The sequence below is a fragment of the Sporothrix brasiliensis genome (assembly GCF_000820605.1).
Source record: "Sporothrix brasiliensis 5110 chromosome Unknown Cont22, whole genome shotgun sequence".
Lineage (NCBI taxonomy): Eukaryota > Fungi > Ascomycota > Sordariomycetes > Ophiostomatales > Ophiostomataceae > Sporothrix > Sporothrix brasiliensis.
The window spans coordinates 394463-528411 of NW_024467141.1; the positions used below are offsets into that span (position 1 = coordinate 394463).

At 53.2% G+C, this 133949-nt stretch overlaps 44 protein-coding genes and 1 non-coding gene across 45 annotated transcripts in view; 22 read left to right on the forward strand and 23 right to left on the reverse strand.

Annotated features, from left to right (window-relative positions):
* Positions 1-9552: 9552 nt before the first annotated feature.
* Positions 9553-11235, reverse strand: SPBR_08356 (regulator of chromosome condensation; the record flags this gene model as incomplete). The annotated part of the gene is made up of 1 exon (XM_040766594.1): positions 9553-11235. One exon carries the CDS (start codon positions 11233-11235, stop codon positions 9553-9555), a length of 1683 nt encoding a protein of 560 aa, XP_040614381.1.
* Positions 11236-11674: 439 nt separating this feature from the next.
* Positions 11675-12514, forward strand: SPBR_08900 (uncharacterized protein; the record flags this gene model as incomplete). The annotated part of the gene is made up of 1 exon (XM_040767026.1): positions 11675-12514. One exon carries the CDS (start codon positions 11675-11677, stop codon positions 12512-12514), a length of 840 nt encoding a protein of 279 aa, XP_040614382.1.
* A 46-nt stretch (positions 12515-12560) lies between these two features.
* On the reverse strand, positions 12561-13933 carry SPBR_08462 (exopolyphosphatase; the record flags this gene model as incomplete). The annotated part of the gene is made up of 2 exons (XM_040766700.1): positions 12561-13750; positions 13822-13933. The coding sequence occupies 2 exons, from the start codon at positions 13931-13933 to the stop codon at positions 12561-12563; spliced, it is 1302 nt and encodes a 433-aa protein (XP_040614383.1).
* A 480-nt stretch (positions 13934-14413) lies between these two features.
* On the forward strand, positions 14414-15235 carry SPBR_08639 (GMP synthase (glutamine-hydrolyzing); the record flags this gene model as incomplete). Its single annotated transcript, XM_040766877.1, has 1 exon — positions 14414-15235. One exon carries the CDS (start codon positions 14414-14416, stop codon positions 15233-15235), a length of 822 nt encoding a protein of 273 aa, XP_040614384.1.
* A 212-nt stretch (positions 15236-15447) lies between these two features.
* Positions 15448-16656, reverse strand: SPBR_08518 (mediator of RNA polymerase 2 transcription subunit 4; the record flags this gene model as incomplete). The annotated part of the gene is made up of 1 exon (XM_040766756.1): positions 15448-16656. One exon carries the CDS (start codon positions 16654-16656, stop codon positions 15448-15450), a length of 1209 nt encoding a protein of 402 aa, XP_040614385.1.
* Positions 16657-17240: 584 nt separating this feature from the next.
* Positions 17241-18049, forward strand: SPBR_08650 (uncharacterized protein; the record flags this gene model as incomplete). The annotated part of the gene is made up of 6 exons (XM_040766888.1): positions 17241-17275; positions 17323-17406; positions 17505-17558; positions 17748-17841; positions 17914-17967; positions 18041-18049. 6 exons carry the CDS (start codon positions 17241-17243, stop codon positions 18047-18049), a joined length of 330 nt encoding a protein of 109 aa, XP_040614386.1.
* A 525-nt stretch (positions 18050-18574) lies between these two features.
* Positions 18575-21091, forward strand: SPBR_08172 (glucosyltransferase; the record flags this gene model as incomplete). Its single annotated transcript, XM_040766410.1, has 1 exon — positions 18575-21091. One exon carries the CDS (start codon positions 18575-18577, stop codon positions 21089-21091), a length of 2517 nt encoding a protein of 838 aa, XP_040614387.1.
* A 401-nt stretch (positions 21092-21492) lies between these two features.
* SPBR_08628 (uncharacterized protein) lies at positions 21493-22344 on the reverse strand (the record flags this gene model as incomplete). The annotated part of the gene is made up of 1 exon (XM_040766866.1): positions 21493-22344. One exon carries the CDS (start codon positions 22342-22344, stop codon positions 21493-21495), a length of 852 nt encoding a protein of 283 aa, XP_040614388.1.
* A 1328-nt stretch (positions 22345-23672) lies between these two features.
* SPBR_08543 (uncharacterized protein) lies at positions 23673-24795 on the reverse strand (the record flags this gene model as incomplete). Its single annotated transcript, XM_040766781.1, has 2 exons — positions 23673-24313; positions 24765-24795. 2 exons carry the CDS (start codon positions 24793-24795, stop codon positions 23673-23675), a joined length of 672 nt encoding a protein of 223 aa, XP_040614389.1.
* A 187-nt stretch (positions 24796-24982) lies between these two features.
* Positions 24983-26308, reverse strand: SPBR_08479 (oxidoreductase domain protein; the record flags this gene model as incomplete). The annotated part of the gene is made up of 1 exon (XM_040766717.1): positions 24983-26308. One exon carries the CDS (start codon positions 26306-26308, stop codon positions 24983-24985), a length of 1326 nt encoding a protein of 441 aa, XP_040614390.1.
* A 939-nt stretch (positions 26309-27247) lies between these two features.
* On the forward strand, positions 27248-29504 carry SPBR_08215 (uncharacterized protein; the record flags this gene model as incomplete). Its single annotated transcript, XM_040766453.1, has 3 exons — positions 27248-27305; positions 27408-28649; positions 28831-29504. 3 exons carry the CDS (start codon positions 27248-27250, stop codon positions 29502-29504), a joined length of 1974 nt encoding a protein of 657 aa, XP_040614391.1.
* Positions 29505-30500: 996 nt separating this feature from the next.
* On the forward strand, positions 30501-32079 carry SPBR_08394 (uncharacterized protein; the record flags this gene model as incomplete). The annotated part of the gene is made up of 2 exons (XM_040766632.1): positions 30501-30642; positions 30710-32079. 2 exons carry the CDS (start codon positions 30501-30503, stop codon positions 32077-32079), a joined length of 1512 nt encoding a protein of 503 aa, XP_040614392.1.
* Positions 32080-32477: 398 nt separating this feature from the next.
* Positions 32478-33910, reverse strand: SPBR_08438 (uncharacterized protein; the record flags this gene model as incomplete). Its single annotated transcript, XM_040766676.1, has 3 exons — positions 32478-32945; positions 33020-33360; positions 33481-33910. 3 exons carry the CDS (start codon positions 33908-33910, stop codon positions 32478-32480), a joined length of 1239 nt encoding a protein of 412 aa, XP_040614393.1.
* Positions 33911-35422: 1512 nt separating this feature from the next.
* SPBR_08661 (uncharacterized protein) lies at positions 35423-36192 on the forward strand (the record flags this gene model as incomplete). The annotated part of the gene is made up of 3 exons (XM_040766899.1): positions 35423-35714; positions 35782-35835; positions 35942-36192. The coding sequence occupies 3 exons, from the start codon at positions 35423-35425 to the stop codon at positions 36190-36192; spliced, it is 597 nt and encodes a 198-aa protein (XP_040614394.1).
* A 1109-nt stretch (positions 36193-37301) lies between these two features.
* Positions 37302-38135, reverse strand: SPBR_08901 (uncharacterized protein; the record flags this gene model as incomplete). Its single annotated transcript, XM_040767027.1, has 1 exon — positions 37302-38135. The coding sequence occupies one exon, from the start codon at positions 38133-38135 to the stop codon at positions 37302-37304; it is 834 nt and encodes a 277-aa protein (XP_040614395.1).
* Positions 38136-41377: 3242 nt separating this feature from the next.
* Positions 41378-41988, reverse strand: SPBR_08705 (uncharacterized protein; the record flags this gene model as incomplete). The annotated part of the gene is made up of 3 exons (XM_040766943.1): positions 41378-41470; positions 41492-41689; positions 41863-41988. The coding sequence occupies 3 exons, from the start codon at positions 41986-41988 to the stop codon at positions 41378-41380; spliced, it is 417 nt and encodes a 138-aa protein (XP_040614396.1).
* Positions 41989-44653: 2665 nt separating this feature from the next.
* On the forward strand, positions 44654-46312 carry SPBR_08368 (MFS transporter, SP family, general alpha glucoside:H+ symporter; the record flags this gene model as incomplete). Its single annotated transcript, XM_040766606.1, has 1 exon — positions 44654-46312. One exon carries the CDS (start codon positions 44654-44656, stop codon positions 46310-46312), a length of 1659 nt encoding a protein of 552 aa, XP_040614397.1.
* A 469-nt stretch (positions 46313-46781) lies between these two features.
* On the forward strand, positions 46782-47585 carry SPBR_08652 (uncharacterized protein; the record flags this gene model as incomplete). Its single annotated transcript, XM_040766890.1, has 1 exon — positions 46782-47585. The coding sequence occupies one exon, from the start codon at positions 46782-46784 to the stop codon at positions 47583-47585; it is 804 nt and encodes a 267-aa protein (XP_040614398.1).
* A 497-nt stretch (positions 47586-48082) lies between these two features.
* SPBR_08095 (uncharacterized protein) lies at positions 48083-51849 on the forward strand (the record flags this gene model as incomplete). The annotated part of the gene is made up of 5 exons (XM_040766333.1): positions 48083-48615; positions 48713-49643; positions 49888-50458; positions 50609-51130; positions 51236-51849. The coding sequence occupies 5 exons, from the start codon at positions 48083-48085 to the stop codon at positions 51847-51849; spliced, it is 3171 nt and encodes a 1056-aa protein (XP_040614399.1).
* A 321-nt stretch (positions 51850-52170) lies between these two features.
* Positions 52171-53556, reverse strand: SPBR_08456 (alpha-1,3-mannosyltransferase; the record flags this gene model as incomplete). Its single annotated transcript, XM_040766694.1, has 2 exons — positions 52171-53282; positions 53370-53556. The coding sequence occupies 2 exons, from the start codon at positions 53554-53556 to the stop codon at positions 52171-52173; spliced, it is 1299 nt and encodes a 432-aa protein (XP_040614400.1).
* A 1521-nt stretch (positions 53557-55077) lies between these two features.
* SPBR_08487 (uncharacterized protein) lies at positions 55078-56367 on the forward strand (the record flags this gene model as incomplete). The annotated part of the gene is made up of 2 exons (XM_040766725.1): positions 55078-55481; positions 55575-56367. 2 exons carry the CDS (start codon positions 55078-55080, stop codon positions 56365-56367), a joined length of 1197 nt encoding a protein of 398 aa, XP_040614401.1.
* An 802-nt stretch (positions 56368-57169) lies between these two features.
* Positions 57170-58483, reverse strand: SPBR_08483 (uncharacterized protein; the record flags this gene model as incomplete). The annotated part of the gene is made up of 4 exons (XM_040766721.1): positions 57170-57199; positions 57429-57584; positions 57648-58126; positions 58189-58483. The coding sequence occupies 4 exons, from the start codon at positions 58481-58483 to the stop codon at positions 57170-57172; spliced, it is 960 nt and encodes a 319-aa protein (XP_040614402.1).
* Positions 58484-59596: 1113 nt separating this feature from the next.
* SPBR_08306 (Gly-Xaa carboxypeptidase) lies at positions 59597-61436 on the forward strand (the record flags this gene model as incomplete). Its single annotated transcript, XM_040766544.1, has 2 exons — positions 59597-61127; positions 61222-61436. 2 exons carry the CDS (start codon positions 59597-59599, stop codon positions 61434-61436), a joined length of 1746 nt encoding a protein of 581 aa, XP_040614403.1.
* A 941-nt stretch (positions 61437-62377) lies between these two features.
* Positions 62378-63271, forward strand: SPBR_08898 (uncharacterized protein; the record flags this gene model as incomplete). Its single annotated transcript, XM_040767024.1, has 2 exons — positions 62378-62410; positions 62471-63271. The coding sequence occupies 2 exons, from the start codon at positions 62378-62380 to the stop codon at positions 63269-63271; spliced, it is 834 nt and encodes a 277-aa protein (XP_040614404.1).
* A 552-nt stretch (positions 63272-63823) lies between these two features.
* SPBR_08912 (uncharacterized protein) lies at positions 63824-64072 on the forward strand (the record flags this gene model as incomplete). Its single annotated transcript, XM_040767038.1, has 1 exon — positions 63824-64072. The coding sequence occupies one exon, from the start codon at positions 63824-63826 to the stop codon at positions 64070-64072; it is 249 nt and encodes an 82-aa protein (XP_040614405.1).
* Positions 64073-64599: 527 nt separating this feature from the next.
* On the reverse strand, positions 64600-65550 carry SPBR_08596 (uncharacterized protein; the record flags this gene model as incomplete). The annotated part of the gene is made up of 1 exon (XM_040766834.1): positions 64600-65550. The coding sequence occupies one exon, from the start codon at positions 65548-65550 to the stop codon at positions 64600-64602; it is 951 nt and encodes a 316-aa protein (XP_040614406.1).
* A 776-nt stretch (positions 65551-66326) lies between these two features.
* On the reverse strand, positions 66327-67864 carry SPBR_08412 (streptomycin biosynthesis protein StrI; the record flags this gene model as incomplete). The annotated part of the gene is made up of 4 exons (XM_040766650.1): positions 66327-67047; positions 67120-67303; positions 67388-67739; positions 67790-67864. 4 exons carry the CDS (start codon positions 67862-67864, stop codon positions 66327-66329), a joined length of 1332 nt encoding a protein of 443 aa, XP_040614407.1.
* A 1822-nt stretch (positions 67865-69686) lies between these two features.
* Positions 69687-71258, forward strand: SPBR_08400 (uncharacterized protein; the record flags this gene model as incomplete). The annotated part of the gene is made up of 3 exons (XM_040766638.1): positions 69687-69726; positions 69778-69959; positions 70023-71258. The coding sequence occupies 3 exons, from the start codon at positions 69687-69689 to the stop codon at positions 71256-71258; spliced, it is 1458 nt and encodes a 485-aa protein (XP_040614408.1).
* Positions 71259-71447: 189 nt separating this feature from the next.
* On the reverse strand, positions 71448-72214 carry SPBR_08664 (uncharacterized protein; the record flags this gene model as incomplete). Its single annotated transcript, XM_040766902.1, has 2 exons — positions 71448-72110; positions 72176-72214. 2 exons carry the CDS (start codon positions 72212-72214, stop codon positions 71448-71450), a joined length of 702 nt encoding a protein of 233 aa, XP_040614409.1.
* A 1067-nt stretch (positions 72215-73281) lies between these two features.
* SPBR_08608 (oxidoreductase, short chain dehydrogenase/reductase family) lies at positions 73282-74193 on the reverse strand (the record flags this gene model as incomplete). Its single annotated transcript, XM_040766846.1, has 1 exon — positions 73282-74193. One exon carries the CDS (start codon positions 74191-74193, stop codon positions 73282-73284), a length of 912 nt encoding a protein of 303 aa, XP_040614410.1.
* Positions 74194-76529: 2336 nt separating this feature from the next.
* On the reverse strand, positions 76530-77886 carry SPBR_08468 (uncharacterized protein; the record flags this gene model as incomplete). Its single annotated transcript, XM_040766706.1, has 2 exons — positions 76530-77794; positions 77856-77886. The coding sequence occupies 2 exons, from the start codon at positions 77884-77886 to the stop codon at positions 76530-76532; spliced, it is 1296 nt and encodes a 431-aa protein (XP_040614411.1).
* A 5156-nt stretch (positions 77887-83042) lies between these two features.
* SPBR_08178 (oligopeptide transporter 1) lies at positions 83043-85523 on the forward strand (the record flags this gene model as incomplete). The annotated part of the gene is made up of 2 exons (XM_040766416.1): positions 83043-84095; positions 84168-85523. 2 exons carry the CDS (start codon positions 83043-83045, stop codon positions 85521-85523), a joined length of 2409 nt encoding a protein of 802 aa, XP_040614412.1.
* Positions 85524-86625: 1102 nt separating this feature from the next.
* SPBR_09558 lies at positions 86626-86717 on the forward strand. Its single transcript has one exon. It is a non-coding gene; the product is annotated as a tRNA-Asn (tRNA).
* Positions 86718-87255: 538 nt separating this feature from the next.
* Positions 87256-93165, reverse strand: SPBR_08061 (nacht domain containing protein; the record flags this gene model as incomplete). Its single annotated transcript, XM_040766299.1, has 3 exons — positions 87256-92247; positions 92294-92532; positions 92595-93165. 3 exons carry the CDS (start codon positions 93163-93165, stop codon positions 87256-87258), a joined length of 5802 nt encoding a protein of 1933 aa, XP_040614413.1.
* A 101-nt stretch (positions 93166-93266) lies between these two features.
* SPBR_08725 (uncharacterized protein) lies at positions 93267-93803 on the reverse strand (the record flags this gene model as incomplete). The annotated part of the gene is made up of 1 exon (XM_040766963.1): positions 93267-93803. One exon carries the CDS (start codon positions 93801-93803, stop codon positions 93267-93269), a length of 537 nt encoding a protein of 178 aa, XP_040614414.1.
* Positions 93804-97903: 4100 nt separating this feature from the next.
* On the forward strand, positions 97904-100249 carry SPBR_08199 (uncharacterized protein; the record flags this gene model as incomplete). Its single annotated transcript, XM_040766437.1, has 1 exon — positions 97904-100249. One exon carries the CDS (start codon positions 97904-97906, stop codon positions 100247-100249), a length of 2346 nt encoding a protein of 781 aa, XP_040614415.1.
* Positions 100250-100768: 519 nt separating this feature from the next.
* On the forward strand, positions 100769-102343 carry SPBR_08396 (mitochondrial fmn-dependent dehydrogenase; the record flags this gene model as incomplete). Its single annotated transcript, XM_040766634.1, has 1 exon — positions 100769-102343. One exon carries the CDS (start codon positions 100769-100771, stop codon positions 102341-102343), a length of 1575 nt encoding a protein of 524 aa, XP_040614416.1.
* A 476-nt stretch (positions 102344-102819) lies between these two features.
* Positions 102820-105150, reverse strand: SPBR_08201 (trehalose synthase; the record flags this gene model as incomplete). The annotated part of the gene is made up of 4 exons (XM_040766439.1): positions 102820-103956; positions 104023-104243; positions 104306-104972; positions 105043-105150. 4 exons carry the CDS (start codon positions 105148-105150, stop codon positions 102820-102822), a joined length of 2133 nt encoding a protein of 710 aa, XP_040614417.1.
* Positions 105151-109013: 3863 nt separating this feature from the next.
* SPBR_08128 (uncharacterized protein) lies at positions 109014-111953 on the forward strand (the record flags this gene model as incomplete). Its single annotated transcript, XM_040766366.1, has 3 exons — positions 109014-110852; positions 111204-111420; positions 111487-111953. The coding sequence occupies 3 exons, from the start codon at positions 109014-109016 to the stop codon at positions 111951-111953; spliced, it is 2523 nt and encodes an 840-aa protein (XP_040614418.1).
* Positions 111954-112674: 721 nt separating this feature from the next.
* On the forward strand, positions 112675-113442 carry SPBR_08662 (GINS complex subunit 3; the record flags this gene model as incomplete). Its single annotated transcript, XM_040766900.1, has 2 exons — positions 112675-112716; positions 112789-113442. 2 exons carry the CDS (start codon positions 112675-112677, stop codon positions 113440-113442), a joined length of 696 nt encoding a protein of 231 aa, XP_040614419.1.
* Positions 113443-114129: 687 nt separating this feature from the next.
* Positions 114130-115503, reverse strand: SPBR_08461 (uncharacterized protein; the record flags this gene model as incomplete). The annotated part of the gene is made up of 1 exon (XM_040766699.1): positions 114130-115503. One exon carries the CDS (start codon positions 115501-115503, stop codon positions 114130-114132), a length of 1374 nt encoding a protein of 457 aa, XP_040614420.1.
* Positions 115504-116839: 1336 nt separating this feature from the next.
* Positions 116840-118768, reverse strand: SPBR_08282 (Amino-acid permease INDA1; the record flags this gene model as incomplete). The annotated part of the gene is made up of 3 exons (XM_040766520.1): positions 116840-118105; positions 118202-118372; positions 118442-118768. 3 exons carry the CDS (start codon positions 118766-118768, stop codon positions 116840-116842), a joined length of 1764 nt encoding a protein of 587 aa, XP_040614421.1.
* Positions 118769-127494: 8726 nt separating this feature from the next.
* On the reverse strand, positions 127495-129539 carry SPBR_08257 (metacaspase; the record flags this gene model as incomplete). Its single annotated transcript, XM_040766495.1, has 2 exons — positions 127495-127556; positions 128321-129539. The coding sequence occupies 2 exons, from the start codon at positions 129537-129539 to the stop codon at positions 127495-127497; spliced, it is 1281 nt and encodes a 426-aa protein (XP_040614422.1).
* Positions 129540-130929: 1390 nt separating this feature from the next.
* SPBR_08517 (uncharacterized protein) lies at positions 130930-132139 on the forward strand (the record flags this gene model as incomplete). The annotated part of the gene is made up of 2 exons (XM_040766755.1): positions 130930-130951; positions 131046-132139. The coding sequence occupies 2 exons, from the start codon at positions 130930-130932 to the stop codon at positions 132137-132139; spliced, it is 1116 nt and encodes a 371-aa protein (XP_040614423.1).
* Positions 132140-132754: 615 nt separating this feature from the next.
* The window catches only part of SPBR_08056 (polyketide synthase), a gene marked incomplete at both ends in the record, with an annotated part of 8021 nt that continues 6826 nt past the window's right edge, over positions 132755-133949 (reverse strand). Inside the window, 3 exons of the mRNA XM_040766294.1 lie at positions 132755-132801; positions 132867-133548; positions 133619-133949. The exon at positions 133619-133949 is cut by the window's right edge and continues 3036 nt beyond it. Of these exons, the coding sequence (XP_040614424.1) occupies positions 132755-132801; positions 132867-133548; positions 133619-133949 (1060 nt within the window). The remainder of the gene's footprint in view (positions 132802-132866; positions 133549-133618) is intronic.

Consider the following 133949-nt stretch of genomic DNA (forward strand, 5'->3'; position numbering starts at 1 on the left):
ATAAGTCGTCCACCTTATAAAGTAAATTCTTAAACTTTTATCCTTTAGTTACTTTCCTTTTTCGGTTAATAAAAAACGAGAAACGAAAGTGGAGTATTAACGATTATTATAAGACACGTTCGGAGTATTTATATATATTTTAAACTAAGTTAGACTTTAACCGATATTAAAAACGATATAAATAAAAAATTTATTTAAACCCTTTATTATTTTTTCTATCGTTTTTAAAATTTAGACTTATATAACTCGTATATTAAAACACTCGGTTTATATTACGTTAAAGGATATATTTAAACGAACGAGTGTTTATTATAAATCGTAAATATAAACCTTTATCCGTTTTAACTTTTATCGAGTGACCGACTTAATAATTAATAAATATACACTATTTAAAGTATTAAAGGGGGAATATTAACTTACTTTAACTCTTTATAAAGTTGTAAGTAAATGTTTATTATCGAGTTAACGACCGTAAACGTTTCGGAAAAGGCCTTAATATTTACGGCCTCGAATATATCTTATAGTTTTCCAACTTTTATATAACTCTTACTAATAATAATTTATAAAACGTTTATATATTCCGTGAAAAAAGACTTCCATTTATACTCTATTACCGTAAGACTTAAATATAAGAGTATAAAGTCTTACTAGTCGTCGATTAAAAAAAGTAAATCGAATATCTCGACACTTAATATAGTCTTACTAGTTAAGACGATACTAGTAAAGACGGTGTTAAAATTTACTTACGGAATAAAGTTTATAACTATTAATAAAATAAAAGACGGAAATAAAAAATCTTAGTTATTAAATTAAATAAACGTTAGTAGTAGTATACGAGGAGACGAGTATCCTTTACTTTTATATATAAAATCTCTTTTAAAGTTATATATAAAAAATATTTTTCTACCGTTTTCCGTTTTTAGTTTTATTATAAAAAGAAACCGTTTTTTATAACTCGTTTTAAATACTTATAAAGACTACTACTTTACTTATATAAATGTTTAGTCGAGTAATTTAACCGAGTTTAAGTAACTTTCTACTTTAATACTAGTCTTCGTTTTATACTTTTACGTATCTTCTTTAAGTTTACTTATTCCCTTTTCGGTTAACTTAAAAAGATTAACCGATTTTTATTACCGTTAGTTTTTATATAATAAAGATCTTTTTACTTTTAAACACGTTATTTATTTATATATTCTATTTAAAAGACTATATAGATTATCTTATATCCCCGGAGTTAAATATTACGACCGGACTAACGCCGTTCACGTTTACGTATATTTACTACTTATACTCGTTACGTTTATTTTTATTCTCTTATAAGTTAATTTATAACGACTAATAAAATTAAAGTCGATATATTCGCCAAACGTTACTCCGTCTTAATTATTTTTAATAATACCGGTTTCCTTTCGATTAGTTACGACTTCGAAATAATTACTTATACCGGTTAATAAAAAACAACCTTCGTATTACTCACCGGTGTATTATTAAACGGCGTATATATTATATAGTAAAACACCTCGAACTAATCTTTAATTAACCTTTTTAACAACTATTAAGTAATATATAAACTAAACACTATCTTATTATTATACGACTATTAAAAATAGTTAAAGATTCTTATCCCTCACACTACACTATAATAAACTCTTCGTTTACGTTATATCGTTACTACATACTATTACAAGTTTTAAAACTATTACGTAAAGGAAAACTAATACTACTCGGACTTAAGTTTCCACTTTTATATCCTTTTCCACTTCTTACCTTACTTTTAAAGGTACTTTTAAAGATAGTTCGATATCGTTACTTATCGTTTAAGTGTCTACGGACACGTAAAAAAATACTCTTATCTTTAAAACGACAACTTTCTTTAGTATAAAAATAATTAAAGCGTTTACTACCGGAATAACGACTTTAAAATAAATTATAACCGGTGTTATTAAAACGTATATTACCGAAAGAACGACTTCGGAAATAACTATAACTAGTATTATTAAAGTATTAACTATAAGGTTTATTACGGTAGTTTTTACTTATGTTTATTACGACGAGTAGTTATTATACGTTTAAAAGGTTACGGAACGATTTTTTAAAGAATTACGTTTTTACGATATATAAGTAGTTTACAAACTTTTTTTTATAGTTTATTAAAGTATACCGTTAATCGTTATATTTAATATCTTTCTTTATTATATAAATTAATGTAAATTTTATTTAATATACGTTTTATTTCACTTAAACGACTAAAAAAAAGTATTTAAAGAAAAACGGTGTAAAATCGTTTTTAATATAGTAAAACGAATCCGACTTAGTTATATTTTAAAAAAAAACTTAAAATAAAAAATACTCCGTTAAATAATAGTAATTATATACTATAACCACCGGGAAAGCTTAGTACGAAAAGAATACAAGTATAAGTACCGTAACTTTACTTATAAAAGACGGGTTTTTACAACTATTAAAATATTTTTATAAATAAACAATTACATATTATTTAATATACTACCCCCTCTTATTCCTTATACGGTAACGGTTACGTCGTTTCTTTACGCCGACCAAAACTCGGTAGTTTATTATTACCGAGAAACCTTAACCTTCGAAAGGTTATTTAGTCGTTATAACGATATTATAACTCTTTTCGTTTTAAACCTTATAAAAGACTTAGTTATTAATTATAATAACGAGGTAGTTATTATTTAAAATCTTAAGTCCGGGGAAGAGAAAAATCGACTCTTATTATTAAAACGTATAACGGTCGTAACTTAAATAAAGAATAGTATTATCGTTTTAAATAAGTTTATTTTTTTTTATTATTAAAAAAACTTTCTACTAATAAATTAATAAGGAGTTACTTTAAGAAAATTTTCCTTTTTAACTTAAATACGGGTTATTTTAACTTTAAACTTACTTTAAACAACGAAATTACGGTAATTACCCTTAACTTTATATTAAGTAGTTAAATCTTTACTATCGGGTAAACTTAATAGACCGTTTTAACGAACTATATAAATACTAATATAAATAAATATCGGAACGGATTATTCCTATTTTACAAAGTTAATAATAATATCGAGGTCGTTTTTAATATTTTATATATCCCTTCTTTAATTACGGGTCTTTCGTAATATACTTTATATTCGTTATTAGTAATATATAATACTAACGGTAACCTTAATACGTAAAAGATTAATAATATTTCCTAAATTATAAAAAAACGTATTATTAAACGTTAACGAAACTAATTTAACTATTATTAAATAAGTTAGTCGAAATAAGGTCGTTTTATATATTATAAAAATAAGTGTGTATAATCGTATAAGTTTATATTATATTTTTAAACTAACGTTATATTAAACAAATATATTATTAAAATATTCGTAGTTCGGTTACAAAGAGTAAACTAGTCTTTATACCCGATAATGTTACGGATATTAGTATTTACGGACCCGACGTTAAACTCTTTACCTTAACCGAAAGTAAGGCCGTTTAGTTACTTAATTTAACTAATAAGTGTATTCTCACTACTCGACAATACTTATAAATTCTTTTTACTATACGATCTTTTATTATTTATAACACGGTTCTAGGTTTTACCTTATTACGTTATTTAAGTATTACGTTTATTATAAGTAAAGTGTTAAATAAAGCCTTAACTAAAATCATTATAATATTCTTTATTAGTCCTACCGGTTACGACTCGGACGACGATAAAGGTTTTTATATAATAGATTTAGTAAATACGATCGGATCGTCCGTTTATAAAAAATAACTATTAAACCCGTTTTTAAACGATATAAATAAGTAATTAGTTACGATCTTAAACTTAAAAAGTTTACGTTTAAAATAATAAATATACGGTCTTCCCGAAAATAACCTTTTTCCGACTCCGACGGTTAACTATAACCTTAGTATAGTAATAGTAAATAACCTTTTTTTAAAAACGAGAAGTCGTATACTACGTTTACGACTTTTATATAACCGTATACGAGTGGTTAAAACCCGGGTCGACTATAAAAAAAAGGTCTTAACTATAGTTTTCGACTAGTCGAGTATAGTTAAAGAGTTTTTAAAGAACGAGATAAACTATACAACTTTAATTAAAGTTCGACACACTTTATTAGTAACGTAGTTTAGTAACCTCGATATATTTAAAGGGATTATATTAAATAATATAAATATAAAATAATAACTTATACACCGTCGTTTATAATTAAATAATATTTACTCGATAGTCTCGTTACTACTTTTTACCCGTTTATATCGTTAAGTTATAAATATATATAAAGTAGTAGGTCGTTATATAAAGGTTATAATAATTTCTTTACTATTCCTTCCTTTTTAAGACTACGAATTAAGTCTACTTTCGAAATAAACGTTAGTTAAGTAATAAATTATACCCGAATTTTCCCGTCGTTAATAAATCTTTTAATATATTTTAAAGTTTATTATTATAATAAATTTTAATATTATATAATCTTCGTCTTTTCGAAAATAAAACACTTTTACTACGGTCCGAAAAAAGTATAAGACCGTCGGTTACGTATTATAACTTAAAACGTAATTTAACTAAAATACCTTTTTTACGGTTAATAACGTCCTTTAAAGTATTTATTATAAACTTACTTTAATCGTTTAATATACGATCGACGTTTCCGGTTAACCGTAGTACGGACGTACGCCACTTAAACATACCTTTCTCGACCGTTTTAAGGACGGTTATCGAATATAATAAACGAATAGACTAACCCTTTAAACAAGGTCGTAAATTTAATAAGATAGTGTTTAAGTAAAAAAGGAAAGTAAACCGTAAGTTTAACGATCGTACGTTAGTAACGGTTTATAAAGATAATAGTAATATTATAAGTAATATAATTTAATAAGGTAATAAAATTATTTCTTAAGTTACTTATTATTAACTTAATAATTATAATACGTTAATAAAAAATTAAAAATAAAAAAGTATATTATATTCTCTTTTTTTTTTTTTATTCGTTTACGTCGTATTTTAAAATATTATAAAAGACTAAGTAAGTCGTATTAAGTTTATTATCTAGTTACCTTTAACTTTCTTTTCGTTTTTTTTTTTTAGTTTACTTTTTATCTCGAAATTTAACGTAAACTTAACCGAACTTTAAGTACCTCGTAACACTACGGTATAACCTTCCTCTTTTATACATCCCCCTTTATTTATATAATAAGTGACTTAACTATTTTTAGTAATAGTTCGAGAGACTTTCGAGGATAAAAAAAAGGAAGTATACCTTTAATTTATATTTATATTAATTATACCGTTCTTTTTATTATTTTACCCTCCCTTTTACTCTTTAACTTTTACGTAAAAGAAACGAAAACTATATTTTAACCTACGACGTTATTTAATATAATTAATCGAATAAACCGTCCTTAAACGACGATATATACGGTTATTAAAAACTTTAAAACTAAAGGTAACGTATCACCGTCAAGGTTAACCACGTACTCTCCGTATACCGTTTTATTATAATTTTAACTACGAAGTACATCTTATATTATACTATTTAATCCTTATTAAATAAAGTCGAACGAGGAGATACCTTAAAAGAGTCGTTTATCTTTTATATTATCTTTTTTAAAGTTTTAAGTAAAAGTCGAGAAGGATTTTTAAGTTACTTTAAGTTAAATCGGTTTTTATATACGTTAAAAAGTTCGGACTATTAATATCCTACCTCGACTAAACCGACTCCGTAAATATAATATTTTTTTATTAAGGTTTAAAAAATAACGTAAAAGATATACTTTATATAAAGGATTAACCCGACACTTTAATAAAGTATATTTTAACCCTCGTTAAAAAAGGAAACGTAATTAACGTTTATAATATAAAATTTAAACTTATAAATATAACGTAAAAAAATCGTTTTATTATATATATATACTATTACCGGAATTATTATTATAAACGACGAATTTTACCGTAAAATAATATTCTTTTATATCGTTTAAAAAAGTATAAAAAGGGTCGATATACTATATTAAGACGATAAATAACGGTATAATAAATTTATATTACTTTAAAGTAATAGGTTCGTTATTTAAAAGAACGTTAATATCGGATAGTATATAATAAAAGGGTTTATTCTTTTACTTTATTTAAAGTAACCTTCTTTTTTTTTCTTTTAACTCTTATTTATTTTTTAATCAACTTTTACTTTTATAAACTTATATATATATACGGTACGGATAAAATCCGGCCGTAATATAACGTAATACTTATAAAAAATATAAACTTTAAATACGACCTTATTTTTAAACACCTCGTTATAGAGTTTATACTCGATAAAAGGGTAAGGTAGTTTTTCTCTCGAAAAACGATAAAGATAGTCGTTTATATAGTTTTATATACTTCGGTTCCTTATAAAGTTACGATAATAAAAAATATATAACGGTAGTTGTTTTCTTTTATTAGTTTTACGTTTTTTAAGATTAAAAACTATAAGTTTAAGTACTTAACTAAACCCGGTAAATAAAAATATATTTAACTACGAAAAGGTATCTCCGAGTCCGTTTATAGTGTCTCGGATTAAATTCGTATACCGTACTCTTATAAAGGTTAAATTTATCTTAATAATAAATATTAAGGTTAGTTTAAACGTAAAAAAGACGGACTCCGTAAATCTATTTATAATATTTATATATAATACTTTTTTAAGTGTCGATAATAAGTTAACGAAGACGGGTTACTTTTTTTTAATCTTTAACTTTTAAACGTAGTCGACTTAAACGTTAATTACGTTAATTTTACGTTAAACGAGACTTTCTTTTAATAATTAGTCGTTTAAGTCGTTAAAAATACCGATAATACGTTATCGTTCCGGAAGTCCGAACTTTACACGTTTAAAAGGTTTTTTAAAGTAATATTCTTCGAGTAGTTACCGTTTTAGTTCCTTCTCGTTATTCTTTTTAAAATATACTTTTTTAAAAAGACTTTTAATCTTTCGACGGTATCGTTATTTAACCGTTTTAAGATTCTTTCGAAGTCTTTTATAAACCTCGTTATTGTCGTAAAAAGTTATTATTTAACGTTCGAACTCTTTAACTTTAACATTTAAGACTACGAGTTATATTATCTTATTTATAACTTTAATAAACGCGTTTTCGTTAATATATATACTTATTTAGTTAAAAATAATTAAATATAAAGATTTATTCGTTTTTTTTAAAAACGCGTTTTAAGTAATAACGTTTACTTTAATATTAATATAATAATTATCGTAAGTATTATCGTTATTATATTTTAATACTTACCGTTAAATAACGGTGTTATAATTATTTATAAAAGTTAAAAATATTTTATTCCGATTTAAAAAAATAAAAATAACTTACCGTTAACGACGGATATTAATTTACACCGTATATCGTAACTATATAAGTCGTTAAAAAACCCCGTTACCCACTTAAGATTCTTCGTCGTTTTATCGTACTAATACCGTATTAACGGACTATTTAATTTAATAAAACCTTTTATACACTTTATAATTCGTTAAAAGATAAGTAAGTGAAAAAATTTATCCTTTTAATCGACTTTTAATCCTTTTAAAGTAAACCGAGTCTAAAAAAATTATTCGGTCTATTAAAATTTCTCGTTTTTAATAATACTTTTAACGATAACTTTAATAAGGATATAAAATATAAAATAAATAACGAGGAGATCTTTTTTAATAAAAATAAATTTAGTTAGTTTTAAGTACCGTTTATAATCTTTATAAAAACGATATATAATTATTAAGGTTAAACGGTCTTTACTCTCTTTTTTATATAAGTCTTATAAAATTTATAACTTAATATCTTTTTAATAAAAAACTTTTATTACCGTCGTCGTTTTATTATCCGGTTTATTATAAAAAGAGTAAAGTTTATACTACGATAAAAAGATATTAATATACGTATCGTCTCCGTAATAATCGTTTTTATTATAATAATCGTATATAAAAGTAAATAAATCCGTTATATTTACGAATACGAATTTATAAATTCGAACGTTTATAAATATTTATAATTACCGAAAAGTAGTATTATTAAACCGGTTAAGTTTAATATAAAAGACGGTTTTATTATTTTAAACTTAACGAAAGTAAGTTAAGTAAAAAAAAGTATTAAGTTTAATAAAATACTTTTTTAACGGTTAAACCCGAAAATACGTATACTTAATAATAGTTACTTTAATATACTTTAAAAAACACTCGTTAATATTTTATCCCGTATACTTTTAATAAACTATATAATAATAACGTATATATAAGTTAATTATCGATTACGTTTTAATCTTATTACCGTCTTTTTTTATAATATACTTAATAAAACTATTAATAAAACCCTTATTTTTAAAATTAATACCTTTTAATATAAACTTTTAATCGAAAAAACGTATAAACTCGTAAAAACTTTACTAACGTTATTAAACTTTAATAATCGATAACTTATAATTATCGGAGTAGTCTAGTCTCGTTTTTTTATCGTCGTTACCGTAAACTTAAGTTTATTATAATTCTTTAATAAAAAAAACGGTTTTATAAAGTAGTTTTTTTATAACGTTAAACACCGTTTAAACGTACTTAAAAACTTTTAAATTTATATTATTATTAATATAAAAATCTAAAAAAAAAAGTCTTTAATTAAAAAAATTATATACGTTATTTATTTTTAAAAAACTACCGTTTTATAATTTACATTTTTATAGTTTACTTTAACTAACAAGATTTAAGATTCGGTTTTTAGTTTTCGATTTCCTTCTCGGTTTTCGTAAAAGAGTACTTATAAACGTTAAAAAAGTACTTACGCTTTCCGTCATATATACTTAAAAGGGCTGTTTTCAAGGCTGGAACTTGGCGTCGGGGCAGGCCTGAACTAGGCTATTCGGTAACGGCATACTAATTTAAAGTGTAATCGGCGGATTAGTAGTTGGGTCGGTGACGACCAGCGAATACCCGTTGTTGTACGTTTTTTTTTTTTTTTTTGTTATTAACATTTGAATTTAGCACAGAATGGTGACGTCTTTGTATCTTGTTATAACTACATATTATTTTATCGTCCTTGAATGTATTCTTTTAAATATGTTAGTTCCCTAGTACTTTGATTCTGTTACATTTTTTTATCCGTATTTAATTTCATACTATTCAGTTATTTATTTGTTTCGTAAAAAAGAAAATAGTTCTTGAAAATTTCAAAATCGTTTGCTTTTCAAAAATTCTTTAATAAAGCCGTACATGACCGACAGCTTTTCCTGTATGACGACGTTGTGAAAATTGACGTTCTAGCTGGCGATGCTAAACTACCGCTCAATAACAGTAAACGCCAACTGCATCCTGCACATAAAGTATAATTACCTGACCAGGCCCTTAGAATTCGCAATGACAACCTCGCCACAGAATGAGACCTTCCAAAGAACTCTAAACGGCCTGCGACGTCGCGAACTTGTGGTCCCCTTTTTCTAAGGTTCCTAATAAGCCCTTCTTATTTCTCGTACACTTGCCCGTCCCGTTATAAAACAACCCACAAATCTAATCTAGATCACCGTGCCGCACGAGCTAACGCACCAACGGCGCGCCTCGGCCCAGCCACCATCGAAAACTGCCCGCCGGCGCCGGCCCAGGTCAAATACCTCTCCTGTAAGGCCTCGCTCTCGAGACGCGTGGGGACGGCCACTTCCTCGTCGGCGCCAGCGCCGAGGCCCAGCTGCATCTGAGCATTGAAGCCGGTGCCAAACACGGCGGCGTGTCCAGCGCGCCCGGCGGCCGACGTGACGATCAGCGTGTGCCCGGTACCACACGCCGTCGCCAGGGCATTGGCCTGGGGGCCACCGTCGATGCTGAGATGGATATCGGTCGGTACCAGACAGGCGCGTATGCGGCCCCGCGCGTCCGCTAGGAGCCGGTCTTGCGCGACCGCCGCCAGGTCCAGCCCCAGCTGCCCGCTGTCGACGCGTCCCCACACCAGGCAACGGCCGTCGGCGCTCAGAGCCACCGAGTGCTGGCCGCCGCCGGCAAGGGCAACGACTCCTGTGTGGGCGAGCGCCGTGACCTCGGTCGGTACGGCGACGGACAGCTCTGCGTTGTCGTCGTTGGGATTCCGTACAATGTCTGGCTCGGCGCCCGTCTGGCCAAACGAGTTGAGGCCCCAGGCCCAGACGCGGCCGTCGGTGCCGACGGCAAAGGAGTGGTACTCGCCGGAGGCGACCAAGGCGAGGCTACCGGCGTGCTGGAGCGCGACCATCCGTGGCACGCCCGAGCCGATTAACGCATGGCCCCGCGGGTCGCGTATGCCGTGGCGCGTCAACAGCCGACAGCCGAGCTGGTTCTGGTCGCCGCAGCCCCAGGTCCAGAGGCGGGTCTGCGGCCGTGTCCGCTGTGTTGGTTGTGCCGACTGAGTGCTGGCGCGCCCCTCCAGCGCCAGCGCATGGTTCGCGCCGACGGCCAGCTGCGTAATGCCTTGCAATCCCGGGACGCGTACCGGCGTGCGCTGAAACCCCAACTGACTGGCTGCGCCACCTGCGCGGTCCGCGGAAAAGAACGTCTCGCCGTTGGGTGCACGGAAGGCGCCCCAGCCGTAGACGGCGCCGGCGTCCGTCAGGGCAAAGGAACAGTTGTCGCCGGCGGCCACCTGGACAAAGCGGGTGCCCTCGGGAAAGGCCGTCGACGGGATGGCGGTTGGGGTCGACTCGCGCGGGTTAAGTGTCTCGTCGTCGCTGGTATCGCTACTGTCATCGCCACCACTACCGTCTCCGGCTGCGCTGATCGTTCTGAAGCCGCCGTCCCAGGACGTGTCGCGGCCGAGCGCGCCGAGGTCGTTCACGCCCCAGGTCACAATCAGGTTGTCGCGGGTCAGCGCCACCGAGTGCATGCCGCCGCAGGCCACCTGCACCGTATCAAAGGCCGGCGTCGCGCCCGTCGTCGTCGTGGAAGCGCTCAGAAACGGGTTCAGCGTGGGGCTGTCGGCGCCGGTGACATGAGGGCCCAGTCCCAGCTCGCCGGCCTCGCCGTCACCGAACACGAGCACGTCGAGTACCACTGTCGGTGGCGAGTTCAACGTGCCCGGTGTGCTTGGCACACGCCCTCGTCGCGCGTGCGTGTCCCGTTTCCGTGCTCTGTTTGTAGCCGCCGGCCGTTTTATGTCTGCTGCTGCATTCGTTCGCCGGGCGCGCTTCGCGGGCGTGCTGTCCACCGCGAGGCCATGCTTTTTTGTTGCAGCAACCATCGAGGCAGTGGTGCATTTTGTGTTTTGTAGGCTGGCGGAAACGGCATGTTGTCGATGAGTTGGCTTTGGTCAACAAATAGGTTGTATTCCCCCGTAAACAAATCCAATGTCAACGCCCCACTTTTACCGCATCTGCGCGCCACATCTCCATTCGCCAAATTGTTTCACGCACGTCCCCTTACTTGGCTTATGCAGCTCTCGTCACACCGCCCGGTGCCACGGTTTTGTGATAACCCGCACATCTCCAATGTTTTCTATTTTTCACTTAGTACACCAAATTACAGAGATCCAGTTTCCTGTTGAAACCTCTGACACTGCCATGTTTACTTAATATACCGTTCTGCGCACCATTACATCCCTGGCATATGCCTTGAAACGCACCTATCAGCGCCGATCATCAACGTTGTATCCATTGCAATAGCCACTTTCACTTGTCATCATGGCCACTGCCACGACACACTCACGCGGCGTTCGCCGCCCAGAAGGTTGCAGCCTTCTCCAGTTTGGTAGCACTGGCGCGGTCTACGAGTTTGTTGACGACCCCACGATTGTTGCCAAACTACCATTTGAAGAAAAGGAGTATGTTGCGCGCCTGCAAGGAGAGATGCGCATCCTGAAACGCCTCGGCGCCGACCAGGAGCACGGCCGCCACCCGCACATTGTACGCTGCATTCGCATGGAAGACAACGACCGCGGCGGCCGGATTATCCTCGAACGCGCCGAACACAGCGCGCTGCGGCTCTATTTCTCAGAGACCGAAGAGGGCCAACAGGTCTCGGAGGCCGAGCGTGTGCAGTGGTGCCGCCAAGTGACGGGCGCTGTCGCGTACATCCACAGCAAGGGCGTCATCCAGGGCGACCTGGGCAACCGCAATGTTTTGCTGAGGAGAGACCGCTCCGTGTGCCTGTGCGACTTTGCCGGATCGGGCATCGACGGTGAACGGCCCGAAGTGTGGGCGCAGTCGGGGTTCCGACACCCCAAAGACGAAATGCAGGGCACCGTCGCAGGGGAGCTGCATGCTCTCGGGTCAACTCTGTACGAGATTGTCACGTCTCGCATTCCGCACTGGAAGGAGGAAAAGGCGTATGAGGCCGAATATGGATTTGACGGCAAGGCGGATGAGCTGATGCGCGAGGGCAAGCATCCTGACACAACTGGGCTTCCCCTCGGCGCCGTGATTGCCGGGTGCTGGGCAGGCGAATTCACGACGGCGCAGGCCGTCTTAGATGCCATTGATGAGACGGCTTGTGAACCAGCACGTACGAAAGTGGTCTTCTAAAATTTGGTCTGGGCGTACCTCGCTTAGTTTTGTTTCTACGCCACAGCTATGAAGACTTCATCGCATCTCGCAGCAAAGGAGCCATCTGTTTGCGACTGAACTCGGTGCGGTGTGTCCAGCACGCCCGCCACTGACCATCTTCCTCGGCGCCGTCGAGTAGGCCGTCGCCCCACGGCTTCAAGTCAAGTTTCTCCGAGTTCGCCTGCACAAAACCCTTTGCGGCCTTTACCGCTGGGTCATTCAAGGCCCACAACAATAGTTGGCGTGCAAAACCACCCTCGTCGTGCTGCACAGTCATGATGACGGCAATGTCCAGGTTTCTCTCTTTGGCATGCGTCTTTAGGCCGGCGACCAGGGCGTCGCGGTCGCCAATGTTCTTCAGAACATATCCAATTCCCTGAGAGATTGTGGAGAAGCCGACAGTCAGGCTGCCGCCGCTGTCAGTCGTTTCACGCCACTGCTTGTAGTCCTTGCGCAGAACATCGCTGTAGCTAAACGTCGATATGTCGTTCTTGAGCCGCGAGAGCTCCTCGTAGTAGGCTGTGCGGTCGAAGTGGGAATTGGTCTCGTAGGAGGCGTTGAACGGTCCCTTGCCGCCGCCGTTGCTCACGCCCAGAACACCCTCGGCCACGGCCGCGGACCGCCGATCCGTTTCGACCGTCTTGGTGGCCGACTTGAGATTAGACGTGTCCACCAGGATCGGTGCCAGGGCGAGGCGTGCCAACACCCGGTCTGTCGCCTGGTCGGGCTCCTGTTCGGCAAGCTGCCGCCAGGCATCATGGGCGTAGTCCACAACGAGACTCGCACAGCTGCCACAGGTCTCAATGATCCGCGGGAAGGCGCCTTTGTCATCAGCAGCCGGGACCACACCCTCATCGACATGGTGGTCAATGCAGCCCGCAACACTGCTCTGGAAACGCGCAGCCAAGTCGCCGGTCAGGGCATTGTGGTCGACGAGCAGCCACTCGGTGTCGTCTGCCGTGAGGTCGTCGGGAAGCTCGGACAGCGTGATAAGACTGTCCAGTGGTACACCACCGTGCGCCCCTGGAATCGGACGAGAGCCAGACGCGGCTTTGGGGACAGGGCTGGAGCCGGCTAGAGCAGCTTGCAATTCGGGGCGGAGGACGAGATCGGCGCGGGGCAGGTTGCACAGCGGCACGTGAAGGGAGGCATTGTGCGGCGGTGTGTGGGAGCGGAAGTAGGCAAGCAAAACGGCCGAGCAGAGCGAGTCGAGGTCTAGAAAAGTCTTTGTTAGGAGCTGCGAGGGAGTTTGATAAAAGGAGCGGAGAGGACAAGGCTGCGCTCACCTGCACTCTCGTTGCCAATGACAATGGTCAGCGGCTTCGGTCGCTGGCTGGCGGGGGCGGTCAATGCCGAGCGAGCCGCTTTTAAGAACGCCCCGAGAGACCGGGGGACCATTGTGATTGTTCGTGGACTTGTGGACGTTTGTTGTGTAATTACGTGTCGTGGCCGAGAGAGAATGTTTATGAAGCTGTATTTTTCACGGGCCGTTTCCACTAGCGAACGTCGGCTGCAGACGTCATTGGAGAGGCTCCCCGCCTGGGACAGCGGTCGTCGGCTGCAATTGACAAACTAGGCAAGGCGGCACGCCGCTAAAGGCCTAATAGTAGTTCGTAATTACAGCAGGCGGTCTAGGGGCACACTGTCGCCACGGCCGATAGACGGCGTCTAGCTGATTCCACCCCGCCTGTTGGCATGAGTCGAGGCCCTTCCACGGCGCCTACTATGATACGGGAACATATCTCAAGGGTTTATTAACTTTCCACGACGTCCTCCGTACATTTCATCTGTCACGACCTAATCAACACCCTCCAGCAACCGTACTGCGACCTACGATCTACCCATCCAGCACTCTCCTCTCCCCTCGACGCACCGAACATGGGCTCCAACGCTGCGAGCGCGCCATTGCGCATGGCCATCCTCATGGCTGATACGCCGCTCCCCAAGACCGCCGCCACGTACGGCACCTATGGCGGCGTCTTCATCGACCTGTTCCGCCGCGCTGTGGCTCCCTCGGGCGCGTCCCTCGAATCGGTCCTCGCCATCACCACGCACGACGTTGTCGCCGACGGCTTCGAGTCGGCCTACCCCGACCTCGCGCACGTCGACGTCGTCCTCATCACCGGCTCCAAGCACACGGCCTTTGACAACACGCCCTGGATCCAGGCGCTGGTCGCCTTCACCCAGCGCACCCTGGCCACGACAACGCCCGAAGCCATGGCCGCCGGCGTCCACCCGGTGCGCATGCTCGGCATCTGCTTCGGCCACCAGATCATCGGCCGGGCCCTCGGCGCGCCCGTCACCAAGGGCGCCAAGGGCTGGGAGGTCAGCGTGACGGACGTGGCGCTGTCGCCCGAGGGCGCGGCGTTCTTTGGCAGCGAGCTGCGCGCGGCCGATCATGGCCGCCTGGCCATCCAGCAGATGCACCGCGACATTGTGGTCGAGTATCCCGCAGGGGCGGTGCCGCTGGCGTCGACGGACGTGTGCGCGGTGCAGGGCATGCTGCTGCCCGGGCGGGCGGTGACGGTACAGGGCCACCCCGAGTTCACGGGCCCGATTGTGCGGGAGATTCTGGAGGCGCGGCACGCCATGGGCGTGCTGTCGGACGACGTGTACCAGAAGGGCATCGACGTCGTGGACGACAAGCACGACGGCGAGGCAATCGCGCGGGCGTTCCTCAAGTTCGCGCAGGGTGCATAGTCTCGGGTGCTGGCGATTGAATGTGCGAGCGATAATGTGTCGTGAATTTCTTGCGTACGACGCTGTACATAGTTTTACATCTGCTTATAGATTTTGTTTTAGAAATACATTGGGTATTGTTGCTTCCTTTCATCAAACTCCTTGCCAACCGACAATCGTCCAAGCCCATCCCTTCCTGGCCCATGTCAACTGAATTCACCTCGAACAACACTCTAATCGTCATCCTCCATGTCCAGCGTGCTGGCAAACTGGGCTGGTGCAGGCGCTGCTGCTGGCGCGTGGCCGTAGCTGCCGCCCATGTTCGAGCTTGCATGTGCACCAGCACCAACACCAGCAGCCGCAGCCGCCTCCTCCATCTGCCGCTGCCGTTCTTCGCGCTCTTCGCGCTCCTCGGCTTCGCGTTGTGCCCGCAAGCGCTCCTGTTCCTCTTGCTCTTCGAGACTGACAAACCGGATGCGTAGTGGTGGTGGTGCGGAAGGTTGTGCTTGTGTTTGTGCTTGTGTCTGCGTTTTTGATGGTGGTTCTTGTAGATGTGGCAATGCGATGTGTTTATCGCGGCACGCACTTTCTGTCGCGGCATGCAGTGCTCGAAGCCCACCGTGCATCATGAGATCGGGTGCCGGCCACGGTGAGAAGACTGTGCCGGCCGTGGGTGCAATGTAGTTCTTGAGGTCGTCGGGCAGAACGTTGGGCACGTTTGTTGCTGGCGGCGGAGCACCGCCGCTGCTTGCAAAGGGTGCTGGCGTCGGTGCTGCTGTCCCCGTTCCGGTACCGGGACCCGTTCCCCCAGCGCCGCCTGGCGTCCCCGACTGCGACGCTGGTGCACCGCCGCCACCCACGGGTGTCCCGACCGCGCCGTTCACACCAGCCGAAGCAGGACCTGCCGGAATTGCTCCTGGCGTGAGCGCCGCGGCTGGTGTCGGCGCTGCCGTTTCGGGTGCCGATCCTCCGTCGCCGGCGCCGGGGGCTGGTATTGGCCCGCCAAACTGTGCAAAGAACTCGGAACCGTCCGTCTGCCCCGGCCCCGGTACCGTGTTGCGGCTGATCCGCCGCGCATACGACATGAGCTCGTCGTACGTAAACGGGTAGTGCTTCGTCTCGTCGCGGATCGTGCGGTTGACGCTGTCTTCGGGGAACTCGGTCGCTGGCGTCTGCAGGATGTCGCGGCGGCTGGCGGCCAGCGCCAGCAGTGTCGACTTGATCTGGCCATCGAGGGCAGCGACGTCGTCGCGCAGTGCCAGAATGCGCAGATAGTTGTTCTGGTGTGTTTGCAGCTGCTCGAGACCGCTGTTGAGCTCACGGTCGGCGGCCAGCAGGTCCTCGGCGAGCGCAGGCGACGGGTTGTACTTGGCAATGGAGTCGATGAGGGTGACCAGTGCCTTTTCGACTCGGTCGAAGCGGACATCGATGAACTTGTCCATGGCGGCGGCAAAGGTGCGCGTCAACGAATGCAAAAGCCGGCGACCGGATGCGTTCTCGAGCCTGGCGATGCACGCTTGGTTTGCGTGTGAGAGAGCTCCATGGCGCGTTGAGGTCCTGCACGCATTGATTCGGAGACCCACTTTGAAGTCTGTTGTACTTCCCAAATTGGACTAGTCGTTTCGACTCTGAAGCTTTGAAACTGAGCTCTTTGATTGGCTGTTGAATGCGAGAAATCAAGCCTCAGGCCGTAATTTTGCACTGTTTCCCACTGCCCGGCTTTGTCCGCCAACAGCGTGAAGGCAAAAACCCAAAATCTCGCAGCCGGTACGATCACGACGTCAATTCCCCCCACAACCTCCACGACACCGATACCAATTGACCTTCCACGCCGCGGTTTGGCCACACATCCCGTCACAATGCCGTTCGCTGTATGTTTCCTCTCGACTTTTCGCCTGGACGCACATGGCCTCTCAGCCAGCGCCTCCGCCTTGAGCCCGCCGCAGCACGAAAGATCGCGAGATGCCGAGACGGTCACATTGAACGCCAGACACAAAAGCTAATATTCTTGTTGCAGACCCCCGTCATGCGTGCCGATTTCCGGAGCCAGTTCGGCCCGAAGTAAGCAGCATCTCCTGTTGTCTATTCCTGCCGATGCGACGACTTAGCACCGATCGAAACCGTGTCTCGTCCTACGATGTACTTCCGGCCGTCGACCGAATTGATGGCCCAATGATCAACTCGAAGTGGACGTGCGGACCGCTGGCGGGAGTAGGACGAGACAGGGCTATATTCGGATTGGCAGCGCGGGCGAGCTGTTCCTGAACAACAAAACTAACGGCATCCCCAGGTACCACTACTCGTCCAACTACAAGGGTATCACTGTCAAGACGGTGTTCCGCTAGTGAGTTTATTCCCCATCTGTGTCAACGCTACGGCGACAATGGAGGCCGGGGAGGATGGGGGGAGACAGAGGAGACGAACCCGACGTTGGAGGATCAGTGCAGCCGTGCAGGGGTGTTTGCGGTTGGGGGCGATGCGGTTGCTTCCAATTTGATTTCTTTTGTCCTGAACACCAACTAACAAGCACCAGTGTGTCCGTTGCTGGCCCCATTGCCGGTGCTCTCGGCGTCGCCGCGCTCTTCTACGCCTCGGGCATCCCGCGGGTACAGAAAGACATCCTCCAGGTACGCCGCCTTCCATCGACAGACACGGGCTGACGAAATGACGACAATGAACTGTCGCTAACATTCATGCAGAAGATCCCTCTGATCGGCCCCTACTTTGTCAAGACGACGCACCCTGCCGACTCTGTACGTGTTTTCCACTCTCTGCTTTGAGACATGTCCCTCTGGACGGCTCTTATTATTTACTAACCACATACAGCCCTTCTAAATAGCATGCATTAATTGGGTGGAGGAAGACCAGGCCCTGGCTGCGTTGCCTCACGAATTGGCAACTGCGGCCAGAGTGCATGTGATGTAGAATTGGTGTTCTGTACAAAGAAAGTAGAAACTTTATAATAGACATTTTTTTATGTTCAAATCTTGTAGTGTATGAATAATCTGACATTCGTTTCAACCCCTTCTTAACGAATAAACAAGCTTTTCAGAAAACGGATGTCGCCGTCGAGCTGTGTACGTATTTGTTCGTTGTGGAAAGGGGTTCTGTCATCTTTGTATGGGGCTCGGCGCAAAGCGGAAACACGTGGCGCCCAGTACTGCTTCTTATTCGCGTCGCGGCCCGCGCAAATCCACCTAAGCTTCAGCCAGCTCCTAAAAAATCACACACAGGCCACAGCTTTCTCAAGTGTCGTGTGTCCTTTTAAAGAGCATCCCCGTCACTCGGTTCTTGGCATTCTCTTCCCTTGCTATTTTTTCTAACATATCCGCATCCTCTCGTTGATACACTGATGCCAAGATGACCGACAACGCGCCCGGCCTTGTGGCCGCGAACGCAACGACCATTGACGACCCCAAGCTCAAAGCCTTCCTGGCCTCGGCCGTCTTTGTCGTGCCGTGGCTTGCGTGGCAGGCCTTTGTGCTAGGCACGAGCTTCCGCCAGCGCCGCGGCAAGCCTGTCGCTGACACCAATGCGCTGGCCGAGGGCGCGGCCAAGCTGCAAGCCGCTGCCAAGGCGGCCAAAGAATGGGGCACCGAAGCGGCCACGGACGCCGCCAATGCGTCACCGGAAACGCCGGCCGAAACGCCGGCCCAGACGGCGGCGCCACCCACTGACGCCGCAGCGTCGCCTGTTAGCCGGGGACGCCCCCTGCTGTTCATGGCCGGCGCGTCGCTGCTGTTCATGTTCACCAAGGCCTGGCTGGCCCGCGTGCTGGCCCTTGTGCCCGAGCCGTACCTCGACGAGTTCTTCCACGTGCCGCAGGCGCAAAAGTACTGCGCCCGGCAGTGGTACGACTGGGACGACAAGATCACGACGCCGCCGGGGCTGTACCTGGTGTCCGTGGCCCTCGAGGCCATGTGGAGCGGCGTCCAGGACGGCTGCCACATCTGGGCCCTGCGCGGCGCCAACAGCGTCGCCATTATGCTGGTGGCCGTCGCCGCGAGCTCGTGCCGTTCGGCGCTCGAGCAGCAGCACCACAGCCGCCACCGCCGCCGCCATGGAGGCAAGACGACGCCGGCGGCGACCACCAGTTTGCTGTCCCTGTTTGCCTACCACACCGGCCTCAACGTCGCCCTCTTCCCCGCCCTCTTCTTCTTCTCGGCGCTGTACTACACCGATGTCTACTCGACCTTGTTCGTGCTGCTCGCCTACCGCCTGCACCTGTTCCGCGTCAGCGTGCCCGCCAACGAGGACGTGCCCGCCTGGAGCGACCTGCTGGCCGTCGTGGCCGGCTTCGCCGCGCTCGTCATGCGCCAGACCAATGTCGTCTGGGTCGTGGTGTACCTCGGCGGCCTCGAGATTGTGCAGGCCGCCAAAACGGTGCGCGACCTGCCGGCCCACCGCGCCGCTCTGCGGGCCGCCCAGCCCCCGACGTTCGACTCGTTTGCCGGCATGGTGCGTCTGTATGCCTGGCGCTACTCGCTGGGCGACGTGCACGACCCGTCCCTGGCCAACGCGTGGCCCGACGACTGGGTGCTGTCGCTGGTGAGCGTGGCGGTCGCCGCCGTCAGCAACTCGCTGGTGGTGCTGCGGCGCGCGTGGCCGTACGCCGCCGTCGTCCTGGGCTTTGGCCAGTTTGTCGTGTGGAACGGCGGCGTCGTGCTGGGCGACAAGGCCAACCACGTCGCCACGCTTCATGCGGCGCAGCTGCTCTACCTGTGGCCGCTGCTGGCCTTTTTCTCGGCGCCGCTGTTTGTCACGCATGCCGCCTACTATCTGTCTGTGGCATGGAAGGCGGTCGCGGGAGGCAAGCATGTTGGTGACGAGGACGACAAGGGCTCCCAGGAGGCCGAGGTGGCGCCACCCCTGTCCCACGCCGCGTTCCCCAACGGCGATGCAAACACCAGCACGCACAAGCTGCTGCGTCTGCTGCACGTCGTCTTTGTCAACAAGGCCTACTACCCCGTGTATCTCGTGGTCGTCTTTGACGCCATGATGGCCGTCGTCTACTTCAACACCCTGATCCACCCCTTTACGCTCGCCGACAACCGCCACTACATGTTCTACGTCTTCCGCTACACGATCCGCCGCAGCATCGTCGTGCGGTACGCGCTGGTGCCGGTGTATGCGCTGACCGGCTGGGCGTGCTGGCGGATCCTGTGGCTGGGCCTGGGTGCTGCTCGCAGCAGCCTTGACGAAGCCGCGGCAGGCGAGTACATTAGCTCGCCCTTTGCCTCGGGCCAGTCGATCATTCCGGACGATGACGTGGAGGGCGTGGACGGCAAGGAGGGCGAGGAGAACAACGACGCCACGTCGTCCGCCGTCGACAACAAGAAGCTGACTGCGCGCCAGCGCAAGGAGAAGGCCAAGGAGGCCAAGGAGGCCAAGAAGTCGAAAAAGGGAAAGAAGGCCGGGACGGAGGGAGACCACGAAGCGCCCGCCGCCGATGTTGCCATGCAGGAGACGGGCCCGCCGGCCGTCTTCTTGAGTTTCTTGGACGAGGACGAGGACGGCGCGGCCACCGCGTCGCGCACAGGCCCCACGACATCGACGGCCCTTCTCTGGCTGCTGGCCACGTCGCTGTCGCTGGTGACGGCGCCGCTCGTGGAGCCGCGCTACTTTATTCTGCCGTGGGTGTTTTGGCGGCTGCTTGTGCCGGCGGCCGCCCCCGCCCCCAAAGCAGCGAGCAACGACAAGAAGACTGTCCTTGCCTCCCTCCTGGGCAAAGTGGACGCCCGACTGTTCTTCGAGACGGCGTGGTTTGTGGCGATCAACGTGGCCACCATGTGGGTGTTCTTGTTCCGGCCGTATGTGTGGCGGGGACCGGACGGCAGTCTTCTCGACGAAGGCCGTCTGCAGCGGTTTATGTGGTAGCCGGTGAGAGTGGAGCGCCACTAAATAATTTTTGTAAAATAGTAAGTCATATTCAAAACCATGCCAAGCGAGTGTTTGGCACACAACAATGTACTAAAAATGCATGAACATGATCCGTAGCTCTGTGATCTGTGAGCAGTAATCCTCTTGAAATGGGTTGATATTGCCGCCAAAAACGCCAAAATAAAGCACAATTTGTCAAGCAGCCAAACCGAATGTGCATAGCCAAATCCAAAGTCCAAAGTCCAAATGATGATGCAAAAAAACAACGCCTATGATGGAAAATGAGATCTCGTCGGGCCCTTATCTCAGACTCGCGTATCTGTCCGTATTTTTGTCGTTTATCGTTTCTTTCATAATTTCAAAATTCAAAATAAAAATCAACGCTGTCGCCGTCCAGCTCATAAGCTTAACCGGTCCAGGCTCAGCCGGTCGTTGCTCCGTACCCGCCGCACCACGCCCAGCTTGAAGAACCGCTCCTCGCCCGCCGCCGTCCGCCCGCCAATGTACCACTTGTCCGCGCCCAGCACCTCGCGAAAGCCTTCGCTGCTGCTGTCGCTGCCGCGCCGGCGGCCCGTGGCGGCGACGACGGTCGTAGACGTGGATGTAGCCGTGGCTGTCGGTGTGCCGGTCCTGGTGCCGGAGCCCGAGTAGCCATTGGCATAGTACGGCTCTTCCGTGAAACTGCCGTGGTTGGAGCCGCTGTTTTGTTGTGGTTGTTGATGGCTACCAGACCCACTGTTTGGAATCGGGACGGCCGAGGTGCCCGTGCTGTTGTGTGCATGGTGGTGGTGATGATGGTGGTGATGGTGGTGCGCATGGTGGTGGTGCGGCGAGCGAGACGAGTGTAGGCGTTGCGAGGCCGTCAGGGCGGCAGCCGCCACCGCCGCTGCCGAGGAGGCGATCGAGCGCGAGTTGGTGCTGGAGCCATTCGATGCCGCCAGCGTGTTGGAGGCGGAGGGCGTTGTGGTGCTGCCGGCGGCTGTCGCCAGGGACGTCGAGGTAGAAGCCGAGGCAGTGCCGCCAGCCGCAGCTATGGAGGAGGAGGACGACGAGGCGCCAGGTGATGTCGCGGAGGATGCCGCCGAGACCGCCGCAACGATATCGGACGAGTTGCCGCCAGCCGCCGTGTGTTTGCTGGCGGCCTGCTGGACGGCGGCCGCAGAGGAAGAGAGCGACGACGCCGAGGTGGGCTGCTGGCGGAAGGCAGCGAAAAAGGATGAGAGGAAGAATGGACGTTGGGAAGACGGCATGGCGGGTGCGGGTGTTTGCTGGGACATTGGAATATATAGAAATGGAGGTTGTCGTTGTCCCTCCACGCCCGCGGGGAGAGTCTGCGTCGTGGGATAGTGGTGGGTCGCACTTGACAACGCGCTGCGCGTCCTGGAACGGTATTGATGCGATGTCGACCGTCCTTGGGGTTGTTTCGGTCGTCGCAGTCGCCGTCGTCTCGTCGTTGTGTTACGTCGATTGATGTCCGTTGAAAGGAGGCAAGGAGCGGCTTCGTGAGTGCTGACAGGTGTAGATGCAGGCCGCGGCGAATGGACAATAATCGCCTTGTGGCGTGATAAGACAAAATGATCATGCACGTTCAAGACCGAAGGCGCGAGAGATAATGAAAAGCGCGCAGCACTTTCGCATGCAGGTGTGTGTTATGTGTGATTGAGGGCTTTCCCAATCTCGGTATTTGTTAATTATGATTCGCTCGATTCGTTCGTTTTTCGTTGCTCTTGCCCGCTCGTTGACGACGAGAGAAGTAGGCAGGTGCGATCGATGGGCTAGTCAAAAGCGTTGCCTTTGTTCTCTGTCTTCGGCCATTCTCGGAACGTGGGACACACACAATTATGCCGCTGCCGTGTGCGTCCTTGGCATTGATGTTTCGCCGTTTGGTGGAAGGCACGCGCTACGCGGGGCAGCTTCCCCTCTTGTTTGCTACGCAATAGGGTGTCAAACAGGGCTCCACCTCCACAATTCGGCACGTTGGTAGTGGGCACAGCGTATTAATGCCAGAACGGTTAGTGGTTGTCGTGATCGTGAGTCAGCAGCTGCCAAGGATGCTGTCGCCTGCCAAAATCGACGCCTTACATTCTCTGTCGGCGCCTTCTTCGAGCAATGGCAAGTTCATGCGTTTCTTGCATTCTCTGTCAAATGCCCTGCAAGACGCTGGAATGTTAAAAGGGCCAAGTTAAACGCTTGGTGGGTGCGCATGACTTGAGCTTTCGGCTGACCCATTCGCCCGCAGTGTTGCAGTGCTGTTGTGATGCTGTGAACGTGATCTGTTTACGTTTCTCTGTGCGGTCGGGGCAGTGGCTGAGATAAAGATGTATCGCATAAGGCTGAGACAATATATGTCATTTATGCCCGATTTAATTTTGTAGGTTATGAGTTGCTTAATCTTTTTCTAAAATAGTTTCTTTAATAAGGTATTAAAGAGTTATTAATTGCTTTGAACTATGATCTCATTTGAACACATTTATTGACGTATGTATTTGCACGATATTCCGCAACGAATGAACTGCGCCATAGGAAAGTCTGATCATTAAAGCGTTGACCATCTAATCTCATCCCCTCCCTTGCTCTCCTACACCGTCGGCCACACAGCAGGACCTGGCGGCGTGTAGCTTGTCGGCACCGGATAGTTGGCAAACAGCAGTCCCGCCTCGCCTGACCGGTACACGCCTGGAAAGGCCACCAGTGGTGACGGCGTGCCCGATCCGCCGCCCGTCACTTTGACCTGCGCGCATGCCAGATAAAATTGGGCCCCTCCGGCCGACTGTGCCTGGTGCAGGGCGATGCTCTCAACGCGCACCAGGTAGTTGCCACTGGGCAGCGTTGTTGGCACCGTGAAGTTGACGGACCGTGCGTGGTACGTCGGCCAGACCAGTGCTTTGCCAGTCGTGCCCGCCACGGCGCCGATGCTGGCCACCTTGAACCAGACGTTGCCGGCCGCCTCCCATGTATTGAGGTCACGGCCCTCAGGCACACGCGCCATGTAAAACTGCACCGGACCCGGGTGCGAGACGGTCTGATCGGCAATGAAGCCGAGGTTGCCGCCGGCGGCCACCGTGGCAAAGCCGGTACCCGTCTTCATCTGAAAACAGCGGATGTCGGTGCTGCCGACATCAGTGACGCCGTGGTCGTCTTGGTAGTTTTTGGTCTGGCGGATGGTGGTCCACTCCTTGGCCTCGGCAACGCCGTCGACGATGAGCTTGGAGAAGCGGTCTAAACAATGAAGGTGTTAGTCGGATTGCCGTTGCATTTTGATGGGAGCCCGTATGACGGAGACTGTACAGTGGGCTTGGGCGGTTGCCGCCAAGAATAATAGGGGAGAGAGTTGCTTCATATTGTTAGCTGAAAACGACGCAAGGCTGTGATAAAAATGCTGTGATAGCCAGCGCACAAAGTACAGACAAGGACCAGTGGCTTCAGCCTCTTTTTATATCTGGACATTGTTGCCTCTGCTGTATCGCACACTTACTTGGCTGCTCCCACCAAGGAACGTTCCGTTCACGTGGCAATATGTAACGGCACAAAAATAGATCCATAGCTTAAATTACCCGATTGGGCATATATATGTTGTTGATGAGGAAGCTGCATATTAGCCTAACCTCCATTGGTGCTCACCACTGCAAACCATATGTATGTCGGTAGTTGGATCGAAAATGTCCCATACTGAAGTGATATATTGTTACAAGGACTATCATAGACATGGGAGTGATTCAGTTTCAGTGGTAGCATTCATGTCTGTCTGTTCTTTGTAGCCCCTTCCGTTCCATTATGATAACTTGATGTCCAAACCTGGTTATCCAGTCTATTCTAAATGCCATGTTTGTTTTTCTTTTTTCATGTGTTGGAGATGTCTCACTATTATAGTGGCGCTCCTGTGAACGCTTACCACTTCACAAGTTCCTGGATCTTGACCGGGGCGCCGCTCTCCATGGAGATATTGGCACCCACACCAACGAGCACGGCGTTTCCGCCATCGCGGATGAACGCGGCGCGCTTGAACTCGTCCTCCTTGTCGCCAACCAGGACATCGCGTAGCAGCACTGGGTCGCCACCACCGTGGCCACCCTCGGCCTTGACAACGTCGACCGCGTACGGCTCTGCGAAGAGCGGATAGACGATAATCTTGGTCTCTTCGACACCGCCCTGCACGTAGTCGCGCTGCTGCTCAATGACCTTGCTGGCAATCGGGTCGCCGGCGGCCGAGTAGCCCGTCTCAAAGACGTTAATCTCCAACCGGCCCTTGGTGCCGTTGAAGACACACCGGTAGCCCTCCCACGGAGCGAATGCATACGTGTTGTACGTCATGGTGGCGCGGTTCTTGTAGGTGACAATCATGGACAGCGTGTCTTCGATGGTGATGCCCTCGGTGAAGCAGTTGCGGTCGCGAATGTAGCCGTCCTCGTGCTCGGCGTCCAGGTACAGCTTCTTGAGGCGGGGGCTGGCACCAATGTCAAAGGCAAAGGGATCTTCCTTGGCGGCCTCGTTGTTGAGGTAGCGCTCACCCAGGTTGGCGACGCCACGGGCCTCGGCGTTCTCCTTGCCGTAGAAGCGCAGGCCGCCTACGCAGTACACCGTCTCGGGCTCCGTGCCGAGCCAAAAGTGCACCAGGTCAAAGTGGTGGATGGACTTGTGCATCTGGATGCCGCCGCTGTTGGCCTTGTCGCGGTGCCAGCGGCGCATAAAGTCGGAGCCATGCGCGCAGTCCAGGATCCAGTCCATGTGCACGGTCGAGACCTCGCCAATGACGCCCGAGGCAATGAGCTCGCGCACCTTGGTGTGGTGCGGCGCGTAGCGGTAGTTGAACAGCACGCGGACGTGCTTGCCTGTACGCTTCTCGGCATCAATCATGAGTTGCAGCTTCTCCGCGTCAATGGTCATGGGCTTCTCCGTGATGGCGTCGCAGCCCAGCTCCATGGCGCGGATGCAGTAGATGTGGTGGACGCGGTCAATGGTGGTGACAATGACGACATCGGCCTCCTGCTCCTTGACCATCTTGTCAAAGTCCTCGGCCTTGTAGGTCGCGACGCGCTCGCCGCTGATCTCCTCGATGTGGTCGTTGATGGCGTTCATGCGCGTGGTGTTGGTGTCGCAGATGGCACACAGTTTGGCCGAATCCTTGAAGTCGCGCAGGATGCTCTCGTAGTAGAAGGCAGAGCGGACGCCTGTGCCAACAAGCACATAGCGCTTGACCTTGGGAACAGAACCCATTGCGATGGAGGGGAAGTGGCTGAGAGGGGAAGAACAAGTGGTGTTGGAGCTTGTGACGGTTGTCGAGTCGCGACGATGCAAACTGGAGCAGTCTAAAACCTGGACTTGTCTGGGTCTGTGAGACTGTTTGTTGATGACAGAGGTGTGTTGATGCAAAGATTGTCGTCTTGCTTCTTCTCATGACCGTCTAATATACCACATCGAGAGACTCCGTCTTCACACGAATCTCCGTCATCGGGCATAGATGCACCGCCCATCGGCCCCTCAACGGGCCCAAGCCGGCCCCTCGATGTCCAAGCTGCCCCATAGTGGCCCACCATGTCAGCTGCCGACAGCTCGTCCGGCAGCGCCACCGAATAACCGCGTGCCCTCCTTCACGCATCGCGATGTTTGATTTCCACCTCTCATCGCGTCGATAGAGTGACGTTGTCCTGTAGGAGAGGTTAGAGGCCGCCACGAATCGGGTCAAGCGCGGTTCGTTCCCCGCAGATGAGCAGTAGTCTTACACGACCGAACGGCGGTATGTCCGAATGAGGATCGGACCAAAAGTAGTCTCGTGCAGGCGTGCAGACACAGCTAAGACTAGTGAGAGAGCAAGTTGCGAACAGGGATCCCCAAAATTCAGGGGTGACATACGGAGATGTGGCAGGGCAGAGAAAGAGCCCTCCATCGTCCATCCCCAAAACGGTTTGCGGGGGTAGTCGTGGAAGTGGAGCGCCGGGGTACGTCGGATTGGGAAGGCACTGCACATAACAGTACATAACCGCTTGCCGCCCCAAATGAAGATGTCTTGGGCGGCTCTCACTTACACGAACGACGAGGTGACGGAGCGATACCAGGACGACCAGCATATTGCTATCAGACGACAAGATAAGAAAAAAAATATGGAAATTGTGTGGCAGGCGTCGGAAACAGCCACGCGCAAGAGAAGCTCGCAAGATGAGTCTCCCTCTGTTCCTTCCCATTCTGGACCCAGTGCCTCTTTCTGTTCCTGGCAGTGAGACCCACTGCTAACATTTTCTGCGGCCGCTCTTACCCTGCCCGGCCTGTCGGGTGCGCAAAAAGAGATGCTTCCACACCGCGGCCGACAGCAAGCCAGAACGCGCTGTTGCCGCCGAAAACAAACAAAACAGCAAGGCAGAGCAACGCGTCATCGAAAAGACGAACCGAAGCATCAGCGTGTTGGACAAAGCACCGCCAGCCGCCGCTGAGCCGCCTCTATCTGGTAACGGTCCTGGCAATGGCACAGCCACCGGCGGCACGGACACGCGAGAATCCAGTCCCAAGCCGCGCGCCATTGACTACATTCCGGAAATTGCACTGGCCGACTTGTCGGATGGCCAAGAGACGGACGGGTCGGGCGACGAGGAGGGCGACGAAGAGAACACGGAGACACCCCCGTCATCCGCCAAGCAGACACCGCCAAGAGCGGTTGCCCAGCCGCCTTCCAAACGACGGCGACAATCGGACGCGAAACGTGCACAGAGACAGCTTGCGTGGTTCTATCACAAATATCGGCCAAGAAATGCACCTGTTGTTCTGACAGAGCCGCATCGTCGCTACCTCGAAGATGTGGGTGCGCTGCTTGAGCTGCCCAAGGCCACGGCCGATGCCCTGCTCTCCATCTACGTGTCTCTGCTCGACGACCTGCTGCCCATCGTGGACGGTGCCAGTGTCTTTCGAGGGCACAGCAATGGCCACACGTCCATCTACTTGGTGCGGGCCATGTGCCTCGTGGCCTGCAAGACAAGCCAGGCTGCTCCATTCTTGCGGCTGAGTGACAACGGTCCTACATTGGCACCGCTCGATTTCGCAGCTCGACTGCTTACGGGCCTCGACGCAGCCATCAAGGCCGACCTCGAACCTGACAGGATCACCAAGGTGCAGATCCTGGCACTAATGCACCTTCACAACGACGGTACGACCGGCACACGACGAGCGGCAAGCTGTCTCGCGCAGGCTGTGTGCGAGGCATGGTCGTTGTCAATTCATTGGCGGCTACCGACAATTCCCGACCAGGGCACAACTTCGACCGACTATCTCTGGTGGTCGCTGCGAAACCTCGACCGGCTGAGCAAACCGATCATGGCGGCGGCGCCGTTTCTCATCAACGACTCGGACGTCGGACTGCCGCGCATTACTGCGACAGGCAACGGCAACAACTATCGAGCACAGGTCATGGCCCTTGCGACAGCACTAGGCGACCTCCTCGCGACGGCGACTACAATCTTCAAGGCCTCGTCGAAAGCGACCGTCGACGACTGCCAGGAGTTCCCGACGTTTGCAACGGTGACGTCGGGTGCAGGTGTCCGGTTGGACTATTTTCATCAGTCGCATCGGGGTGAGTCGTAATAGCGCGGACATACATTCACACCAGAAGCCACATGTGCTGACGTCTTTAGACTATCTCGAAATCTGGTACTGCGTCGCCGCAATGCTGTCTTGTCGATATAGTGGACCCGCCACCGCCCCATACCAACGCCGCCTCGACGCCGCCGTTCGAGCCCTCTCTCTCATCACAGATGGCCAGCACACCCGTCTCCCTCCCTTGCCGCTCATTCCATATGCTCTCTCCATGGCCACCACGGTGGTCTACCGCGCCCTGCGCGACAAGCAGCGCGACGCCGTCACGTCACGTCGTGACTTGGCCCGCTGCTGCGAGGCCTTGGACGGGCTGGCACGACTGTGGACGAGCGTGGCGGCCGTAGCAAAGCTGGCACGGCGGCTGCTGCGACTGTTGGGGCTGAGAGCGGGGGAAAGACAACCGGGGCCAAACCACTACACACAGACGAATGTGGACGGCCCAAATGGCCTGCACGCGACGACGGCCGTGCCAGCACCCGACTGGCAGTACGCCAACATCCCTTTGGTCACTGCCGGCGTGGCGTCCACCCTCGACTTTGAGACGCAGTTGGCCGCCGCGGACAGCTGGTCTGCTAGTTCGAGTGGCGGCGGTTTGGAAGGGCTAGACTCCTTTGAAGGTTTCGCCAACTTTGAGAGCCCGGGCACCTATCCGCAGTTTGACGCGGCGTTCCACAACCTTTTTGACTTTGCCATGCCCCCGGCGTTCCGCGAGCAAGATGCATGGGCCTTTTTTCCCACCGCCCCCACTACCGCCGCCGCTGCTCCTGCTGGAGCGAGCGTCGATGGGAGTTCGACGGGCGGTGACTTCCCGATGGTGGCGCCTCATCCTTGAGATGACCTTGGCGAGTCATGATTTTGGTAGTGGTATGTCAACCTTCGGACTCCGGCAGGCACATTGGGCCGCCCCTAATGAGCCGACTTGCCGAAAGCAAAACGAAATGGGCCTACCATAGTACACAGGATGTGCTCACCCACCGCTACCCCGTGTTTCCTGAGAACGGCCGACGCTAAGACATTGGGGCCATGCGCGGGGAAGTGGAGACTGACAAAAAGGCCCAGGGGTCGTCATCATGGGAAAAGGACCGGAATGCGGAGGACGACCAAAAAATGGGAAACCGCTGTCAGGATTAAAGAAGTGTACTGTACGTAATAATACCACAGAACACTGTGAAATTCTGGCTGCATTTTCCTCGAAAGCAAAGGATAGTCACTCCACAATCAAGGCGGCTGAGAGTTTGTGAGCCGTCGTATATTTCGGAGCTTGAATTTGCCTGTCCAAACTGTCTTTGGCTTTTCCCACACATTTTGAACATGCGGAGTAGCTGCGCCAATTGTCGTATCCAAAGAAGCACTTGACGTACATGCCGGGCAATGTTTTCGCATCCTTGCCCTTGACAGAGGCAGGAAAGCGTTTGTCTGTTGGCTAACGTTTGTCCATATCCGTTACTTTTAGGTCACAGTTTGTCATCCATCGGTTATGCACTCGCTCGACGCATGGATTGCCTCATTTGTAAGAAACTGCGGGCCCGTCCCCGTTTCGGCGCGGGATCGACATCCATCCCCAAGGCCATCGGGGGTCGTTCTTGTTGATTGTCGAGCTCCTGGTGCAATGCGGAGAATCCATGAAGAAAGGTGTATTTGTTGGTTTCCGTGATGATTAGAAAAGGCCAAGACGACGACAAGTATATATATGCATCAATTGGAAGGGACTTTTGCCTGTGATGTTTTGAGAAAATCGACCGTCTACCAAAGACGATCTGACAAGCCTTGCCTGCTCCATTCAATTGATCATTGCCCTCTGTGTTGTCTCTTCTCCAACAACGTCACGATGCGCCTCGACAAGCTTGCTGCCCGGGCCGGTGCCACGACGGTCACCCTGCCGCACACTCAGCCTCATGGGCTGTTCACAGTCAACCCGTCTTTTCCGGGTGTGAGCTTCGAGCTCAACACCTTTTCGCTGTACTGCCAGAGTGAGTGCATCAGGAGACGGGTTCAAGCAATACTTCACAGACATCCACTAACATAGTCGTTACATAGCCAGCCAAACCGACCCATCGGCCAACCAGTTTTCGATCAATCTAATTTCCGAAGTTGCCAAGCGCACCGGCGGCCGGCCCATTGTCCGCGTCGGCGGCATCACGGGTGACCGCGTGAAGTGGAACAGCTCGCAGACCGTGCCGGTGGTCCCCGCGCCGAGCACCACGCAGACGGGCGACCTCACCATTGGCCCCTCATTCTGGGCGCTGACGCAGCTGCTGGCACCAGCCAAGGTCCGCTGGATGCCCTCCATCTCGTACACGGAGCACGACTACACGCAGGCCAACGAGGCCGCCAAGTCGATCCTGTCGGGCATTGGCGCCGACAACTTGGCGGCCATTGAGATTGGCAACGAGCCCAATTTTTACAGCGGCGGCGACCCGCCGGCGGCCACGGCCCAAGAGTTTGCGGACCGCTTTCAGGCGATTGCTGCCAACATCACCAAGGCGGCCGGCCTACCCCCAAGCGTCGGGTTTGCCGGCCCGGATGTGGGCAGCGAGACCAACGGCTACATCCCCTGGGACGCGGCCGACATTTTTGCCAACACGAGCTTCGACGACACCAACAACCTCGCCTACGCCACCGACCACTGGTACCGGTGCCTGAGCGGCTCGTGCACGCTGCCGGACCTCCTGTCGCACGCCAGCACGGTGGCCGACACGGCCAAGCACATCAAGCCGATGAACGCGTTCTTCCAGTCGTACAAGGGCGGCCGGGTGCCGTTCTATCTGGACGAGATCAATGTGCAGACGGGCGGCACGTCCAATGCGTCCTTTTCGGCGTCGTTTGCGACGGCCTTGTACGGCACCGATTTCATGATGCACCTCATGTCCCTGGGCGTGGCCGCCGTCAACTGGGAGCAGGTCTACGGCTCGGTCCAGAACGTCTGGCAGCCCAGCGACTACGGGTCCACGCCCGCCCAGACCAAGAACACGTACTACGCCATCCTCGTGGCCGCCGAGTTCATCGGCACGGGCGGCCGCACCAAGGTGGCCGAGCTGGCGCCGGGCAACAACGACGGCACGACCTTCTCGTCGTACGTCGCCTACGAGCACAACATTGCCAATCGCGTCGCCCTCTGCAACCTCAACTACTGGGACCTGTCGGTCGGCACGCCGCGCCCAGAGCCCGTGGTCACTCTCGACGGCCTGTCGCCCTCGGTCAAGACGGTCACGGTCAAGTACCTCAACAACCCCGGCGGTGCCGGCCAAAACTCGACGGACACGACGTTTGGTGGCAGCCAGTGGACGTTTGCGAGCCAGGGCACCGAGGTCAAGAATGTGGCCGCGACGACGATCAAAGTGCCTGTCAAGCGCGGTAGTGCCCTGATTCCTGTGCCCTACAGCTCGGTGGCCATTGTGTACCTGTAAGGGTCAGAATGTTTGGCCGCGATGTTTGACCTTAATGTGGAGACTGGAAGTCATGGCGCAGCCTCGTACATACTTGTCACCAGTGTACAACTGTCCACTGCTCAACCGACGTCAACGTAAAGGGGGAAGATTGAAAGCAGGAAAACGAAGGAGGAGACAGCTTTGGGGAAAATCACTTTATTTCGAATATGTATTTACTGGCCTAAGTAAAAGTCATTGATTGTTTAATTACCGTGAAAATCACTGTCGGATTAACCATAACATCATTTAGAAAGTCTTGAACTGGAATTCCGGCACCAGACCATGTGACCGAGACATGTTGCGGATTTTTTCCAGGTGTTGACCAGTACGGGCCCAAGACGCATCTGCTAAGAATGTCCGCTGAGTGTGTGAGAGCATCAATACACAGCATTGCCCGTCCAGCCGTGCAGTCCAAGGGCCACCATGTGGCCCAGCGCTGAGGTCCCGTCGGCGCGGACGTAATTGTCGCCCATATCTCGGAGTATTCTGTCCAGGTAGTCACCAGCACCCGACAGGTGTAAGATGTGGGCAATGGCGCGGTGCACAGCAAGGAGACGCGGCGACGGCGGATCAATGGTGCGTGACTCGGTGACAAAGAGCGCCCGAGTGACGGGCAGCCCAAATGCAACGTTGGTGCCCGGCGACAAGAAAGACTGGATGCGGTAGGTGTTGCTTGCGGCCGGGACAGGCTCAAAGTAGACATCAAAGGCGCCGAAATATCGGTGGAGCATCATGTTGAGCGTCAGCGCATTCTGTGGCCGGTCAATGTCAACGCCGTTGATTATATGTGCCACGCCCTTGTCAAACATGTTTAAAATCGCCAAGGCAGCCTGGCGGGACGCATCCTGAATATATATATATTAGAATCGATCATTACAACAAAGGCGGCGACGGCGGGCAGGCAGGCAGAAGGACCTACCATCTCAGCATTCCTGTCCAGCTTCATCAAGGAATGTGGCAGAATATGTGCCACTTCGAGAGGCGCGAGCTGGCCAGGCGTTTGCTCCGAGAACAAAATGCCGTCGTCGTCGCTTGCATCATTGCCATCCAATTTGAATCGTGCCTCGTATTCGTCGCTGCTAAAGTGGCGTGTGATAACGCACCGGTGCCGATCCCGGACAAGGCACTCCCAGCGCAGCGAAGCCAGGCGCTCCGATGTACCGATAAAGCCGTGTGCTGTTGTCACGCCTTCCTGGGCGCTCAAAACGGCCGAGTGGTAGGCGGGTGAGGGCTGAGGCGTTTTCCGTGTCGAAGCTTTCACTGTACTATGTCAGGCAATGTAGACGTGAGAGCAGAAAAGAAAGGGGATAAGGGGGGGGGGAGGTGAATGAGGCAAAAGAGGAACAAAAAAAATGAAAGGTCCCGGGGACGACCACCCACGCGGCAGAAAGAAGTTGTCGACGAGATAGTCTGCGAAGCCGTTAAAGCGAGGTGTGAGCACCTCAAAATCAAGCTCAGGATGTGCGCCGGTGAGATCGAGCTCGATCGACGCAAAAAAAGCACGCAAAAAGATGTCGCGCGACTCATCCGAAAGCGCGTATTCGTACGTGTGCCGGACCAGCAGTGGCTGGCTGTACGATGTGGCTCTCTCGACACGCGCGATGCTGCGGAAGGGGTCTGTGGCTTCAAGGTGCTCGACGACGCGGAAGAATGTTCGCCGCGCCGTGGCACGCTCCACTGGTCCAAGAGGGGCTTGTGCGGTGGAAGCAAGATCCAATACGTCTTTGAGCGACGCCTGAAGTCGGTGGTGCCGCTGCGGTGACGATGCTGGCGACTTGATGTCAGCGATTCGCTCCTCAGGGTTAGTCATAGCAGAGCGCTGCAACCGGTATGGCACAGATGTGGGCTTTTAGCCCAGGCGGATAGATGCGCCGTCAAATGGCAGAAACTAAGATGAATGTCATTGTGATGAAGCGTGCTGGAATGCTTTCCCACCGCCGACGGAACCCGATATCTGATTCGCTTATCGTGGGATAATGTGCGTGGCATTCTACAGGAATGGAAGGGGGCCACATATGTAGGGATCAACACGTGACCTCTTCGGTGTGGGTAATTCGTACGAAATACTAAAGGACTGGTTTCGAGTAAACGTATGGCCAATAATTCGTAGTGATGGTGGGTCCGCTCTCCATGGTAGGATGGATGTCTATGGAGCTGCTGGAATTTGTGGCCTCATATTCGGACGGCCACGCATTCCGTGCATCGAACCCCGTCCCCCCCTCCATGCCCGGGCGCGTCAATTGTTTGTCTGCGGGGATTGTCCGAGACCAGGGAAGTATGAAGTGCGAAGCAACTTCCCTAACGACAGGTCCCGTAACCGCCCGAGAGAAAATGTATTGTTTGTAGGCTCCAGTCCCATTATACAAAGAAAAGCATACATCGGCCACTGGAAACGCGCCATTAGTACATCAAAGCGAGCCAGGGCGGTCTCTATTATGCCGGAGAGGCCACAGCAAGGCCATTTAGTATACCCACGATCCTGGTGCACACATAATACACCACAACGAAATCTGTCTATGCCTCAATGCTCTTTGCCCTGTGTGCTGGCCAGCGATTTGTACACAAGTTTGCATCGTCCTGTAAAAGTCACGAGCGAAAGGCCGTTGCACCACCAGACTGTGATTGACTAGTCCTACGGGGTTTGAAGCCCATAGAAGCGCTCGATAGGCGCATCGTACCAAGAGTGAGTGGGGAGCAGTAGCATTGCCATTTCCTATACCCCATGGCTGCTTCTGTTGCAAGACCTGCAAGCTCAGGAACAAAGCTCACCATCCGGCCTCGAACCTGTTTTGAACTTCTCTATCATTGCCACCTGTCCGATTTACATGGATGAGGTTCTCCATTCACCCCATTGAGCAATTCCTACCAGTGAGCTGTCCATCCCACTTAGGCAGATGCCGCCACGCGCTAAAAGGACAATGGTAAGGTCTTATTCGCTCAATAGGCGCCAGTGGATTGGCTAGGCCTTCCAGTCACTTACACTTGCAGCCGGCATCGCACATAGCAATATTGACCTATTGACATATTAAATGGCCCTTGTAGTGTAAATAAGAAAGGCCTTAAAGATTATACTGTTATACAGTGAATACGATGGAGACAGCTGTGCAGGGTTAACGTCCTTTTGAACGGTATACAGCAGGCGTTCGTCTCAAGACTTACATATATAGTGTTCTATCTCGTCTGATTTCGAGATGTCGAGAACTTCTTTCCCTTTCCAGCATCAGCAGTAGCAACAACAGCAACAACGACAGCACCAACGTAAGACACACCCAACCAAACAGTGAAGCAAAGCATATTTTATACTAACATAGAAGACACCACAATGACTGTCACGGTGACAGTCACCATCGTCGCGGCCGACAACGCCGCCAACACCACCATCACCACCACCATCACCACCACCATCGCCGTCACCACCACCACCAACGTGCCGTCGGCCCCCCTCGCGCTTCCCGCCGCCCCCATCGCGCTTCCCGCCGCCCCCCCGGCTCCCCGGCCGCCATCGCCTCTCCTGCCGGCCCTCCGGTCGCCGCTGCACCCGCCCTTGTCGCCGCTGGCCCCGCCGTGTCCCGCGCAGGAGCCCGGGCGCCGTCGCATCGCATCGCCGCAGCAAAGTGAGTTATTCTTCCACATAGTTGTTTCTGTTATTGCCTTTGACTTTTTTTGACAATTGAATCGCAGGCGGCGATGCAACGGCGCCGGGCCAAGTACAATCTGCGCCGCAAGCAGCGCGTGGTGGGGAGGGAAGGGGCAGGACAATGTGGACGAGGAAGAGAAAGAGGACGACGCAGGAAATTAGAGCATGGGGAACTTTTTGGATTTTGGCTTTTTGAAAAGAAAGACCACCACCACCACAATCACCACCACCGTCGCGCTTCCAAACCACCGCCACGCCTCCCTACTGCCGCCGCGCACCTCCCTGTCACCGCCGCGCATCCCTACTGCCGCCGCGCTGCCCGCCGCCGCCGCACGCCCCACCACCACCACGTGCCGCGCGCCGCCATCCTCCCCTGCGCAGCCGCGCCCGTCCCTGCCGCCGCTGGCCCGGCTGCTACCCAGGCGCCGATGTCTCGCCGCAGCAATGAGAGTTAGTTTCTACGTGATTGATTTAGTTATCGCATCTAACGTTTTATTGACAAATGAAATCGTAGACGGCGAGACATCGGCGCCGGGTCAAAAACAAACAGCGTCGACTGGCCCGACGCAAGTTCAACTGCCCTGTCCAGAAGGAGGAGGAGGAAAAACAGTTGGTAGAGGTGGTGGAGGAGGGGGAGGTGAAGCGGGAAGAGGAGTAGGGGGACGGTGGAGAGTTGGTGATGGAGGAGTAGGGGGAGGGTGGTGAGGTGGTGGAGGAAGGGGGGTAGGAAGGAATTTTGAAATTTTTTTGCATTTTAAAAATAATAATAAAATTGACATTTTTGACCAAGTTTGAGGTTCCGCTCATCCTCCTCATGACAAAGTGTAGTCAACTACAGAGCGAACAATGTTTGTCGCCATGAGTAATGGCATCCACAACAACCATAAGAATGGACCACTAGCCAAGCCGATGACGACGATGAAAATTGCAGATGGATAAGGCGTAAACTACATACATTTTCTTAGCCCGTCCGAATGGATATAAGTTTAGAACAAGCAATACACTTTTTCTCACTTTCTTTCGGTCTCCCAAGGAACAGCCATTCTGCTGATGGCCAATAAAATAACACGTCCTTCAACGCCAAATACAACCGTCTCAAGGCCGTAGCCAAAAGCCCAAAATACTAGTTGTCATATGAACTCCCTGTCGACGAAGCTGTGAAGAAAGACGGTTATGTCATAGTTGATAGGAGTCCATTTTGCTTTTCTTTCATTATGGACCAAGCCTTTGTTGAGCAGAGTGCCGTAGATGAACTCTAGGGCATCCTGCAAGACATCTTTTGGCACTGGATTACCACAGTCTGTGGCAGCACCACAAAGGTAGAGAAGTATTCCTCTGAGACTGCCGACATTGAGACGTTCATTTGTTAATACCGTTCGACAAATGGCGCAGGCTTCGATGTATCTGCGTAGAATCTCTTTGGTGAATGTCTTCTTTCCGGCTTCGAAGAAGGCACCGGCTTCTTCAGTCGTGGCGATGCAACCAATAATAACAACAATGGTTCTGGTGGGAGCGGAGCGGATCAACACTTGGATTCGATGTTTGTCCGCAGCGTTGCCACCTGTTAACAGGTGACAGGCGACGGCTGCCTGCGACACTCGGGTTTGACTTTGAGCGCGGCTTCAAGTCGGCCATATGCGGCGTTGAAGTTCACTCGTGCTTTTCGTACCATATTGACAAATGCGGTGCCGTCGTCTGAATTTTCAGCTTTGGCTGCAGTTTCAGACATAGTTTCACTGAATGTCTTCGCGAATTGGAATACCACTTCGGCAATTCCACGGCCGCTCTCCGTACTGCCAGGGGAAGCTTTGACAACGTCGTTGATCATCGACGTTATCTCCAAGGACATGTCATTTACCCGACAGATATCTGCGTGCTCCTCAATGCGCTTTGTATCCCTTGTACTGGTCAGGGCTGCCAGCAAAGCACTGACCGAGTCGGCAACGGCACTCACCCATGTATCGGTCGCTCCCTCTATAACAGCCCGCTCAGAGGTAGCGCTCAATGATGTGGGAGCATCTGCGTCGCACGCATCAATAGGCGGTGCCGCCGCAGTTGGGGCCAGTTGAGTTAGGGAAATGGATGCCCCGATTCCGGATGCTGCTTTGAGTATCCCGCTGCCAATATTGCCGGCCAGCGCCCGTGCGGTGGATCCTAAAACATCACGATTAGCCGTAATTTCCACACTGGGTCGGTTGGGACTGGTATCGTGGCTGATCCCGACAGCGGGATCAAGGTCAATCTTACTCTGCTTTATCTTGTGAGACCCGATTTCCGCAGTGCGGCGCCGATATGTAAACTTGTCGAGACGACGGCTCCGCATACTTCTCTTCCAAGAAGCGTATCTAGTTGCACGCCGCGATGCGTGCTTTCGCTTTGAGATGTTGGATTTGGTCATGGTTTTGATCGTGTTGGATGTGATTGTTGTTGAGTGATTGCAAAACATAATTTTGGAAGAGGGAGTTGCTCCGTGTATTTTTTGACTTGACAACATTCATGTTTTCTTATATTTTCGATGGAGTAGGAAGGAGCCATAGAGGGTATTGGTATTTCCATTTTTAGGTTCTAGCAGCAATGATGTTTTGCTGTCGACTTGGTGAAATTGGAGGTAGGTGGTCACGGGGTTAGAAGGGGGGAGGGCACCCTTGGGTAATCGACGCTCCTTACGTTATTAACCTACAATATCCCCTTCCTCTTCAGTTTTGAGCCAGATGTTATTCGTTCAGACTGTACATGAATTGTACAATTTTACGCGAATTGGTGGGTTCACCAGAGATGCTTACTATGCAGGCATTGCACTTGACCTGGTCCTTATGGCAGCAAGAACACGTGGATGGTATGATTTGCCACCGCAATGGAAAAGTAACGGAGCCACATTTTAATATATTTGAACATGGTCACTCTCAATCTGGCTTGCTTGTCTAACGTTTCTCTCTTTCTCTTTTCGATTTTAACGCCGCTTTTACAACATATACCGCAGTCTTTCCTCCACCACCGTTCAGCGTATCGAATCCAGCAACACGCTTCATATACGATGGAAAACCAGTCTATTGCAAGCTCCGACACGATGGAAAGGCAGTCGACAGTTGACTCTAATATTGAAAAACCGCTGCTTCCACGAGAAGTGACAACACATATGCCACAACCTCCTGCCAGTCCCACCACGTACGAAGAGGCCGTCAAAGAACTTGAGGAAGCAATAAGGTGGACAAGCCAACTGCTCAAAAAGAGTTGTATGGACCTGGAAGTCCGGACTGGGCGGGTCAGGAACGCTTTGGCAGATGCTGCGGCCGAAATCGGCTTGGCGATGGCTTCCGCAGGCTACACAATATCCGCCATGAAGTATGAGGATTGCCAACAAGATACGGTTCCCAAATTCGATCGTATTTTGCCTTCTCTTTACGAATATGCCGAAGCCGTCCGCACGGGTGCCGAATTCACAAATCAACTTTCCCAAGCGCATCGCAGCGGCCCCGCCAAGGCTGCGATTGCATGGATGATGCGCCAGACGGCTTTTGGTAGCCGTATCTTCCGAGTTCTGGCACTTCCGGAGCTGATGAAGTCTCCTATGTGGAGGCTGCACGATAACGCCATCGATACTATGGTGACGTGTGCGAGGAGCGCTGTGGACAAGGCCACCGCGGCTGCCGATACAGCAATTTACACTGCTTTGACCACGAATAGGACGACAGAATACATCAACATTGGTGAAGTGTTCGAGCATGGCAAACGAGGAGAAAGATATGTTGTTCCATACGACATGCGCGACACGCCGCGCCTGTACGAGGTCCTTCGGTTGTCCCAGTCAACAGGATTAGCAGCACAAGCCGTGGCGCGTGCCCTTCGATGGATACGCCCGTCTGGCTCCCGAGGCCTCTCACGCGCGGCCGACGAGGCGATCTCTGCTTCGTATCGCGCGGCTCAACTACACCTGTTAATTCTGGCGTCGTTTTCCAAAATAGTGAGGCCTCTCATTCTAATTGAACTCTTGTCGTCGGATGGGAGAATAGCCGAAGATGCTTCGCACTATGCACTATCCGCTTTGGGCCATCTTACCATATCAACAAGTGAAAAACAACTTGAAAAGGATATCAGGTCAGGGCTCCTAAAAGGAAACATCATAATCAGGGAGCCTGGCGATGATGGCCTGCTTGTGGCGTTGTCTTCTAAATAGATATGTCCGTGTAGAAATGGACAACTTTTGTATGAAATTTTCCTAATGTACCTTACCAAATAGAATCGATTGTTCTACATGACGTGTTCCTCGTGCAAAACCGCGAGGCAAACACCCAAACAAATCGTAGCAAAAGTTAAAAGACAAAAGGCGCTGTATTACTCATGTATCGATATTACAAGCTGATCGTAGAACTGGACGATATGCGTTTGCTGCTCAAGAGCCAAGTGCATCTTCACCAACTGGTGCATCCTATCCCAAAGTCGTGCAGCAACAACGGCCTTGCGTGTCTTGGCTCGGACCAACGATTGAACTGGCAGCAGAGGACTACGCTGACGATTATGGCGAACGACCACGCTTGTATTCTTTGTATGGGTTGTAGATCGTCTTGAGAGCGGGACTGGGCCATGTTCGTGCTGGTAAAAGTGACAGAAACTAGAGTGCCAGTAACGCGCGATTCTCGATGAAATAGGTCTTGGTCCCTAACTAGAAACAAAGGAATCCGCGTCAGCATATACAATGAAGTAAAATGGCACAAATGGGAGTCAAGCATACGCACAATTGGACTTTCTTAATCTCGATCCTGCTGTTCTGAGCCAGACTTTCAAGTGCAGGTCTGGACAGATGCAGAACCTGCTTGTTTATGGTGTACTGGCAAACGGCAACTTGGCCGGGCATCACACTGCTTTTCATTCGATCTACTGGCAAAGTGACGATGGAACGACTTGACGGCCGCTGCCGCACGTGACTCCATTTGCTTCTTTCGTGCAATTTCTTGTACTGCAGACGCTGTCTCGGGCCAGAGGCAGAATTGGATGGCCGAAGCAAGATTCTCGACTGTGAGGTACGCGTGCGGAATTGGTCTGGGACCTACTTCAGCTTCGGTTACCAAAAAAGGCACGATGGTAGTTAGTCGTCCGTTGACGAGGCCACCGGCCGTCGTGCCGGCACCTCCGTGACGAGCAACGGCAACCACACGCCGGACAAGCCACCCATGTGGGCAGTCATTAATATAGTATATGTCACCGTTGGGTGGTCCGGCGATGTTGCTCCAGCCCTTGGAAACAATGGCACGGACGCCTGTTTGCGCGATTGCTTCCTCAACCGTGTTGATTCAGTTCTGAAGGTTGTCAACCACGATGCTACCAAAGTCAATGTAACCAGGTCACCGGCCGGCTTCGAGAATCTTTACAACGCAGGTGGGGGTTCGACGGACGGAGCATCTCGAAAGAAGGTACCACATACATCTATCGCATGGGAGTTAGCGCATGTTTGGCGTGGCATCGCGTAAATGAAGAATATGAACACACACTAAATATGAGATGGAGATGGTCACTCCCACGGCTTCGGTATCAGTGCAGGGACCAGCAGTATGTAAAGGGCTCTTGCGTAGGCGAGTCGTTTTCGATTCAGGACCGCCAGCAGCCGTCGAGAATGGTGTTGAACATGGCGCGCTTTTTCTGCACTTATCCCTCGCGCGACGTTTTCACTTGCGGTAGAAGTCCGGGGTTCTTGACCATAGAGTCCATTAGATAAGCCGGATCGCCGTCGATGGACTCCTAGATAAACTTAGCAAACACATTATGGGCGGCAATGCGGACGCGGTGGCCATAACGCTTCAAGGTGGTGCCCAGTGCAACGAATGACTGCACAACACCACAGCTACCGACAATCTGGACGACAATGTTCGGTGGACACGGGGTATCGGATCGCTCCACGGCAGAAACGATTGCAGTGTTGAAGTCGGGAGGGGATTCTTGCAGCCCTTGCAGGCCATGCTAGTTGGCAAGGTCGTCTTGTCTGAGAGAGATGCCGCGGGAGAGGCGTCGCTCCACCTTGCTATCCAGATGGATATTGACGCGGGCATAATCTAATGGAAAGGTAAAGTTAGGTTTTGAAGCTGTAGCGTCTCACTGGCCGTTTCGTGTCGCAGTCTCGCAGTCAAACATACCTCACGCGGGTTCCAATCAGCCGTCAATGCGTCGCCGAGTTTGTCATAGAAGGAATATGGCGCTGGCGGCAGCTCCGTGGATGAACGGTCACGGCCATCCTCTGAACGGTCATCCATGCTGTCCATGTTTGCCGCCTTCTGTAAGCCGCATTGCGAGCTCGTTTTATGGGACGAGAGGTGGTCGGATCCAGACGAGTTAGAATTTGCCCGACTTTCCATTCAGAACGAAAAGCGACTCCTGAAGAAGTCGGAATCCATTGACGCTGCCTATTTCCGACGAGCAGGACGGTGTCGTCAGGTACGTGGAAAATTAGTCGTTTTGCATACTATTTTTGGATCTCGCAAAACCCCAGACATTGACACGATGCGAGTTTAAGTGATTTCACGAATTCGTTTGCGAGTTCCAAGAGATCCACAAAAGCGGGGCCGTGGCAGATCAGGTATTCACCATTTTGGCTCACGTCGTAATTTGTACTCCGCTTTGTTTTGCGGCAACAAACAACGCGGAGCTCTCTTCATGCACCCGATTGTTTTCACAGCGACTCAGAATATATGATCCATGCAGCACCAGACTCGATGCACACGCTTTCCCTGGGGAGATGTTGTGGGGCTGATACTGGCCTTCTCGTACTTGGGCGCTTAGGAATATCCCTTGCTCCGATTTTCTTGCATTTTTCCTTGCGAGGAAAATGCAGATGCGAATCCGAGTTGGAAATCTATATTTTGAGTCTGGCCAATAGACTGAACAGGAGCACATGTACGAATGCAAACGGAGCACTGGCTAGGCGGCGCCCTGGTGAACTTGCAAACGCAATCTTGTTGAGGCAGCCAAGCATAGCAGACGAAGCTAAAGAACATGTTTGCAAAGCTGCCTTCCATGTGGGGGGTACGAAAGCGATGATTATTGATGTGTTTTGCGGACATGGATAATTAGAAGGTAGGCCGACCACGAGTTGTTTGGCAAAATTATTCTCCATATTTATCTTAGCAGACACGTACTTTTCTGATTACTCAAGGCTTAAATCAAGTACGTGCTATTTAAGCATGTAAAGGTTTTTTATTTATTTATTTTTTTAAAAAAAAGAACACAAAAACTAAAATGTAAACGGATGAAAATAATTTTCACCTAATGCCTAGAGCATATGTTAATCCCTAAACAATAGTGACTACTAACCAGAGCTTTGATGTTGGGCGTCATGAAATGGACCAGGTAAGCCAGCTGTGGCTGACTCTTCAGCTGCTGTGACATGTATTGGAAGTAGCTCGCGTAGCGAATGATAATGCGCCATGCCCGACATGCTGGTTCCATACTATAACGGGAATATAGGAAGAAGCAGTAGTGATTGTGTCGCACTGATTATGCTTTTAATTTTCAAAATTTTATTTCATTAGCTTTTGGTCCGTTAGTAGTGGCTAATCGAATCTCGCTGCAAGGAAACTCTCTCCTCAGTCATGTCCTGTCACTTTTCGTTCAGGTGGCATTTTCTATAAGATCTTGGCGGATTTCAAAGGTGCTACCACTCTGTACCACTGCAGCACAGTCTATGAAGAGAAGGGTTGACAGCATAGTTCATGTAGCAGGCTAGAGGAAGAAGTTGTACCGACTCTGGAATCTACCATGCCCAGCCAGCAAAGAACAGAATCCTGTGAGAAAGACAACTCCACGAAAGTCTAACGAATGCTCCAAGAAAGGATAGATTGCGAGGACCTCGCCACCTGCATTGACGAGACCACATGCCTGTTGCCAGAGTCTGATCACAATGTACGTGGAGCGGGCCAAGATGTTGCCAGAACGATGCTTCGATGCATAAACATGACTGGTCTATAATTTCACGAGACAGGAGAGGTGTAAGAGCACATACATGCCATATGAACCGTGTTGCACGAATCAGGCAGAGTTGCCGGGACCGGCATAACGTTTATTAATGAACTTCTGCATTACCCCTTTGGCATCCTCGCCTCGCGGAGCGTCGGTGGACAACGGCCGGAAACAGCTAGGCTTGGAAGAATAAAAAATTAAATTAAATCAAAACCAGGTACAACACGAACAGAAAGGGCTCGCACGGACTCGGTAAGGTGGGCGAAGGTGGAAGTGTTGGAGGCGTATTGGGCGCCTTTTTGAGAATCGGACAGAAAGGTAATGTGGGTCCGGGATCTGGGGTCCCCAGCATCTGGGAATGAGTGGGTCTGTATTGGCTGGAAACATCGACAAAAAACGAGGAAAATGGACATGAGAAGCAACCGTTCCCCGCGGAGTCTTGTCAGACGGTGCATTAGTTCCTTCGGCCATCCTTTTCATCACAACCAACAGTGTCAATTCGCAGACATGGCCCGACCCCAGACGTTCGTACGGCAGGCTCGACAGGCTGGAAAATTACGACCCCGTCTTTTTGGCGTGCGGGGAAAGGAAGCGTGCAGACGCTCTTTCTGCCATTAAAGGTGGACCGCCTTGGACCCGCCCCCGATTGGGAAGGTATCCGTCAGCCTCGTCCTTGCCATTCTAACGTCTAGTGTGGAGGCCGAAGTGGAGAGGTGTGAGAGGAGCGTTGAAATGTGGCATTGTGATCCCCTGTCAGGAGAGGAGACGACGGTCCAGTCACCGGACACGAGATCACGGAGACGGCGACGGGGTGACAGAAGTTGTTTATATCTCGAGCCCCCAGCCTCATCCTCCCAGCGAGATGCTGATCACGACGATCAGACACTTTCTCCCTCTTTCAGGATCTCTCCTTTGGTCTCTCGCATTTGTTTTCTGTCTCGTCATTGTGTATCCGACCAGCATCCCCTCAACATGACCGACACTTACGAAAAGTCGCCGCCGGCGACGGCATCGGCTGCGGTACCCGCGCCGACCTCGGCCGCCGCGGCTGACCTCACGCCCTGGTGGGCCGGCCGCAGCGCCGAAGCCAGCCATGCCGCCGACGTCGAGCGCAGCATGAGCATCCGCGAGGCCCTGCGCCTCTACCCCAAGGCCATCTTCTGGTCGTGCGTCATCACGCTCGTCATCATCATGGACGGCTACGACACCGCGCTCATCGGCTCCTTCTTTGGGTACCCGACCTTCCAGCAGCGCTTCGGTGTCCTGACCGACCCCCTCAAGAACTCTTACCAGGTGGAAGCCAAGTGGCAGACGGCCCTTGGTCTGTCCAACCCGCTCGGCGGCATCGTCGGTATTTTCCTCAACGGTATCCTGACGGAGCGCTTCGGCCACAAGAAGGTGTTGCTCGGTGCCATTACCTGGCTCACGGGCACCATCTTCATCGTCTTTTTCGCGCCCAATATTCAGGTCCTCTTTGCCGGCGAGCTCCTTTGCGGTCTGTCTTGGGGTGTGTTTACGACCATGGGCCCGGCGTATGCGTCCGAGGTCGCCCCTGTGGCCCTCCGCGCCTACCTCGAGATTTTTGTCGTGACCTGCTGGGGCATTGGCCAGCTCGTCTCCAACGGCGTTCTGGACGGTCTCAACGGCAAGCACGGCCAATGGGGCTGGCGCATTCCCGTGGCCGTCCAGTGGGTGTGGCCCGTTATTATCGTGCCTCTGGTCATCTTCTGTCCCGAATCACCATGGTGGCTAGTGCGCAAGGGCCGCCTGGCCGAGGCCGAGCACTCCTTCCGCCGGCTGTCGTCGGTCGGCCCCGACGAGGCCAAGGCCGCCGTGGCTCTCATGGTCGAGACCACTGAGCTGGAGCGCAGCCTGGCCGAGGGCGAGAGCTACGCCGACTGCTTCAAGGGCGACCACCTGTGGCGCACTGAGATTACGTGTGTCGCCTGGGTCTGCCAGGTGCTCGTGGGCTTTGCCATTGTCAACTACGCCACCTACTTCTATGAGCAGGCCGGTCTGCCCGTCGCCGCAGCCTACAAGATGTCAGTCGGTCAGTCCTCGCTGCACTTTGTCTGCAACGTGCTCTCTGTCTTTGTCATGACGCGCTTCGGACGCCGCACCACCTTTTTGTACGGCGCCGCCCTGATGGCCACGTGCATGTTCATCATCGGCTTCATAGCCCTCCCCAAGCAGACGGCAGGCACCGGCTACGCCTCGTCCGCCCTGTTCCTACTGTGGTTTGCCGTCTACGAGCTGACGCTGGGTCCCGCCACGTACGTTATCGTCGGCGAGACCTCGTCCACCAAGCTGCGCTCCAAGACCATCGCTTTGGCTCGCAATGCATACAATGTCTTCAACATCATCAGCCTGACAGTGTCGCCGTACGTCCTCAATCCGACCGAGGGCAACTGGAAGGGCAAGACGGGCTTTTTGGCTGGTGGCTTCTGTCTGCTCTGCTTCGTCTGGGGCTACTTCCGCCTACCCGAGTGCAAGGGCCGCACCTACGAGGAGCTCGACATTCTCTTCAACAAGCGCGTGGGTGCCAAGGACTTTTCGACGTACATCATTGAGATGGACGTTGTGGTCGATGAAAAGACGGCGGCGACCACTGCCGTGGAGCATCGCGAGTAAGTGGTGTAGCTATAACGATAATAGGGAATATTGGAACCGAGCAAGAATGGAGAAGGTAATAGTGCAGTGTTGTAGTGCAGTGTCGTATTGCAAGAAGTACCTTCTTGCGCTTGACGCACACGGTAGTTAGGATACGAATGCCGATTTCCATTTCCTGATGAATCCCGTTGTGATATTTTTACCTGTTGTTGAGAAGGGATTGCACCGTTCCAGAAGCGTTTAATGAGACGAATGCCGAATTGGGTCGGAGATGGACCTGGCGCCGTCAGCTGAGAGCGGCACGTCCGAAAAGAGCAAAAGCCGACAAACGGCGGTAAATGAAGAGCACCCCCTGTTTGCATCGGTGTGCGACGTACAAGTACGTACGACGGTGGGATGTTGGAGAACTGGAACAGCTTCTCCGCACAGGGAAGCATTTCCACGGCCTGCATTCCGAGTGTACACGTCCACCCTCCCCCATCATACCAACATGGCCACTCTTTACCCGCAGGTCGTTCTGTTTGGCGACTCTATTGTCCGCGGCGCTGCCGACACCCGGGATGGGTTCTCCTTGCACTCGGCGCTGCAAACGCATTGCATCCGCTGCTTCGATGTGGTGAACCGTGGCTTGGGTGGCTACAACTCATCGCAGGCGTTGCGTGCCCTGCCGAGCATATTCCAACAGGCGTCACCCTCGACGCCCAAACTCTCCTACCTTGTCGTCCTCCTTGGTGCAAACGATGCCGCCCTGCCTCGAGACATCGACAACCAGCATGTGCCCCTCGAGCAATACAAGGCCAACCTGAGGCGAATTGTCACTCATCCCAACATCCAGGTCCATACACCCAAGATTATTCTGGTGACTCCGCCACCGCTCAATGGCTTCCACTTGGGCCAACTGGAGCGTCAAACCACACCAGGCGCCACAACGTCTCGACAAGCACGCATCACGGCACAGTATACTGAAGCTGCTCGTGGTGTGGCCCACGATGTACCTAGTGTAGAGCTCGTTGACTTGAATGCAGCCTTGATGCAAAGGGCGATCGAAAAGACGCCTGGGTGGGATGCATCGGCGGGAGGGCTGCTCGGCGACGAACAAGACCCGAAGAGCCAAGAAGGGTACTTGCGGGAGCTTCTGACAGACGGGCTGCACTTGACTGGCGAGAGCTACCGTATTTTCTGGGATCTGCTGCGGCCGCACATTGACCTGCCGCCGAATGCAGGAGACACAACTGAGGGCTTTGTCCTGCCTGACTGGAAGGTCGCACCGTGGATGGAAGAGGACCTTGGTTGAACAAGAAAGACCTGTATGTCGAAAACACTGGAAGAAGTTCAAGCGTATAGCCCCTACATGTTATGTGATAGTCGACTAATAGCAGCGTATGACAACCTCAGACTATAGCCTTGCGACCAGGGCCATATCTTTCCTATGATATGGTGTCCGACTGGAAGATGAAAGTAAGAGGCAATCCAACGTTGACGCGTTCGACACGTCGACGCGTTGACTGTCGTCGATATCCACATCTGATCCACTTTTATTTACGCTGTCCTGCATTCGGCACCTACGAGCAGGGGTGCCTGAGTTGCCGTTTGCTGTTTCCCCAGACAGACACCTCCTTTTACGAAATTTTGTTTTTTTTTTTTTTTTTTTTTTTTTTTTTGGATTGCCAGACTCGTTCAGTACTCCACCACCACCACCGTTTTGCTGAGCATTGTTCAGCTCCCTTGCCGCACGCATCCCTTGCGCTGTCATTTCCACGCCACAAACCCATCGGCACGTATGCAGAGAAAATGGACCCGGCCGTCAACCTGGAACGACCCTCTGGTGGGACCGACATCGCCAATGTCTTGCCGTCTCCAGGGAGAATGACGCTCGCCAGGGCCAAGACTGGGGTCCGGGCCGCCTTGGACCTGATCCAGTCGCCCGGTGACTTTGCCGTGTGGAAGGTCTTGAAGGACACGCCGGCCGACCTCGGTCTCCACATGTTGGTCAACGGCGTTGGCTCCATCGACTTTCCCCTCCGCGAAGCATCCGCAAAACAGATCATTGCTCAGGCCAAGCAAGCACCGTACGGCCGCGGAGAAGAAACCGTCGTCGACACCTCGGTCCGCAATACATGGGAGCTGGATGCGAGCCAGTTCAAACTGTTGCAGGAGAGCGGAACGTCTGCAAGACAGGACATGGGATGGCACCATGTGATCGATACTGCGCGGAAGCTGGTCATCGAAACCATGGGCCTGAACTGCCGCCTGACCAGTCTTCGTGCCGAGCCGTACAAGATGCTGTTGTACGAGAAGGGTGCCCATTTCAAAGCACACACGGAGTGAGTAAAATGCACCTGGCACCCTGCTTCTCTTTACTCCTCCCTCTCTCTTTTCTTGTTATCTAGCCACCGCGCTTTCAAAATACTAACATCACAGCTCTCCCAAGATCCCGGGCATGTTTGCCACACTCGTAATTGTTTTACCATCGGAACACGAGGGCGGCGACCTCATCCTCAAGCATCGACATACAAAGAAGACGTTCAAGTCCTCGCACGCCACGAACAAAACTGGCATTGGTTTCATGTCTTGGTACACCGACGTTCAGCACGAAGTTGAACCCGTCACATCCGGATACCGCTGGGTTTTGACCTACAACCTCGCCCTGGAGTCCGGCGCACCGTCGATCCCCCAGCATGTTCCAACAGCCAGCGCCTTGGTGGATCCGTACCCTTCCGTGGTCTACCCTGCGCTTGTCAACTGGCTAGCGGAAGCAACCGATGATCCAACGCAGGTGGCCGCGCTGGAAATTGAGGCCAACAAGGCCGAAGCGATGGCGGAGGCGGTCAGAGGCCAGTGGAATTGGGATTCTCACCGGCTGCTAGAGGCTGCCCGCGAAACGCGCAGAAGAGCTGAGGCCGCCAAATGTGCCGTCCCACACGCCGTGTACGGCCTAGACCACCATTATACCGAGACCAATCTGTTGCTGTCTGCAGCACGCGGTCGTGACGCGGGTGTCCTTAAAGGCCTCCAATCCGCCGTGGCCGAACTTCCAGTAGACATCTTCCTGGCCATCTTGGAGAAACAGGAAGAGGGCAGCTGCGACGATGACGAGGATGGCTACCACAGCAGAAACCAGTACTACGGATACTCTAACTACGAGGAAGACGAGAACCGTCAAAATGCCGAATGGCATGCCATCCAAGAGGTTTACAGCACCACGTACAGTATCAAGAAACTATTGGCACTAGACGGCTCGAAACTGGCAGAGTCCATGGATCTACAAAAGGACAATATTTTGCAGGACGATTGTTTTGTCGACGCGGATGGCAAAGAAACTGATTACCAAGAGGGCTATTCTGGAAACGAGGTACGTCATCCATTGCAGGCCATAAAGCGTTGTTTACATACTTTTGTCTAATTACTGTGTTGCTACCACCAGGGAGGTCCATCGGCCACACACGCTTACCAGGTCTCGGTACGTCCTGGCCTTGCTGTCCCCTTTCACTCTTCCTATTCTGCCGGTCACGTAAACTAACTCTGACAAGGCGGTTGTCATTGTGCCCCGGGTGTGCCTAAACAGATTTCTCTGTACGGCCCTGAGTATCAAAAAGCGGTTCTCCATGTTCGAGAGTGCACCAGCGAATTCCAACCTCGACCACCTCCTCAAATACCTCAAAAAGACTTGCACAAGTCCAGTCATCGGCCGAGACAAAGACTGCCTCGAAATCCTCCGCGCAATCTGCGACCACCTGTGGACACCAGAACAGCCGTTGGATTACGATACGCGCCCTGTGGACGAAGGCCATGCCGCAACTGTACTTTCAATTTTCGTGACAATGCGAGACTGGGAATACTTTGAGAAGGTGTTGAAAGAGTCGCATGGCGACTTCGACGCCAAGTCCTTTTTCGATTGGGTCAACCACATGATAAACAACGATCAAAATGTGACCTTTGCCCAAATCGAGACGCATATGCGCAGCGCCGTGCTTGCCCTTCCAGCTCTATCCGACGCCTTTAATGCCATCAGCACCATTTGTCCCAAATCAACAGGCTCCCAAGCCGCGAAGTCGGTAGCTTCGTCTTCAGGTGCTAGCGATAGGGCCAGTCGGGAAGAGTGGGCGCAAACAACAACCGAGATACTCCTGGACGGGCTCGGATCAAAGGCCCTTGGATACGTGGATGGTAAGACCATTGCCACGCATTGTCTGTCGTACTACAGTATTGACCGAGTTGAGGCACGGTATGTGTTAACTGGCGCCCCTTTCGCCTGCCGCACCTACTAACACTGTCATAGCTTGGTGCCCATCCTCAAAAAACAGTCAAAACACACAGCATTTGCACTCGGCTACTTGTCTGTCATTGCCGACAAGGCGTTGACAACACAATCGCCAGACCTAAACAAGCAGTGGACCGCAATCTACGAAATTTTGGCCGAGCCCGTTGTCGCCGAAATGGACATTTCGGCATTGTCAACTTCCGCCGGCTTCCAGCAGAAACTGGATTCAAATCTAGCCAGCCGATTGTCCTGGGACAATGAGTCAAAGTGGTCCGAGTTCGTCAAGGTCCTGGACAGTGAACATGTCTCCTGTTTTTACAGACACATCTTTTCAATAAACACGCCTGTCACACGCCGCTTGCGACTGGAATTGTCCCGCAAGATTGCGTCTTTTTTCACCCCAGACGCGAGCGGTGAATTTTCTGGTGCCAAGCCGAACAAGCTTGAAGAACTCAAATTTTTGTGGTTGCCTGTCCTAAGACAAATCTCCGGTACAATCAAAGACCACGCCATCGAGGACAATGACGATACTTCCAACGCGGCTGCAGGCGCTGCGTCTTTGCTGCCGCCCCACCAACGTATGTACGTCGCAGTGCTTGAAGCGTACGCCTCTTTTTGTGTTGGTCCGTACCCGAAATCGGCTCCCGGACTGGCACGGCAACAAATGCCGCCGTGCTGCGCAGACTGCACTTCAGTCAATACCTTCTTGGCTGACGGCAACATGAAAACATATCGTGTCAAGGTGAATAAAACTCGGCGTCAGCACATCCAGCAAAGCCTCGAAATAAATGGCGTCGACTGTACCCACGAGTCGGAGCGTCATACGACCCCACACACTCTCGTCCTTACTAAGACGACAAAGCATTTTACCAAAGAAAGGGCTGATTGGACACGTCGAAAAGCGACCGCCAACCACACCTTGCAGGACTTTTCTCAGACGGACCTGCGTCGGATTTTGGGAACCAGTTACGACGAGATTATGTCTATGGAGAAGCTGACCAAACGGGTCCTGGCGTCGGCCCGGAAGCCAGACGCAAAACGGGTCAGAACAGAGGACGCCGCGGCCGCCCCAGGGACAGGGAGTGGCGTTGCTCCACTTCCGCCGCAGCTGGCCTTCTTGAGCACACTTCCTTCATTCCCATTTGCACCTGGGACCTCGATTATGACGGTCCCGCCAACACCATCGCCCGGTAGACGGATTGATGCCGATCCCTCGATGACATCGCCATTGCCCGCTCGTGGAACCAAACGGAGGGCCGTGTCGGATGTTGTTGATCTCACCGAGGTCAGCGAATAAGAGCAGTCGGAGGTTACGGTATGTGCCGTTTGTGAAGAATATTATGGCAATATTATGACAATGGAAGCAATGGATAGGGGTAGTCTATATCGTGGTAGATGTAGGAATGAAATGTGCCGTTGAATCTTACCGCGTAGCATGTTGACATTAGTTACCATGCAATTGTGTCATCGACTCGCTCTATGTTACGTAAAGTAGATATCCAAAAACCTATTTGCAAAAAAACAACCCAAAATAGCGCCGTACACCAACACGAAACCGCTTGCTAAATTTCCGTATCAGGTCTCAATGTAAATAAATCGTCCCTTAATAAATGTGTCTTTACCCCAACGTCTCGTTCCACGGGCGGAAACTTTGCGAATCGTAGGACGGAATGCACTTGACCGTCTCGGGCGGCGTGGTTTGCCACGCAATCTTTTCTTCGTCGTCCTCGTCGCCGGCCTCGGCCGTCCACCGCGACGTGTAGCCTTTGAGGTCCTTGATCCGCTGGGCATTGGCGTCCGAGTACTCGAGGTTCACGCTCGGCACGACGGCAATCTTGCCGTAACCGTGGAACCACATGTCCTTGCAAAAGAGCTCCGGCTCGCCCTGGCTGCACTCGCCGTCGCGCGGGCCGCGGAAGCGGATGCGGGAGGCCGCGTCCAACAGCGGCTTCGCGCCAAAGACGGCGGCGCCGTTCCAGCAGGAAAAGACCTGGAAGGGGCGGTGGGCGGCCAGGCTGGCGCGGGCGGCGTCGTTGTTCCAGAACAGGTTCCAGGCGGAGTTCCAGTTACCGTCGGGCGGGATGTCAAAGAAGGAGTCGCCGTTCATGCCGCGGGCGACCCAGACATCGTAGAACGTCGGGTCGCGGCCGACGTAGACCCAGTCGAGACCGCAGGTCATGTCCGCGCCTAGACGGCGGCGCTGGTGGACGAGCTCCAGGATGTCCTCGGTGCAGGCGGCGACGTCGTTGAGAAAGACGACGGTGGTGTCCTGGTCGGCCCCGGGCACGTTGCCGTCCAGCAGCGGCTGCAAGGCGAGGTTGCGCAGCTCGGCGAGCTTGGCAATGCGGTCGCCCTCTTTGGGGTCGACGGCGCTCGAGCGCAGGAAATATGTGGTGTCGAGATCGTTGAAGCTTGCCCGGATGGCTTGCAAAACATCATAGGTTCCATCGTGGGAGTTGCCCTCGACGATGGAGAACGCACAGCTCGCTGGACCGAGAAACTTGATTGTCTCAACGACACTGCCCAGCAGCCGCGGCAGAAGTGGCACCGTATCTCGCAGGTCAATCGCAAAGTAATATTTGATCTGGCGACCATCGCCTGGGGAAGTTTTCAGACTGTCATATCGTGATGGGGAGGGGATGTCGGGGCACTTGAGTCGGGGGAGGTCCGCGTTTTTCACATCGAAGATGCTATTCACATATCGTGTGATGTTCTCGGCCGAGAGAATGCCTAGTCACGGATATACAAAATGTGGTCAGCGCGCGCCCATGGGAAGTTACGATCATGGATGAGTCCGTGATAGCAAAAAGAACTCACCACTGTATGTGTAAGAGGTCTCTGTGGTGTCTGTGGTGCCATCGACGGCACTGTTGTCGCTGTTCGTACTGTTGGGTAATCGTATGGGTGCCGGCAGTCGAGTGATGTGGTGGCTACCGTAGTAGAGAGCGACAACGACGAGCAGCAGAAGCAGGACTTGCCCAACAAAGAGGTACTTACGGCGCATCGCGAGGTGTGCCGTAGAGCGACGTGAACGGGAGCAAGTGAGCGAACGGTAAGATAGCAAATGAACGGACTTTAGTGAACTGCGACACCATATTAAGTCGTGTGGGGATGGGTCAAATCAACATGGGGAAAATAAGTTGAAGAACTTGAGGAGCATGAAATGTCAAAGTAAGCTTTCAAGACTTTGAAGCGGCACAGCAGCAAGTGGACAAAAGGGGGCCAAGACCCCATCCCTTGCAGCATGTTTTCGACATCTCCGTTCCTGTTTGATTGTTTCGGACGACTGCACTGTTTTTTTCTGAGGCCTGTCAACATCTGGGCGGTTAGAATGTCCATCACTCGCTGTCTCGCTGAAGTGGGGTCATGTGAGCCCCAAAAAGGGATACTGAACAGGGGACCCTTTGCCGTTGGCGATTTTAGTGAGCAAATATGGACGATCAGCTAGCGCTAGGACCACGATGGTCGCCGTTTCCGCCAGGGAGTGTACTTTAGCTCATTAGAGGATCGCCCATTCCGGCCCTGCAATTCGATTCGTGCAGCCATACCTGGTGCCAGGTAATTATTAATTAAGTACCTGTACGAATTAAGCAGCACTCGACAAAGAGCTTGACTCACCTTGTATCCCGCATTACTATGGTCTCTATTTTATTAAGCGCTGAACTGAACGCGACCCGACGCGTCAAGCTGCTCCTGATGCTGCATGTTTCTGTTGCGGATTTGGGACATCAGGGCGAATGACTTTGCATGGGTACTGGGAAACTGTTTGCCAGAAGGCCAAGAGATGGGCACTCTCAGTGCACGGACAACGTTCATCTATTTTTAAACCGCTTCCGCAAGAGTCATTTCAAAGCGGACAGGTGGAAATCCACATGCGTAGCGTATAGAATAAAAAATGACAATAAAAGCCAAGCAAAAGAAAGAAACAGACGAAAAAGAAAAGGAGATAAACGGGTTACCCTCTCCGTACAAGACAGAATTCGTCAACACACGCCTACTCATAGTTCTCAAGTAAGTATTTCGTACATGGCAAAAAAATAGAAACCAGCTCAGCAGCTCCCTAAGTGCTGGCCAACCCCTGCAACCCGCCTTTGACACGTCGTTTTGATTCGCATTTGGCCCCCAATGCCCCTGAAAATATCCGTTGCCATGAAAAGGCAATGCTATCCAAACATGATATGTTGGCTTGCATGCGTGTGGTATTTTTAGAGAAAATAGACATGTTTCTGGGTGGTAACGGGTCTCGTGCAATGTCTGCAGGTAGTAATTGGTCTCGTGCAAGCAGCCGTGGATGCACATATATCGACGACATGATCGACATATGAATTGCGGCCACTGGCCAGTTTTGTTCCAGACGCACCGGTTTTTATTCCCGTGTATTGATCCCTCACGTTTGCCTAGTCTCGTGCGGCTTTACTTATGCGCTGTCGACATCATGTCACACTAGAGCTGACTCTGTCGTGACCGTCACACCTGTCCTTCCTGCCTCCCGTTGTCATCGTCGACGTCTGCGTGACCTGCCAGGATGCATCTCGCACTGCTCGCTGTCCAGCTTCTCCTTCTCCATGCAATCTCTTGTATTGCTGCAGTTGGACGAACACTTCCGACCCCGACATCACCAGCCACAACGACAGCATCACTCCGCTTCCGAGCTGCCACCCAACAGCCCACCACTGTTGCCTTGGCTGCTGCCCAGACTGACGGTCAGCTGATCACCTGTGGTTACCTCGATGGCAATGCCAGCGCTCCCCGCTCGGCCCAGCCTGGGTTTGACTGCCGCATCGACACGCTGCATGGCATCTGGGGCTTCTGCCCAACGACGGTCATCGCCGCCACGGACTGCGGTCTTGCTGCGGCATGTAGTGACTCGGGGACCTGTACCAGCATTTGTGAATTCAATGCTGCCTCGGGCCTAACGACAATTACATGGTATGTTGTTCTTCGGCAGCTATGCATTATCCTTTTGTTGTGTGTGTGTGTGTGTGTGTGTGTGTGTTTACACAATCGTCTAACGTGGCACAGTCCCAGCTCCGGTACCAATGTGGCCTACTGCTCGACGGCCATGCTGACGTTTGGCGTGGACCAGAGCTACGCATATGTGGCCTGTGGACACAATCCAGTGACCGACCACTATGTTGCCACGCCGACCTTTACACCCACCCCGTCAACGACCAGCTCCTCAAAGTTGCCCTCGACAACTTCAACTAGGCCCTCTGTATCATCCACTTCGTCGCCCTCTACCAAATCGCCTGCAGCACAAAGCTCGTCGTCTAGCAGCAGCTCCCTGGCAACGCAGGTCTCCGCCACGAAAACATTTGCCGGCGCCACTGTCGGTACGAGCCAGGCGACTTCATCACCATCACCGCCCCCGGCTAGTAGTAGCAACACGAACGTCGGGGCCATAATTGGCGGTGTACTCGGTGGACTCGCCTTGCTCTGCACTTCGGCTATAGTCGTCGTGTTCATCATCAAGCGAAACCGGTCGAGCAGTCGCGGTGACAGACAGCGTGACGGCCCATCAACGTCGACATCGTCGCCACCACCACCTGACATGTCCCCGTCCACAGCGCCATTTCCACCAGCGTCGCCCTATGCACAGCACGCACAATATGCTCCGCACCTGCATGGCATGCATGCCGGAGCGCCCCCGCCTCGGCCACCTCCGGCAACAGGTCTGCCCCATGCAATGTACCCAAACGTCTACCATGAGGCCGACTCGTCGACCGAAAAGTACAACCCATCATCAGCCCAGAGCAGAGGTTATGAGGGCTCCGCAGCCTACGCTGTGGAACTTCCATCCCACGACAATTTTTGATTTAAGGGAGACATAAATTTTGGTGTAAGCTGCGTTGTTATATATCTTATTATTTCCACGTTTTCATTTGTATCTTTAACGGCCGCAAATAAAATAACTTTGTTCTTTCTACAGAGATGTCTTTTTCCTATCAGTGCCGATAATAACGTGCTTCTGTCCGTAAAATGTGATTGCTCATACTCACTGTCTTGAGCCACGAGTACTTCGAAAGTCGCTGTCGTTTCAACTGTTGACCAGCGCAATTCCGTAGCAACGTCTCGATATAACGCACGTTTGGCGTATCCATGCAGAGGTCATATTTCTCACACCTAAGGAGGTACTCTTTTACTTTTTTTTCAATTTGTTTGCTTCATGTTTGAGGGATCATTCCTGGCTCTACATGGCCAGCTTTCTCAATGCCCCCAAAAAAGAAACTATCACTGAATTTATATTTATTTCAGGTTTGCAAATCACGAAGCTGGGTTGGACGGCTGTGCTATCGGTTCGCATAACGGCTATCCACACAATATATATTTGTCAGATACAGGGGTCGTCTGTGCCATCACGTTGCCGACATACAGCTAAGTATAGAAGGCGGAAAACATCAATGAGAATTACCTTTTGGGACGAGCACTTGTACCGTCCCTGCTCCAACCTACGTAGCAGGTGTGCTCTCCTATGCTCTCCTGTGCACAGCTCTCCTGTGTTCTCCTATCTTCCCTTGCTTCACCTGTAGTCTATGACCTCTCTGTGTCACGTGCGCCACCTGTGCAGCCTGTGCCACCTGTGCTCTATGTCTTGTTCATTGCGAGTCTTGATTTTCTCACGCCTCTTTCTCTTCCTCGTCCGAGGTCTATGAGATGTCCTGGCTTTGATGGCAGTGTGCGCTTCCTCAGTCAACCCGCAGACGCGCTGAAACTCTCATTCGGGCTTGGCGCAGAATCTGCCCGGACGGTTGTTAGCATCAGTCTCGAAACCAATGCTCCAACGTCCGTTCCGCCACTCGACTTCAGTTCATGACAGTCGAGAGCGAGATGGGCCTCTTCTGCCGCCCTTTCGATTCTCTCCCTCAAGCCACTTACCTGAAGAATACGACTGATGATGAAATGAACCTTGAAGAACTCCTGGTTCGGCATTGGAATTTGATCATCTGCAGACGCTAGGCTGAAGACGGCCGATCCAGTTTTCGAGGTTGTTCGAACATTCACGTCGACGAGCCGTGTTGCAACATACTTGTTCTAGAGCCGCCAACAATGTTAGCCAGTTTTCGAAAAACGACCCAGACACTTGAGACAACTCACGTCGCCCTGTGGTTGGAATGCAACTATGTAGGAGCCGAAATTTCGATGCGTTGGCAGGTCCATTGTTACCACGTTCCCACATTGATTGATGCTTCTAGCATCGATCAAATCCTTCAGCTCTGGAAAATAGCGGTGAATCGAAAACCAAATGATGGTTTTATTTCGAGTTTGGACAGCATCGCCGTCGTCGAACGTGCCCAGCGCAAACGGAATGATATGTGCGCACTCGACGGGGCCAGCCTCGTAATCTGGTGGCGGCATGGCCATTCCTTTGTCCACGCTGTTAAAGTCCCATGTCCCTGTAAAAACGCATCTGTACCCGTCTCTGCGAAGACATTCGGCGCGGAGGACGGCCTGTTCCGCACGAGTTGACGCGTTGATTGTGCTCATCCCCGCGTCAATTGCGTCCTCGGCACCCTCGCTAGGTGGTGTCGAGAGCGGCTCGGGAGATTGCCCACCCGCCACGTTGACTGGCAAGCCTATTAGAAAAGAAAGGTGAAGAGAAAGAACGCTGGAAGAACACTGGCCTGAGAGAACATACAAGGTTTCAAAATCGCATCCAAGAGATGATTTGAGAGGCCGACAAGCTGGTCGTCGCCATTGCATTGCTCCATGTCCGCTGTCAAATTGCATTTGCCGGCAAAGTCTAGGTGTTCGAAAAAGGCAGACAAAATTCGCCACGCGCCATAGTGGTCCTGTTTGATCTTGTCCAACTTGACGCTCGCGCCGAGGAATGCGACACTCGTGTCGGACAAAGCTGGAGACAACGAGGGCGAGGCCGTTGGGTGCTCAGACAGTGGCGACAAAAGCCGCAGGGGGTTGTTCCATGCGGCCATTTGGGTACTAGGAGAAGAGACGTTGAGGAATCGCGAATGAAGAATAGGGAGCTGCTTGCATGAACTGTTCCAATGAAGGAAGAAACGAAAATACTCGACTGGGGCTTGGGAGAAGGAAAATGAAAGGTGTGTTGATTTCTCTAGGTGTAGTCATGTGACTAGACGTCCTTTTCTGTGACTGGTCCGTTTATGTAGAGAATATGGCTGAGGGGAGACCTATACTAAACCAACGAGTGATTGAAGTACTAGACAAGGAACAGTCTAAAACGGATCTCTTTATGCCGATTGGGAAGCCATATCGGCTTGTTCCTTTTCAGTTCCCGGGGATTACAAGGCAGAACCGATCGGCCTTTCCTGCACGTCTGCCTTATCGCCTGACGGCCGCAAGCAGCAACCTTGCCGAAAAGGAAAAAAAAAGCCCACAAGGGTATCCAGGCACTCTCCAGGCACTCTCAGCAAAGCCATGTAGGAGTGAGATATACCAACCGTGACACTTGTTTATAAGTCGAGAGCACAAAATGCATAAGGACATTTCCGCTCCTTAAAACAGGCACGTTTTGGGCTCCCTTGGCTTCACTGTTGTTGTGGCGCAAGTAACGCAGGTGGCGCCGACACCACGGGCAGCGCAATCTGTACAGCCAGCACGGCCGGCACGAGCACAAGGCAGCACAACGCAGCACAGATAAACACAGGAGATCGCAGGCAGTGCGTCCTGTGCCTGCCTCTGCTGCCCTGCGCCCGCATGTGCTGGGGTGCTTAGCGCCCGTGCCCGACACCCAGAGACGGCCGGGATTGGCAGGGGAGGAGATGATGTCTTTCGTCTTCTATTTCATATGGTATAATCGCACCTAAAGTGATATTATCCGCATGCGCATCTGAAGATAACGCCAATGACGCGATTCTGAGGCAATCAGGTAGATCCCGGGGTTTAAGCACTATTTCCACGGGAATAATAGCACTCCGGCCCGGAGGAGGCCCTCACTCACATTTCATGAAAAATCTCCAACTTTTGTCTTCAATTTTTGATTTCTATTTTTGACTTGACTTTCGCATTTCACGATTCATATTTTAGGATCATTTTGCGTGCTCACCATTCCCACAACGTCTGCTACAATGCCTGAAAAACAACAAATCGCGATACAGCCACTCGCGCACTACAAGCGAGTCTCGAGTCGCCGCCGTATCGCCGTTTGGCTGCTCGCGGTGCTCCTGGGCGCTGCTTACCTAGCGGTTTCTCATGTTGTAACGCAGTCTTGGACACATCGGGGCGGGGAATCCCCGCCCTTGTCTTCTCATTCCGAGGCCGTCTGTGTGCAGCCAGCGGCCCTCATCCCCGACGAGGACAAGAAGCTGAGCGAGGCATATGAGCACCTCACCAGTGAAGATTTCCGCAGCAAGACCATTGCGCGCCTCTCGGGGGCCGTGCAGATCCGGACGGAGTCGTTCGACGACCTCGGCGAAGTCGGCGAGGACCGCCGATGGGACGTCTTCTTTGGCTTCTACGACTACCTCGAGCGCACGTTTCCAGCCGTCCACCAGACGCTGCGCGTCGAAAAGATCAACACCCACGGTCTTCTCTACACGTGGCAGGGCAGTGCCGGCGACGACGATGCCGCGCACCGCAAGCCTGCCGTGCTCATGGCACACCAGGACACGGTGCCCGTCCCGGACGACACAATCGACGCCTGGACGTACCCGCCGTGGAGCGGCGCATACGACGGCAAGTTCATCTGGGGCCGCGGCTCGAGCGACTGCAAGAACCAGCTGATTGCCGTCCTGGAGGCGACCGAGCTGCTTGTGCAGCACGGCTTCCAGCCCAAGCGCACGCTCTTGCTGGCGTTTGGCTTCGACGAGGAGACCTTTGGCTACCACGGCGCCGGCAACATCTCGACCGTCCTCCACGACCGCTACGGCGACGACGGCCTCGCTCTTGTCATTGACGAGGGTGCTGGGTTTGAGCGGGCGTGGGGGACGCTGTTCGCGAAGCCCGGCGTCGCCGAAAAGGGATCGACCAATGTCGAGGTCACGGTCCGCTCGCCCGGCGGACACTCCTCGATTCCCCGCGACCACACGAGCATCGGCATTCTCAGCGAGCTCATCACCCAGGTCGAGGCCACGCAGTACCCGGCACGCCTCGACGAGCGGAACCCCTACTTTGCCCAGCTCCAGTGCGGCGCCGCACACGCGGCCGCGTTCCCCCCCAAACTCCGCACGCTGCTGAAGCATCACCGTCCGTCAAACAACCTGGACGAGCCGGACCAATTGGCCATTGAGGCGGCCAAACAGGGCCCCGAGATCAGGTATCTGCTGCAGACGTCTCAGGCCGTGGACATTGTGGCCGGCGGCGTCAAGGTCAACGCGATGCCCGAGCGCGCCAAGGCCGTCATCAACCACCGCGTCAACATTGGCGAGACGACGCAGGTCGTTTACGACCGGCTCACCCGCATCGCCGGCGGTGTGGCCGCCAAGTACAATTTGAGTCTGCACGCCTTTGACGGCCAGGATGACGCAGACTCCATCGTCCTCGTCGCCCCGCACGGCAGCGAGTCGTCGCCCATCTCGCCCGCCGACGGCACCGGCGTGAATCCGTTTTCGGTTCTGGCGGGCAGCGTCCGCGCCATCTACGGCGAAGAGACGATCGTTAGTAAGTGACACCGTCGGAGGGAGATGGAGCGTATCCATATGTGATGTGAAACCCGGCCTTTCATTCAGTTTCTTTCCTACTGACCATCGTACAGCGCCCGGTATCATGACCGGAAACACAGACACACGGTTCTTTTGGAACTTGACGAAGCATTTATTCAGGTTTGCGCCGGGTTACGACCCTGAGGATCTGGTTGGTGCCCTCCGGGGTGTCCACACCATTGACGAAAAGATAAACGTAAACAACCACATCAACGCCGTGAGGTTCTTTTTCTTGTTCGTCCGCAACATCGACAGCGCCGAAGTGTGAAATACGGGCCATGAATATAGTTATGACGGTGGACTATCTATTTAATGCATATTTAATGCAGTGGCGGCAGTTCCATAGCATAGATAAATGTATATAGTACATATTATTGGCCACCGGAAGTCGTATCCACAGATTTTTAGCGTACGCGTAGTATTTCGGTTGTTTACTAATGACTTGCTTTTAACAGACAGCCATTGAACCTGCGCTGCGTGAATTATTAAGGGCCTACATACAGTATACGTATGCTCTTGTGGCGTTACTCACAAAAAGGGCTCCAATAGATCACAGTGTGAGCGCATCATGTTGGAGGAGTAAAAGGCTGTAAGGATCCACCATTGCTATCACTATTCTGTCTCCTATTCAAGTGCTATCCTACCTGACGTATCGCTTGACGGAGGGCGACAAGCGACTGTACGGGCTGTAGGGACATAACAGCATCTATTCACGCCGATTGTGCGCTTCTGCGATCGTGCTATTGTGCTATTGCGCTATTGTGCTATTACGTTACTGTGCTGTTTTTGCTATTGTGCTATTGTTGACATTGCTCCGTTGCTCTTTCCCCACTTGTGGTCATCGTTGCCGTTGTTCTTTCCCCACAGACACGGATATCAACATTGGTATGTAGTCATGCGTTCGTGTCGATTTTCCATCACGAACTTCGAGTTTTGCTCGTTGTTATCTTTTTCTCGCGTCAAACGCTTCCGCTCTACACCACATCATCATCCTTCATCAAGCATCCACAATATCTCTGATTTTTTTACTGACACAGAGGAAGGCACGCTTGTCCGCGGCTGCATGCTGGTCCACCTGGAAAGGTGAATCCTGTGTCCGAAAAGACACCGGCAGGACAGGGGCGCGTACCTAGCCACGAGACGACGACCACAGCGACAACGATATCGACGATAGCGAAGACATACACAACGGCGACAAGCATCGACACGATGGCCCCACAAGTGGAAATTTCCGACGCCGTTGTAGAGTCGGCCATTGTGCCGGATGTCATGTTCAGCAACACCAAGGCCTTATTCGAGTAGCTCGATACTGCACGTGAGAATAGCGACACGGATAGCTTGGTCGTCGGCCACATGTCTGTGAACAAGTTTCGCGCCATTGAGGCCGAGCGCGAGCGCCGCGGCCGCCGCAACCGGTTTTTCTTCCTGCCCGATCTCGCATGCCTCATTGTGACGATCCCAACAAGGCGCCACGAACGGGCGCACCTTGAAATGTACGATTGTATACAAGACGTCATCAAGGACATGGGCCTTGCGGACCAATGGACACACGACGGCGGCGCAACCTTTGACCCGCCAGGCGACGCATCTGGGTCCGGCGAGGGCGATTCGTCGGGCGGCCCATCAAGCAGACACGATCCACACGGCGATGCTTTCTTGCCGACTCTTGTCATCGAGGCGGGTGTGAGCCAGACTTTGTCGTCGCTCAAGACCAAGGCAAGATGGTGGTTCACCGCTTCCAACTTCCATATGAAAGTCGTCGTGCTAGTGAAGCTGCTTGTCGCGACGTCAGCCATCGAAATCGAGCAGTGGGGCGCAGAGTTGTCAGGACCGCAACGCCACTGCGCCACAACAACGCGGGCCAGCCATGCAGCGAAGGAGGCTGTGCTCAAGCAGCAAGTTTTGATCAACTGGGTCGGACCATTGCCGCTTCCCCAGACGCCGTTGAACCGTCGCGCATTGTCAGATTTCCACGTTCAGGGTGCGCCCCTTGTTCTACGCTTCCAAGACTTGATGGATCGACCGCCGGTGCCTGCAGCCGGTGAACACGACATTCTAATACCAGAGGTTCGCTTGCAGCGTATGGCAAAGCGTGTCTGGTAGAAAGGGCAGTGTAGGTTGGGGGCAGCTCGAGTCTTTTCCTTGTTCCTCTGGTAATCAATGACAAAGTTAGCTTACTATATCTGAGGTATTTAATTGATTTTCTACGGCATATTTGATCCATGACATTTAACGAAGCCGTCATGAGGAAAACCGTGACAGGTTTCATTATAAGTCACCATTTTATTCGTCTACATAGTTTAGACTAATGTCCGACGAGTTATATAAACCACCATCAACACCATCTACGCTAAACATAATACATCGAGCTACTTCCAAACTACATGACTTAAGCTGGATTTTGTTAGCTAGCGCGTACTGATAGGCTTCGGCAATGATCACACGCCAGCAAGGCTAGATACTTCTCGGATTTGTCTATCAAGTCACGGGGGCGGCGTGGTTGATTTTCCTTTCCCTGCATCCACTCTCAGACGGGACATCCATCGTGATTTCTTCTTTTGCATTATAATCAAGTTTTTCTTGCTTCTGCCAGCCTCGCTTCTTTGCGTTTCGTCGTCCCCTTCTACCAAACGACCTTTTCCCGCCGCCGCCAACATGGTGAACACATTTTACGTCATCTTCGTCGTGGCCTACATGGGCCTTGTGCTGCCACACCTCATCCACCGCATCGACCGAATCATCGATTACTTTCGCGACGATGAAACCCGACGTGAGGTTGACACCAGAGCGAGTGCAACGCAGCTGATTTTCCGGATTCTCTTGGCCATAGTATTCGTGGTCATTCCATTCATTCCGGGGATGGTCTTTCCCTCGCTCAACAGCATTCAGCCAGCCGGACATTGAGGTAACGATAGCCACTGGAAAACCGACCGATAACTTCTCCATTGCTATCACCTTTGGTTTTGTTTTGTGCGACACAACAAGCACCGCTCGAGGAATCACTTTCACGCCAGGAGAAAGAGGCACAGTAGCACCGTGCGAGCCATGATGTCATACAGACTCGTGCATCGTCTGGCCCGATGGCCATGACACATCTGCGTCGGCGGACAACCAACCTAATGTCGCCCTGTGTACACCGTCACATGACAAAGTACATTGAATATTGGAGAATTATACAGGTTCTCTCTACGTCTATATTGCGCATTGTTTTTATTGGAAGGGTGGGACTTGGAAATAACCTGATTTTTGTTATTTCACGTTTTTATGTACGAGATATTACAGCTCTTAAAATTGATAATAATTTATAATACAACCATATCTAACCAGAACCAAAAGAATAAATGTCAAGAATTTGTAAATGACAAAATGCTCGCTAATGGTGACTTCGAGATTGTGGACCCGATATTAAATGCATCCCACGCTCATCGCATCTACTGCTCAGCCTCGCCGTAAAACACCAAGCAGCGCACCTCGATGCTCTGCCGGCCCTTGGCATCGGCCGGCGTCTGCGGATCTTCAAAGGCCGTGTGCGGCGTCCAGGCTGAGACGCCCGGGCGGCCCACGCCGGGCTGGACCTCGCTGCGCGAGTCGAAGCACTTGATGAACAGCGCCTCGTCGGGCACCATGTCCTTGACATAGTAGAACTGGTGCGTGTCGTTGGGGACGACGGTGTAGGTCTCGCCCTTGACCGAGTAGCCGTCGGTCGACTGGGCCTTGGTGGGGTCGGGCAGGACCTCTTTGCCGCGCACGTCGACTTCGACGTTGGGGTCGCCCGGCTGGTTGGGGTACAGCAGGTCGACCTTGACGACGTCCTCGAGCTTGGCGGTGCGGTAATCGATGAACCCGAGCGGGTGGTCGGAGGCGGCGTGGCCAATGGGGCGCCAGACGTTGATGATCTGGTAGCGGCCCTTTAGCAGCTTCTCGGTCTCGGCCGGGTCGCTGCTCGCATGCCGGCGCACGCGTACCGCGGCGGCGCCCGGGGTCTGGTCGACGTGTACCTGCTGCACGGGCTGGCGCGGCGCGTCCGGGTTGCGGCGGCGCACGGTGTGGTCGAAGATGACGACTTTGGTGACGGGTTCCTGCGGGGTGGAGAGTTTCTCGCGCACCAGGGCCTCGACCTCGGCGTAGTAGCCCGTGCGGATGGCGTCCTCGTCGACGAAGAGCTTCTCGGTGGCCGGGCTGTTGTAGAGGGCAAAGCCGGAGCGGTCCACGGCCAGGTCGCCGGCGGGCGCGTCACGGACATTGGCAACCGTCTTCTTCTTCGCGATGCGAGCATAGGAGCTGGCGTCGGTGTCGACCTTGGCCCAAGGCTTCACAAAGGGGACGTCGCTGTCGACGATGGTGGCCGGGTCGGCGTAGCGGAATATGCCGGAGGTGGTCATGATGGATCGTCGAGCGGGCGTCGAGGAGAGGAAGGGCTTGTAGATTGTGCGAGGCGACGATGCCAACGGGCGAGTATGCGACAGCTGGTTGAGGGCGAGTCTCGCAGCTGTCTGCATCTGCTGGTGAAGTGGGATATGTGTAAAAGTAGATGAAGCAACTGATGCAGATGATGAGCAGACTCAAGTGTCGGTCGTGGCTTGTGTCGTAGGGAAGCCGATCTTTGTATTCCTATAGGTACGGGTCTCTAAAGCCCCTTTCTTTATAACTGTCAATTGTTTGTTGACATATGTTGTTCAGAGTGCTGTTCCTTTTTCGTCGACAATGGGAAGCTACCTGCATTTATGCTCGGCAGATGCTAAGGCGACGATGGCGTTATCACCGTAGGGCTTCCGAAAGCGTGCTAGAGGCCTGCTGTATTATGTCAGTTATGACGTCCTGCGCCTTTCGGGGACCTTCTACGGCAGTTTGTAGTGGCTGTCAGTGGGCTTTGGCGGGGTTTGAAAACCGTATTTGGCAGCAAAGCGCTGGTGGGAATTATTAATCCAGGTGAATAAGCGGGGGTCATTGATAATACGGCAACGAATGGAATGACTCGTGCTAAAATGGGGCTGGCAATCTGTTTCAAATCTCATGACTTTCTTATTTGGACCTCGCACTTCACGGCTCGTCATTCTTCCACGGTCGCTGTGGTCAGCGGCATGCATGCACGTCGGTTTGCATTGCTAAGCGTCCCGCTCCGTTAAATGTAATCATACAGCTACGAGCACCCCCCAAATTACATGGACGTCCCGTCCTCGCACGATGCTCGGAATTCGGCAAAGTCCACGACGCGTCCCTCGAGCCGCGACCGCTCGGCCGCGAAGACGAGCAGATGCGACGTGAGAATGTCGTCTGGTGTGACGCCCAGCCGTGCCTGGTCGTTTTGGGCCACGGCCGCGACAAACGCCCGCGCCAGCCCCGTGTCGCCGCCGCCGTGGTAGCCGCCCTCCAAGACGGGCCTGTGGTGCGTCTTGGTGCGCGTCTGGAAGTCAAACACGTCAAACGAGACCATGTCGCCGACCAGCTCGCCCTTGGTGCCCTGGATGCGCGTGCCGCGGTCGCAGATGGCCTCGGTGAAGGCGGACATGGTCATGCTGGCCGTGACGCCGCCTTCGTACTCAATGTTGACGACCTGGTGGTCGACGACGTCGTTGTCGCTCTCGTAGACGCAGTTGCCGTACGACGTGGTGCGGAGGGCCTCGGTGACGTTCTCCACGTCCAGGGCATCGGCATCGACAAACAGGCTGGCCCACTGCACACCCGGCTCACTGAGGCGGTCGACGTAGATGCGCTTGGCGCTCCAGATGCAGTCGGGCTCGTAGGCGCAGCCCAAGCAGTTCTTGGCTGCGGCGGCCGCAGCGGGCTTGCGGGACTTTTTGAAGTGGCCGATGGAGCCGAACGAATGCACCCTGGTCGGCTTTAGGCCGGACAGGTAGAAGGAGAGAATGTCAATGTCACTGGCGGTTAGTTAATGGATGAGCCAGCGAGGGGACGAGGATGTGTCAGTACTCGGCGGTTGGTAGACGTACTGGCAGCACTTGGCCATGAGGGCAAACGAGGACTCGGACTCTTTGCGCCGTGCCCCGCGCACGTACGAGTGCGAAAAGTGCTCGTTGCCGACGGGCTCAATGTGCTGGATGTTGATGATGTCGCCGAGGGTGCCGGATTCGATGGCTTCCTTGATGGTGCGGTTGTACGGTGAATAGCGGAGGACTGCCGGAGTGCAATCAGCACAGGTGCAATGGACGGATGTCGAATATCAAAACGCTGCCTAAAACGCCGTCCATAACGACCTACCATGTCCTATGCCAAACACTTTCGGCTGTTCGACAGCCAACACCTTGCGCACCATGGCCACGCACTCGCCAATGGACGTAGCCATGGGCTTCTCGCACAGGATGTGGTAGCCTTTGACAGCGAAATCGGCAACGGCCTCGGCATGCAGCTGGTCCATGACGGCTATGACGACGCAGTCGGCCACGTTGCCATGGGCCTCCCCGTGGGCGAGCAAGTCTTTCCACTGAGCAAACTGCATGGCCTCGGGGATGCTGTGCTTGGTCGCCGTCGCCGTCCGTCGGTGCTTGCCGGGCTCGGCGACGGCGACCACCTTGGCGAGGTGCGGGTACTCCAACGCGTAGCCTGCGTAGGTCTGAGGGTGTTAGCTTTGAAGTGCTCGGGTGAAGGCAAGGAGGGACGCACCCTACCACGGTGGCCTGCACCGATAATGGCGATCGTCACCAGACTGACAGCCGTGTCAAATTGTTCGGTAGCCATGGTGATTAGCAATAATGGAGGATGACCTCGTGGACATTCCAAAGGAGAGGTTGGAAATGAACACGGAAGCAAGTAACAAAAGTGAAATATCTGCAACACAGACAGGCAGAATGGAGATATAATGTTTGAATATGCAGTACAGTTATTCGCAATACCAAGTTTAAAGATGTAGAATAATACGCCCGTCTTCACTAACAATGTACCGTTTCTCAAGAGGACGTCGTGTTTACGATATGGGCTATGAGACCACCGCGGACAATAGGATCTCGCATTGCTCATCGGTGGCCAATGTCACCAGGGGCTCGACGCGTATCTGTTTCTGTCTGGCTCGTTCTAGCTCTACTTCCCCAGACTCCTGGCATATACAACAGTCTCACCCATGTGCCACGAATGGGACGTTACAAGCAGGTGTATGCCATTCAATATCCCCTCAACTAGATGCCAGACTCCATTCCCAAAACCCAGTCACGATTTACCGTCTTTTTTCGTCGTTTCCTGCTCCTCGTCTTGTCTTCCTCGCCTCTTTGGGAAAGTGTCTCCCAATGCCCAATAGTTTATTGTTGGCGTTTTCGGAGTTTGCGGGACAAATTGTTGTCCGACACCTATCAGCTCGATAGCTTTGGCAGATTGGTTAGTTTTGTTGTGAAAAGCGGACATTGGAAAAGGAGTTTTCAAACGACTGGGGGGTGTCGTAGAGGGCGCGTGCTGTTATGGAATCATGCAATGCCAGTCTACCGAGTAAGGCTAGACTGCTACGCTTATGGCAAGCCATGCGTCTTGGCAAAGTTTATGTCCGCGAACAGCAGCTTGCTTCTCTACTTGCACTGGGGAGCTGGTGCGTCGTGCAATACGGAGTTCACTGTCTGTCATGTTTTCATTTTCTCGTTGCAACGGAAGGTACTGACAGTTGTCGTGAGCCATCAACGAAAATACGCATCAACCACAAAAGTAGCCCGGTAATATTCACCACTTGGTACTCATCTCTCGTCGAAAGTCGAAAGTGACCGCCCAGCGGTCTTCACTGTTAATCATTACCGGAACATGGCTTCCCTCCGGCCGGAAGTGGTTAAAAGAAAACACGCGTGCCTCTGGAGTCTGAAATAGGTCTACCGTTATCTTGGTCGGACTTTGAATTCCTAGTTAACTGCCGAAAGAGATGGACAAGCTTCTCTACCGTCGTAAGGACCTACGTCGCATCCTGTAATCTGCAGAGTACTCGGCCGCCAGTCCTCATTGGGGAATGGATTCTTTCCTAGGCGTTCTTTCCATGATTCCTGAAGAGGTATATTTGGACATACGACACAGACCGAGCCTACGACCCTGGGCCTGGCAGCAGGCTAGGTTGCCCACTGCTCCTTGAAACGGTCAAGTGACACTTGGCCTTCTCCCAATAGCCATCTTGGCTCCCATGTTTCAGTATCTTTGCTCATGCTGAGGATACAACGTTACTGGCTTTGTTTTTTGTTATTTCGGTTGTCTCATTTTACCCCATACTCCAGCCTAGTAAACATTGCTAGGTGCGGCCGTTCCCTACGAGTGGCACCGTTATTGTATCATGTTGAAACTTGCGGGGAAGTGGACGACGACTATGGGAAGGAGATACGTTGAAAGTCTTGGCCCTCATCATAGCAACGTCCGCCACTGGCCCAAGCATGGAATGCGTTCTACACGATCGCGTGTCGGGCTACCTCGCACCCACCGATATATGTACATGTCGATGCACCACATCATCAGATCAAAAGAACGACACCGTGACAACGAAACACAACACCGGCCGTATTCAAGGCTCTATTTTCTTTTGTTTTCATCAACATCATTCAAAATGGTCGCTCTCGCCGCCATCCAGATTGGAGGCTTCTGCGGTACGTCGTGATACCTCGGTGTATACCATCTTGTCCTTGCTAACAGCCCAGACAACTTGCCATGGACACAAATCATCCTCGTCGGCTTCGTGGCTTTCAGTTCCGTCGGCATTTTCAGTGCCATCGGCGGTCTCGGCGCTGGTGGCACGCAAGACGTGCAGCTGGTGGACGTCTCGAGTAGTGTGCTGTATGCCACGTTTGCCTTTTCCGGATTCATTGCCGGAAGCATCAACGTGGGTCCATCTGTCCTCTGGGCCTTATTGTTTTCTGCCTGGTACTTACAACTGACCCTCCAGAACATCTTCGGCCCTCGACTGACCATGTCCGTTGGCACCTGCGGCTACGCCATGTACCTTGGCTCCCTGTGGTCGTTTCAGCTGCACAACACCCGCTGGTTTGTTATTTTGGCCGGCGCCATCCTTGGTTTCTGCGGTGCCCTCTTCTGGGCCGCGCAAGGCTCCATCATGATGGCCTACCCCCTCGAAAAAGACAAGGGCCGGTCCTTTACCGTGTTCTGGGCCATCTTCCAGCTCGGCACGCTGATTGGCGCTGCCATTGCGCTCGGCATTCAGTTCCACAGCACGCTGCTTGGAGTCTCGATGGGGGTCTACGTGGTGTTTTTGATCATCATGCTCACGGCCATTGGCTCCAGCTGGCTCGTGCTGCCGCCCCAGGCCGTTGTCCGCAAGGACGGCTCGCTCGTCGAGCTAGAGCCGAATGTGTCGCGGCGCACGGAGTTTGCGGCGTTCCTGGGCATGTTCAAGGACTGGCAGCTGCTTTTGCTGTTTCCCATGTTCTTTTCGAGCAACTACTTTTACGCCTACCAGGGCGCCCTCACCGCGTACTTGTTCAACGGCCGCACACGGGCCCTCGTGTCCCTGCTCACCGGTCTGGGCTCTATGCTTGGGTCCGTCCTGGTTGGTTTCTTGCTGGACAATCTCCCCTTCCAGCGCCGCAAGCGGTCCCTCGTCACGTGCGGCATCGTCGCCCTGCTGATGATCGGCATCTGGGGCGGCGGCTTGGCGTTCCAGCTCCGCTTCCAGCGCGACGACGCCGCGGTGCTGGGCGAGCCGCTTCCCTGGGACTGGACAGCGAGCGCCGCCGCCGGCCCCATCCTGCTGCTGCTTGCCTACTACATCATCGACGCCACCTTCCAGGGCCTGGCCTACTACACCATGTCGTCGCTGACCAACGATCCCTTCAAGCTGGCCCGCATGGCTGGCTACTACAAGGGCATCCAGTCCGCGGGCTCGGCGGTGTCGTTTGGCATCGACGCCGTGCGCACGCCCTACCTCAACGAGCAGCTCGTATCGTGGCTCCTGACGCTGGTGTCCCTGGCTCTCTGTGCCTGCGTTCTGTTCCACACGCGCGACACTAATATCGATGTTGAGCACACCGTCTTTGTCGAGGATCTGGCACCCGAGCAGCTCGAAGGTATCCGCATACCCGGTGGCCACGCAGCCGGCGCCTACGAGGCAACGACCGAGGCCAATGTCGGCACCCATGTGGAGAATACGACGAAGGTGGTGTGAAACAAAACGTCGGCGGATGTTGAATGGAAACGTTGGCATTGTTGATAGTCATGTACGATTTCAAAGTCTTCCTTTATCTTTCCGTCAGGCGCTGGGTGAACCTCATATATGCTGTATAAGACCAGCTCTCTATCTCGTCGTCCCTGCATCCCAGTGAATTCAACTATCGCCACCGAAAACAAAATACATTCAAGCCACAGCCCCATCATCTGCGCTGGGCAGGTACTCCCGGTATCGCCGGATAAAAGAAGGAATCGTCACCTTGCTGCAGTAGGCATCCAGCTCCTCTGGCTCCAGCGCTTCGACCCACTCAAGGTCGACCAGCATAATTCGACCGTCCACGAGCATAATGTTGGAGAGCTTGTTGTCGCTGTAAATGAGTCCGTGATGTTGCAGTGCTCGTATGGGCGCTTCGATGCGCGCCGTAAACTCCTCGATGGTGAGGCGCGGCTGGGTCTGGTTCCGCAGCGTCTGGCCCGCCAGCAGTGAGAGGACCAGCGTGCGCCGGCCCTCACACTGCGCCTCACCGTAGAAGACAGGGACGGCGCTGCCTTGGACAGACTGTAGCCGCCGATACATGGCCTTTTCGTTGTCAAACTCTTCGGTCTTGGACACGATCTCACCGTCGTCGACGAACGGCCCTCGCAGCTTTTTCAAGACGACGCAGCTGGGCAGAGCGTATCGCGGCCACAGGATCCGGACACACCGCTGCAGCAGTGTGGGGAGGGACGGCAGCCACAAGCGGACAACGCGGTGCCAGGCGCCTTCGACAAGAGTGGCCTTGAACACCCATGGATACGCGCGGTCTAGAGGTTCCGCCAACCCTGTGATCGTGCTGAGTCCGAGCCGGAACTGGAGGAGAACGGTCAGCTTTGGTGTTGAACACCTTTAAATGGGTTCGTTTACCAATTGCGTACTTTCACCCGGCGTGGAAACCGGTATTCAAAATCTTCCATGTTGTATGTCTTTGGTAAGGAAATAAGAGCGCATGTCCCTGAGTTGGCTTGATCCTGCATATCTCGTCTCCAAAACTATCCTGTCGCCTGACGATCCAGGCGACGAACTACGGCTGGGCAGCAAGACCTAAGAGTGCACGGCCTCTCCCCACCCACTCGCTTCCCAACCTTCCCGCTGTCCGTGCCTCACGCCACCTCCGTTGTCACGAAGCCAAGAAAGAGCGAGTTACGGGTTCCTTTTGCCTGTTCCTCTTTTCTCCCCTTTTTGCAGGAAATAAGCCGCTGGTAACTAAACTGCATTGTACTTTAGCTCGATGTGGTCTATTTCGACAGTATCTCACGGGTGTATCATGGACGCATAAAGAGAAATAATAACAAAGAATGGCTATATCTATCACAAAGACTGACCTTGTAGTGATGACACGTTAGACCCCGCTTTCGATTCTCGGTTGCGCCGTAGTGAAGTAGGTGAACAAGAGGCCTACGTGGCATTGTTACAAAAATAGACTACAAAGGGTATGAAAATGTCAAAAGAAACGACAGGAAATGATGAGCACTGCGTGAGCTGCAGACAACGTTAATGTCGTTGTTCATTCGTTTATTTAAACCACAATTGTTACCCAGCTCCTCCGCTTCCAACTTGGTCCTCCATCCCGTAATTTTGTGAACGTCCGCCGATAATCAACCAATCAGCACCAAACAAACACCACCAGCCACTCCAACTCGTTCCTCATCTCATATCACGATGCCCGTCTTTCTGTATCGCATCCTCTTCATTTTCTTTTTAAGAGAAGATGGAACGGATACTAGAGCAAATCGGCCTTCGGGGTCGGCTCCTGAATACCGCTTTCATGTATGAACTCTGCACCAACGTCTGATCCATTGGCAGGGTCGTTAAGCCAAAACTTTAGAAAGTACAATTATTTTTTAAAAAAAAAATCACTTGCGCGGTTCTTACAATCTGGGACTCTATATTGTATATAGCATGTGTAATGCCTCATATGACCCCCATTCAACATTTTACTCAATTCTCTCGTTCGCGATATCTCGCACTGTATGTCCGTATCTTACACGCAAAGGCCACCTCCATCCACTAAAATATCCGAGCCATTAATGTATGTGCCCGCGCTGCTCGCGAGGAGCACAACGGCACCGGTCAGCTCCGACGGACTGCCCATGCGGCCACTCGGGTTGCGACTGGCCCAAATCGCCCTAAACGACGCGAGTCCGTCGCCTTCGTTCAAAATCGTGTCCATGTAGCCCGGGCTCACCGTGTTTGTGCGGATGCCGTACCGCGCCCACTCGGCCGCCAAGCTGCTCTTGAGCATCAGCAGCGCCGACTTGCTGACATTGTAGGCCACCTGCGGCTGCGGGTAATTGACCCGGTGCGCAGAGATGGACGCCACAAAGGTGATGGAGCCGCCGGTGCCCTGCCGGACCATGTGCCGCGCGGCGGCCTGGGCGCAGATGAAGCTCCCCGTGGTGTTGATGTCCAGGATCTTGCGGAACTGGGCGACCGGCACGTCGAGCGACTCCGCGCTGCCCACGACGCCGGCAAAGCAGACGAGGACGTCGACCGAGCCGAGGGCGCGGGCCGTTTCGTCGACGGCGCGGCCCACCGCTGCATCGTCGGTGACGTCGACCTTTTGCACGCCAATCGTGGCCTGGGGAAACCGGGCCCGCATGCGCGCGACATTGTCGTCGGACTCGGACACGTTGACGTCGAATATCATGAGACCCCGCAGGCCGTGCTCAAGGAGTGCGTTGCAGGCCTGCAGGCCCAGTGTGCCCGTGCCGCCGGTCACAATGGCGTTCCCATGGACCGTAAAACGCTTTGCTGCCCCGACGGCCGGGTCGGCCTCGATTTCGGACGATGGAGCCGGTGTGCGGGAAGAGGGGCTGCCGTCGCTAAAGACCATGGACGGGATGACGCGAGACGTCAGAGCATCGCGATCGGTGAGTACCGACGGTGCAGCCATTCTGATCGGATAGAATCTGAGGTAGTTTTGGCGTCGCCTGTTTGTTTATGAAAGTGCAAGACACAAAAATTGAGATGGGTTAACTTGGGATTCACATAGATATACCAGCACTCGTCTCCGATATACGGACACACGATTCGCTTTCCTGGTCCTTTGACCCATCGCATGCGTCGCATTGATCGTGATAGACCTGTGAACTGTGCAGGGCCGTTGTATACATTGCTTCAATTGTCACTAAACTTTGCACCACGCAGGGCCACGGGCTCGTGCATCCTTCCCGCCGGTTGCTACTCCTCAAGCTAACGCAATCCGGCAGGTGGTGCGGGCCCAAACACTCACACGCCATAGGAGCCGTGAGAAAAGACTGGACCCGTAATCTTACGGGCATCATAGAGGATACATCGTACTGGCAAAGTTATCCAACCCGGAACCCTTGTAGCTTCGCCTCGATTACCAGGGCCTGAAGCATTGTCGAGGGCGATTTCAGATCTTGATAAGCTTCGCATAAGCGACGGAACTTAATCCGACGCTCTTCTCCAGCCATTATCAATTCCTGGTTTCGTCTCCGCGCAGCATCGTGTGCTTCGTCCGCCGCAAAGTACAGTCTCTCTGCGTTGTTTAGGGCTCGAGCAAGGTTTGCTTCATGCCGCATACGGAGCGGCACCCATTGTCTGTCGTCAAGGGAACTCCGTAGCCATCGGCTCAATTTGTTTCGCGCCATGCCTTTCGACGCGTTGAGGACAAACGATAGGGCCAGGGGTCGGCCAGCCTCAAGGTCAGAGTTGGCTGTTGCCCACTCCGCCGTCCTTTTCGACCGGACGGTATACTATGCCGCAAACAATGCGCCAAAAATTGCCGATGGCGCGACGAACGCGATAACAACTCCGATGATCACGCTGCGGTGAAGACATTAGCTTCAGCGTCGTTATGTTTCCCCACTTGAAATGTTGACTTACCTGTCCAGGGGTGACGTCATTGTGGAACAGCAGGAGTGACAAAACTTGTGGGAATCGGAAAAGTGCGTTAAAGGAAATTGGATAGAGCAGTGTCGATGGCTCAGATGGTGGTTCCGCGGACAGACGCATGTATGGTAAAAGATGGATGAAAAGGAGGAAACAACAACATGAAGACGCGTTACCGTGTCGAACTAATATTTAGTGCACGTGATGTGTCGCGTCACGTGCGCTTGACGATAAATTTAAGGGTCAAGAGATAAACCAAGAGGAAGTCACAGCCGGGCTTATGTAGGCTCGGTGTAATCGTAAAGACAAGGTAGCTTGACGATACCTTTAGACCACTGGGTTACCCCTGAGACACCTGCGGGCGTGTGGGCGAATTGGTTGACGTATTGACTATCGACGACATCATAATACCTGAATGCAAAATCCCCGCGCTTTTGAAAGTAAGTGCCGTAGACGGTGTGTTACTAAAGATGCAAATGAAAAATATTCCGGTAAATTGGAAACGCTGGTTATATATACTGGGATCGGTGTGCATTCTTCCAGTGAACCAACTTGAATCATAAGTAACGGTACATCCCGTGCTTTAACCGGTGTAAATTTGCCAAATGGTATGACTACATAGCATCACCGCATGTGTAACCATTTAACAACTACTAAGCGGAATGTATCTCTTGCGGCGCTAGTCGCCGCGCTGCTGACTCTCGGGGTTGCATCCTTGGCAATTTTTGATTGTATCAAGAGCATGGGTCAGTTTTTTCCTTGACTTTCAATTTGTCTTATACTGGTTCGACGATCTGCAGCATGTGGGCATCGTGTTGCGTTTGACATCCTACCGGCTTGGTATTAAAGGGGCTGTTGATTTGACGGTGTAAGTACCATAACATGATTTGGGACGCGGTATGGGGACGGAGAAAGAAAAATAACCACACGGTACGTACTAGACTTTTTTGAAAAGAACAACAAAAGCGTTCATCGCAGAGGGAGGGAGTATTACTTACGGTAGGAACACCGAAAGCCTTGCTCCAATCAACCTTTTCACTGGTAATCAAATTTCCACGACTCGTATCCTTTCTGACAATTTTCCTGCTGAGTATAATGAATACCGAAATGGAAAGCATCTTCCGTTTACCCAACATAAAACAAAAGTAGCTAGACGACAAGTTCGACTAAAGTATTAAAAAACTGCGTATAAATGAAAACCTAAATACTGCCGAGTCAAGACCACTTTCCCGAGAGTCAATTCCCCTTACAGTTCGCCCTTTCCTCCCTTCCCATCCAGCAGATTGTCCCATCATTTCCTGCATTTCTACTCGTATCTACCACTGGGCAGATGTCAGTGCCGTTCTCTCTCATGGTGATGTGTAGTACGCCGTCTTACCTTGCGTGCCGGTTTTCGGGGATGATGACAGGTTCCGAGTCACCCGACGTCTTACGTGAGTTCACGCTTTTGCGGTTGTTGAAACTGAAGCGGACCGGACTTCCGCGGTCGCCCACGGAACCATCACGAGCACGCGCCTTGCGGCCACCGACGCACCACAGGCAGGCCAGCACAAACACAACTGCCAGGAACGTGATGCCGGACAGAACCGCGTAGCCAATGACGAGGCCGAGGGATGCGTCGGCCAGCTTGAGGCCGAGTCCACCGTCGATGAGAAGCAAGACCCAGAGGAAGCGCGTGCCCCACGTGTGCACGGCGGCCACGATGCCGCGCTCGCCAGACGATGACAAGGCCCGCCCGACGTGCAGGGCCATGCCCAGACCCAGCAGCACGAGGCCCATGAAGAAGGTGATGAAGCCGATGACCTGATGCGCCGTGGCAAAGTGCCGCGTGGCGACGTACTCGAAGCTGGCGCGGACGCCCGTGCCCAGGCCCGCCACGAGCAGGAGCAGGTACAGCAGGCTGCCGAGGGCGTGCACCAGCGGGAAGCGGGCCAGCAGACGGCCGCTGCCCAAGAGGATGTCGACGGGCGCGAGGACGAGGGCGGCGATGGCGAGCACGATGCCGTGCGCGAGGCCCAGTCCGTCGCGGTCGTTGAGCACGACGCCGTTGGGGCTGTTGGCGCCGTACGTGTTGACGGGCTGCGTGCCGGTGTTGGCCTGGTTGTCGATGCTCGTCAAGACGCCCGTGCCGCCGTAGCCCGTCGCCTGGATGGTGCTCATCAGGTAGCGGCCGTAGGCTTCGTGCTTCTGCAGCGTGACGCCCTGGTCGTTGCTGGCGAGGGCCGTGGCATAGGACGGACCGAGGGCGTACATCATGGGCTGGCTGGTGGTGAAGCTGTTGAGGCTGCCGCCGGGCCAGGACCGGCAGTTGAAGCAGGTGCCGCTGGCAATCATGTACGAGCCGTAGACGGTCGAATTGCCGTTGAGCCAGACACGGTAGTTGCCGTCAAACTGGGGCTCCGTGTTGCCCGTGCCCAGCCGGGGCGAGACCGTCATGTGTCTGCCGTCCGCCGCAGGGTACGCGATGAGCATGAACGAGTTGGCCATGCTGCTGCCGAAGCCGAGGGCGACATAGGTATAGTGCGTCGGCGCCACCATGTAAAAGTTCACGTCGTTGCTGTTGGGTGGCAGGTTGATGGCGATTGTCGTGGCCAGCTGCGGGATGTGAATGTTGGACACGGAGGCCGCAGCCAGCGGTGCTTTGTCTTGTTAGGAGCCATTATGCCCGCAATGGATGCATCTGTCGTTGATATGTCTTACCCAGGAGTGCAAGTGACAATAGCCTGACCATGGCTGTAAATATCGACGGACGACGATGGATTGGACAGTTTGAAAGCGAATCAGTCGGCTACTCACACGAGCGTCACGGCGTCGTCTGCCTCGCTTCGTCATCTTGTGTATCATCGGCGAGGATGCGGGGGCGCCGCTGAATATATGTCGTTGCGAGCATTGTGTGTGCGTCGTCCCCGACTACTACCGGGACACATCTGTTTGCCGATTCGGGCATATTCAATGTGTTCCATTCGTCGAGCTATGCCGGCATCGTGATATTAATTAATTGTGTTGTTACTGCAGTTTTCCTCTAACGAGTTGAGTGTGTTTAGTTCGCTGGCCCTGCCATTTTGCCAGTCTTCTTGGTTGCATTGATTTGGGTAAATGTTGTGTTGCTTCCGCTTTCATGCATTATTGAGAATCTTGGGATTCCGGTTATCAGTCTCGTGGTCCTTGGATGATTTTCTTCCCCTTCTACGAGGAAGCTTTGACATTATTCGAATAAGATATAGTGAATGAGGGGCCGTTTCCGATTTTGCGAAGCTAGTTTAGGAAGACGGTCCTTATCATATTTTTTTACCAACTCAGCCACCACGGGAGGAGTTGGCCCGATCTTACGTGAACTGCCTTGAGCAGTCGATGCACCACTGTGCACAATCCAAATCCTCCAACAAAGTTGACTATTGCAACAGCCCACGCACAACAATTGACATGAATCATACAGGTGTTCAGTCATCATCGACGTCTCGTTTCCTGTTTCACTCACACCCACCACGCCGATGTCCCAGATCCCCAAAGGATTTGAAGCCGATCAACCAGATTCTGCGTTACCTTCCGGCAGCGGTCCTAGAAACCGATTTATCGGGAGGTTCCTTGTTTCCAACTAGGCATAATATTCTTATTATAACGTCGACACTCTCTATTTTCACTGTACTTTCCCCGCGTTTTGATCCACTGTAAGCCGCAAGGTGTGGTGGTCCGGATCACAACAGTTTGATGCACAGGAATCACGGGACGGGCCTTTAGTCTTGCATCAGTATCGTGTTTAAAAAAAACGGCTTCCCACGCTGCAACCTTTTCTTTTTCTCATTTCACAATTCTTTAAAGAGCTCCCAATTCCAACAAATCTTTGGAGTATCCTTCGTTGAAGTTCACGTTTCCACTAAAATATTTGTCTTCTCAATTTCCCGTTTTCTTTTACTTCTGGTAAATTGTGGCTACCAATGTGATCAGCCGCATTTTCATGTGGCGTCTCTCTCTGCGCATTGCATTTTCCTGCTTAAATAACACATTTAAAGGGGCCTTGTAGCACCTACCGAATTGTGCTCTCGATACGACATAAAGATACTGTTATTACGACCCCCAAGAAATAACAGTCATGCATTGCACTTTGATGCATATTCATCCGGCCAATAGAACATGGTCGGTGCACCATCACTGCGAAATGCCGGATGACCCCTCTCTTTGCTCTTCGAATGTCATTCGATTTGGTTAGGCGTGATATAATTGGGGCCCTGCAGTCATCCAATACACCCACTGTGACCCATGCGAGCAAAAGCATTCGGCAGCAATTTCTCCGACGCTGCACTGTCGGTCTAGGAGTGGAATGCTTTAGCCTTTGTTTGCAGAACAACGGAACAAAGAACCAGCGTAAAACAGTGCCTCCGGGCCCGGTCCATCGAAAAAAAGAAGGTTTCTTGTGGATATCGTAGCCTGTGAAAGCTAGATCGAATGAAGAAGCATCAACCGTTCTGCTGTGTCTAATATTCATGCATACCTGGTGGTAGAAATTAAGTGTGGCGTCCAGGCTAAGGTCTCGGCAGGAAGAAACAGAGAAAAGCCAATGCAAAGACAGTACGAAATACATTCACCACCTGTCAGTGCCGAGAGCCGTGCAATGTCACCGTAGTGAGACAACCCGCTTGCACTTCCTGCTCATCGGGGGCGAATTTGAGTCATTCGCCGGCCCCTGTCTGTCTCGTGTGTCGCCATCTTGCATCTGTTTTCTCACCTAGCACGCAAGACTTTTGTGATCGTCATTTTATGTACGTTGTACCAGAAACGTATCCCTCGGTAAGCGTGTGAGTGGACTCAGGCAATGCAAGGCCATATGGTGAACACGTTCCAGCGCCTTGTGGGGGCTTGTAAGCAAAACGAGGAACATAGTGGATGTTCATGATGTTTGGGACGACGTAGAAATGATGGTCTGTGGGCGTGAGAACGGTCGCTAAGAGAGAGACGCACACAAAAAAAATATATATGAAAAAAAAAGACGCCGAACGCATCACTAGTAATGACATCATGTGGTTTGAGGTTGCGCCACTGAGAAAGAGGTGAGATTGCGCCCAAGAGAGAAGGTCGATACAGCGTGAGATGGGTTGGCTTGAAAAGGGAGTGGGGATGCGCAAAGTACGAAGGGTGCCAAGCTTTCAAAGACCGACGGAGAGGATGCCAACCACAAAATTAGAACCGAAAACAAGCTTATTGTCCGTGCTCCGTGCTCCGCAGCTTGCAGATAGTGAAATGCTTGGCTCTGCAGCATGGCTTCAATCATCCACAGTGGAAAAAGTGTCGGAAAACAGTTGGGGAGCGACAGGAGCAGATTCTGAAGCACAGGGGGCAGACGACAGCGATAATACATACGCTGTGAGAGCGACCAGACTCATGAGCGTGTGCAGCTCATGCGTAGACTTGTAGAGTTATGTGGCGAGAGCCATCCCGATCACTGCTGCTGCACCGACGGACACCTCGTTGATGCGCATACTCCGTATTTGTCAAAACCGTAGTAGTCGACGTAAAGACAATGCGAGGGGCGGTGCCATCACGTCCGACGTGTCAGCCGGGAAACTCGGGCAAGGAAACGGTTGAGACGATGCACGAGAATGGGCAAAAAGAGAAAAGAGAAAAGAGAAAAGAGAAAAGCGAACGAGGACAAGGCGCGATATGAAAATCCCGTAGTCGCGACAGGAGTAACAGCGGATTTTGAACGCTGCTCGTTGTGCCCATCCTACCTTCCTTTTTGGGACGAAGGTCGCGATTGCGTGCAAGAAAGTGGGCAGGAGCACAAGCCCCAAATGGCAAGAGCAGCCCACTTTGGCCGGTCCAGGCCGGAGCGCGTTTCCGTGTCCCAACCGGCGACGAACATGGCGATGTGTCGTAGAGAACGGAGCCAAAATACGCGGGAACATGATGGAAACAAAAATTGCAAGCACACAAAGGCGTATCCACATCAGACATTGAAAAACAGCTGAAGACGGAGATGAGATTTTGGTGTCGTACGAAATGGTGCGGCCCGGTCGAAAAGGACGGCGAAATAAGGAGAGTGAGGACATCCAGCCAAACAAAACGCAGCTTGCGTGATATCGCCATCGTAGCGCGATAAGGCGTATCGGCCAGACCCCAGTAAACAACATTGCCAGCAGCGGCGGGACGTGCCCAAACAGGCAGCTGGCAGCTGGCAGCAGCGTCGTGTGTGGAGGGATGCAGGGATGCGAGAAACGAAGACAAGAAGGCAAAGTAGACGAAGCGACGAGAGTGGAGACGTGTGCGCGGTAGACGAATCTTTCCGTGGCCAAGGCTCTTCCGGCCGCTGGGACTTGGTCTTTGGTCGAAGCTTTGGCTCCTACCACCACCTTAACCCCCAACCGCCTTGGCCGCACGGTGTCCTCTACATGATTGGAAGCGATTTGGCACGCGGCAATCAAAGGGCCGCTTTCTCCACTTTTGGCACTAGTTTTCTTTTTACCTTAATTCATCTACACACAGTATTTACCCTGTTCTGGCAAAATCGCAAGGGACGAGAGATGCTACGCTCCAATAGGACGAGGCCTTATAGAGATGATATTTTTGTGCTCTGCAGCACATTGGCAGGACGCGGGTTTACGCACAGGCGAACGACTCATGCTAATCTGTGCTTCACCCCGTGCTGCCGATCCCTGTGCCTTGTGAACGCAAATTTGGCTTTACGACGCCCGCTAGCCTTTACTGCAATAACAACAGTCGAGGGTGCCAAAAAAGACAAAAAAAAAAGCCTGAAAGGCCGCTACAACGCACGGCCGGCTCTGCTGCACAGTGTAACGTATCAAGTCAGAGAAGAAGGCAGCACACAAGGTTTCTTTCTTGGGGGGAGAGGTCGCCCTCCATATTACCATGGTAAGATATCGTATCTAGGGCACAGGAGTGCTTGCGCCACGGCATAACGCGGACATGGGGAGGACCAACGGGCTGCAGATGAAAAGGATCTGGACGGCGAGTGAACACGAGTAGCGCGAGTGATGGCAAGCGGTGGTTACCAGACGTGTCCTTGCATGTGAGCCGTCGCGACCAAAGAAGGGACTTTACTAAGAGACAGGCAAAGAAACTAGCGCACAGAGTACATCGCATTACGGAGTACAACACACGCAGTACAGGCAAAGTACATGGACTCGCCAGCCCACAGCTTAATTTGTACAGGGCGAGAAGGTCTACATTGTGGGGATGCCACAAACACGTTGGGACGCTTCGTTTTCATCTTCAGATGCTACTGGATCAAACGTGAAAACGTCTGGCCCAGGGACGCGGACCGATAGAATGTCGACACGATGGCTCGACAAGGCGTACTTGCATAGTGGAACGACACCAGGACCAAAGAACAACCCGAAATACTCCAGCAACACGAGAGCTATCTGAAAATGGAAGGCGCCAACAAGGAAAGTCAGAGGCAAAAACGGGACCTCTGAGGCCCGAGAACCCACCCACGTCAATCACGACATTGCAGCCCATGTCCTCCCAAGTCCTCCCATGTTTCCCATGCTTCCCATGCTTCCCACTTCCCATGCTTCCCATGCTTTCCCATATCTTTCCACGCAGATCACGCAGCCAATGCGTGCCACCCAGACCATGCCGCATCTACGGGTACCCAACATATAAAGTCTTCGGCTCGCGCCCGTGTCCATCCCAAGTGATCGTCGGTACACGGATACGGACTTGCCTTTTTATTCATTTTGTTTCACGTTTCATTCCCATTTCCAGTCACACGTGTACAACCAAGATACATGAGCACATTATTCAGTTCGCACAGCATCCTTAAGAGCACGCTCATGTATCAGTGAACGCACCAGTCGGCACTGTTTTTATTTTTCGTTTGCCATCCTTTGACGTTATTTACCTGACTGTCACCACCCCCTGCCCGTCCCAATGGCCCACGACGATGGACCGACGCCCGACACGGGCAGTGGCCCCGACGTGTCTCCCTCTCCCGCAGAGAAGAAGACCGTTGGCGGTACCATCACCGAGGTCCCCAGCCACGGATCGCACAACCACGACGCCGTCAACGAGAAGGGCGTCGTCAGCGGCGACTCGGGCTCCGATTCCGTCGAAGACCTCGCCAACGCCGACGGCACATACGACGACGACACCCGGATTATATCCGGCGCCGACGCCGCCACCCACCTGATTCCCCTCCGCGATGACTTTGACCCGTCTCTTACCTTCCGCAGCTTGCTGCTGGCCACCATCCTGTCGGCCTTCCAGGCCGTCGTCACCCAGATCTACAACTTCAAGGCCACGGCGGCCACGATTTCCGGCACCTTCGTCGTGCTCATCGCCTACTTCCTCGGCAACGCGTGGGCTGCCTTTTTGCCGCGGGGCGACCATCAGCTGACGAAATGGCGCGCGTCCCGCCCCGAGGGCGCCGATCCCAGCGAGAAGCCCCCGCTGCGCATCCGCATCATCAACTTCATCAACCCGGGCCCCTGGCGGCTCAAGGAGCATGCCGTGTGCTCCATTACCGCGACGTCGGCCGCCAACGGCTCGGCCATCACCCTCGTCTTCGCCGCCCAGGACCTGTTTTACGATCTGCCCATCTCGGCCGCCACCATCATCCTGGCCACCATTTCCGTCGGTCTCTTTGGTTACGGCCTGGCCGGCATTCTGCGGCCCATTGCCGTGTGGCATGTCGAGTCCGTCTACTGGGGCACGCTTCCCACGGTCAAGACGCTGCAGGGCTTGCACTGGCAAAAGGTGACCAGCAGCGGCCCGCTGCGCGCCTTCTGGATCGCGTTTGGGACCATGACCGTCTACGAGTTCTTGCCGGCGTACATCTGGCCGTGGCTCAACAGCGTCTCGATCCCGTGCCTGGCCGCCATGAAGGCGACCGGCAACAAGGCCGCCATCCTCACAAACATCTTTGGCGGCTCGCTCAACAACGAAGGCCTCGGTCTCTTTACCTTTTCCTTTGACTGGCAATACGTGAGGCTCGCTTCTTCTCTCTTTCATTCCCCTTCCTGTCGTCCTCCCCACACTCCTACTAACTCCGTCCAGATCCAATCGTACAGCACCTCGCTGCCTCTGGTCCTGCAGGCCCACATGGCCGCCGGCTTCTTTGTCTGCTACATCGTCATGATCGGCATCTACTACGGCAACGGCTGGAACGCCAAGTCGTTCCCCTTCATGTCCACGTCGCTGCGGTCCGAAGACGGCTCCGCCTACCCCGTGTCCAAGGTCTTTTCCAAGGGTGTGCTCAACCACGAGGCGTTTCAAAAGTACGGACCGCCGCGCCTGGCCGCCAGTTTCGCCTACGCCCTCTTCATTGCCAACGCCGCCATCGGCGCGCTGGCCACCCACTGCATTCTGTTTTGGGGCGGCGACACCATCAAGGCCTACAAGGACTCCAAGGACAAGACGCCGACCGACCCGCACCACGCCCACATGGAGAAGCACTACAAGGAGGTGCCGTTCTGGTGGTACGGGACGGTCCTCGTGGTCAGCTTTGTGCTCGGCATCATCGTCGTGACCAAGGAAAACATCACGCTGCCCGTCTGGGCGTACATCCTGTCGCTGATTGTGGGCGCCTTCTTCGCGCCGTTCAGCACGCTCCTGTATGCCCGCTATGGCAACGGCATCGCCACCAACAACCTGTCGAAAATGATTGCTGGTCTCGTCGTGCCCGAACGGCCCATTGGCAACATGTACTTTGCCGCCTGGTCGCACGTCATGATTGCCAACACGGTCAACCTCTGCAACGACCTCAAGCTCGGCGAGTACCTCAAGATCCCGCCCAAGACCATGTTCTTGACCCAAATCTACGGCACCGTGCTCGGCGGCTTCGTGTCCTATGGTGTCTTGGTGGGCATCATCACCGGCAACCGCGATCTGCTCATCAACGGCAACGGCAGCGCCGCCTGGAGCGGCGCCACCATCCAGTCGTACAACACCAACGCCGCCTCGTGGGCGCTGGCGCGCTACATCTACAAGGCCGGCACCATCTATCAGCTCGTCCCCATCGGCCTGGCCATTGGCGCCGCCGTCGTGGTCGTGCACTGGGCGCTGTGGCGCGCCAAGCCCACCATCGGCGGCTTCAACCTCGCCACCATCAACCTGCCCCAGTTCATCCAGTACGCCGGCTTCATCCCCTACAACCAGTCGCAGACTTGCGTCATCTGGAGCATGCTCGGCGCCGGCTTCTTCTGCCAGTACTACCTGCGCAACTACTACCCGCGCATCTTCAAGAACTACATGTACATGGTCACGGGTGCCTGGGACGGCGCCGTCCTCATGGTCCTCTTTATCCTGTCGTTTGCCGTCTTCGGCGCCGGCGGCAAGACCGTCGTCTTCCCGACTTGGTGGGGCAACAACGCCGACGGCTACTACGACTTGTGCCCGGTGGCGGACAGCTAAATTCAATGTCGCTTGTCTTTTTCCATTCCCTCTTGTGTTGATCATCACTCTTGCCGGAAACCATCGCGTGGAAAGCTTGTGTGCCGGGCACACGCATACCAAACAAGGGGCCGTTGGCGGTACAGGCTGCAGTTGAAAGCCAATCTTTTTAATAGTCCCACTCATTTATCAATTTAGTAATACACACCATCTCTCAGTACCAAATTGCATGCATCCGCCGTTACAGCAGTGCATCGTGGAGGTATGTCCTTCTGTGGTCATTGAACGTTGCTGTTTCGAACGGCTCGCATGTGTATCATACGAGTACAAAGTCTTGCTTTGCTTGACCTCCGCCACCCTGTCGCTGTAGATGTTTACCATTTTGTTTGTCCTCCTGCTGTGTTGTGCACGTGACGCTTCCAGAGCGTGCCTGGGGAGACACACATAGAGCATGCAAGTATATTCAGGGGTAAACGAAAAGTGTCATTGTCCATTTTGCTTCTTTTCTCTTTTCATCCCACACGTCCGTCTCCTATAGCGACTTTAAGACCTGTTCGCCTTTGACAAAACGGAACTCGGCCAACGTCTCCTGCCGCAAGTTGTCCATCGGTTTTGCCCTTGGGTGTGTACTCAAACGGTGCATTTCTGGTTGGTTAGCAATGGAAGCTCAAACGTTTTGCAAACACCAGTTGAACGACGTACGGTTTAAACTCCCAGTTTCTTGGGCAGCGCTCTCGGGCACTTATCTCGGCGACATCCTTCTCCGTGCAGCCATTACAGCCGTGTTCTCGACTTCCCCACCTACTCAAGCCTTTTTGGCTGCTACCCGGACCCGGAAATCGTCAAAAATGTGTTTCCCGGTTCCTTATGAGCCGGGGCCGGACGCTGTCACTTCGAGTCCCAGCTGACAGAAAAGGGCTGAAGGGCTTAGATTCCACCTGGATGCAGCTCTAAACACATCGCTGTGACAGCAACTCCACAACCCAAATCCTAACCGATACGTTTAGATGGATCCATTTCGATGCACTGGTTCCATTAGGACGTACATCTGGAACCTTCTCCCACACAACATCACCCGCGTACTTGGATGTGATTAAGGTCGGCGAAATCTCCATATACAGACTCCCTCGTGGCGCAATTGGCTAGCGCGTTAGACTGTTATCGATCTCATAATAGTCTATCTAAAGGTTGGTGGTTCGAGCCCACCCGAGGGAGGACATCGTTTCTTTTTGTCTTTTTCTCGTTCTCCGTCCGTCGACAGCATTTGGTCCGCTTGGTTAAAAAACAAGTGTTTGTTCGTTCCTTTGCATTCGTTTAATAGGCTTCTTATTTATTTATCTTTATTTTTTCATTATGCCTAACTATTTTTGTTTTCTTCATCTTCTTTATTTTACCTCATCATGGTACTTTAAGGCACCAGTATTACCTTCGTACTGATTCAATATACTCAGTAGTAAAATTCGTGTCCTCCCTCTCTTCTTTTATGGCAGTTTACGCACGGTTTCCTAGAACAATAAGCTGTGATATTGGTATGAATAACGACTTAATCACAATGTTTCTCAATTTACTGCTAATCATTTATTGCTGCAACTGACGAATTAAACGTACCAAACAAAGCAATAACAAATACCTGAAAGAAGACGTCGATAGAAAATTAAAAACTATGAAGAAAATGAAAGCATATGAGAGAGAATTCCATTGATCAAAAAACGTCCGGGCCACCTCCATAACACACTCGATTTCTCAAAATAAATCAGCCTGCGCGGGCCAACGTCTCACCTGCCGAAATGGTCCAGTCCTTGGGCGCCACATATCCACCTGGCAGCGCCGACTTGTCCGTCGCCGCATTTGCCGCCGCCGCTGCCCACTTTTCAAATGTGGCCGGGAGCTGGGCCTTGAGCCCAAGACTGTCACGCAGGTGCTCGTACAGATCGTGGTATTCCTTCTTGGGCTTGACCCAGCGGCCGAGGCGAGCATGTGCCGCCCCCAACAGGTCGAGGTGCTGCCGGGCGTGGAGGCCCAGCAGCGCAGTATCGCCCTCGGCGTCCTCGGTGTGGCCGGCGGCGCCAGCAACCGCCGAAGCTGCGCTGCCCAGCTTGCCGTTGGTGATTGCTGGGAAGGCACCTCCATTCTTCTTGCCGGCCGCCGCCTCAATCTGGTGCAGTACGCGCTCGTAGACCTTCATGGCGTCGGCGGCACGGCCCGCCTCCAAGTACAGGCTGGCAAGCAGCTGGCCGGCGGCCACGGCGTCGCGGTCGAGCCAGCCACGGCTGCGCACCAGGTTGAACCAGAGCACATCGGCCAGGTCAATGGCGCGGTCCAGCTTGTGCTGCTTCTGGCCGGCGTAGGCGTGCACCAGGGCGAAGCCAATGGACATGACCGTCGCGGGCTTCCAGCTGCGGCGGACCTCGCGCGACTGCCACAGATGCAGCAGCAGTGTCTCCAGGCGTGCAAAGTCGCCCTGGGCACCCAGGAGACGCACCAGACCAGTGACGTCGGCCACTTCGAGCGTGGCCAGGTCGATCTTCTCCTCGGCCAGCACGGTAAAGACGCCGGCGGTTACCTCGCGGGAGAGCGACAAGAGACTGCCACGCAGGGGCGTGTCGGCGGGGGGCGCCCGGGCGTCAATGCCGGCCAGCAGCTCTGCCAGCTTGTAGCCATATGCAATGCGTGCGCCGCTGCTCTTGTAGAAGCCTTGCTTGGACGCAAAGGCAAAGGCAAAGCGAGCGACCCCGAGCGCACTTTCAAACAGGCCCGCCTTAAGTAGCTCGTAGACCTTGTGGTTGCCAGCGCGGCAAGACAGTACGGCGTAGCTGGCATCGGCCTTATCGCGGTTCAGCTCGGCGAGAAGAGCAAGGTAGAAGAGCTTCGTGTGCTCGTCCGAGGTGACCTTGGCATAGTCGGCGTACCGAGCCTTGAAGAGGGGGAAAAGCCGTGTGTCGAGGACGACCAGAAGCTCCGATCGCGCCTCCTCGGCCCAGAAACCGCGAAGCCGAGCACCCGACAAGAGAATCTCCTCGATGCGGACATCCTTGCTGTCGACATTGGCGCGGTAGTCCTCGTAAAGAAGGACCTCGTACAGGAGCGATGACAGGAGTTCCGAGAATGTAATGGCGGGCCCCGTCTGTTTTTGGTTGTGGCCACGGATATGACGCTCAAATGCCGCCACGAAGAGGAACACGACACGGCTGTTGACCTTGTGGTTCAGCTTGAACTCCAGCTTGACCGAAATGCCGGCAGGAAGGACCTCACCAAAGACCAGGAGGTAGCGCAACTGGTGCAGCAGCGACTCGGCCTGCCCGACCAGGCCAGCTTTGATGAAAATGGAGGCCAGAGTGGTCGCCGCTTCGAACAACTGGGCAGAGACGGTGAGTGTGGTCAGGATCTCAATGACAGTCGTCTGCAAGATGTGAACGACCTTGCTGTGCGACTCCTTGGTGTTGGTCTTCTGGTGCAGGAAAACAATGTCCGAGAGAACTGTCAGCGTCTTGGCATGCCAGATGCCGAACTCAATCTTGTAGAGCGCAAAGGCCTCGAGGGAGAGCACAATGGCACGGTCGATGCTGATGCCCACGTCCTTTCCAGGGCCACCAGACTTGCTGCCCTTGTCGCCCTTGCGGATGATGGTGGTGTACAGTGTCGACAGACGCTTGGTCACAGCCTTGATGGATGTCTCGGTCTCGATCGTGGTCGTGGACTTGGTCGACCTTGTCTTCGTGATGATCTCCTCGTAGATGGCGACCGCCTCGTGCTGGTGCTTTTCAGAGCGCTCACAGATGTGGGCGAGGGAGAGCTGTGCAAGAAGGAAAATGTGTGCTGAAGCACCAAAGACCTTCGTCACCGTCTCGCGGTACTTAATGGATATCTCGTAGAGGATCTGAATGTCGACCTTGGCATGGTACTCAAGCGTGTACATATATTTCTCGTAGATCAGAACAACAACATCCTCCGTAAACGCATACGAGTGCTCGTGATGGCGATGCACAAACGTCTCCCAGAGCACGGCGCAAATGTTCTGCAGCTCCGCCCAGCGCTTCTCGATGTGGTAGAAGGAAACAAGGATGACGGCGGCCTTGAAGGCATCGTGGTGACAGTGCTTGAGGCCCTTGTTGAGGGTCGTCACGATCTCAATGTAGCAAGCGTACGCCTCTTTGCGGCCGAGAATTTCGTACTGCGCAGCCAGCGTGTAGAGGGCCTGGATGGTCAGACGGTGCGCAGCGCCGCACTTCTTGCGGTACTTGTCGACCAGCTCCACGTAGATCTCAATGACCTTGTCGTGGCGGTGGTACTCCTCGTAGAACCCAATGAGGCCAGCCAACGCCTCAAGGAACAGCTCGTCGTCAAAAGTGAGAGAGCCGAGAGCAGCATAGTAGATCCGCAGGTAGATCTGCTCCGCCAAGTCGAATTGATGCTGGTGTTTGTGGCAGACTGCGAGACGCTTTGCCAAGATGACGGACTCTTTGATGAAGTGCTCTGACAGTGTCACCTTGGCGCTAGCCGTGAGAATGGCTTTCCAACTGATCTCAAGCGACTGACGAATGATCACCTCCGATTCATCCCACTTCCCGGCGGCAATGAGAATGTCGATTAGAGACAGTGTCGCCGCGAAAAAGGTCTTGTCCACCCCAGTCTTGCGGCAGCGCTCGTAGTGTGTCACATAAATATCACGAACGATGGTCTCTGTTGTCTCCGTCGTGGTCGTCACCGTTGTCTTGCTGGTGGCGGTCGTCGTGGTGATCTCCTTGACCGCTTCGGTAATCAGAACAATGGTCTTGCCTGCCTCGGCGTCATTTCCCTTGCCATGGTTTTTAAACCAGCCCCAGACCTTGCCGAAGATGTGGCCGGCGATGGCCGTCATGCCAAAGACGCGGAACAGCACACCAATCTCGCGCAGGTAAAGGACCAGCTCCTGCGTCTCGAAGTTGTAGTGCTCGTACTCGGTCCATAGGACTATGAGGATGTTCGACGCCTCCTCGACACGCTTGGCGGAGCGCAAGTACGTAATGTACGCCATGGCCACCTTGATCTTCGCCGTGTGCACGTCGGTAGTCACGACCGTGCGGGACAAGACGGACACCTTGCGCCACAAGCTGATGTAGATGCGCTCAGCCCAGTGCCACCTCCTGTCCGCCTCGTAGGACAACGCCACGCGCAGCATGATGGAGATGTAGAGCAGGACATCGGTGACCTCGAGGTCCTCGGCCGTCTCCAGGAGAAGTTTGCCGTAGCCGTCGACTGGCTTCTTCTCCTCTCCGTCGCTGAGGGTGACATCCAAGCCGCCAAAGAACTTCTTAAACTTGGAAGCCTCCTGGGAACCCTTGCCATCGCGGGCGACAATGATCTCGTAAATCTCGCGGTAGATGATGACGACCATGTCCTCTTCCTTGATGGAAACGTAGAGGGCAGCCAGCTTTTCATACCACTCAAGTACCGCCTTGCTGTGGGAGCCAAAGCGCTCGATGGAGACTTCAATCTTGTAGCGAATGAGGGTCTCCCGGTACGAGACAATTTCCGTGCGTGTGGTGAACTTGATCGACTCCGTAATCAGGAGGAAAAGGTCGGTGCAAGCGACGACAAGGGCACTGAAGCGCGAGAGAACCTGTTGACCAAGAATGGCAGCGCGGTAAAAGTAGCGTGAGCTGTCCACGGCGTGCGAGTAATGGCGGTGGACATGACCGAGAACAATCAAACTCTGCAGCACACAAATATGTTTCTCGGTAAAAACAGCCTCCCGGATCCGCAGGGTCAGGGTGAGGCGAGCCACGAGGTCCGTTGTCGATGCCCAGGCGTGACGCTCGAGCAGCGCAAAGACGACGGAATCGGGGAAGACAGCCTTGAAATCCTTGGACAGAGCCAGGTCATGGCCACTGCCGTGGAGGTACTGAGACGAGGCACGGAAATGGTACATCCAATGGGACATGACGAAGGACAGGAGACGATGGTTTTGGAAGAGACGCTGCACAGTTGCCTCATCAATGACGTCAATCGTGGGGTCGTTGAACAGGCTGGAGTGCACCGCCAGCTTGGTGTAGAGAAGAAGACGCAACGTGAGCTGATGGTGGGCCTCCTTCACGGCAGGAAGCGACTTGCCAAGCTGCTTGTGCAGGTGGGCGCGAATGATGTTGCTCTTGAAGCGCACGCGGCCGTCGCGAACGAGGACGAGGTCTGGAACCGTCCGCGCGACGAGCTGACCAATGTTAACAGGCTTGTGGATAGTCTTGTTGTGAACGTCGACGGCCAGAATAGCTGATAGGTCGTCCGTCTCGAGTGGTGCATCCGACACAAGCAGGAAGGACAGCATATCACGGAGCTGGTGGTCGCCCTTGAGATCGAGCTTCGATTCCGTCGCAAGAAGCACATCATCGACGTCTGCACTGATGGATTCGGACGCTGTCACAAACCCAGCAGCTGTATTGCGCTCATGCTTGTGATCGTGCTTGTGATACCCGTGGTGGTCAGGTGTGATAACAAATCCGTGGTACTTGAGCAGGAGGTTGCCGGCAAGACGAGCCCAGAGGAAGACGCCCTTGGACTTGACCGACAAATCATCGATGATCTTCTCGCGCTGAGCGGGAGGTAGTTCCATGAAGAGCACAGATCGCGAGAACGTCTGGCGCAAGAAGCTTCGGATGTCGTGTGCTACATCCTGTTCGGAAATGGCCACATGACGAATGCCGCTGTTAAGCTTGTGCTCGTAACGAGAGAATGTGATGGTGCGAACGTTCTTGACAGAGAACACATGGTCCTGCAGCAGCTTGAAAAAGGCAGCAAAAGCCGTCGATGAGAAGCACGATCGGCTCGTCGCTCTTCTTAAACGTGTTGAGGCCGATATGCAGCGCCTTCCACAGTGCAAGCTCAAATTCTGAGTGCTTGTGGTTGCCTCCATGGGCCCGGGTATGTGTTTCCTCGTTGACAAGGGCCGCCACGAGGGTCTCGTAAAGCTGCACGTTGCCGACGCTCCGCTCAAGGAGCTGGAAGAGGACGCCCTTGAGAAACGACACGACCGCCGCCTCTTCAGTGTCATCTGAAGCTGGAAACTGTTAGTCTCGTTCGGTTGTGCCAGGGTGGAACAGGGGTTTGGCAACGACTCACGGAATGTGTACAGCAGGACACTGTACGTGGCGTTATTGAGTGGCCGCTGGAGACGCTCTTCAATCCAGTCTGCAAGGACTGTCTTACCAGAACCCGGAGCGCCAGTGACAGCGAGAATCTTTTCTTTCGACTGCAGATATTCGACCAGGTCGCTCTTGATCCACTCGCAGGTGTCTTCAGCGCGCTCCAGATCCTCGGCCAGTTCGGCGTACAGCGCATGCCGGAACGCCTCCGACTCCGGGTTGAGCCGGTGGCGGAGTTCGGAGAGAGATAAGGCATACTGTTTCTTGCCAAGGCTCTGCATCCAGATTCGATCATACAGAGCCGTCTTGCTGGCCCAGATAGAGTCAATGTCACCACCAAAGAGATCGTTGAGGTTGAGCGTAACCGACTGGTGCTGCTGACCGAGATTAAAGATGTGGTTTCTGTAGTGCACGGAGATGCTGCCTGCCAAACCGACCAGCTCGCTGTAGAGCTTGCTGATGGAGGCCTTGATCTCCTTGGTAGAATCGAAGATGCCAGGGATTTGAGTGATCTGGGAGACAAGCAGGCCCAGTTCGTAGAGAGTCATGAATGCAGGGAGGAGGGCAGCCGCTTGAGAGTGCCCGATCTGGGTTTGAGACGAGTCAGAAACAGAAAACTAGGAATGACTTCGTGGTGGTTTGTATTTTATCATACTTCAAGAAGCAGGTGGCAACTGGCAAGAGCAGAGCCGGCCGCCGCGCGGCTCTCGGGTGCAAATTTGCCGACCTTCTCGCCAAAACGCCAGATTTGAAGGCCAAAGAACTGAGCCGTGCGAAGAACACGATCCCAGTCACTGCCCTTGCGCGGCATGTGGATGAGGCGCTCGTCGGCAATGTACTGCAAGTACGTCTCCAGGTCGGCCTGGCGCAGCATATTAACCTCGTAGTCGCCGAGCTTGGAGAACAGGCCCTTGACGTAGTGGACAACCTCGGCCACACGCGACTCGGGGTGCGAGCTGCCATTAGTAGTCGTGCGTGTCAAGGAAGTGGGAGATGCCACCTCGGTCGTGGTCGTGGCAGCCGTGTCCTTGCGAGAAAGCGTCTTTTCTTCAAAGGCAGTCGAGTCCTCGTCGACGGGAAACTCACTCACAACCACACGGCTGTCATCCTTTACGACGCCAGCCTGGGAGCCCTTGACAGCCAACTGGGGCAGAGACTTCATGATGCCAATAGGTACCGCCGTCATCGTGTCTTTTTCAGGCTGGGCAGTTTCAATGAATGTGTGACGCACAGAGCGGGGTGTGACGTCTTCCGTTTCCGGGACTGGATCCTCTTGGGTGTTCTGTTTTCTGTCAGAAGCTTTCTCAAGCAGTGTCGGAGCGGCTTGGTTATGTGGCTGAGTAAATTCTAGGAAGATGGGAGGCTCTGAAACGTTGGAAAGAGAGACTGAAGAGACCTTTGAGTTGACGGATTTCGAAGGAGATGCTGTACCCGCGACCTGGACGTCTTGAAGAGATGAGGCCTCGACAGATGAAGATGAGGCCGTTGAACGCCGTTTATTCCTAATTTCTGCGATTTGGTTAGCCATCGAAGTGCCCATGAGCTGTGATATAAAATTGATGAGGTAGTGGGCATACTAGAAAGAGTCTTGCTGAGCGGCAACATAATCCGCAGCTCCAGGAGGATATGTATCCGGCCAAATGAAAGACGAGATTAAACGGAGGTTAAGCAGATTGGGAGAAACGAAAAAAAAAAAAAAAAAGTAAAAAAGACGAGACCAGAAGCGAGAAAGGGGGAGAGAGCTCGAAGGATGGGCGGTTGCTTATATGTGAGTAGGGAATGTTGACTGCTGGGTCGGAAGTTGGACAACCTATATGTAGAGTTCTTTCAGGGCAAGACAAATTCGAGCTGAAGAGATATATCTAATCTCGGCCATGTACTTTTAAATAAATATCCGTTTTCCGAATTGTGACATGAGGCAATTCCGTATGCAACATAAATGAGATGAAAATAAACAGCCACGGCAAGTACATGGGACTTTGCTATGCAGACCATGCACAGGCATCCCTCTTCATGTAGCTTAGGTTGTCTCTGACGCTGCCATATTGTGCAAGTGGTGCACACACTTTTCTGTGGAAATCCCCGTTCAAGTGAGGAGGCCTCGTCCGCGAGACCCTGTGTCAGAACAGTCCAATGAAGGTGTCATAACATACAAAAGCCGTGAAGCATGATCGACCCTTTCGAGTCGCAGACGGTCCTCCGCATCCCTTGTTAAGATATTCGAGCCAATGGCAAGGCTTGCCCCGTATAATGGCACAAAAAGTGCAGGATCTCATTCCCAACCCTCAGCGTTGGCAAGTGTCGAGAAAGCGCGAGCGGTGGAGCTCGGACGTGGACTTCGTCAAATCTCGTTTCTGCAATGTTCAGCCATGCTGCATATCCCTGCTGGTCGTCCAAGGAGGCGTGGTGTCATGGCCGGTACTTGACGCACACGCGCAGGTAAGCATGCAGATACGAAGCCACAAAATAGGACACCGTGTTCGTGATATCCCATCTGTGTCATCAAAATATTGATTCGGCCCAGGCCCGCGTCAGACGGCCACCGACAGAATGTCCCATTCCGGAACGGCACGTTTCATTGGTTCTAAACCACCGTAGGGTGCCGCGTAAGAGATATTTCCTACATACCCAGACTCGCTAGTTATTCAGGTTGTCGTTCATGCTGCACAGCGGGTAAGTGCAAGACCTCAAGATTCTGGTAAGAGGATAAGATAGTTGTCGTGCCTTAGCTTCGTATGGGGGTGGCCCCCAACCCGTGCTGCCAGTCAAGTTAGCACACATCGATAAAGTACTGGTCCAGAGACAGTGGGGAAGCGACTTGACGTGCTGAAGACCCTATGGAGATGGAGTGGGACGGGAACGGGAAGGATCCATCCCACTCGAATCCTTCCCACTCGCACGCAACAAGAGACCAAGTACAACATAGATCATAAGAAAGTGGCCGAGTTGGCCTCCTGCCAGCCTTGCTCACGTCTTGTTTCCCGTACATGTATGCCTCGTTCCGATGGTCAGTGCACTGTTTGGTTGCTGGACAAAACGGGCATGATCAGTGTGTCGATGACAAGCTGGGCCGTCTGGATCGTCCATTATGGAGCCGAGTGAGTTATGCTAAAACAGGAAAGGATTGGTTGATTTAGCTAGCTGAAATGGGGCGCATGCATGCGCTGCGTGGTCGGAGCAGTTGGAGAAGATCAAGACAATTACTTCGTAAGATGGACAAAAAGGGGCCCGAGAAAGGAGACCAATATCTGCCACCCAGGCGGAAAGAACCACCGCGCTATGATGTTCGCACTTTCTTTTTCTTCCGAAAGTGGCGTCCAATACGAAAATCGTATGTTTTGTTGACCAAAATAGGAACAGTGCAGTGACCGTTTCCCCCACAGAAAAACAAGCTCGTTCGGGTAATGCCGCCGCTTGTTACGTGCTCAGAAGGTTCAGCTGGAGAAATGATGTGCGGTCTGTCACCGGTGCCGCCGTCAAAGCGAAGAACGACCGCCAGCCGGGCTATCAAGAAAACTGTATTGGGTGCTTGACTTGGAAACCGAGAAACAACGGGGACCTTGCGGTCGTGCCCCTTGGACCTTCCCGGCTGAATGCCAGTTTTGTAAACGGAAGGGGCGAAGTAAACAAACTGAAAGTGCAGGGCAAATTGCCCAATCGGGTTAGACTCATAATAAAACATGTCTCCATGCCTGCAAGAGGTCGACGGAAGGTCGACATAGTGAGGCTCTTTGCTGCTTCTATGTTCTATTCGCATTTAGCCAACTCTTTCACGTTGTTCAAAATACGCTCTTACATACTAGTAAGCTGGTTAGTCGATCACGCGCCCGCACGTTGGCGACGATATCTTCGGCGGCCAGGTTGCTCTTCTCTTTCGCCTTCTTGATTTTACGTTATTTTGTCGTATGGTTCATTTATTTTACTTTAATTTTTAAGGTACTTCTATTTTATTCAAAAGCCGTGCGTTTTGTCAGGCATTGTCTTTCATCCGCAGCCTTCCGAGCTCATCCCTTTCGTTTCAATTTTTCTGCAGCTCCCCGCTCGACAGCCGCCCTTCGTCCCAATGCGGAAATGCTGTCAGCGAGTTCACAGCTGGAAAGTCGACTCCACCACTGCTCAATCCTTGACTGGTTGCCTCGGGTCCGCCCGCAGAGAGGCTGAGTTCGAGACAGGAATGTTGCTTGTCCCTCTTGCCTGTCATTTCCTCTTCTGTCCCACTTGCATATCACACTTCATTTTGTCTCAGTGGCTCTACGACCCATGATACAATTGGTCTCTTAGGTACAGCATATGAAGAACTTGAGGTCTTTCTGTTCATTTTTAACTTTTTTTTTTTCGAAGTACACTGTACATAGCATGGCCGCCGAACTGTTTATTCCAGAAGTTGAAGGACAAAATCTCATAATTTATTGTTTTTTGGTGGGGCGAGGGGGCGTTTCCGCCCTGGCTTTCACTTTTCCATCACAAACACATACTCAGCACATCCGTAGTACTTTTGTAAGAACGGGTCGGGTGATGTAAGAAGGAACTGTCCGTCCAGTGAACGAGCTGCGCGTTAAGACGCAAATACACATGGATATTAATAAATTTCTTCATGATCTTACCCTACCCAATTCGGTTTTTGACTTTTTGCTTCTTGACTTTTACGGGTTTTACGGCTTTTATGGCTTTCATATTTAAATGCTCTTATCGATTCTTGCTCATTTCTGAAAACAAAATAAATTAAAATTAAAACTAAAAGTACAGGGGATTAACAGATACAACATAAACAACATGGGATATTGTAATTAAAAAAGTTAAGAGTCAGAAAATTCAGATTATTTAAGAACTTGAAGTTTCCAACAATTAATAAAAAATAACGACATTCCAAAAGTTATCTGCATTGACTTGGTCAGATTTTGACCTGTTAGGATGTTGAGTGATACTGGATGGATGAAATATGCAACCTGTTAATTGCATATACTAGTGGAAATCGTCAAGTGGGGTGCGTGCAAACGCGTAAATAATCTGACAACGGCTAAACGCGTTGTTAAAGTGCTTTGTGCTTCTAGCTCTCTGGGTGCTTTAGTCTCGGTCGTAGCACAGGTTCTGATCCATTTGGTTCGCATTCCTTAAACCGTCCAGGCATCGTCGTATCCCGTGCTGGATTGCATTGCAGCGCAGCTGTCCTCCGCTTCAGCATTCACCGACAATTTCGACATTCTGCCATCCTTGTCTACCCCGTTTCGAGCTTGACGAACCATACTCCTTTCACCTCAGCTGTGCACAAACGCAAAAGCTGCCACCATGTCGGCCGGCGAAGAGGGCGACAGCGATGACATCAACGAGATGGGCGACGGTCGGGGTCATGCGTTTGTGATTGACGAGGCCGAAGAGAGCGACATGGAGGGCGTAGACGGCGACAACGAGTCGGATGCGTGGACCGACTATGACAGCAGCGAGGACGAAGAGGACGAAGATGAACGAGACGCCAAATTCCACAAGGACCTCGTGGACATGAGCAAAATGACCGACGACGAAATATGGGAGCAGAAGGTGCGCAAGATCATGGACTATGCCAAAAACAACGACGTGCGCGACGATCTGGACGACGACGAATCCGACGACATGCCCGATTTTGACTTTGGCGCCTACGACAGCAGCGACTCGTGGGACATCAAGGTGAGCGAGTCCCCCCGCACGGGCGCCATCGAGGCCGGGCTGGATGTGAAGATTCTGTCCAAACGGCTGCAGTTTTTTGCGGCGCGCGAGCACATCCCCGGCACGCCGACGTTTCACCAGTTCGGACAGCTGCCAGCGGAGCTGCGCCTGCGCATCTGGGAGACGTACTGCTCGGAGTTGCGGCGCAAGCATCGCGTGATCCAGGTGTTCGTGCACCAGCACGGGCGGCTGACGCCCGCGGTCACCATGGACCAACAGACGGAGCCGGTGCGGCGGATGATGAGCATCTGCCGCGAGACGCGGGAGATGGGCCTCAAGGCGCTGCCGGACGTGCTGCCCGTGGGCCACAGCAGACACGACAAGGCGGTGATTCGGTTCAACGCAGAGACGGACCTGATCCACTTCTTTGACGAGCACCCGTTTGGCCTCAACGCACGAGACGCCGCCACAGCCCGCGAGGACATCGACATCGATTTGACTGAGCGGCAGCGCGGCCTCCTGCGCGAACATGTTGAGCTGGTCACCCCCGAGCCGTACCACAGTGTGCGCAACCTGGCGATCGGCGATAATCTTGTCCGGTCGCGCGAGCCTGGGGCGTACCAGACGCATTATTTGGAGCAGAGCGTGATTGAGCTTTTGAGCCCGGACCATGCGTCGCACCGCGAACCACACGAGCTGCGCGACGAGACCTTCTTGCGCTCGATTGAGTACCTGTTCCCCAACCTGCAGAACATTTATGTGGTGGAGGACGGTGCGTTCCGACACAGCGACCGCTGGGCGGGCCACATCCGGAGCCACCAGCGTTACCATGTCGACTGTTTCGAAATGAACGAGTACGAAACGGGTAAGGTAAAGATTGAGTACCTGTACCTCTGGCACGCACCGCCCAAGAACGCTGGCCGGCTGTCTCGGGGTGCCATTGCAGACAGACGTGTGGGGAGCAACACGGACGAGGAGAACGGTGACAATAAGGACATGGAAGACAGAGACAAAGGCGACATGGAGAACGGCAACAGCGGCGACACGAAGTCATCCACACCAAAGACGTCTGAGATACCCGGCGACTTCAAGGACGAGGTGGTGATTGGGCACTTTGCGCGGCTGCGCGAAAAGGGCGTGCGGTTTTCGCGGCTGCTCTTCTTTGAGGACGAGGGCATGGACGACTACTGGCAGCTGCAGTTGGGGTGCCGACCTGATGGGCACTGGCCCAACGACGAGTTTGGCGTCCCTCAGCAGGATCAGCTGCCATCGCGGTACGCGGATGAAGAATTTGGCTGGCACGGTGGTATGTCGGACAACTCAGACGAGGAAGAGGAGGAGGAGGAGGACAGCATGATTGACGACGACGACATTCTTGAGGATGAGTCAGAGGAGGACTCGGATGAGTTTGCTGGGCTGCACGACGATGACTCGGGCGACGAAAACGACGGACCGCCTCTGCCGTTGGAGGCCATGTTCTCGAGCCCCGAGCCTGAGCCTGGGACCGAAGCAGATAGTAGAGGCGCGACAGGAACTCAAACCCGCCGTGGCAAAAAGCGGCACGTGGTTGCCGACTCGGATGACGACGACGACGACGACGAAGCCGACAACGGGGACGGTGCCAGGCCGGCACAGGAGAGCAAGACCAGCGCGGGTTCATCCAAACGCCAGCGACGGCCGCTTATTGTGTCGTCCGATGATGACGAGGAGGCCAAGGGCGCGACCAAGCACGACGGCTCGTCTTCCCACAGAGAGGCTGGTGAAAGCGGCCAAGACAGCGGCAGCGACGATGAAGATCCGGATGCGGACTCGGACGACAAGCCGGCCAAACCGGCCAAACCTCTGACTCTGATGCAGAAGCTGGCGCTCGGGCGTAAGTCTATTCCGGTCGTGACTGTGGACGACGAAGACGCGGAAGAATACGCTGGCGACTACGGCGAGCGCAACGGAGAAGACGAGGAGGAGGCGGACGAGTGGAACGGAGTTGCATAATTGGCGGTTGCCATTGCATCGCTTTCTTTCTTGTACGCAGTATTTTCCTTGCATTTTATTTGAAAGATACCAATGACAGCAAGAGACTTTTCAATTCTATTCTAACCTCCTCATATCCGAAACTGAGTGTAAACCGGACAAGCTGCTTGTTGAGGTATTTGTTTGCGGATTGGCCCCTGGACCAACGTCTGCTACGCGCGGAGACGATGCTGGGACAATGTTGTGGGGTTTGTAGTGGAGTTATGGCGCATTCTCCATCGGACAATGGTGCGAAACAGCGCGGGTTAAAGACCGCCGAGCGGTCGGAGGTGGGGAAGCGACGCACGACGTCGCCTTTGAAACCGAGCTCGTAGGTGCGGTTCGAGATCGGAAGAATGCCGATATCGTCTTTGAAGAGGTGAATGTGGTCTTGATCGTGTTGCCTGTGCTTCTGTAAATATATTGCGCATGCCGACTATTTTTTTAGACCACTGCATTTCACCCCCTACAGCGTATTGTAGCGCCCGTTCGACCGCCACCATGTCCTCCACACAAAAGCTGCCCCTCCTCACCATCGACGACGTCGTCGGCCACAACCGCGCAGACGACCTCTGGCTCGTCGTCGACAATGTCGTCTACGACCTGACCGAGTTCGCCGAGCACCACCCGGGCGGCACCGAGGTCCTGCTCCGCTTCGCCGGCCGTGACGCCACCCGCGTCTACAACCGCATCCACGCGCCGTCGCTCATTTCATCGGAACTCGCGCCCGAAAAACACGTCGGCCGGCTCGACGAGGCGTCGATTACGCCGCAGTGGCGGACGGCGGCCATTGAATCCGATGCCGATGCCGACGCCGACGCCGACACCGACGGTGGCAGCGGCGACGGCGGGCAGCGCGAGGCGGATCGGCCGCCCCTCGAGGACATTTTGAGCTTGGACGACTTTGCCCAGGCGGCCGAGCGCGCCCTGTCCCGCCGGGCCTGGGCGTACATCTCGACGGGCACCGAGGACAATCTGACGCGCGACGCCAACACGGCGCTGCTGCGGCGCATCTGGCTGCGGCCGGCCGTGCTGCGCGGCGTCGGGTGGGACACGATGGACCTGCGGACGTCGCTGTTTGGCGGCCGCGTGCCGCTGCGGATGCCCGCCTTTGTCGCGCCGACAGGCACGTCGCGGACCGGCGGCAAAGAGGGCGAGCTGGCCATTGCGCGCGGGGCGGCGGCAGCCGGGATCATCCCCGTGATCTCGACGGTCGCGTCGTATCCCTACGAGGAGATTCTGCAGCAGCTGCCGCGCGCCGAGGACGGCGGCCAGGCCATGTTCCAGCTGTACGTGGACCGCGACCGGGCCCGGGCCGAGACGCTGCTGCACAAGCTTCTGGGTGGGCCCCACGGGCGCAAGATCAAGGCCGTCATGGTCACCGTCGACCTGCCCGTGGCCTCCAAGCGGGAGGTCGACGAGCGCGCGCGGTCGCGTACGGCGCGCCAGCGCGGCGAAGCGGTGGCCACGGGCGCCAAGCAGAACCTCGCCAAGCAGACGGCCTCGTTTATCGACGCGTCCTTTTGCTGGGAGGACCTGCACTGGCTGCGTGCCACCGTCGACGCTGCCACCAGCCACAACGGCTTGGCAGAGCCCCTGCCCCTCTTGGCCAAGGGCATCCAGCGCGCCGAGGATGCCCGCAAGGCCCTCGCGTACGGCTGCCAGGGCATCGTCATCACCAACCACGGCGGCCGTGCCGCCGATACCGCCCCACCCACCATTCTCGCCCTCCTCGAGTTCCACAAGAACTGCCCCGAGATCTTTGGCCGCATGGAGATTTTGATCGACGGCGGCTTCCGGCGCGGATCGGACCTTATCAAGGCCATCTGCTTGGGCGCATCGGCCGTGGGATTCGGCCGTCCGTTCATTTACTCTGTCGGCTATGGCCAGGCCGGCGTCGAGCATGCGGCCGACATTATCTACGATGAAGTCATGACCACCATGCAGCTGTGCGGCCTGACCAACCTGATGAAGGACTCCAATCCCGAGTGTGTCAATACGGGTGACATTGACCATATGGTGCCTGGCCTCCGCCATCCCTACGCCAAGAAGCCTGTGTCGCCAGCGAAGCTATGATGTAGCCGTTGCTTGACAACCAAGCTCACGTACATACACATTCTATACTATGAAGCGGAAGCAAGCGTCCATCAGTTGTGCATGTTGCTTTTCCTACGTTGCCAATTATTTTTAATGCAGATTTATTTATCATGCATATTGCAGAAAGTACTGCTGTAGCTATGGCGAGTCCGGTTTGTCCTCCTCTTATTTCCCCTTGAATCATGCGTCTTGCAGATTTTAACCCTATTTTTAGTATTTTCTTTTCTCCTTTTGGCTCTTTTCTCTCTTGACATCTTGTCTGCCTCGATCCTCGTGCCGTACCAATACTACCAAACAGATCCATACCCCTGCGCTGTTACTTGGAAATAAAAGATATTATGTTGCTGTCGAAAAGTGTTCGAAACAGCATCTGCATGCCACATAGGTAGCCCAACCTAAGCGACGACAGGCACTGCAGCAGGAGCTCCCTTGTTGACAAGGGGCACGACGGGCAGCTAAGCGTCGGGCTTGTCGGTCCGCACCGGGAGCTCCTTCTCCTCCTTATGCTGCGTAAAGTGGCGAGGAAGGCGGTTCTCGCCGGCCGCATACGGGAACCCAGCCTCCTCGCGGGCCATGTCGTTGACCCACTTCTCATTGCCAGGAAGACCACCCTTGCCGTCCTTCTTGACGCCGACTTCATTCCACTTGGTCGCTAGATAGTACCAGCCGAGGGCGTTGCCTACGGTGCCGACCTCGTCCGAGACACCAGTCTCAGCGGCACGGCTCATCTTCTGATGCAGGTCATCGTTGGTGAACAGCTCCATCAGGTGACCAGCAACGGCCTTCCAGTCACCAGGCTCGACCAAGAAGCCGTTGACCTTGTCCTGGACCTGGATGGGAATGCCACCAGCAAGCGTGGCAATGACGGGGCGGCCGGCATGCAGGGCCTCGGACACCTTGACCTCGAAGCCCTCGCGGGTCGAGAGCTGCAAGATGACATGCGCATTGGCAGTGATGGTGTTGAGCAGCTGGTCATTGGGCTCCAGGCGCATGATGCTAATGTCCTTGAGCAGGTGAGGGTAGTGCGTCTCCACCTGGTTCATGGTCTGATCGTAGATCATCGAGGCGTCCGGATCGTCAATGGAGCCGTTGCCGCACACAACAAGTTGGGGGATGTCCGTGGCATCGGTCTTATCCAGCTGACGGCGGAATTCCGCATACGAGTCAATGACGGTGGGGATGCCCTTGGCAGGGTCAAAGCGGGCGACCTGGGCAATGTACTTGCGAGCAGGCCAGTTCAGCTCAGTCATGCGCTGCGAGTGGCACGCCGAGTTGTAAATGTGACCGTAGTAGCCAGTGTCGAATCTGTTCAGGTGCTTGTTGAGACCGTCAAGCCAGTCCGTGGTGGCCGGCAGGTACACAACCTTTTCCTTGGGAACAGTATGGGGGACGAAGTTGGGAATGGGGTGACTGATGAACATGTCACAGCCCTTGATGTTGTCCCACAAGAAGCCCCAGATGTCTTCTTGGGGCGAACCCTGCTTGGCAACGAGATCGCTGCGGATCTGGATGTGCGACCGGTACAGGATAGGACGATCAGGCGTCAAGCGCTTGATCATAGGAATCAGGCCAGGCATTTGAGGGTCGTCAATCTAAACAAAGGTGTCAGTCCAAATGTTTGCGTCTGGGTTTGTGTTAGTGGGAACAGGTCAACGTACGACGATCACATCCGCACCGCCTTCCTCGGCGGGACGCAGAGGGCCGCCTTCCGAGAACCAGTAGCGGTTCGCATTTTCAGTGATCCAGCTGATGATCGACGCTTTCTCCTCGGCAGAGATGCGCTGGTCTGGATGGCTCACACCCTGAAGGATGTTGTGGATGTTTTTGGTGATTCTGAAGATGCCAGGGCGAGGCTTAGGCACTAGTTCGTGTAAGTCACCTGGTCGAGATGGCACTGCAGATTGAAAAACACAAGACTCTGAGCTTAGTTTTTGTACGTACCATACCACGTCAAGTCAACACCCATAAGGCGCGAGAAGCGGACCAGGGCATGGCGCATGAGGGCGACGCCACCTCCCTGGGGCGTGCTGCTGAAAAAGGCAATCTTGGTCTTGTTGGCACGCAGCTGCTTGGCAAACAGCGCGACCGACGACCAGGTGCTCGGCCCACAGGTATCCTTATGGTTCTGCAGGATCGTGAGGTGAGCACGGAAGCCAGCGTCGGATTGGACAATGCCGCGCCAGCCGACCTGGAGCAGCGGGACCAGCGAGGGGCCGAAATGGAGAATGCACTTGCGGGCCATGGAATCGGCCTGTTCGTCGACCCGCTTGACGTCCCAGAAGCTGGCCTCCTTGTGCTCCTCGTCGGGACGCATGACAATGGGGATAATATCGAGCTCCAGCCAGAGGCGCGAGCAGAGGGAGGGACTCATGTACTTGAGCGTGGTGGGGAGGCCAGCGCCGATGATCTTGGAAAAGTTTTCGTGCTCGTACTTTTCAATTTCCTCAAGGACATGTTCGGCGATGCGGTCGTCGCTGCCGTTGCTCTTCTCGTCCAGTACGATGTGTTTGACGGAAAAGTCGACAAGATACACCGAGTCGTGGACGGCCAGGGCCACGACAGCCGTATGATCATCCGAAAAGACAGCGGAAATACCGACAAAGAGGGTCTGAAGAGTGAAGTCAGAAACCGCCTGGTTTTTGCAATTGCGCGCATCTTTTCAAGCAAAATTGACCTACAGTCAAGGACGGTCCAAAGGAACCCTCGGTCTCGACAAGGGTGCTCATTTGCCGTTTGCGATGCACCGAAGTGCCCGTGGAAAACTTGCGGCCATTCTTGAAAGACATGACGGCTAATGCGAGAGGACGGAGACTCGTAAGATGGTGTTCTGAATGATCGTGTGGTTTGTTTTCGTGCGTCTCAGGCGGGATCTCGGTGAGAGGACTCACGGATCGAGAAACTGCGGGAGATGCTGCTGTAGGAAAGGGAAACAAGTCAGTCAAACCAGTCCCGTTTGTTCACTTTCATCGCAGTCTCGATCCTCGTCACGCCGTGCCTCTTCTGATCTGCAAAAAGACGTCGGACACTAATACCAAAGCTCCTGCGGCTGTGTGTGGGGCGCAAAGGTGGCAAGGATGTACACAGAATGGGGTCTTGTTGTGGGTCAAAAACATACGAGGCTTGGGATGGTTCGACGTCGATTGCAATGCAAAGCAATGCCAGCATAGAAACAAATGACAGATGGGAAGAGCAATGTAAAATATATAGAAAGGAAAAAGGGAAGCAGAAAAAGGGGGGAAGGTCAGCTGGACACGTCCAAGGACATCAACAAGCGGAAGTTGCCCAATTTATGCTAGAGGGAAGGAGCGAAGGGGCAAGTGGTGCGTAACGAGGAAGTACAGCAAGGCAGACCAGACGAAAGCAGTCAGACGAGGAAAGAGCGAACGAGGGTCCGGGGCGCTCACGACACGGTGCTGCGCGGTGTGGCCATCTTTGCTTTTGCTCTCGTAGGTTTTGTCTAGCCTCTCGTACCGTCCCCCACGAGTGACCAAGATTACACCGCATATTGCGAGACAAATAAGAGACAAGTACAGAATAACGATCCGAGGAATACCAGTTGAGAAAGCAAAACTATGCAAAGGGACAAGCGCCAATGGGACAAAGAGGAGAGCTCCTGTGGGCCAACACACCTTGTTCGCCTGACCAGACGGGGGAAGCTCCCTCGAGAGCCCCCACATCTTGGGCGGCGCCATTTTGCACACCACTGCCAGCAGACATTGCTGTGCGTCGGTGTCCTTTTTTGTTTTCAAGACGTGGGATGCCCAAGAGCCTTTTAATTCCAATGTTATTCTTCCAATCGGAACGTATGGTTCAGTCGCGGTCGAGATGTATATACTTGTTGGTCTCGGGGAAATGGGGGTTCGTAACCCGTTCGGTGTTCTGTCGGTGACAATGAGTGGCAAGCAACGGCCAAATCCTAGTTGCTGGTTAATTGGTGAGTCTTTGGATCGATTCCAGTGCCTTTTGCGTCTTTTTTGTCTCCCAATATCCCCATGCAAGGTAAGCATGCGGTGGATGTGTGATTGCTGCAGCAGAGTGCATCTCCAGCTGCGGAGACTGTCTGTAGAAACTGCATACGGAAAGGCTGCCCAAGGTGAGCGGACGAGTCAACTTGTACGGTCTGCGAGACATATGCAAGCTGTGACTGCGTTTTGAGAGGCCATTGCATTACAGCTGCAGCCACCCCCTCGTCGTTTCCCACATGAGGCCTCGTGACACGATGATGGGAGGGGTAGAGGCCAGAGAAGACGCGTGGAGGGAACGAGCAAAAGGTGCAACGTGGGCAATTGGAAGGAGGCAACAGGAATAGAGTCGAGGAAAGAAGGATGGAACATCCAGACAAGCGAGGGGGCAGAGAGACGGTGCTTCGAACACGAGAGGCCGAGACGTGAATGAGCGTCTCCCTTCAAGGGGCAAGACTTACAACTTCAAGGGCTCGTCTTTGCTGCCCGATACAGTACAGTGGGAGTGTGAAGCGACCTGTGGTTTGTGCAACAAGATTCTTTTGAAATCGCACACGATTCAATGAATTCGGGAAATAAATGGGATCTGGCGTCCTTAACTATGTCCCCGGATTTGGCGTGCGGTCCAGCTGCTCGCCTCTCGCTACGTTCCCACTACGGCTCCAATCACGCTTGACTAGTCAGCGTCCTGGAAGCGTGATCGCGGACACAAAGGACGAGCCCGGTACCCAGATGCCTCCGCCAACTTTCCTTCGTCCTGCCACGAAACTAAACGTCACGGGAAGCTGCGAGGGGCAGCGAGCCTCTTTGGACAAAGGAGGCCATGACGCTTAAACGGCTCTGTTGCGATTACTCCGCCAGCGAGCTTTAGCTCCCGTCTGTAAGACAATCGCCCCACCCCTGGCGCCCCAGCAGGCGGTTTTGCAGGCACCTGTCGCGCCGACGACACAGTAGTGGACATTGAGCTGATTCTGTGGACTTCAAACGGGCAAAACTGGGGTCGACAAAGCGCCAACCGCGTGGGAGACAGGGGCTTTGGACCCTCTGCGGGGCATCGCTCGAAGCCCAGGGCAACAGGGCAATGGCTGTGTTTTGCAATCGCAGTGTCACACTTTTTAGGTCGTACTGCTGCGTATTACGGCCCCGTGTCGTACGATGCTCGAGAGGCATCGAGGACATCAAGTGCATAAACAATTATCACGGGACCAAAGCTTGCCTTGAGGCTCCTCGTTGTCAATCTATGGTATCCCATTCGCCAATGAGGCAGCTGCGGGATGTGTAATGTTAGGGAAGGCGCGACGGGTCAAATTTCCGCTTGGTAGGACAAGCAAGCTCGTGATTTGTCTTGGATCCAATGCAGTGTTCTTTACCAGAGCTGTGAAGACGCAAGAAAACCAATGCTCCGTGTAGAGGCCATTAAGAGGCAATATTTTGTTTGATCAACCAAAAAAAAAGAAAGAAAAGAAAAGAAAAGACAAAGACAAAGAAAGCACCGGCTTTCGATTGTAGGACAAGTGACCTTCGCGAGGTAGCGTGGCGGTCTGTTAGTAATTCGTATGTGGCCCCCTTACCCCAGTCTTTGTAGACGGAATCGGTGCCTCGACGGCGTCCAGGAACAGGATGAAGTGACAAGGCCGTGCAACAGATTGGCTAATGTTGCCTCCTTCAGGTTCATACGGGAATGTGAATCTCTATCTTCGACATATCGTCATGGCAGGTAATACATGAAGAGGAGTCACGAGGCTTACTGCTGAACCTGTCGAGAATACAAACTTTGCATAAAACATCCTAGTTCGTATATTTATTGTTTATGATATACGCAAATATGTCATTTTAATGAGTGAATTCATTTGTCCTTCATGTTAGATTTTTTTTTTTTTTTTTTTTTTTTTTTTTTTTTTTTTTTACCCCCTGTTGATCTCTCATTTGAAAAATATAACGCAAAAATTAAAACCTGGTTTCTATAATTTGCTTTGCAAAATGGTAGTGTCTCTTATCTTTGGACACCGTATTTTATTAGACGACAACAGTCACGAAACTCCCACTCGCGTGCCGTTCATATACGTCACCAGATGCAGGTCAAATCGCCTAGCTAAGCTGCTTTTGGCAGGAAGTGACCTAGCAGCCTAATTAGAACAGCACTGGAGCTCGTGCTTGACAGGACTCTGGAAAGCGTCGCCGGTTTCCCTGATAAAAAGAAGAAAACCTCTGGAAAATAGCATCACAAAAAGAACCAAGCTGAATACGGAGCAGACGGAGTAATGTATTGTTCTTTGCTTGTCGCCGGTGCAGACCGTCTCGGCCTCAACACGTTGTAACTACTGAAAGGGAAAGGACGGCGGTGACTCCCATGTCCTTCCTTTTCTGGATGATGCGGCGAGATAAACGCCAGGAACAAGCGTCCTGCGACCTGGGTTGGTTTGGGGCTCAAAACGGAAAGAAGCCCGGGCAAATTCTGCAGCCTTCTTGCGCGTTTTGTATCTTACAATCGAGATCCCGCAATAGGCAGCAATCGGACTTGAAAACAGTGGAGTTGCGAGACGCATCTACGGCGCAGTTGTGCCGCTTGTGCGCATTCTCCGGATACGTTTTTAATCAATTTCTCGGCGTACTTTCGATCATCTGCATTGTATCCCGACGTCGCCTACGTTCGAGGCTCGGAGAAGACAAAGACAACGGCGTTCTCAATGGCGCCTGTGGCTGCACTTTTGCGGTCGAGTTGCGTGGCACTTCTCTTCTCCTCGGCTACTGGTGCGGCCGCCGCATCAGGCGGTTACGAACACGAGGAATCCGTACCACCGCTCACGCCAAGCGATGCGGCCATCCAACGCCGCGCCTTTTCCATCTTCAATGCCGTCCACTCGGCCACGCGCCAATGGGGCTCGTCACTGAATCACAATGGCATGTCCATTTTCTTGGCGACGGTGCCGGAGGGTCAGCTTCTCTACCACGGCGGCGACGAGCCGGAACGGGCCAAGGGCGTGACGGGAGAGGGTTTCGACTGGCTGGCGTTTGAGCTGGAGCATGCGCAAATGTTTGCTCGCTGCCGCGAAGGCATCCCGCCCCCGTTCTTGGACCCACGAGACCGAGGCGGCCCTCTCCCACAGGCTCAAAAATGGAACGCCGCAGAGGCGCACTACAACCGGCGCAGCCGCCACCGGATACTGGCCCACGAAAATAACCAAAAGACGATCGGTGATAATGGTGGTTATGGCGACGATGGCGACGACGACGATGACACATCGAAAAAGCCCGAGGCGCCCGATGTGCCCGACTTTATGCGCTCCTACCGCGGCCACTTCCACACGTACCGCGCCAACCGCCCTCTCAACCTCTTGTATATTGATGGTATGTCCGCCGGAAATTCTGACTATGGTTGCATCGACACGCAGGACATGATGCTCTTGGGCTGGCCGGACGACCAGGCACAGTCTATGGCGGCGGCCGGCGACACGACAGGGAAGGACCACGATGAGGGTAGAAACGGGCGGAACGACGCCAACTGGGGCGGTGAGCTCGACCGTGCGAGGGACCTGTGTTCCATGGCCAAGAAATGGGCATGGAACGACAAGGGCGACCGCATCGACGGGTTTGTCCGGACAGAGGCCGGCTTCGAGATCATCTATTGTGACCTCAGCGACGCTGGTGGCCTCGACTTGGTATCCATCCAGCCAAGCCCCTTCCGAAATGAGACTGGTGGGTTGCTCGCCTTTGTCGACGCCGAGTTTTTGCGCGGCGTCTCCCTTCGATACCATGGCTTCCCAGCCGGCCGCATCCACGTCGACTGGTCCAGCATGGTGTCGGCCTTCTTTTACGACGTCAACCTGACGAACCCGGACGCATCACGGCCCGAGCTACCGCGGCTGTCGCAGGTGACGAGCAGCGAGCGGCGCGGCATGCGTGCGCGGGTTCGCGAGGTCGTTGCTGCGCGGGGGCATCTCTCGGTTTATGAACGGCAGACCATTGACTGGCAGGGGATTGTCGACGTGATCGTGACGCGTTTCTCGCAGCGACTGAACCAGCTGGCCCGGGGTACAACGGAGCCGATCTCGGAGACCGTGTCGCAAATGCTGCCGACGCTGCTGTACGCGTACATCAACTTCACGAACCCGGAGGAACCGCACGAGCTGCAGCTGGACCGATGCACGCAGCACTATCTCCTGGGCGCACTAGACAAGCAGGACACATGGACACGCGAGGACCGGTCCATCTACCTAGCCCTCGAGACGGTGACCCGGACCATTTGCACATCGTTCTTTGACATTCGATCCATTCTGTACATCCCGACAGCCACCGTGCAGGCAGAGGCCACTGGAGATGATATTACAACACCCGAGAATCTGAAGGAGACATATGTCCGCAGCATTGTCAACAATCTTATGGGGAAGCTGCAGTGGACAACGTGGCGGGAGTGCGACCCGTGCCAGCATCCGGACGAAGTGTGCCTCGTAGCTATGTTTCCTTGGGGCGACGAAGAGGATCATTTCCACCCACGGTGCAACCCGATGCAAAACATTGAAACGCGGGTTGGGTATTGGCCATTCTAGCGGTTGCGCTACAGCATGTATGTTTTCCATGATTTATTTTGAACATTTCATCATTTTGGCAGCACGAACTTTGCGAAATGCTTCTTTTAATTAGATTGGTCATGCACACAAAAAAAAACAATGCGTGGTCAGGATAGCATGTCCTGAATGCCTTGATTTATTTTCAACGTCTGTCTGTGCACTGACCAAAGCAGAGATGCACTCTCCGCCGTTGGAACGGTCGACACGCCCTTCTGTTTATGCCTTCTCAAAGCGCTGGCCGACCGTCTTCCAGTTGATGACATTCCAGATCGCCGAGAAGTACTCGGCCTTGCGGTTCTCGTACTGCAGGTAGTAGGCGTGCTCCCAGGCGTCGATGGCGAGCAGGGGCACCAGGCTGCCGGACACGGGATCCTGGTTGGCACGAGTAACGAGGGCAAGGGAGCCAGACGCCGAGTCCTTGGCGAGCCAGGCCCAGCCGGAGCCCTGAATGCCGGCCAGGGCGGCGTTGAACTGCTTGACGAGGGCCTCGGTGGAGCCAAAGTCCTTTTCGATTTGGGTCTGCATGGTTAGCAACATGGCAAACGGGAGTGGCGAGCACAGCGAGGAAACAAAGCCGCGAAGGCAACAACAGCATACCTTCAGGGCACCCGAGGGGTCACCGCCGCCGTCGCGCGAGGCCGGGGCCAGGTTCTCCCAGAAGAGGGAGTGGTTGATGTGTCCGCCGCCGTGGAAGTTGAGGAGGGGCGCGGCCTTGGCGGCCTTGCGGGCATCGCCGGCGGCGTTGGCCTCGGCAATGGTGTCGAGGGCAGCGTTGAGGCCGGAGACATAGGTCTGGTGGTGCTTGGAGTGGTGCAGCTCCATGATCTTGGAGGAGATGTACGGTTCGAGAGCGTTGTAGTCGTCTGCGGAGAGCACGGGGGCACAGGTCAGTATCTTGTCGCCAGAGAGACGCAACGAAGCGACATCGGGACCACGGAAAGCAGAGCTGCCAAGACATACACGGAAGATCCGGGAGAGTGGCCTTGGTGCGCACAAAGCTGGTGCTCAGAGCGGCAGCAGCGGCCGTGGGACGGGCCTGGCGCGCAGCGCGAAGGGTAGACGAACGGAGGAGGGAAGCCATTGTTGAATGTGGTGGTTGTAGATGGTGTCGAAAAAGGGCGAGGCTGTACAGTAGAAAAAGTGATTGGGGAATATCCAGGCGGAGGAGAGAAATAAGAGAGTGGATGCTGCCAATGATGTCAAGAATTGAATCGTCCGATCGGGGCGCCGTCCACTGTAAATGGCAGAAATGGCAGATTGCCAAAGCAAGCAATCCCCGCGGAAGCCAATTGGCACAGCTCGGAAATGGGCCCCCCAAGTTTCGTAATTGCTGGTCGGCGGTAGGAGGGGAAAGCAGCAAAACAGCGGGTCCTTGGCGTGACAGCTTTCTGCCAAGTGCCAGTGGCAGGAGAGCTGTACCAATCCAGCCGGCTCTCCACCCGAGCTTTGCCGTGGTTTCATCTTGCACCCATTGCCAGTGTTGCCAGTGGACAGCACCGGTGGTGGGGCTGCCTGTGTCGTCATTCCAGGTGCGATTAGCACTGTAGCGTCTGGCGTCTGTGGCTGACACACTGTGGCTAGTGTCCCGAACTAAGGTGGGACCTTACAGCATCGCATCGCGACGCGTCTTTAGCTACAACCACTTAAGCACAATAGCATTGCTAGCGAGGCAGAGAATAATCCGAACAGAAACCGGGGCAATATACGACTCCTGGGACTGGGATCATAGCGACATGTAGGAAACGAAGAGCAGACACCATTGACAGCCACCCTTCTCACAATGTCGTACTATGACGTGGACGACATCCTCACGGATGCAGAGGTACGTTGTGTTTGGTTCCGGTTCCAACATCTACTCACCCGTCTACCTGCTCACCAATTCCTCTCTCTCCAGAAAATTCCATGCGAGTTCCAGATTGACGTCCCCGGCCTCGGCTACCTCGACCAGACCCCCTCCCACACGCTCAAAGCCGGCACGCGCCTGCAGCTGCCCCTCTGGCTGGCCGAGATGCTGGCCCTCGCCAACAATGCCGCCGCCTCCACATCCGAAGACGCCAAGCCCTTCCTGACACTCAACCTCCCGCCCGCCCTTCGCCACGACGTCGTCCAGGCCCTCAAGGCCGACCCCCGCACCGTCCCACTGCGCGACCAGTCTGCCCATTTCTACGCCCTGGCCACGCGCATGCTCGACCTATTTGAAGACGCGGACCTCGCGGCCGTGCTGCGGGATGCCTTTGTGGGACGCACGGATGACATTGGCATGCACGCGCGGAAAGTGGGTGGCCAGTCGGCCGGCGGCGCGGTGGGCGGTGCTGGAAGCGGTGGTGGTGGCAGTGGGAGCCGAGGTGGCTCGCTGACCCATGCCGTTGGCGACTCGGCCGACCGCAAAGACGACCCGGGCAACACGAGCAGCAACCTGGGTGTTGGCTATGCGGGCCAAGAGTTTTTGCGGAGCCTGGACGAGTGGGAGCGACAGGTGTTCCGGCAGGCGCACGATGGAGCCAAGGCGAGCCGCGAGTTTGTTGACAACGTCAAGCGGAACTACTAGACGGGCGGGGATAGGAGCAAGGCACAGGGCGCACATCTACGACGCACGCGTGATTCGCTATGGCGGAGCATATCGAAATGTCTTTATGATACCATGCTATGAACATTCAGCATTGCATATGATTAGGGAGAATACATATAGGAAGCGATTGGTAGTACACGTCGTAATGAACGCCATAGGCTGTCTAGAGCAATGACAGTTGGAATTGAAGATGCAGACCAGTCTTTCACAAAACGAAAACCACCGCACAGTTTTGATACCACGGATCTCTGACACACAAAATACCTGACAACTTGCCCTTGGGCTTTGAGAAACACAAACTAATAATACAGCGCACTCAACGACTTCATTTCAAAACAAGATAACAAATTCTAGAGATAAACAGCGCACCGATAAAACTGAATGGTAGAAGATGTAAATCGTCAGGAAACCACCAAACGCCTTGATCGTAACCCATGTTAGGAATACTTGTAACAAATTGAAACAGGAACATAAAAGAAAGGGAAAAAAAAAGGAAACATGGGTACCGCCCTTTCCCAAGGTATCATTGTGGTCCAAAAGTAAAACAAAAGGGTAAACATAAAAACTCCGGAAACGCAGCGTAGTCGTGTCAAAACCCCGCAAACACAAAAAGCACACAATTCTAAAGAAAAACCAACCAAGCCCTCCCATCGATTAATAAGAGAATCAATCCGCATCGCTGGCGTCCTCGGCATCGACGCCGTGATGGTGAAAGTGGTGGCCGTCCTCGTCAAAGTCGTCGCTGTCGTCGTCCTGGTTGCCGCCGACAAACATGCCACCCACCATGGTGCCGTCGGCCATAGGATCGTCCCCCTCGTCGTCGTCGTCGTCACTGTTGTGCTCCCAGTCGTCCTCTTCGTCATCGGAATTATCGTCGGACGACGGGGGCTGGATCACAGGCAGGTTCTTCCACCAGCGTAGCGTGCCGCTGTGGTATGCGGGGAACCGGCCCGCCACGTACGGCTTTGTCGCCATGAGGGTATGGTGCTTGAGATTCCGGAGGAACTGCAAATCGCCGGGGCTGAGCTGAGACCGTGCCAGCAGCCGTGCCTGGCGGGCGGGGCTGGCGCCGAGCACCTCGTTGACGTATACGCACTTGTGGATCGTGCAGATCGCACAGTCGTGCTTGTGCATAGGCGCCGGCGCCCGGTTTCCGACGGTGCTTTTGAGGGCGTCGTAGGTGACGCCTGGCAAGGCGGGGAAGCCGCGCAGGTACACACGGTGGCCGCGTGTCCGCGACCAGACCCAGTTGGCATCGGCCGTGGACAGCCAGTTGATCTCCGGCTCAAAGGCACTAAAGGCAACCAGCGACATGGTGTGCAGCCGCGGGAAGCACAGCAGCATGCGAAGCTGCGGCTCCAGGTCCTCGTGGTTCGTAATCATCCAGAGGGGCACGTTTGGCGTCATGTCGAAACCGACGTGGCCAATCGCCGACGCAAACCCGGGCAGGTCGTCTTTGCGCCGGAGCTCGAGCATGTCGTCAATGACGGCGGCGTTCACAATGTCCAGGTATACCACGTCGTACTTGAAGCTGAACCGCAGGACCCTACCGCGCTCCAGCTGGACCTTGGAGTCCCACAGCTTCTTCATCTCCTGGCGGCACTCGCGGCTGATCGAGAGCAGGCTGCGGCGCTTCCTCGTGACCAGCGCAAGGTCCGGCAACGTGGCCAGCCGCGGGACGTGCCTCACGTAGTAGAGACGCCGGTTGGTAGATCGGTAGACACGCTCTGTGCCACGGTAGACGCGCACGCGGAGGGGGTGGAAGGGCTCCGTGGCGTCCTGGGCGACATCCCGCCATATTTGCAGACGTAGCTCCGCTGGCAACCGCGGGAACGGGTGAAACGTATCGAAACGAGCGACCGCCTTGCCCGTATCCAGACTGACATGGTCCTTGGCCGGTCGGAGAGATGGGCATGCCACGATGGTCTCGGACTTCACCCTGTGGGAGGACGAGGACCCTGAGCCACCTCCGGACGGTTCTGCGATGCCCTGGCTCGCCAGCAAACGCCGTCGCTTGGCACCCCGCGTATCTACAGTCATGCTTCGAGATGCCGTGCCGGGGCTGAGAGTCTCGGCGTGCGACCGTTGACGTTTGGCAAGGCCAGAAGATGCAGGTAGATCGGTGGGAGGGGATGGTCAACGTTTTCAGGTATTTGCGTTGGGCTTTGCGCAGAGCCTTGTGTATTTTTCGTTTGTTGATGGGACAGTGGCGAGCCCCCGATCTGAGTTTTCACGAAATTCGATGGTATAAGGTGACAAAAACGTCAGGCAGATACTGTGTATGGTAGGTGGCCTGCTGGTCCGGCTCTCGGAGCCTCCGGGAGTAGTCCAACCGGGTGCCTAAAGTGTCGGGGTTTGTGGCCGACGGGAAACGGAGTGCCGACGAGGAGATCCTGCCGGGCACAGAGACGACGAAGAGGGAGAGACACGATGGACGAGGCCGTGGCGATGCCTCGTAAAGGAAGGATGTCGTGGTTGTCGACGGAGAGATGGCCGGCCGTTGAAGGAGGTTGTGAGAGGAGGAAACGTGGGATGTTCGTCGGGCGAGAAAGTTTATCGCTTATCTCCCGGAAGGCGAGTAATAGAGGAGCCCGTGCCGGGGTCTGATTCGTGGTGTCTTGCGGGGGGCGGCTTAGAGGGGTAAGGGGTGCTAAATAGGGCGTTAGCGCTGAAACACGGCCCCATTTTAGTGGCCAGAGTGCAGACGACTTTCATTGCGCAGGGGTCTGGCCAGGCCCATGGTCGTGGTTGACTCTGCGGAAATATGCCTAATCCAGAAGGAAACTGGGGCAGGGCGCAACCGCAGGGTAAAACATGCTGATTCAAATGCCTGTGGTCCTGACGTCAGTACAATTACGCCTCACCCATCTCAGCAACAATTGCTCAATAATGCTCGTGACGCTGCCATATTTCTCCCCACCAACAGCTATGACGTCTGTCATATTCATGTTTCTGAGCTTACTATCCAACGTACAGTGGACGAGTCTGCTGGTCACGTCACGTCTACTTGTACAAGGCTGGCCGGGGCAAAATGGGCCCTCGACATAGTGGACGAGATTCCCGGCACAGAAAATTTGGCGTTGGTACTGGAACATGTGAAAATGATATTTGTGGTATGTGGTATAATGCGGTTGTAAATCATCGCACGCCCTCTCCTCACTGCGACGTGTGCATTCTCGGAGCACATCCTGATAATCGGAACAATCCTCCTCGCTTTCCACCTATCCGTGCCAACAACAGTAGTGGTATCATTGTATTATGCTCCCAATAATGGCCAGAAAAGTACTGTATCAAAATGTCATAAACAACGTTGAATCCGGCAAGTGCTAGTGCAAAATTATCACTTGCAATCAACGAACACAGCCGTCTTTCTTCTTTACAAGAAGACAGTGTGGAACATGCGGCGGGCAGCACCCATCTTGGCCAGCGACGCACGGTACTCGTTGATCGTGTCCCAGTCGAGCTCACGGCGACCAGAGTCGACGTCTATCTCTGACGTGCGCAGCCAGCCGCGGCGCTTCCAGATATAGCCACCGATCCAGAAGGCGATGACCAAGGGGAAGGCAAGGAAGGACTTGAAGAAGCCCTGGGCGTCGTTGACACCGCCGCCGACGGGGGCGATGGCAGTGAACAGCTGGGCAATCAGCACAATAACGTTAAGGGCCAGGCCGATGTACGAGCCGTAGACGCCGCCAATGGCCCTGAACGGAATCTCATCCAGAGTGTGGCCATGGTACTTCCAGGCTTTGCGGAAGCGGATGTGAGCCAGGCAGATGGAGCCCCAGGTGAAAAGAGCAGCCAGGCCCGACAGGGCCAACAGCCAATCGAACACGGTGGAGCCGGCAGCAGCGAGCGAGATATAGGCAAGGAAGCCGAACATGATGAGGGCAATGACCGAGAACAGCGGGCGGCCGGAGCGGTCAATGTAGGTGAAAATACGGGGCGCGTAGCCCTGCTGGGCAAGAGCAGTGAGGGTACGCGAGCCACCGTAGACAGACGCGACACCGATGGACAGCACAGAGACGAGGATGATGACGTTCATGAAATCGTCGAATCCCGTAAGACCGGCATACTTGCCGACGAGCACAAAGGGCGAGGCGTTGATATCGGCGTACGGGTTGGCACCGAGCAGACGGTCGTCGGTGGAGCTGACCAGGAGACCGACAAAGAAGAGACCGAGGATGTAAAAGAGGGTGATACGCCAGAAGACCTGCTTGATGGCGCTGGGCAGGGCCTTGACGGGGTTGTGAGCCTCAGCGGCAGCGAGACCGACCAGCTCCGTGCCAGAGAAAGAGAAAGCAGCCGTGACGAAGACGCTGCAGAAACCGCGGAAACCATTTTGGAATGCGCCAGGGTCGTACCACAGGCGAGCACCCCAGTAGTGGTTGTATTGGCCGCTGGACGGGCCACCACCCAAGACGAGAACAAAGGCAATGATCATGAAGATGACAGTCGCCGACAACTTGAGAACAGAGGCCCAGAACTCTTCCTCGGCGTAGCCTAGTGTGCCGAAAATGTTGATTATGATGATGAGGCCAAGGAACAAGGATATCCAGGCCGCATGGTTGATGTCTGGATTCCAATAGGCGATTGTTAAACTGCATACTGTCAATTCGAGAGGCAAGACGGCAGCCCATTGCATCTAAATTGGGTCGTGTTAGCAGACAAGTCTGGCTAGGACCTCACCAGGACCTCACCAGGACCACAACACCGTTGGCCGCGTTTTCGTTTTACTTACGACGTAGTTCCAGCCCATGGCGAAACCCCAGGTTGGGTCAATGAAGCGAGCCGAGTAGGTATAGAAACCACCAGAAACCGGATACATGACAGCGAGTTCACCAAGAGCGTAGACGACGTTGAACATCATGACGCCGATGATCAGAAAGTCGATGAGAAGGAAGCCGGGGCCCTGAGCGAGGGTTTTGTTAAAACGACGCGTTTTTTACACACAAACGGCTTGCCCGACTGCCAAACTTACACCATTGTGCAGAGCACTGCCGGAGCCAACGAAGAAACCAGCACCAATGGAACCGCCAATGGCAATCATGTTCAGATGACGGGGCTTCATCCGGCGATCCAGCTCGACGATGCCGGGGCCGTAGTGGCGCTTGTGGAAGGACTTGGTGCTGAGGCCTAAGCGAACGCGCAGAGACTCCTCGCCGGGGGTAGCAGCGACTCCTTCCGGGAGAACAGACTCGTTGTTGATGGTGCCAACGACATTGCTGTGGCGCTGGCTGAGGTCGTAATTGGGGGCTTCCTTAAGGCCACCGCCGTTGGCGGAGCCGAGCTCCTCTTTGTCAGACATTCTGAAAAAATGTGTTGCTCTCGGTTCTCAGGAAAAGGAAGGAAACACGTTGAGAAGGAGAGAATGGTTGAAAGAGGGAGAAGACAAGTGGAGAGGTGAAGAAGAGAAGACGCAAAGGGAACGGACGATCAGAGGGGAAGGGGACGGGAAGGGGTTCAAATAAGTGAGTTACTCGAGAGACAGACGCGAGAACCAAAAGCAAGCTGATGAACAAGGGGACCCGCCCAGGACGACAGAGGTGAGGTGAAGAAAGTAAGGATCGGCCACGCCGCCTCTGCAACACTGTTTGGCAAAGCAGCAGCAGCGATATAAGAAGGGAGGTGTGGAGTCTCTGGTGAACTGAGGGTGGGAGGGAAATCAGGGTGGTAAGAGAAGAAGAAAGACTGAAAGCATCCGACCTCTCAACGAGCAAGACCGGGCGTTCTTTGTGAGCAAAAAGGGAACAGGTGAGGAGAGAGAGATAAACAGACGACACGGAGAGGAAAGTCCTCTGTGTGGAGCACGTCGTTCGTTAGATAATATGACAGAACGCCAAGAGCGGACAACGAACTTGAAGGGGGGGTTCGTATGCAGGGAAACGACAAAACAGTGACAAGGGTCGCAAGTCGACAAGAGGAAGAAAGCGATAGCTCCAACAGAAGGGGGCAAGGACGAAATGGTTCAAGGCCAGAGGCGAAAAAAAAGAGCCGCGGGCAGGGTACGAAATACAAACACAAAAAGTCAACCGAGTCGGAGCAAGAGGCAAATCCGGGGCAAGCTTTGTGAGGCGCACCGGTGTCGTTTGTGAGTGGAGTGGATTTTTCGTCTAGAAGGATGGGAAGAAGATGAAGAACGATGGGCTCGACTGGCTCGAGCTGCCAGGGTGGGGGGGGGGGGGGGGGGATGATGGGCCGAAGCAAAAGGAGATGGCGAGGGACGTGGGACCCGTTGCCGCGCCGGTGGGTTCTTGGGCGCGTTTGCAGCTCGTCGACCTGCCTAGAAGTTTAAAGGGATTGTTTGAGGTCCGGATGGGACAGGGACGTGAAAGTGATTTTGCCTTCTTTAAACAATTTGATGGGGTAACAGATATTACTTTTGTGTGCTTGTTGTCGACGGGATGCCTTGTGAACGGGGAAAAATGCGGAGAGACTGGGACGGCTCCAACGAGCAGCGGGACGGCACTTGAACGCGAACAAAATAAAGTCGAAAGTGAATCGTTTTCTTGAGTATCTGACCACGGAGAAAGGCTCGAAAAGCGTCCAACAGCGGAGTCAAAACGGCCCTGTCCAAATGACCAAGCGTCTGTATGGTGAAGGAACCTGTCCTGGCTGCGTATGGCGTCTTCTTGTCTAGGGTGCGCGCACGTGAGCGAGGTAGGCGCTCTTTTTCTTTTTCTGTCTTGGTCTAGGTCTTGTTGACTGATGTGCTCGGGAGACGTGCGTGGGAGGGTGTGATTCGAGAAAGCAGCCTGTCAGCCAAACCGTGTCGTGAGAATGATCGACAACCGCGCCCCGGTTCGACCTCAGCAACCTGGGCTTCCTTGCTTAATGTCGGTCACCAGTAGCCCCATTGATGAGGCAAGATCGTCCTTGAAAGATTTAATGGAAGCATGCATGGAAAGAAAAGAACGCACGAGGAAGCCCAACAACATACATCGCATATGTCGAGTGCACCTACGTAGCAGTGGCTTCAACATGGGCTGTAATCTCGGCCAAGAGTCCATCCGATGCAGTGTTAGGGATGGGCGATTCAACGCAGGAAAAGAGGATGAATGCACTTACGAGATACAAGCGAGCCAAAATGAGACGCTTTAGAGCGTATGAAGGCCAAAATTGTCGAGGCAGGCAGGGTCACGGCTGGTGGTCGGCAGACGGGCGTGGTTTTCGGGGGAAATGGGGGTGCTGAACGACGGAACAGCGCGTGAGTAGGGCGCTGACTCTGGACGTAGCACATCAGAAATATCGTGACAATACAATTTTGGTCAAAACATCAAGCGGTGCCAATTAATTGTGGATGCTGTTGCACCTTGCGCCTTCCTTAAAACCCGGAGAGGCAGTTTGCGTGCAGTTACGATTATTTCCTATTCTGTGCATCTTCGTCGATTCCGACATGTTCATGAGGAAGGCGCGACCGACGAAATCGAACAATCCGCAAGCGGTTTGACCTCAAAAGCAAATACAGTTGTCAACCGTGGACGTGAGGAAGGCAGTTTTGGCGGCCAGCAAAATAGCAAACTTCCTCCAAAGGCAATCCGCTAGCAGTGTAAGAGGAATGCTTGTAGGTCCTTGGCGTGGCCGAGTTATCTTCTCGCGGTTCTCCTAAAACAAGGGCCAAGAGCCATATGGACCCATTCAGCACAGAGCAAGTCGAGAGGACGAGGCGCCGCGCTAAATTGTCTTTCCGACTATTCTGTACCTTATGGTCGGCAAGGAAGTGGCGATAGGATAGAGTGGGCCCCACTCAAAGGTAACGTGCCTCCGTGCCAACACATTTCCCACTGTGCGACGACGTACGTTAGCCTGTACCTGCACTGCCATTCTAGGGGACATTAAAGTTCATACAGCCGTGGACACAGTGTACATTGTACAAGCGTCTACAGCGCCGCCGATCTTATTCCCAATCGGGATATCATCGCCGCGGGCTCATTCTCTTCGCAACGACGCCACTGGGCTTTGATAGGGGCAAATACGTCGATCGCCTGGCCTGAAAATGTGTCTTAAGATACCTGGAAGGTCGCCGATTCCTTGGTTCATCGTGCAGTCCTACTGTGAGCCAAGTTTGGGCAACACCTGATGCCATCATGGCAACCAGACTGCCAGACAACCTCAGCGTGACCCTGCATGCCCACGATGCACGCAGCGCCACGCTGTAAAACAAGAGAAGCTCAGAAGGTTGGCGGGCCCGACCGAAGGTTTCTAGAAGGACCAAGGGCGACAAAGCAGCGGCGACGTGGCCGCGACTGCGACTGCGACAATGGGGCATTCGAACAAACTCTACTTCTACAACAGCCGGTGCCTTCGCGCCCGCGAAGGCCTACCGAGGTGATACGAGAGAAGAAGAAGGTGAAGATAACATCCAGCATGGCGGAAAGAGGCACTTTCCGGCTGACGCCTGGGTAATACGGATATGCAGTCCCCGTCAGCTGAGGCAACGGTTGGCAAGTAAGACGGCTGGTTATGCGCGAGGGATTTGAACGGAACAGTTGGCCAGTCCGCAGAAAGGATTACCCCGTAGATTTTGATGAGAGACGGGATTCAAAGGGAGTCGGGAGTCTTCTCTTCATTGCAGCAGAAAAACTCCAAGCGGAAGTTGGTTTACATCGGAGTATGAAATACACTCCCGTGATCTCACTAGACAGAATCGGGGAAGGTGTCATTGCAAGGGAGACCAACTCCGCTCCATGAAGGCTCCGTGCCTCGAAAGTGTTATTGTACTTTTTTTTTGCTTCTTTCTCGTTGCTTGTCTGTGCGTCTGGTTCTGGAACCGTCAATTCGCTTTCTGACTGGGCCCCAGAACAGAACAACCAGCCAAGCAGAAAAGGCCCGTTTAGAGACTCGGACTTTGTCGTCTGCTGCGCAGGTTATCCTTGGTATATTGCTTTTCCGCCCTCAGACTTCAATTTCCCTCCCCCAAGAATGTGGACTGTCGTCAGATCCTCGCACAAAAAAACCAAAAGACGAGTCTGAACTTGGTGCCTTTCGTTGTAAAGGGCCAGCGTTGGGGCAAAATGAAAATGAAAAACATCGCGTCTAGGACGTTAAAGTTGAGAGTCAACTGCTATCGCTCTTCCCGGCAAGACGAGCACTGTCCTTTCTTGTCAATGGCATGGCCGAAGTGAGCACCGTGGTGGGCGCAAAAGGCCGACCAGAAGATCGTCTGATAACACCTCGTTTACAGGACGAACCAAACGATCAACGATAGCAAAGGTACCAACCGAGAGCCTCTTGTTACGAAAAGCCGGGTACAATGGATTGTCTGAAGTGCTGCCATCAGGGTTGCGACGAAAATTGATTCAAAAGTACGGCGCCAAGGATCAATCACACCTGACAAGTGTGGCAAAACCAGCCTCTGTAGAGATAACTACGAGATAAAAGGGACGAAAAACGCAAGAATCACGAGTTCGATGGACAAATGCACATGACAGTGTTGTGCGTAAAGGTAAAGTGCAAAGTTGGTTTCGCCGCGTTATGGCAGAACAGTCGTTCGTCGCGTGTTTTTCTCTCTCTAGGGCTTTACGAACAGGTCAATTGGAAGGCGGCCATACCGTACCGTTTCCTCTTGATACCAGGCCCGTCAAAGATCACTTTCGGTTGCGGTTGATGGCATGCCCCATTTGGCATCCTTTGGAATTGTCTTTCCCAGGCTTGACAGCCTCCCTGTGCGCCTCCCTGTGCGCCTCCCTGTGCCAGCTGTCAAATATACGTAACAACAGAGCGAGGGCAGCTCAATCGTACCAAACGATCGGGCCCCGCACATCCATTACAACCGCAAAGTCCCCGTTGCGATTTATTCGTGTCCTGGTCATGTCCCCAGCTGGTGTGGTGTGGCAGCCTCGCAGCCAAAGTTGGGACCAACCACCCGCGCCCCAGCTGCACTCCAGAAATTGCAAAGCGGCCAGTTGCCAAGTAGGGTTGCAGTGCAGCTGGGACCGATGTCGATTGCTGCACTTTATGCATGTTTCGTCCTGCTTCAAGGCGATTTTAGGATCTCATCTGGATGGTCAACGCCCGGCGCACCATGCAACCACCATCCAGTATTAAGTATCTTATTACACACCCACGATCCGTACTTTGTACGGAGTACGGCATCTTGAATACTTCCCGAGGGACAATCAAGATGCGGAGGGGAGGGTGGCCTGGCCTATGCACGGGACAGCTGCAATGCAACCCGTTTTGCCAGCGATTCAGCCACCTACGTAACTATTCGTCAAGGTTGGTGCTGTGGTTGCATTTGGCGGTTGGTTTTGCCGACCGTTTTGTCGTCGCGCTGCGCCGCTTCCTTGCTGCCTTTGTCGTGGACCGTGCCGCGACGAGACAACCTTGGAGACTGCAAAGATCAAAAATCAAGGACACAACACAAAGCCCAACAATCAACGTCAAGAGGACCATGATAGGCAACATTAAACCGGGCAAAGATAGTCAAATACGGTGGGAATAAAGGGCGAGAAGGAGTCGCCGGCTGTAACCAAGAACCTGAAAATGAAGAGAGCTATGCAAGAATGAAGAAGGATCCTGAAAGCCAAGACTGGCCCCAGTCAGATAGGTCGTATAAAATACGTCACGAATGCTTCGTTGCCAGTCGCTTGGCCTCCAGGAAGACAATGGTGCACTGCAGAGTGCTTGGAGGCTTCGGGGTCACCGAGCAGTGGGCTGCTTTCTCCTCGCTGCGCATTACCTAATTACTACAGCACTCTCCCAGCCACTGCAAAACCCGCCGTTACGGCAGTGGCCTCATGTGATGGCAAGGTCCGCGGCGAGTTGCTGTGCTGTTCCTTGTCCCATGTTCATCTAATTAGTCTTACCCCGCACGGCCAGCGGGCATCCACCACCAAAGGACAGCACATCAAACTCGCTAAAATCAGACGCCGCAGCGCTGTGGTCAGCGCCACTGCCCGCTCTGCCGCACCGCTAGCCTAACCCGTAGGAGGGATGACTGGCACTTGTTCGGAGCCAGGCCTTCTCTGGCTAGCCATGTCCGGCGCTTCTTAATTACCTTCTGAGCTTCTTAATTACCTTCTGAGCTTCTTTTCCTTCCCTGGCTTCCACCCGGGCTTCCATGCATGTTTTAGCGTGACGCCACAACTGCGAGGAAGAACGCAAAGGAACGGACACAAGGGAAAGGACTGGGCACACAACACAAGAACACAAAAACCACGAAACGACAGAGACGTACAAGTGTAGAAAGAAAGATGGTGGGCAGAGGAGAAGTACGCTAACGCCCAACTGCCATACGGAGTGGATTAATGATGCACTTTCCTGCATCTTGCATCAACTTCTGTTGCAAGGCTCATCCAGCAAAAACGTACCGCCATTGCATCACGGCGACGGATGCGCATCCAAGCACCCGAGCACCCAAGCACCCAGGCTGGCAAAAGAGGCTGTGGAAAGCCCTCCCTGCCTCGGTGACTGTGTAATTTTTGCTTGTATCAGTTTATTCCCGTCTACTGGGCGTGGTACGCTCGCCCAACGGTTCGCCAGGCTACAATGCTCGCTTGACATGTTCATGTATCTATTTTTCGGTCAAGTTCCCACTCAAACGCCAAAGCAGCTTCTGTCTTGGGCCTAGGCGTATGGGGACGAGTGCGAATCGTGGCGCCGTTGCGGAGCTCGCGGCGCTGTTCCACGGTAAGTCAAGCATCCCCTTTGTCCAGTCCACCTCACACCAGCAATTCTGGTGGCTGCTGACAGGACCCAGAGTTGAGCCCAGGTTTCATTGGGGTGTATGGCGAGGTTGTTTTATGAATTGTGGTGTGCGTTAAGGTTGGAGGGCGCCCTGAAGGTACTCGTGTGTATCCTCGGGGTCGATTTGGGCGACATTGCAAAGGTTCGACATACTCTGGTCCAGTCCTTGGGTTGGTGTGTCTGTGTATCTTACCTCCAAATACGCCTGTACTTTTATTGTCTCGTTGTTATGGCCTTTGGCTGCCGTTCCACCATCTCGTTCCGTTCCCCAGATTGTGGTTGTTTCCATGACAAACTGACAGACTGACCAAACTGCCATCGTGCAACTTCCCCGCGCGCCATCTCAACATCCCGGTTACTGTTGCGTAAAAAGTGAGGGAAAGGGAAGGCGAGCAGTGCCCAGGTGTGCCAGAATTCGCCTCCTGTTCTGACTCCATCTTTGGTCTCCTCGTCTCCTCTTGACGATCCAAAAAGGCATCGTACCTTTGACAATACCCCGACGCCAGCCGGTCGTCTAACGCTCTGCTTCCCCAACATCTCCATTCCGCTCCCGTCTGGGGAAGATTCTTGTATGTAATGGATATCGACGATGGCGTCGATGGCGTCGATGTCGTGAATAATCGTCCCGCCTTTTGCCTTTGCAGGTGGTCAGCGAGGGCTTCTAGAAGGAATCCTCCGGGGCTTCCATTGCATCCAGCCATCTGTATCTTTTTCACGGACACCATTACGTTGTTTGTGGAGGAATAACACACTTTGCAAGATGATGCTGGTGTTATGTCAGGCATGTGGAGATGTGATCTAGATGGTTGGGTGGTATACGGGTTGACTCTTTGTCCATGCACACAAACAATAACTACATCAAAATGTAGAACGCAACATACCTCGCCTAGACACGGATATTTTTATTTGTTTTGATTCACCACAAATCCCTTTAACCGATGGTATCAAGGCCGCCAGCCATAGGTTTTCAATAAAGAACAATCCATGTAGAACAACGATCAAATACCCCCGAGCCCGGAACAAAGGGAGTTTGCTTTCGTATTGACTGTCGATCCAGTTGCCACAGACCTCTCATCTCGTGAGATGGGATGCCTGCATGCATTTTGTGCTCATAAATGCCTCTTGTGGGTCCTTGCTTTGTTCTTCTCGTAGCTGTCGGCCTGTTCCTTGCCTGGTCTCATTGCGACCAGACGGATGCTGCCTGTGAAGCCGGAGATTACACCGCGGAGGAATCTATTTTCGCTGTTGGTGCGCCCACTCCTATCCTCGAACGCGCCGTAAACTTGGCTCGCCAACTGACTTCGCCCGAGCCAAAAGATGAGGCGATAACAAGCACAAAAGGTCATCGTAGACTCGCTCGCCGACGTGAAAGAACGGGCCAAAAGGTCCGCCGTGAGCACTGCGGTTTCGGCTTGTCCGCGTCTCCCGAGGCATCATTCCAGCACTCCTGCGTCCAGTGAACTATTAGACTTTCTGTTTTTTTGCGCTCTCTTAGGTGGAGAAAATGCCCGGCTGGTTCGTTTTACTTTCCTTGCGATAGTTGCCGTTTGCAGTTCCTGTTAGTCAACGTTATTTGTGTACGGACTAACGACGGCGGGGCCGCGTTGAGCAAAGTCCAAGGTGGCAGATACTCGTAAATCGATATGGACGTGGCCCTTCAAAGAGAACTGCCCCGACTTAATAAACAACGCAGTCAGCACGTGCTTTTCGGTGCTGCTTGGCGTTTCGAGGTCAACACTGCCCGAGCAAAGCCTGGCCAAACACCGTCAGGGCAAGGCGCCAGTGCATAATGTGAGTAATAGCAGTCGACCGTGTGCTTGTGCCCTGCCTGTCCAAATTACAGTGTCCAGGTGTATTGGTGTATTCGTGCGGGCATGTCATGGTGAGTCGGGGTTTGGTCGAAATCAGGAAGGTCATTGACATCCCATGGCCTCTTGAATGCTTTGGGATTCCCGGGCAGTCTGGGCAGTCTGGGCAGTCTGGGCATCTCTTGGCATCTTTTTGTTCTGGAGTCGAGGCCGTTGTCGAATGGTCTTGGGGCATCCGACGCTCTATCAAATACACCGTTCTTATCATGAAGGATGCGAACGTAATGCTTTTGTTGTTCTGTCATCATGGCCCAATCACTCGATATCAAGAATGCGGCCTCTTTCCATAACAAACACGTTTGACACGTCGAGCATCGTCGTTGCGATGGAATCCTCCGTGGGTGTCTTCCAAGACCGCATCAACCTGCCAATTGCAGCCTGCGGCTTCCGACACCTCGGGCAAACCTTTGCACGGAACCAAACAACCCCTAGAGGAAAAGGGGTGGTGCGTGCCATCCATCCCAACCACACATTGTAATTACTCCGCAAGTGGCATCTGCCAGCCCGGTCCTCCGCCCCTTGTCATCTCTTTGCGGTATACTGGCAAGCGCCCCTGAGTATCAGTCGCCGAACATACCTCTGTGCGTCGAAGCAGGGTGCAGGGTGGTGGGGGACTAGGAGGGTGTGGCATACGACGTACTTCTGTACTCTGTGGTAAATGCGTCGTACCGACGGCAAGGTCGAAGAAGCTCGGGAGCGTCAGAGAGCTGGACCTGGAGCTCGTAACAGCACGGCTTGGGGAAGTAGCAAAAGTGGCTTGCTCGGCTCGGTTTCTAACCCAGATTACGCAGTATTGCTGGACCTTTATAAACCATAGGGGATTGCAAGCCGACCACCAGCTGTGTTCAAAGACAAGCTATTGGTACGGTTGGCGGGATCTGCGGTAAGAAACAAGGTGTACCCAGCGTGACGAAACGACGAAATATGAAAAACTTCCAATGAGATTCTCACGACAGGGAAAAGCCTACATAGGCAAATAGTCATACTCGATGCGCAGATAAAACCAACAAGACAAAAAGAAGAGAGAACGAAAAACACAAGAACAGAGGTAGCGTGTGTCCACAGTACAAGAAACGTGGACGCAGCATTGCACTTCCTGGATATCCACCAATTTTCTTTCTTTTTTTATTCCCAGCAACGATCCGACCCTTACATAACGAAAAGAAGGTTGACATCTGCGTCGTGTTAGTACCCAGAAGCAAAGACTAGACAATATGGCAATCCTACCACATGTGGTGGGGACGACCACAATCAAGCACGACCAGGAAGGAGAGGGTCGAGAGGGCACGGAGAGGGGGGCTCACCGAGAGGATGGCTGCACGACAGCTGCGGCTTCTGGGTGTACTTGCTCTGCAGCACGTCGCGGATGCTGTTGAGCAGCTGCAGGTAGCTCTGCTGCGGGTTCTGGGTGATGGCCGTGATAAAGGCCCACGACATGGCGCCGGTCGCCTGCGACGCAATGGTGGCGTCGGCGCTCGTCTGGTCGTCCTTGCTGCCGGACCACATGACCACGTCGGCCGGGCTCGTCTTGGTCTGGACCGTCTTCTTGTACGCGCCGTCGCCCTTGACGGCCGTCCGCGCAAAGTCAAAAATGCTCGTGGCCACGCCCGCGAGGTTGCCCTGGGCGTAGGCCATGACGGCGCCCAGCAGGCCCTTGCCGGCCTCCTCGGCCAGATTGGGCTCCTTTAGGACGCCCTTGGTGGAATAAATGTACGGTAGGTCCATGGCGGACCCGGAGTGGCACGAGTCGAAAATGGCCGTCAGGCGCACGCCGGGCTGCAGCGGCTTGACGACAATGTTGTGGATCTCGTCGTCGACAATCATGCCGGCCTGCTTGAAATCGACAGGGTAGATGGTCTCGTCGTAGCCGTCGTCCTCGTCGCCGTCGAGGTCCTCGGTCTGGCCGCCGTGGCCCGAATAGTGGAGGAACAGCGCGTCGTTGGGCTGCGCGCCCTGCACGAGCCACGCCATGGCCCGCAGGATGTTGGCGCGCGTCGGCCGCAGCACGGGGTCCTGCTGGTCGTCGGTCAGGATGACCATGTCCTCGCGCTTGTAGTTTTGGCGCTGCATCAAAAAGTTGGACACGTTGTGCACGTCGTTGATGCAGCCGCGCAGCGCGTTGTCGGTGCCAATGTAGTTGATGCCAATCAGCAGCGCCTTGCGCTTGCCCGTGCAGTTGGAGTACTGGAACGTGTAGTCGGACGGCGCCCCGTGGCCAAACGACTGCGCCTGCTGCGGCGGCGGCGCCGCGCCACGGTTGTCGTAGCCGCCCTGCTGGTAGCCACCCTGCTGGTAGCCACCCTGCTGGTATTGCTGAGGTGGCGGCTGCTGGTATCCCTGCGGCGGGTACTGCTGCTGAGGGTAGCCGTACTGGTCGTAGCCCTGCGGCGGCGGGCCTGGCGGGGGGCCGTATCCGCCGTAGCCGCCCTGTGGAGGACCGTAGCCGCCCTGGGGAGGGCCGTAGCCACCGCCGTGGTGGCCGGGGCCGTAATTCTGGCCGGGGAATCCGCCGTTCCACGACATGTCGAGAGAAGAGCCGGTGGTTGTGTTGAGGGGCGATGTGGGCGACGTGCGGGGGGACGCTTGCTTCAGAGAGCACTCGTAGTTGTCTTTGTCGGCGTCGTCGTCGGCGTCGGCGTCGGCGTCGTCGTCAATGAGAGTGGTGATGTTCGTAACAAGATGAGCCGAAGAGAAGAGAGAGATTGCGAATCAGGCCCAGCTGTCTCTGCTCGCCGGATTTGGGCGGGTTCGCATGGCGTATGCTCCCTCGCTCCTTCTTGCCTGGGCCCTTGGATGGCGGCCCTGAGACTAGCTGCTCTTGCCAACTTTTGGTGCGTATGGCTGCTCTGCTTTAGTGTTGTTAGTGGCGAAAGGCCACTGTTCGTCGCTGTTTAGGGGCGGGGTAGGCGACGCCATCTCTTCAGCTCGGCGAATCGAAGCCCCTCATTTTGGACGCAGCTGGACTGGCTCCTGGGAAGGAAGTGGACGAGCACCGCCAGCCACCTTCCCTACGCCGCGACTGGCAAAACGGCAATCACCATGGGAAAGAGCCGTGCACGTGGTCCAAGCCAAATTTCCCTCTTAATCGCTCTTTCCGAGGAGGCGAAGGCGTAAAGCGACATCGATTTTTGGTGTCGTTTCCCGGTGTCGTTTCTCAGCGTCTGTGGCAGTACGACACCAATTTGGTTGTGTCTCGCCGCCCTTCAGGACAGCACTCTAGGGATGAATGCGGGCTTAGCCGGCGCTGGTAGCCAGTGGCATGTCTTGGCGGGCATTTGGTCCTCTCCTCGCCACCAGTCAGGCACTGGCACTATAGACACTGTCACAGCAGAGGCAAGAGGGCCACGTGACCGCCACAGGGCTACCATACTGCGAGAACGTACGTCGTTTATTGTGCGTCCTGTCATCGCTTTTGCAGTGTGAACACGAGCCTGTAGCTCCAAGTAAAATATGCCATTCAAGACCATTGTAAGACAGACTGTCACTGGTCAGCTGTGGCTAGGTGTAGAGACACACGGCCCGCGTGCAGATTTCCAGCGGCATGACCGACATCAGCTGCATGCCCCCTGGGCTCTTTCCCACAATAATGACACATGAAGGAAGCCGGCACTGCCACTGCACGTTACTTTGATTGGCTCCTGCCCGACAACAAGCCACGAAATGCGACCCAGAAACGTCGTAGAAGGAAGGAAGGGCCTGGGCCAGTCCCGCCCAGCAAGGCAGCCGGAAGCGAACTATGTACGACATAGCCTTGTTTGCCTTGCGTTGAATGGATGTACATGTTTTCTTACTTTATTTTTCCGACTGGCAATTATTTGCATCCTACTTTCGTCTTGTTTTCTTCACTTCTGTGCGAGCGAGACACTTTTGCGACAGCCACGGAGCGCAAAACGTCTAGTTTACACATTTCGCCATGGCACGTCGCCTTGGTCCAAGTACGTCTCACGGCCAAGCCGCCCCCTCTCTGCCCTATGTCCCCTATGACGTCTTTCTTCTGCCAGCACTAATCACTAACGTCCCGTCCCCTAGCGACCACTCGCTACTACCACCACAGCGGGCCACAGCGCGACGACGACGAAACGGACGACGGCGCCTTTGACTATGAATATTACGAGACCTACGACGATTACTCCAGAAGTCGTGCCGCGCGCGAGCCGCGCAGTCGCGCTGGCCCAGGCGACCGAGGCATACGCGATGGTCACAGTCCACTGCACCATTCGGCCAACGACGAGGACCACGACGACAACGCTGACGCCGACCGGGACCATGCACGCCGGCAACGACGGCGACGCAGTGGCGGCGGCCTCGACGACCCGCGCGCGACGCGCAGCCGCGACATCCACCTGCACTCGCCACGGCTGGCCGCCGCTGCGGCGGGGAGCTACTTTAGCGCGCGAAACGGCCGAGGCCGGCAGGACCAACAAGGACGGGACGACGGGGCCTCGTCTCGGAAGCCTCGGTCAATACCGGGCGGCGACGTAGACGTGTCCAAGGCGGGCCCGACGTACGAAACGCCACGGGGACGGCCGCCGCTGCCGCCCGGTTGGCTGCCTCTGTTCAGCACCACGCACGGTTGCTGGTACTATGTCAACAAGGACTCGGGCAAGCCGCAGTGGGAAGCGCCGGGCTTTGAGGTGAAAACGCTGCAAAAGGAGCAGCGCGAGCGGGAACGGGAACGGGGACGGGACAAGCCAACGCAACGGGGCCGAGACGCGGGCCAGCGCGGCCTGGCACCACGGGACGTCTCGCCGAGCGACCGCAGCGGCCGCAGCCACTCGGGACACAGTCGGCGGAGCAGCAACCTCAGCATCACGGGCATGCTGCTGGGTGCGGCGGGCGGCATTGCCGCCGGCGCGCTCGTGGCCAAGGCTCTCAAGAAAGATGGCTCCGAGCGGAGCATCAAGCGGCACGGCGGCCATTCCGATACGTTGGCCACTGCTGACCGTCGACGCGACCGGGACCGGGACGGCCGACGAAACGACAAGGACGATTTTGAGGAGGACAACGTGCCGAGCTACCACCATAGCCATGGGGGCTCCCACAACCACAGCCACGGCGACGATCACGGCCATGGGGGTGGACACGGCCATGATCATGGTGACGACGACGACGACGACGACTAAGAGTATGTATCCGCCAAGTATCAGGGCAGGCGATACAGTGCCGGTCCAAATTTCGGTTCGTTATTATGGGAGGCTTTTTGGTCAATTGTTATTTATGTGTCACGTTTTTGTCATGTTTATACTATGTTATGAGGTTGATAATGACTGCTTAATGATGACGAATGGTTTGCTTTTTGCTGAAATATATTAATTTTCATTTTGGAATTTATGTTGCCGTATTTACTTTTATACTAAATTTTACTTTCCGCGCATATTTCAGGTGTTATTCTTGGTCATTTATTTTCATTGATTTTAAGCTCAAGTAATCTTTTACAAATTATTTTTAAAATGCACACTTTCAATTTCCATACATTTTAAACAGCCAACTCAAGAAGTTCACGTCTTCTCAAACAACAATCAAACTCACAACCTTTTGTGACATCCTCTCCCGAGGCATTTGGTGATTATTAAACAGCAACAACAACAACAACACATTACCGCTGAACACCGACTTTTGTATACGACACCTATTGTCTCGTACAAATAATTTAAAAGCATATAGAAACAAGGATATTACCACACTAAAAGTAACATGGTAGGCACTCGGCCATTTCTCCGACGAATTATTATGTTGACTTATTGGCCGCGAGAGGCCACAACATCGCTTGCAATATCGGTACAAACTATGTCCAACAATGCCGTCAGTATCATAACCTGGAGGCCATGGAAAGGGAGATCGTATACTTACGTCTGTTGATGCTTGCCGCACCCAAAATCTTCATCACCGGCACGTCGCGGCCGCTCATGCGCCAGAGCCATGTGCGCATCTCCACCGCCACCAGGGAGTCGACACCCAGTTCCATTAAACTACTGTCGCTGCGAATGCGGCCGGCACCGTCGCTGCTGCCATAGGCACTGGTTGACGGGCCAACGTGCAACAGCGTCGCCAGGCGTTCGCTGAAGGCAATCGCGAGATGCTGACCGATGACCTCGGCCGTCGCAGCCTCGTCACCAATGAGATCAGCCAGTTGCTTCGCGCTGCTGTTCTCGGTGCTACCGGCCTGCTTCTTGTTGGATCCGTATTCGTTGTTGTCGTCGACGGTAAAGTGCGAGAAACGGGGGTCTCGGTGCCAGTGTACCTCGTTGTCGGCGGTTTGGTGTGGGTTGAAGCGGCTCAGACCGGTCGTGAGGTCGATAAAGTCCTCTGGCCGGGCAGCACGGCCCGGTTTTGGCCGTCCCAAAGCAATGGCCTCGAGGAACATGTGGTGCAGATCGCGCTCGGAGATGGGCGGATACCTCTCGCGCTCGAGCCCTGCATAGAGCTCCTCTTTCTCACGGTGCAGGAAGCCCAGGCCGTAGATGACGCCAATGTTCAGGACGGAGCCGGCAACACCCCGACGCTGCCGGTTCGCAGCCAAACCATTCATGTACTGTGTTGGTTAGTAAAGGTTATTTTTGAGTAAAGCAGCGTAAAACAGCTTGGGGAAGGGGCACACGCACCATGTTCGCTGCGGCGTAATTGGATTGCCCGGCATGACCTGCTACAGCAGTACAGGACGATGTCATGATGAAGAAGTCGAGCTTGTTGCCATCTTCCTCGTCGTCATCACGGAACACTGTGTCAAGGTTGCGGGAGCCAACCGTCTTGGGCCGCATCGCCCGCGAAAATGCGTCAGCTGTCATTTGCGCAAAAACGCGGTCGTCCAGGACCATGGCCCCGTTGACGATACCGCCAATACGTGGCATCGATTGCTCGACGCGGATGCGGAATTGTTGAACTGCGGCTAAGTCGGTTACGTCTAGAGATTCAAAGCGGATATCGACTCCGGCG